This window comes from Tachypleus tridentatus, chromosome 9 (assembly GCF_004210375.1).
Source record: "Tachypleus tridentatus isolate NWPU-2018 chromosome 9, ASM421037v1, whole genome shotgun sequence".
NCBI classification, from domain to species: domain Eukaryota; kingdom Metazoa; phylum Arthropoda; class Merostomata; order Xiphosura; family Limulidae; genus Tachypleus; species Tachypleus tridentatus.
This window is the reverse complement of record NC_134833.1, coordinates 70006760-70145640: the sequence shown is the minus strand read 5'-3', so window position 1 is coordinate 70145640 and position 138881 is coordinate 70006760. Positions and strand designations below refer to the sequence as shown.

General features: G+C 33.6%; 1 protein-coding gene and 1 long non-coding RNA gene across 2 annotated transcripts; one reads left to right on the top strand and one right to left on the bottom strand.

Moving 5' to 3' along the window:
• Positions 1–7158: 7158 nt before the first annotated feature.
• Positions 7159–15333, bottom strand: LOC143227132 (uncharacterized). Its single transcript, XR_013014898.1, has 3 exons — positions 15288–15333; positions 13554–13771; positions 7159–7354 (listed from the first exon to the last, which is right to left on the bottom strand). It is a non-coding gene; the product is annotated as an uncharacterized LOC143227132 (long non-coding RNA).
• Positions 15334–30964: 15631 nt separating this feature from the next.
• LOC143225448 (nephrin-like) lies at positions 30965–88494 on the top strand. The gene is made up of 22 exons (XM_076454890.1): positions 30965–31227; positions 57966–58100; positions 59368–59489; positions 60325–60382; positions 62844–62996; positions 63722–63889; positions 68970–69260; positions 69626–69837; positions 70168–70255; positions 70459–70595; positions 71572–71725; positions 72281–72339; positions 75040–75283; positions 76324–76602; positions 77803–78081; positions 79056–79355; positions 79919–80206; positions 80735–80911; positions 83068–83189; positions 83645–83750; positions 84494–84690; positions 86072–88494. The coding sequence occupies exons 1-22, from the start codon at positions 31164–31166 to the stop codon at positions 86279–86281; spliced, it is 3843 nt and encodes a 1280-aa protein (XP_076311005.1). The 5' UTR covers positions 30965–31163; the 3' UTR covers positions 86282–88494.
• The last annotated feature ends 50387 nt before the right edge of the window (positions 88495–138881 follow it).

Genomic DNA, 138881 nt, shown 5'->3' with positions numbered 1-138881 from the left:
CAAAAATGATATAACGAACCTTGAGAAGAGAAGTGATGGTTCTTAAAGCCTGTGTTTCATAAACGACAAAGTAAATCACTGAAAAGAAAATGTTCATATTTAAAAATTTCATAAAATTAAGAAAAAGAAAATGTTTGAGGTTAGGCGTGTCAAAATATTCAGGCAGAATTTGGCCTGAAACCAGTTTAACATGGGTGTAACGCTTCTTTTTGAGCATGTTATACTAAACATGAAAAGGTTTAATCTGTATAAACAAATGTATTTTCACAGCCGATTAGTGGCTGATGAAATCAGGCACGAATCACTAGCTAACAACTGAACTGTGCATTTGAAGATTCATGATTTCTGTCCCCTTACTGCGAAAGAAAAAGAAAACACAAGATAGATAGAAGTACTAGAGGATAGTAGAAATAATTTGTGTTCCTAAACACTCTAGACAGTAACAATGGATTATTGAAATAAATCGTATTTCTTAACATTCCAGACAGTAACAATGAAATAATGAAATAAATCGTGTTCTTTAACACTGCAGACAGTAACTATAGGTTACTGAAATAAATTGCTTTACTTAACACTACAGACAGTGCCAATGGATTACTGAAATAAATTACCTTACTTAACACTACAGACAGTACCAATGGATTACTGAAATAAATTACCTTACTTAACACTACAAACAGTACCAATGGATTACTGAAATAAATTGCTTTACTTAACACTACAGACAGTACCAATGGATTACTGAAATAAATTGCTTTACTTAACACTACAGTCAGTACCAATGGATTACTGAAATAAATTACCTTACTAAACACTCCAGACAGTATTAATCCCGATAAGTTTCCTGAAAATAACCTCTTCGTAAATAGGAAGCATTAATTTCAAATTTTAAGGTTCTCATAAAGAAAAACGAAAATATATCATAGGCTGAGATCAAAGCCGTGGTCTTTTATTTAAAAGAGGAAATCTGATAAAAGTTATACTTAATAGTAAAAATCAATATCTGTACAGAGAATAACATCTTCAGAATCAAAGATAGAGATATGGAATTTCGTTTACTGGATACTGTTAAATATTTGCAAAATATACTAATTTCTGTGTAAGTAAATTATGAGACGAATGGACATTACCGTCTTTGAATATTGACGTCGCTTCTTACATTTGAGAGTCAAAAGATAATGGAAATACAGAATTGTTTAGAAGTCCTTTTTTCGTCTGTAGAGTCGTTTAAAAGCAACCAATACTTCGAGCAAAGCCACATCTTTGTAAATATATTACTGAAGTAATTATGTTTTAATATACATCTGCAGTTGACGACACAAATCCCAAATGACTTGAATAGTGGGTTTTATTAAACACTCACAGCTGTGTTCCCGGTATACTGTGGGTTAGAACCGCAGACTTTGAACAACGCAGCCCAGACTGCCAATCCCAGATCAGTATACGAATAGGTGTAAAGCCTAAGTTATGGTCCAATATTAACCGAGTTTCTATTTCCTGCAGCGATTAGTGTATAACTCACTTAAGTAAACACTTATCTGGTTTCTTCTAGACCCAGTCTTACTTCACCATTAGTAAGAATTTCCCAGAATTCTCTGTTGTATTTAAAATGAGAACATGGCCTTGTTGTGTATGAGTGAACCCAAACATTTCACCTTGTTGTGTATGAGTGAACCCAAACATTTCACCTTGTTGTGTATAAGTGAACCCAGACATTTCACCTTGGATAACATGTTCGTAACACGTTGGTCGATTTTCATTATTAACACTCATTTCTAGATGATTAAAAAGACAAACAAAGGATCATATTGAGCCTGGACAAAAGATTCGTATCACTGATTATATTTAAATATGTGATAAAAGATCCGTATTACTGATTACATTTAAACATGCGATAAAAGATCTGTATCACTGATTATTTGATTGTTTGTATTTTGAATTTCAAGCAAAGCTACACCACTCACCGCTAACCCTTGGACTATTATTTTACCAACGAACAGTGGGATTGACCGTTACTTTATAATACCCCATGGCTGAAAGGGCGAGCATGTTTGGTGTGACGGGGATTCCATCTCACGATCCTCAGATTACGAGTCAAGCGCCCTAACCACCTGCATGTGACAAAAGATTCATATTACTGTTTATTTAAAGCAGTGATCATTTCGATATTTATTAATTTTCCAGTTACTGTTTTTCTCGGTTGAAACTGTAAACTGTGATGAATAAACGTTTTATGAATGAGAAAAAGAATTTCCGTTCAGAAACATAAACAAAGAATTATAATATAATCAATGTTGTGTCTTTAGATGTGTATTGTGTGAATGAACAATTGTGTAATCAATGTTGTGTCACTAGATGTGTAATGTGTGAATTAACAATTATGTAGTCAATGTTATGTCATTAGATGTGTATTGTGTGAATGAACAATGATGTAATCAATGTTGTGTCACAAGACGTGCTTTATTAAAAAGTATACGTAAGTAACAAATTTGTATTAGGATAACGTTAAAAGACTTTTAAACATTATGCAAAAAGTGCATTTATTAAAACAAAGAACTAATAATCTGTCATGCTACGAACTGTCTCAAGTGTAATCAACTGTAAATTTGAGGGCCTATACCACAATCTATCGAGGTTTGATATCTGCGGTAGAGAGAATACACATAGCCGATTATGTAAATTTGTGCTTAACAACATAAAGTTATGAAGAATATTTGAAAATATGTTTGTATTTTGTATACAGACAATATTTTTGCATAAACATGTATATCACTAAAGATGAAATAATTTTGATCCGTTTTATTAATAATTTGATAAATATTTTAATTTTACACTTTGTATAACACGTATCAGAAACTTGCTGTTTCTGTAGTTAAACAAATAAAATATTTAAACAGTTGCCAGAAACGATGTGAAATACTTTTTTAACTTATCGTTGAGACGAGAATTGTTCAACATTCCAGAGACTTAAAACATGTGAACAATTATTTAGTGATTTTGACGTATTTAACGTGATGTGAAAAAATTCTTTATGTAATTTAGTACTACAATAAATATTACGAAAAAGAGCATGTTTATTTATGTACAGGGAGTCTTAGTTTTCACGAACTGGTTATGAAACTATAAAACTGTTTTAATGCCTATTGTAGCCCCATCTAGTGGTAAAGTTATATTCTACCTGTTACACAATGAGCTGACAACGCACTGTCCATTGTAAGTGAAGTACTCTGGAATGTGTGAGATTTAGCGCGAAGGCCAGATCTAGACATCAACCATCTCATACCGCTGTTGTTTTTCACCCGTTTATCTTCCATCACATTTTGGAGCACGAAACACACAGGTTGAAAAATATCGACTCTTTTTCTGGTTGTTATAAAGTCAACTAGAGTTATCAGTTCGAGTTGTTTGGTTTTTTGAATTGGAAAAAAAAAATTGCTCGAGGACAAGACGCCCCTTAATTTAGTACTGATAACCGTAGTTTAACACTAGTGGAGCCAACTTGTTATCTTTACATAATATATCTGTAGTAAACACCAGTAGAGACACCTCGTTACCTGTAGAGAATGTAACTGTAGTCTAACACTAATAGAATCAACTTGTTACCTGTACAGAGTTTAGTTATAGTCTAACACCAGTGAAGTCAACTTGTTACCTGTACAGAATGTAGTTGTAGTCTAACATTAGTAGATACCTTCTTGTTAACTATACCATAATATTACCTATCCTAATAATCGTAACTGTCAATTATCGTCGTTATATCTTAACAGTTTGATAAATAAGATACGTCATGGCGAACATGAGAGAAGGGAATTTCATTTGAATAAATAGCTGTGATGGTAATGAATTATTTCTTTAAATTAAGACGAAAGATTTTAGGTAAGATGTATTGGGCGTGGCCTAGTACTTAGCGCAATTGGACCGTGAATTGAAAACTCCATAATTAGAATCTTTTTATCCCTAACTTTATCAATCTTAATGGCTTTTCTTAAATTTTATTTTTTAGATATTCATTCTGTCATTAACTGTTTGTTTGTTGTTTACGAGAAAGGTTTAGAAATGAACTATCACAATTCTTGGCCCTCAAACTTATCACTTTGTCACCGAACGTGCATATTGGAATCTATTCTCTGTGGTGGACAAATAGCACCAATGAAACAAAAACAACTAAAAGCATAATTTAAAAAAATTTGCTACAAAATAGAAATTAAAACCTGTTATGGTAACACTAAGTGAAAAATAGAAATTGAAATCAAGTGAGCTGAAGTAAGAAATTAAATGTAATAAAACGGAAAAAAAAAAAATCCTTTTACAACATGGATATTTTACAAGTAGACTAGATCGTTGCCAAGGAATAGTCTTATAAATAAAGAACAGTTATTGCCAAGCGACAGTTGTGCAAGAAGTAAAAACAACAACACAATAATTGTTGAGCTGTATTTAGCTCAGTACATGTGATAATTTATAAGTGACAATGATAAATGAACGTTAAATCGTTGCTAAGCTACATTTATAGAAATAACTGACATTATCTGTTGGTTAACTAATGTTCCACAGTAGGTAATTTTAGTCGTAGCCGACTCTAAACAGAAATTATGTTTGTCACTGCCCTTCTTTACGTCATGAGATTAGTTCTACTGATTGTCACTACCATTTCTTCATGTTATGAGACTAGTTATATTGTTTGTCACTACACTTCTTTCACGTTGTGAGACTAGTTCTACTGTTTGTCACTACCCTTTCTTCACTTTACGAGACTACTGATTGTCGCTACTCTTTTTTCACGTTATGAGACTAGTTCTACTGATTGTCACTACTCTTTCTTCACGTTATGAGACTAGTTATATTGTTTGTCACTACCCTTTCTTCACGTTATGAGACTAGTTATATTGTTTGTCACTACCCTTTTTTCACGTTATGAGACTAGTTCTACTGATTGTCACTACTCTTTCTTCACGTTATGAGACTAGTTATATTGTTTGTCACTACCCTTTCTTCACGTTATGAGGTTAGTTCTACTGTTTGTCACTACCCTTTTTTTACGTTATGAGATTAGTTATGTTGTTTGTCATTGCCCTTTCTTCACATTATGAGACTAGTTTTACTGTTTGTTACTACCCTTTCTTCACGTTATGAGACTAGTTCTATTTTTTGTCACTACTCTTTCTTCACGTTATGAGACTAGTTCTATTTTATTGTCACTACTCTTTCTTCACGTTATAAGACTAGTTCTATGTTTTGTCACTACTCTTTCTTCACGTTATGAGACTAGTTCTATCTTTTTTGTCACTACTCTTTCTTCACGTTATGAGACTAGTTCTATTTTTTGTCACTACTCTTTCTTCACGTTATGAGACTAGTTCTATTTTTTTGTCACTACTCTTTCTTCACGTTATGAGACTAGTTCTATTTTTTTGTCACTACTCTTTCTTCACGTTATGAGACTAGTTCTATTTTTTTGTCACTACTCTTTCTTCACGTTATGAGACTAGTTCTATTTTATTGTCATTTTTTACTCTTTCTTCACGTTATGAGACTAGTTCTATGTTTTGTCACTACTCTTTCTTCACGTATGAGATAGTTCTAGACTTAGTATGAGACTAGTTCTATTTTTTTGTCACTACTCTTTCTTCACGTTATGAGACTAGTTCTATTTTTTGTCACTACTCTTTCTTCACGTTATGAGACTAGTTCTATTTTTTGTCACTACTCTTTCTTCACGTTATGAGACTAGTTCTATTTTTTGTCACTACTCTTTCTTCACGTTATGAGACTAGTTCTATTTTTTGTCACTACTCTTTCTTCACGTTATGAGACTAGTTGTCACTACTCTTTCTTCACGTTATGAGACTAGTTCTAGTTCTTTTTTTGTCACTACTCTTTCTTCACGTTATGAGACTAGTTCTATTTTTTGTCACTACTCTTTCTTCACGTTATGAGACTAGTTCTATTTTTTGTCACTACTCTTTCTTCACGTTATGAGACTAGTTCTATTTTTTGTCACTACTCTTTCTTCACGTTATGAGACTAGTTCTATTTTTTGTCACTACTCTTTCTTCACGTTATGAGACTAGTTCTATTTTTTGTCACTACTCTTTCTTCACGTTATGAGACTCTTTCTTCACGTGAGACTCTACGTTATGAGACTAGTTCTATTTTTTTGTCACTACTCTTTCTTCACGTTATGAGACTAGTTCTATTTTTTGTCACTACTCTTTCTTCACGTTATGAGACTAGTTCTATTTTTTTGTCACTACTCTTTCTTCACGTTATGAGACTAGTTCTATTTTTTTGTCACTACTCTTTCTTCACGTTATGAGACTAGTTCTATTTTTTTGTCACTACTCTTTCTTCACGTTATGAGACTAGTTCTATTTTTTGTCACTACTCTTTCTTCACGAAGATCTTGTCATCTCTAAAATGTAAGTGATAGCTATAGAAACGTGTAAACAATCTAACACAAAACTCGAGTTTGTAACTGTGTAATATACTTCATGTGTTTATAACCGTGTTATATCACGACATCACGTACATTATTCTTGACTTATAAATGGAAGTAATCATATGTCCAAGTAAAATTTTGATTGTATGTTAAAACTGTTTGTTCGTGTCAAGTACTAAATGTGAACCGATGCTAATTTCTCACCAGCGGTTGGTAGTTCTGACTGCTCATTAAGTAGTGACTCAGTATAGAAAGTCTTGCTGTGTGACCTGCCGCTAGGAGAACTATGACCTTTTCTCGAGTACCTGGAGTTCAGTTTCCGGTGATGAAGTGGAACAGGTTTTAAAACCAATGAATCGAGACCAGTTTCGTTCTGTGTCTGTGCACGTGATGGGCATTCGTTAGGAGCTCAATTAGACTAGCCACCGTGGGAACGGTGGAGTGTCTTCAAGGTTTCCTACTTATGCCTTAGGAACGAAAACATTATCAGAAATTAAATATGAAAAACTGATATCACGTGGCAACAGGTTTTTAAACTGGTTTTATCAGCATTGGTGTTTCTGTCTATATGATGTCTAGAATTATAAGGTCAACAGTAGGTAAAAAAACACCATCCTCTTCCGGCGAACACTAACAAGTGGCTCCCTCTGCATGCCACTTTTCATATGCCAATACATGTGGTTTGGGAAAATCACGTGATTGCCATAAGACAATTCAGAATACGAAGTAATTTATTGGTAATAACACATCTGATACATGTACAAGCTTTCAACCTTCTTGTTGCTGAAGATAGATGGTGGCGCCACAGTCTCTGAACTATAGATCTCGCCACATTCTCACTCGCTTTCGAAAATGAACATTTATTTAATTCATATGTCCTGAGTTCTGAGATTTCATTTTAGTTATCCTAAAAACCTAAAATAAAAAAGAGAAAGAGATATTTCAAGATTTACAAAATAAGTCTGAAAATACTAAACGGATTAAAGGCTTTACAAAAATCCTTTAAGACATCAAAGAACTTGAAACTACAGTGCAGTCAATAAATTTATGAAGACGAAAAAATAGATAGAGTTTCAAATTTTCAAAGTACTCTGCTTAAAACTTACAACAATTACTCTCTCCAGTAGCACAGTTATATATCTGCAGATTTACAACTCTAGACATCAGGTTTTGATACCTGTAGGAGGCAGAGAATAGATTGCCTGTTGCGTAGCTTTGTGTTTAATTCCAAACAAACAGATAAACCATTCAAACCTTTAAAATAATATAAAATATTTTAAAACAGAATACAAAGAACTTATGACTTTATAATAGTTTGCTATAAATTCCGAGTACAAGTGGTTTCGAAACTACGATGGTCTTCTGAAAATATCAAACATAATGTTAAAATGATTTCGAAACTGTAATAATATTAGGTTGAGGAATAATTCGTGAGCGTTTTTAAATAATTTCATTCAAGCATTACATGCAAGGCTATACAATACTTCAATGCATGAACACATTACACCCAAAACATTTATTATGATACTTTATTTCATGTAATACCTAGGTATATAGTATGCATTGTTTTAAACGAAATTGCAAGAAATTAAATGCAAAAAGCAGATGGTGTCAAAAATGCTTGATTTTGTCCACTTGACATTCCATTTAATGAGCTGAAAATGAAAGCAAACATTAAAGACATATGAAAATCAAACACACCATGTATTAGAGCAAAAAATTATCTACCAAATGACATGAAATATTTTGCGAAAGCGTTTCATTTATGAATATATTTTTTAACTTGAAAAAACGTTCACGGATTATTCCTCAACCCAATATATTGGACAGATAAAAACTTAAAGTGTTTCGACACTACATTATTCTGATCTCACATTCCCAATTTACATAGTTTTGAAACTATCAGGTCATCCCTTAAGTAATGTCCGATTTCGGTTCAGAAAAAGAGAAAGGATTTCAAACGCTTTTAATGTTATTTGATCAGTAACATATGTTCCATTATTATTAATTACTTCCTGTCTACGATTCATAAGCTTCTGAATGCCACTCCTATAAAATTCTTGGTGTTTAGAGGAAAATAATGTAGAGACGATACGTTTGACATCTACATGTGTTCCAAGCTCTTTTCCATCAAGATAGTTCTCCAAACCTCGGAATAGATGGGGCAAGGTCTGGAGATTAAGAAGAATATGGACGTTTTCTCAGTCTAGCTCGTCAATCTTTGCACATGTGATCTTTGCTGTATGGGGCTGTGCATTATTCTGGTGTAACACAACAACTTTACAACTGATCAAAGCAGGCCTCTTTAGTTTCAGTGAAACATTCAAGTGTTTTAACTATTGACAATAGAAGTCTGATGTAATCGTTACATTGAGTGGCAGCAGTTCAAAATGAATCATACCAAACGCTTAACAAGACTTTCCTCGGGTGGAGGTCCATTTTGGGGTGTTCTTTAGCCGCTTAACATTTTTATAAAACATCCATTTTTCATCTTCAGTCACTAACCTGTCTAAGAAAGGTGAGATATGTTTATGAGAGTGTAAAGAAGTGCAAATGCTTACTCTTGCTCTAAGATTGGCTTCTGTCAAATCATGGGGGACCCATTTTCCAAGTTTTGACACATTTCCAAGCTGTTGCAGATGACGGTGAACTGTTGAATGAGTTGAATTAAGCTTCTGTGCTAGTTCTTCAACTGTTACAGCACAATCTTCATCGTGTGCAGCCAGCAGCAAGTCATCATTAATTTATATGCAAAAACGGCTCGTTTGGGTTGAGAAAATATTTTACATAGTGAGTTTCTCGACATCACTGAAGTCATCATTAAACTCAACAGGATGACCTAAACGTGGCGCATCACTTAAGCTGTCGTCACCTGATCTGAACTTCTGAATCCACCTTCGACATTTTCTTTCATTGAGAAACTCCGCACCATAAACACCATGGCTCCTTTGATTGAAACTCTACATGACGAACGTCTTTACATCAAAGCTTCCGTTCCTAAAGCTTCTTTTGTGTATAGAAATTCTACTGTCAATAAAAAAAGGTTAGTTTCTTTTATTTGTCTGAACATTTTTATACACGTTCTACTACATATTTTAGTCCTTAAAGTTTTCTATAAAATTATATCAAAGACATACAGTAGAATATCTGACAGATATACATGATCACCAAAAGGAATTTTCATGGCAAATTTTACTAAAGTTATTTTGTGTTTTGTAACATTTTACATACAAATATAGTAATTTTTACGACTAGCAGTAGCGTGATGAATGCATTCATGGCTCCTTTGATTGAAACTCTACATGACGAACGTCTTTACATCAAAGCTTCCGTTCCTAAAGCTTCTTTTGTGTATAGAAATTCTACTGTCAATAAAAAAAGGTTATCTTGGTATGAAACTCAATATCTTTCTACGCAGTAGCAAATATAGTGAAATAATACGTGGAAATATAAAATGGCAGATGTTGGCTCTTGCAGTCAAATATAGTGAAATAATACGTGGAAATATAAAGTGGCAGATGTTGGCTCTTGCAGTCAAATATAGTGAAATAATACGTGGAAATACAAAATGGCAGATGTTGGCTCTTGCAGTCAAATATAGTGATATAATACGTGGAAATACAAAGTGGCAGATGTTGGCTCTTGCAGTCAAATTTTGGCATGACATCCCTCTGTTAACATCGTTAATGTTGTACTGGTTTACATGAAATCTTTTAAAATCAGATGGCAACCTAACAATTTTTTTAATTGTGAAGAGTAATATATAACTTATGAAACGTTAATTATCAAGTTATGCCTTGATAAACTTATAGCTGCAGCTCTCATTGTTTGTGACACCTATTTGTATATCACGCGTTGGTTTCCGTAATTATTTTCATTAATGAAGATCTAAAAGAATTTATTTATTCATACTTGTTCTTAAAAATAGTTTTTGCGTTGGCTTCGTTATATTAAACATTTAGAATTTCAAAATAGGTTTGTTCCTTTGTTTTTTAACTCATAGCTACGCAATGAGCTATCTGTGATCTGACTATCACAAGTATCGAAACTCGGTTTTTAGCGTTATAAGCGCTCATACTTATCACTTCAAAATAATATGAAGGGATAGGTTTATCTGTCTATAACATGCTATAGAGAAAAGATACAAAAATTAATAAAGAAGAAATTAAAACTGACAAACGTTGACAATTTGAGGAAATTAGGTTTAAACATTTAATGCATTATTATACATTCACTGTTATCACGTGATATTTAAGGCTTTGCAGATTACAATTTATTCATCCTCAACTATTATAATCTTATATTTACCACGTGGTACTTATTGCTCTGTTTATCTATAAAGATTAAGGGGTGTGTTAGGTTCATTTTGACCACGTGATATTCTAGATTTATCAGACCTTTATCAATCCTCTAACAGTTTCTGGTGATACAGCGGTAAGTTTACGGATTTACAACACTATAAAAAAATACACACACGTCCTCCAACAACAGTCACAAGCTATTTTGTTTTTTAGAATATTATTACGTCTTTCGGTTCGCTAGGATTAGCTAATTACTTTTAACTTTGCTGTTCTTTCTTCAGGAGCAACTGATTTTAGCATGGTGGTAAATAAATATTCGCTTGCTTTATACATATATATATATATATATATCACTATTGATCAGTTATTTTTATATGATCATTATCTGGGGTACTAGAAATAGCTAATAGGCTTAGCTGGCCATCAGTTCTACGGGCGTATATGATCGATTAACTATTTCTGGTCAATTCTTATGTAAGCACCAAAACTTTGTCATCCATTTCATTTTTCATGCTAACACTGATATACACACGAGTTCTTTTTTATCGATTAGTTTTTCTGGTTAGCACATAAGAGCAACTTCAAATATAAGAGGTTTATTTGATCACACTTGCATAATTGTTTTTGTGACCCAAAGGTTTCGTTTACTGGCATTCGTACAATTAATTGGTGACGTTATATAGACTTAATTAATGACAATATAAGTATAACTAATAAGTGTTTGTTTGGAATTAAGCACAGACCTACACATTGAGCTACACCCTTGTGCAAATTCATTGAAACAAATGGTCATTTTACAATATTTTCAGCATGGCGGCCGGTGTAGGCTCGCTGGACCCGCTGATTTCTTTTAATAGTCACTTTTTCACACAGACAGCGCCATTAGCTGTGTTTTGCAGTACGGTCGATCTATTTTTGGGATATTTGACGAAATTTTGAGGAATATTACGTCATTCGAAATTGCGTTAGAAGGGCAAGGAGACCAGTCAAAAAACAACTTCTTACCAACTCAATGAAGAAAAAACGATATCAATGGGGTCTGAAATACAAGAACTGGACGCAAGAACAATGGAGGAAGATGTTATTCAGTGACGAGACTAATTTTTCGTACAGGGTCAAAGAAGTCTGCATGTTCGCAGATCTCCAGGTGAGAAACTTCGAGAATCTCACATCAATCAGTTCGTGAAACATTCCTTGAAGAAGGTATTTTGGGGCTTTTTTAGCTACTATGGCGTCGGAGTCTTGCATATCGTAGAAGGTATGATGCAAGGACCACAGTACAACGAAATTTTGCAGAGAAGAGTCGTTCCAGAATTGAAAAAGAGATTTCCAGATGCATCTGGCATTTTTCAGCAAGATCTGGCTCCGTGCACACATCGAAACTTGTGAAGAATTTTATGATTACAACGCGAATAAAGGTGCTGGACTGGCCTGGAAACTCTCCGGACTTAAATGCTATTGAAAATCTTTGGGCGATTTGTAAATAAAGACTTCGAGGTAAAGACTGTACTACGAAAGATAAGCTAATTGAGACCATAACTGAGGTGTGGTACCGCGATCCAAAAATTAGTAAAGATTGCAGTTAACTCGTGGACTCGATGCCAAGCGAATTAATGATCTTCTGAAAAATAAAGGCGGTCATATCATGTATTAATTTGTGAGTAATTTTTGGATTCTCAGAAATAAAACGCAAAAAATTGAAAAAATCGTAATTTTCCGTCTTGTTTCAATTAATTTGCACAAGAGTGTATCTGTGCACCACGGTTTCTAGCGTCGTAAATCGGCAGACATACTTATGTGCCAGTGGGAAACATTGATAATTGATTTTATCTATTTTCTTGAGTTATCATTGTATTATTTTAAACCAAGCTTGTAGACGTGTTATTGTTCCATCTCGTGTTTTTATTTTTTATTTATTTATGTTGGTATAATTATTTTTGAACGGACCAAAGTTAAATTACTGTTTTCTTCTTGATAAATTTGAAGTCAATACCCATTTATAAATGAAGCGAGGGTTACGTGTGTAAACTCCAAACCAATGAAGCACTGGTAGTCGATTATTTGACATAAAAACTTCCGCCTGATGACCGGAAATTGATCATTTTACTCACTTCAGATCGGTTTTTATCTCTTTTAAAATAAAACTCTTACTGTGAACGTTGCGTCTCCTGTAATTATATGTTTCAGGTGAGAAAAAACACCTTCTCGAGATTCTCCTAGATAAACAGAAGCCCACGAAATGAAACCCTTGCTTTATAAAAACAGATCCCTGTCTGTACACACTGCAACATAACCGTACTCCAACAGAGCTGTATTTAAGGCGTGTTCTCAACACGAATATTAAATACTTTTTCTAACAATGAAAATGTATACTTCCTTCGCCAAGGTTCAACAAGCAAGAGACCAGTTCAACGCAGACAGAGCCTACTGATTGTGTAGTTCGTAGAAACTAATATAAGAAACGAGATTCTGGAAATAAAACTGAAATAACAAAACTGGGTGATTCTAATAAATTATCACATTGGTTCTAATAGACTGGCCTGTTATCGTGTTTAAGCGTAAAACTACAGAATTGGTTATCTGTTGGTCAGCATTGCAAAAGCAGGAATCAAACGCCGAGTTTCAAAACTATAACTCCTAGAGATTACCACTGACCAACCGACGAGCTACTATAATAATATCCAAAAGACCGAAAAACTTAAAACTTCTACAAAAAATATATTAAAAGTTGCACACTTGCTCAGTGTAAAACTGGGATTTGGCCAATGCATGGATGAACTTAAACAGTTATGTCACATGTAAAATATATTTACCTGGAAATTTATATAAAATTTTCTGTATAATTAAGAGACTTTCTTATCGCTGAATATGTATGCTCTTTCATTAGACGGACGTTGAAAGCAATGGTTAGTCCCAATATTTGTTGGTAAAAAGTAGTCCAAGAGCTGACGTTGTATGGGCTTTGATATGTTTAGTCGTTCTTGTACAAATTACGAAGCAGTATCCCAGTTACTCCTAGAGCGTCTTTGTGCTAAATGTAATATAGAAAAAACAAACAAACAACAAATAATTCAAAACCACCATAAGTCGATAACAATAAAGTTTGTTTTTATATTGAACTACTTAACGTGGAAACAGTGGAAACAATGGAAAAGAAGAAATTATAGCACTATGTTACACTAGACGCCAGTAGAAGGTAGGGGAGAGAGAGCTGTTAAAATATATGTATACTGCCAAATAAAACATACAAATCACGTATCAGGTATGAAAGCATATACATACTTAATAGTAAAATATATAAAACATATATCAGCTATAGTAGTGTATGTATATAGCCTAACAAAACATATAAAACACATACCAGCTATAGTAGCATATGTTTACTACCTAATAAAATATAGATAATTTTCATCAGCTGTAGAAGTATATATCCGATCTAACGTTAACAACTTTCAGATTAGATCCAAATGTAGAAAGCATCTAACTCCATATTTAATAATTGGTATAAATAATTGAAAACGTTCTGGTAATATTATTGACAAACTAAAAGACGTTTAGTTTATTTGAGATAACAAGTTGATAATACATTAAAGTATTAAAATTGTCAGACTCAGTGCAGTTAATCTGTTCATAAAAAAATATATCTTGGAGAGTTTGTGGATAACAAATTGTAATGTTACCAGCTAAATGTGTTCCTTTGAAATGACGACCAGAGTCAAACCACGAAGCAGTTTGTTGGTCCAAGAACAACAACTTGTTAGCTGAGATATTTATTGAAATACAAAGTTAGACAACCTGAACGTCCTTATGAAATTACTGTGAATATGAAAAATAAGTTAGAGGCGAGTAAAGTTCGTTTTAAATCATAGTGGATGTATGGGCAGTAGCTTTGTTTCTTTATAATATTAATAAAAAAAGAATGATAAGAAACATTTGTAAAGTTGCAGCCTCATTTCGAACCCTTTCTAATTAAACTTTAGGCTTTAGATACTTCCCACCATTGCAACTGCTAACTTTCCTTAAACGTTTAATCATGAAGACTTTCGATATATCTTGCAGGGGAACTTAATTATTCAGATAAAAATCGCTCATTTCAGATTCAAGTTTTTCTTCTTTTTTTTCTTAGAATAACTTACAAGATGCATTTAATCACCTTAGCCCCTGTCTGAGGTATTTCCTTAAAGGATACGATTGTAACGGGAAACAACTTCTACAAGTTAATCTCGACATGATTCATGTCCTCGTCGCTTTCATATGAGCATAACCTCAGATCAATTATGTTTATTCGTGGCGTACGGTGGAATACAATAACCTGTTGTTCACCCAGCCGCTTCTTCCCCCGATATTCCCTGGTGCATTTCACGTTCACTAGCAAGTTCGAATTTTATCTCAAACAGTAACTACATGTACTACTTTGCCTTTATTACTGCTCAGGACGTTTCACGAACTGTAAAAATATAGCATATTTTACTGCACATTAATGGTAAAAATGATCATTTAGTTGCATATTAATAACAAAAAAATAAAAAATACACGAATTAACATACCTATCACACTAAGAATTGTGCCATACCCTGACCACTCTGCTCGTGCTACTGAGGCACAAAGAGTAACGTAATGGACTTTGTTATGATATCGAGTAATATGATGTGATAGTTTTAGATAAGTTCCGAAATGTACATATTGTCACCACGTAGTATATAATGTAAAAAGATGGGTGTATATAACACACAGAGTTGTTTCCTTATTGTCACCATGTAGAATAAAATGTAAAAAGATGGGTGTATATAACACACAGAGTTGTTTCCTTATTGTCACCATGTAGTATATAATGTAAAAAGATGGGTGTATATAACACACAGAGTTGTTTCCTTATTGTCACCATGTAGAATAAAATGTAAAAAGATGGGTGTATATAACACACAGAGTTGTTTCCTTATTGTCACCATGTAGAATAAAATGTAACAAAGGTGGGCGTATATAACACATAAAGTTGTTTCCTTATATCATCATATAGAATGCAATATAAAAAATGTGGATGCATATAATATAGAGTACAGAACACATATGTGTTATAGTATGGTGTGTAGTTCATGTTCAACGCTAATGCCAACAGTTGAATAGGGATTTTTAAACTCTCCATTTCCACGAGTTTGGCTGAACTATACATTTTAACAAATCTTGTACTGAATTAGATCCCTGTTATACGGCACTTTCATTATTGTAATATTAAGGATTGTATTTTTCTTTGGTAAAACCTTAGATTGGTTGAATTTTTACTAGTTATTCAATCGTATAGTTCAATATATTCTAGCTTAGGGGGCAAATATTTTTGACATTGCTCCTTTTCACATCCTAATGGTTCAGTGGTAAGTATGAGGTCTAATAATGCCAGAATCAGGTTTGATACCCGCTAGGGGTGTCACACACATATAGCCCAATTTGTAAATTTCTACTTTAAGGAAAGATATAAGTTTTTGAAGTACTTTTATTGTGAATAGTAGAATCTTAGTATAAGAATATCACACGAGATGGCGCCACAGAGTTAAATTTTAATATTTTTCAGTTTCTTCTGAACCATGAACGTTTTTGCAGAAAATGATAGCGTAATATATACATTTGTTCAGCTACCACACTGTATGGTTATAACTATCTTATAATTACTAGTATACTTATGAATCTACCTATCTTTCTATGTGACTTAAATACCTTGATATCTCAGTATACAAGCTTTGGTGAGAAGTTTAAAATCGTAAAAAAATAATGGAATCTAATTTTGTGATAAATGTCCAAGACGCTATTATTTCCTTATTAATGACATTGTATACAATGAGTTATTTGCATTCTAACTACAGGAAGTCGAAACTCGAAATAGGATTCATATGACTCGTTGTCACTTGATAAACAGGACTGGCACAGTGTATGACTATTTGATAAACAGGACTGACATAAGGTGCGATTACTTCTTGATGACGAGGATACTTGAGAAATAAATAGAACTGATACATTGTGTGGTTACTTGATAAAAAGTGTGACACAGTGTGTGGTTACTTAAGAAACATGAATGGCACAATATGTGGTTACTTGAGAAACAGAAGTGACACAATGTGCGTTAATTGACAACTGGATTGAAATAAGGCATAGTTACTTAAGAAACAGGACTTACACAATGTATAGGTACATGAGAAACAGAACCGACATAATGTATGGTTACTTGATAAACAGGACTGACACGATGTATGATTACATAAGAAACAGGGTTGACACATTGTTTTGTTACTGGGGAAATAGATACAACGTTTGGTTAATTATGAAACAGAATTGGCTAATTTGTGTTTATTATCGAAACGATCTAACACAATATCAACTTGTAGAACAGAACAACTACAACGTTCTCTAGCTGTAAATTAGAAATTTGGCCGTAGCGTATTACTTGAAGGTTAGTTGTAATGTAGGAATTTTAATGGAATACAGAATAATAATATTAATTGTAAAGTAAAATTTCTAATGGAATATAATTAATCAGTATTAATTGTTAAATATACATCTTGAGTCATAAAATAATGCATTATACATAAATATGAAGTGTGCATAATGTAGGAACATGATTTGTCGAGTCTAGAAACTATAGTGGCGTGTTATATATAAGAATATGTTAAACACACTAGATCTACCATAACTCGTGCCGATAAGGCTGTTCGGGTTATTCCAGGACTCATTGGCCCGGCTGAGATATTATGTGAAGCCAGCCTAGAAAATGTGTAATAGTGTTATAAATATATTACATCAAGTGTGGAATGTATATCAACATGTTATATATTTGCACACAAACAAATATATGAATTCCAGCAAGTATAGGAGTGTGTGTAGGATGTATTTGATGTGAAGCTTAGAAGGTGTAGAAGTGTGTGTTTGTTGGACCCTATACGGAGTTTAGAAAGTAAAGAAACGTGTGTTAGATGTATATCGTATGTATCGAGATTGTGTAGGAATGTATTTTACAAACTAGAAAGAAGAGTTTATATTATGTGAAGTTGAGGAAGGTTATTGTTGTTTTGTTTTTGAATTAAGCACAAAGTTACACAATTGGCTATCTGTGCTCTGCCCACCATGGGTATCGAAACCCGGTTTTTAGCGTTGTAAGTCCGCAGACATGCCGCTGAGCCGCTGGGGGGCGTTGAGGAAGGATAGGAGCAGAAGTTATATTTGTGTAACATGAAGATTAATTAAAAGTATAGTAGAACGTGTTATATGTGTGTTGCATAACAGAAACACGTTGAGTGAATTCACACATCTGAAAGTGGACTAGTTTAACAGAAATCGTTTTTCAAAATTCACACATCCGATAGTAAAATATTCACAACACGAGTTATCTGTGAAAACTTAAACATTTGAAAGTGAATCACTTTAACACGAGCATTTTGAGTAAATTCATACATCGAATATCGACTACCCATAGCAGTTTTCTTGGTTGTTCACACATCTGAAAGTTTGCTTATTGTGTTACAAAAATGTTTTGCAATAACCTAAAAACTTACTGGTTGACAAGAACCATCTATAGATATATTGAAGTTGAACAACTGTATAAGAGAAACATTTTGAAAATTTTCTCACATCTAATTAATCAAATGTGAATGTAAAATCTGGGGCCAATTCTTATTAGAATAGAAATAATATACAAAAATTAAGGAAAATTTCAATAGCCCACAAGGGGTCCGCAACGGATCTCCAACAGTTTTTTATTTTGTTAGAGGTCCTTCTTTCAACATATTTTACCAAGAGTGGGCATTTTATTAATTAAGAAAACACTTAACAAATGAAAGAACAATTCATGAACATAGGGAGTGAGTTAAACAAGGGTGAAAGGTCACAGTGAACTAAAAACCGGTAATTAGACTCTTCTATCGTTAGATAAGCGGTAAATTAGCAGGGTCAAAGAAAAGACTTCCAATTCGATTTCCTCCTAATGCGGTTCTTTGAAAGCCGACAAAACCATCTCACGGTTTGGCGTTAAGGTTGGGCTGACCTCCCTAGAGAAGTCACTGACTTACCGCTGTATACATGACTTTAAGTCTACACTAAAATACAACTTTTTATTCGAAAAAGGGTCCTCTGTTCTCTGGGGCCGTGAGTGCGTTACAGGTGGGACAGTCAAATCACACTCTTTGGTTAGATAAGAGTATTACAAGTTTTAACTGTTATTGTTATTGGATAAATACTTTAAGTTCAAAATTGAGGAAGGTTAACGCAGATAGCTCTTGGGCAGGTTGATACCGCCGTCATAAACAAACAAACAATTTATTTTAAAACACATTATTCAGTTTTCATATCTAATGAAGAAATAGCTTACTGGAACTGTTTTAAGAGCTTCAAACAGGGTTTGTACCCCTTCATATGTCACATTTTACTACTCTCTTTAAATTCGTAAATAGCAAAAAGTTTTAACGATAACTAAAAAAATACTGAAACGATAAATAAAGACAAACGTTTGTTTGTAGGTCAGTAAAAAACAAAATTCCTACATTTAAGCGTCTCTAGTGGCACGGTGGAAGGTCTAGGAACTTGCAACGCTGGGTTTCGATACAGCACAGATAGCTCGTAGTGTAGTTTTTACAAACAAACAGACCTATACGTCAGTGAAAAGGAGTTTTAAATAACATAGGATGGACCCCACCCCTACACTGACCGACTGTCAACACGTTGTGGGATAAGCCTTCAGAAATCTAGTAAATAATTATTCAGTACACATTTTCCACTCACACACGAGACAGTCTCGGTCTCTAGATCTTACACAATTTAGAGAGCCATGAAAGACATACAGCACAAAGTAAAGTACAACTGTTGAAAGTAATATAATTATATAATTTTTTGTAATTCGGTAAAAGGAGATATTCCGGTATCATCATTTATACAGATCTCAGTAACGTATTTTATATATTTTAATTTTATTTGATACTTTGTTTTACTACATTACAATTGAACACACATACAACGTTTTAAATTAATATATGCAGGAAATACATGGATTCTAGTAATTGAACGTATTGAAGTAACTATAAAGAATTACATATAATTGAACGTAGTAACATACATATAATTGAACGTAGTATCTATGAAGAATTACATATAATTGAACGTAGTAACTATAAAGAATTACATATAATTGAACGTAGTATCTATGAAGAATTACATATAATTGAACGTAGTAACTATAAAGAATTACATATAATTGAACGTAGTATCTATGAAGAATTACATATAATTGAACGTAGTAACTATAAAGAATTACATATAATTGAACGTAGTATCTATGAAGAATTACATATAATTGAACGTAGTAACTATAAAGAATTACATATAATTGAACGTAGTATCTATGAAGAATTACATATAATTGAACGTAGTAACTATAAAGAATATAATTGAACGTAGTATCTATGAAGAATTACATATAATTGAACGTAGTAACTATAAAGAATTACATATAATTGAACGTAGTAACTATAAAGAATTACATATAATTGAACGTAGTAACTATAAAGAATTACATATAATTGAACGTAGTAACTATAAAGAATTACATATAATTGAACGTAGTAACTATGAAGAATTACATATAATTGAACGTAGTAACTATAAAGAATTACATATACTCTCGCATGTGCTTATCTTTCAATACACATGTTACTTCTATGAATATTGTTTCTCCCTGGGTAAGTGTAGGGACTTGTACGTTAAAACCTAGGTTCGATACCATAGGGTGGAGAGAACGTAGATCGCCATTGTGTGGCTTTCAGCTAAGAAAAACAAACGAAAACATTTGGAATATTAAATAAACATCAGGATAACTGTGTACAGTTACAACGTTAATATTAATTAACCACAATACCCAATTACCCACAATTCGACGAAACTATAACAAATAAAAGACAATATTTTCGTTAATTATGTTAATGTGTTAATCGTACACATGTTTACACTTAATTATTCTACGGGATTATAATATGTAAGTATCAGACTTTTAGCATAGAGTATTCATTCTTACAGTGTTATGTTATGAAATACTATCTATTATAGACATTAGCGTAGAGTATTGATTGTTACAGTGTTCTATTATAAAATTCTATCTGTTATAGACTTTCGTCAAAGAGAATTGCTTCTTCCAGTGTTTTATTTTAAAATACTATTTATTATAGACTTTAAGCGTAACGTATTGGTTGTTACAGGGTTCTATTATCAAATATTATATATTATAGACATTAGTGTAGAGTATTTATTGTTACAGTGTTCTATTATAAAATACAATCTGTTATGGACTTTTAGCGTAGAGTATTGGTTATTACAATGTTCAGTTATAAAATACAATCTGTTATAAACTTTTAGCCTAGAGTATTGGTTGTTACAATGTTATATTATAAACTACTATCTGTTACAGACTTTTAGCGAAGAGTATCAGTTGTTACAATGTTCTGTTATAAAATACTATCTATTCTAGACTTTTAGCAAAGAGTATTGATTGCTATAGTGTTAAATTATAAAATACAATCTGTCAGAGACTTTTAATGCGGAGTGTTGGTTGTTACAGTGTATTTAATAAAATACTATTTATTATAGACTTTTAGCGTAGAGTATTGATTGTTACAGTGTTTTATTATAAAATGCTATGTTATAGACTTTCATCAAAGAGAATTACTTCTTCCAGTGTTTTATTTTAAAATAATATCTGTTACAGACTTTCAGCATAACGTATTGGTTGTTACAGGGTTCTATTATCAAATATAATATATTATAGACTTTTAGTGTAGAGTATTTATTGTTACAGGGTTCTATTATCAAATATAATATATTATAGACTTTTAGTGTAGAGTATTTATTGTTACAGGAGCTATTATAAAATACTATCTGTTATAGACATTTAGTAAATAGTATTGGTTGTTACAGTGTTTTATTATAAAATACTATCTCTTAAGGACTTTTAACATAGTGTATTGGCTGTTACAGTGCTATATTAAAAATACTATCTGTTATAAACTTTTAGCCTAGATTATTAGTTGTTACAGTGTCTTATTATAAAATACTATCTATTATAGACTTTTAGCAACGAGTATTGGTTGTTACAGTGTTCTATTACAAAATACAATCTGCTATGGACTTTTAGCGTAGAGTATTGGTTCTTACAATGTTCAATTATAAAATACTATCTGTTATAGACATTTAGCAAAGAATATTGGTTGTTACAGTATTCTCTTACAAATTACTATTTGTTATAAACCTTTAGCCTAGAGTACTGGTTGTTACAGTCTTATATTATAAACTACTATCTGTTACAGACTTTTATCGTAGAGTATTGGTTGTTACAGTGTTCTATTATAAAATACTATCTACTATAGACTTTTAGCGTAGAGTATTGGTTCTCACAGTATTATATTATAAAATACTATTTATCATAGATTTCTATCTTAAAAATTGATTGTTACAGTATTTTATTATAAAATACAATCTGTTATGCACTTTTAGCGTAGAGTATTGATTCATAGAGTGTTCTATTATAAAATAATATATGTTATAGACATTTAGCAAAAAGTATTGGTTGTTACATTATTCTGTTATAAAATACTATTTATTTTAGATTTTTAGCGTATAGTATTGACTGCTAGAGTGTTAAGTTATAAAATACAATCTGTTATAGACTTTTAATGCAGAGTATTGGTTGTTACAGAGTTTTTAATAAAATACTATCTATTATAGGCTTTTAGCGTAGAGTATTGCAGTATTCTATTATGAAATACTATCTGTTATAGACTTTTAGTGTACAGTATTGGTTGTTTGTTATTTTTTAATTTCGCGCATAGCTACTCGAGGGCTATCTGCGCTAGCCGTCCCTAATTTAGCAGTGTAAGACTAGAGGGAAGGGAGCTAGTCATCACCACCCACCGCCAACTCTTGGGCTACTCTTTTACCAACGAATAGTGGGATTAATCGTCACATTATAACGCCCCCACGGCTGAAAAGGCGAGAGTGTTTGGTGCGACGGGGATGCAAACCCGCGACTCTCAGATTACGAGTCGCACGCCTTAACCCACCTAGCCATGCCAGGCCGTATTGGTTGTTACAGAGTTACATTATCGAATACTATCTGTTATAGACATTCAGCAAAGATTATTGTTTCTTATAGTGTTTTATTTTAAAATTCTCTCTCTTATAGACTTTTAGCATGAAATATTAGTTGTTACACTATTCTATTATCAAATATTACCTTTTAGAGACTTTTACCGTAGAGTATTGATTGTTGATATATTCTATTATAAAATACAATCTGTTATGGACTTCAAGCGTAAAGTATTGGTTTTTAAGGTGTTCCAATATAAAATACTTTGTATTATAGACTTTCAGCGGAGAGTATTGATTGTTAGAGTGTTCTATTACAAACTATAATCTGTTAGACACTTTTAGCGTACAGTATTGGGTCTTACAGTGTTCTGTTTTTACAGAATTGATTATTACAGTGTTCCATTACAAAATACTATCAATTATAAACTTTTAGCATAAAGTATTGGTTGTAAAAGCGTTTTATCATAAAATTCTATCTGATATATACTTTTAGCCTAAAATATTGATTGTTACAGTGTTCTAGTATAAAAAAACTATCCTATACATACTTTTTGTATAGACCATTAATCGTTACGGTGTTCTCTTTCAAAATACTATCTGATATATACTTTTTGCGTACGGTATTGTTTCTTACAGAATTTTAATACGACATACTATCTGTTATAGACTTTTAGCAATGAGTATTGGTAGTTACAGTGTTCTATTACAAAATACAATCTGTTATGGACTTTTAGCGTAGAGTATTGGTTATTACAATGTTCAGTTATAAAATACAATCTGTTATAGACATTTAGCAAATAATATAGGTTGTTACAGTATTCTCTTACAAATTACTTTTTGTTATAAACTTTTAGCCTAGATTATTGGTTGTTACAATGTTATATTATAAACTACTATCTGTTACAGACTTTTAGCGAAGAGTATCGGTTGTTACAATGTTGTGTTATAAAATACTATCTATTCTAGTCTTTTAGTGTTGAGTATTTCTTGTTATAGTGTTTTATTATAAAATACTATCTATTATAGACTTTTAGCTTAGAGTATTGACAGTTACAGTGTTCTATTATATAATACTATGTATTATAAATTTTTATCTACAGTACTGATTGCTACATTGTTCTGTTATAAAATACGATTTGTTATAGTCGTTTATCGTAGAGTATTGATTGTTACAGTATTCTATTATAAAATACAATCTGTTATGGACTTTTAGAGTAGAATATTTGGTCTTACTGTGTTTTATTTTTACAGTATTGATTATTACAGTATTTTATTATAAAATGCTATCCATTATAGACTTTTAGCGTGGAATATTGGTTGTTATAGCATTTTATTATTTAAATACTCTCTGTTATAGACCTAAAGGTCTATAAAATTGATTGTTACAGTGTTCTATTATAAAATACTATGTACGATAAACTTTAAGCATAGAGTATTGATTGTTACTGACTTCTCTTACAAAATTTTATTTTATATATACTTTTAGCGTAGAGTGTCGGTTGTTAAAGAATTGTAATATAAAATACTTTAAAAAGTCTTTTCGCCGAGAATATTGATTGTTACAGTGTTCTAGTATAAGATACTATATATTATATACTTTTTGTTATAACTATTAATAGTTACGGTATTCTCTTCCGAAATACTCTCTAATATATACTTTTTGCGTACACTATTTTTGTTACAGAATTTTAATGCAAAATACTATCTGCTATAGACATTTAACAAAGAGTATTGGCTATTACAGTGTTCTGTTATAAAATACTATCTATTATACACTTTTAGCAAATAGTATTGATTGTTACAGTGTTCTATTATAAAACACTATCTTTTTATAGACTTTTAGCGTAGAGTATTTGTTGTTATAATGTTTCCTTATAAAATACTATCTATTATAGACTTTCAGCATAGAGTGTTGGTTGTTTCAGTGTTCTGTTGTAAAATATTCTCAGTTATAGATTTTTAACGTAGAGTATTTGTTGTCATAGTTCTTAATATAAAATACTATATTTTATAGACTTTTAGTATAGAATATTGATTGTTACAGTGTTCTATTATAAAATACTATCTATTTTAGACTTTTAGCGTAGAGTATTTGTTGTCATAGTTCTTAATATAAAATACTATATTTTATAGACTTTTAGTATAGAATATTGATTGTTACAGTGTTCTATTATAAAATACTATCTATTTTAGACTTTTAGCGTAGAGTATTTGTTGTCATAGTTCTTAATATAAAATACTATATTTTATAGACTTTTAGTATAGAATATTGATTGTTACAGTGTTCTATTATAAAATACTATCTATTTTAGACTTCTAGCGTAGTATATTGGTTTTTACATTATTATATTATAGAATACTATCTGTTATAGTCTTTTAGCCTAGAGTATTTGTTATTATCGCCTTTCATTATAACATACTACCTGTTATAGAGTTCTAGAGTAGAGTATTGGTTCTGCTCTTTTATAAAATACTATTTATTATAGACTTTTTGCGTAGAGTATTGGTTCTGTTCTTTTATAAAATACTATTTATTATAGACTTATTGCGTAGAGTATTGGTTGTTACAGTGTTCTATTACAAAATACAACATGTTATGGACTTTTAGAGTATAGTATTGATTGTTAAAGTGTTCTATTATAATATACTATCTATTCTAGACGTTTAGCATAGTGTATTGATTGTTAAAGTGTTTAGCGTTATATTTTTGGTTGTTATAGTATTGTATTAAAAAAACTGTTATACATTTTTTAATAAAGTGTATTGGTTGTTACAGTGTTCTATTATAAAATCCTATCTATTATAGACTTTTAGCATAGAGTATTGATTGTTACAGTGTTATATTATATAATATTGGGTTGAGGAATAATTCGTGAGCGTTTTTTCAAGTTAAACAAATATATTCATAAATGAAACGCTTTTGCAAAATATTTCATGTCATTTGGTAGATAATTTTTTGCTCTAATAGATGGTGTGTTTGATTTTCATATGTCTTTAATTTTTGCTTTCATTTTCAGCTCATTAAATGGAATGTCAAGTGGACAAAATCGAGCATTTTCGACACCATCTGCTTTTCGCATTTAATTTCTTGCAATTTCGTTTAAAACAATGCATACTATATACCTAGGTATTACATGAAATAAAATATCATAATAAATGTTTTGGGTGTAATGTGTTCATGCATTGAAGTATTGTATAATCTTGCATGTAATGCTTGAATGAAATTATTTAAAAACGCTCACGAATTATTCCTCAACCTAATACTATGTATTATAAACTTTTATCGTACAGTAGTTATTGTTAGAGTGTTCTATTATAAAATACGATCTGTTATAGACTTTTAGCGTAGTGTTTTGTTGTTACAGTGTTCTATTATAAAATATTATCTATTATAATCTTTTAACGTAAAGTATTTGTTGTTACAATGTTCTATTATAAAATACTATCTATTATAGTCTTATAGCGTAGAGTATTGGTTGTTTCAGTGTTCTATTACTAAATTCTATCTATTAGAGACTTTTAGGGTGGGGTATTGGTTGTTATAGCGTTTTATTATGAAATACTATCTGTTATAGACTGTTAGCTTAGAGTGTTGGTCGTTACAGTGTTTTATTATGAAATTCTATCTCTTATAGACTTTTAGGAAAGCATTTTGGTTGTTATAGTTTACTGTGGTTAATTACTAACTTGCACGTGCGTGTAGTATATAGTATTGGCTATGTTATAGGTTTGTGTTTCTAATTATTTTTGTATATTTTAAATGATGAATTACACTTTTATATAATGTATAATTTTAAGATTCTATGTTATGTATGAACGTCAGTGAACACGTTCATCAACATACAAACGAACATACATCGTCTCACCTAAAATCTTTGACACATAATTGTGTTTCCTTCGGGTTCTTTTTTAATTTCGCCAAAGCTTCTCGAGGGATATCTGCACTAGACGTCCCTAACTGCAAAGTAAAAGACAAAAGGGAAGGCAACAGTCATCATAATCCACCGCCAACTCTTAGTCTGCTCTCTTACTAAGAGTAGTGGGATTAACTGTGTTATATTAACGCCCTCACACTGAAAGGGTGAATATGTTTGGCAAGGTGTAGATTCGAGCCCGCGACCGTCGGATTGAAAATCATACAAGGCGATATTCTTCGAATTTTAGGTTTTCAATACATAGAAATTTATTATATATTTTTGACAGTTCTTTTTCTTTAATTCAGGTTCGTAGCACCATAATTCTCTGTTCTTTTCTCTATACATAGATTTAATCGTCATTCGTAAAATTCACCCTCTGGTTATAAAAGAAGAATGTGATTTTGCATCAACATGCTTGCATCATGGACCCTATGTCTTAGGGTCTAACATGCTGTCCCAATCTCTGCTGTTAAAAAAGTTACTATAGTTTCACCTTGATTGCAGTCGTGTGTCAACAGTATGATCAAAACAACGTAACATTTATAAAGATATTAACTGTTGTTCACGAAACTAGAATATTTCATATCATAAAGAAAGGTAAACGTTTTAGCGGCTATTAATTAATTTATAAATCTACGAATAAAAACCATCATTAAATCATAATTTTAACATCGGTGAACTCAAAAGTGAATGAACATTTTGCAGAAGCTATTTTGCGTGATTTTCTAGAAGATTTCAAAAAATATACACACAAGTAAATATACCCGACCCCAGTGACGGGAAAAGCTTAAGTTAATTTATCAATTTAAATTAGTTCATAAACTTTAAGTAGGTTAATTATGTTGCACTCTTGGTTTCAATCAAAATCAAAGCTACTTATATTTTCCACGATGAAAAGTAATTACTGAACATTTCAGTCAGGCTTAGAAGCATTCAACAATAACATAAATGTGGTTCGGCATAGCCAGGTGGATTAAGGCATTCGACTCGTAATCTGAGGGTCGCAGGTTTAAATCCCCGTCGCACCAAACATGCTCGCCATTTCAGCCGTGGGGGCGTTACAATGTGACGGTCAATTTCACTATTCGTTGATAAAAGAGTTGGCGGTGAGTGGTGATAACTAGCTGCCTTCTCTTTAGTCTTACGCTGATAAATTAGGGACGGTTAGCGCAGATAGCCTTCAAGTACCTTTGCGCGAAATTCAAAAAACAAACAAACCTAAGGTAAATCTACATTTGGGCCTGGCATGATTAGATGGGTTAAGACGTTCGACTCATAATCTGAAAATTGCAGGTTCGAGTCCCTGTTGCACCAAACATGTTTGCCCTTTCAGCCATGGAGGCGTAATAATGTGACGGTCAATCCCGCTATTCGTTAGTAAAAGAGTAGCCAAGAGTTTACGGTGGGTGGTGATCACTAGCTGCCTTCCCTCTCGTCTTACACTGATAAATTAGGGACAGCTAGCGCAGATAGCCCTCGTGTAGCTTTGCGTGAAATTTAAAAAACAAACAAATCTACATTTTTATTATTTAGGTTACGTCGTATCTTTAAATGTGAATCACTGTGTGACTAATTCCTGATAATTTAGAATATAATATTTTACTTGTTAAATACAGCTTGTCATCAACATTATTCATGCCTGCTCTACGCCATTTCTAAAGTGAATGTTGAGGTTTGCTTGCGTGCACAGCTTTTCAAATGCTGGGACCAACACCACGGTTTACAATATATATAAGTTGTTATCGTGTATAATAGAGAAAATAATGAGTATTTTTTGTTTAATACGAATTAGTTTAAGATTTTATTTGCATTTTTATGCAACAATATTGACGTTACAACGGGCGAAGAAGAGAGAGGTAAAGGCTACAAATTCAACTTCTTCCTTTTCCCGATAAGAAGACCTATCTCTAGATTCCCTGCATTTTTAGGTAATCTTCTCCATTTTGATGTTTTAGTTCGTTTTGTATATGTGCAGAAAATGCACATTTATTGTTACCCTTCTTTTCACTTATCCTAAATTTTGAACTTGACACCTTGATACAGAACTGAAAGAGACGTGTGCTGACAGTGGACCAAGATTTCATAAGGAAAGTGGAGAGTTCTTAAAAGAATAGTAAGTGGAATACCCAGAGATGAATTCCTTCAAACATCGCTACTGATTTACTAATATTGTTAATACTGACTATATACATTGCTGACCAAAATCTTAAGGAAAAATATGCATTTTGCGTTGTTAGACTCAACCACTTATTTGAGTAGAGCTTCGAAAGATGGAAACAACAAAAGAGAAAATAAAAAAAACCTTTTTTAGCATTTAATAGAGAAAATGTGAGCATTATGAAAATAGCCTAAATACTAGCTGGTCAAAAGTTTAAGACCATACTGAAACAAAACGTTAATTGATAAACACGTAACGAAATTTAGTCATTTGTTTTCAAGCATTAGCGTTGTCAACATCTCCTACTGAAATCTCTTGTGTTACATTGGGTAAAAACATGGCAAAGGCTAAAAAGTTGACAGTGTGTGAGCGTGGCAGAATTGTCGAGCTGCAAAAGAAGGTCTCTCTCATCATGCCATCGCTGGTGAAATTGAGTATAGTAAAACTGCTGTTGCAAATTTCTTAAAAGACCCTGAGGTATACGGAACGAGAATTTCAAGTGGTCGGCCCAAGAAAATTTCTCCGGCGTTGAGCAGGAGGATTTGACGGGTTACCCGGCAAGTCACCAGCCAATCGTTGAACCAGATTAAGGCCCTTACGGACGCAGAATGCAGTTCAATAACAATAAAACGGCATCTACGAGAGAAAGGCTTTAAAAACCGTAAACGTCTTCAAAGACCACCACGAAATAGCTCGGTTAAACTTTGCTGAAAAGCACCAAACATGGGATGTAGAAAAGCGAAAGAAGGTTTTGTTCTCTGATGAAAACAATTTAACCCGAATGATCCAGATGGCTTTCAACGTTACTAGCACGATAAGGATATTCCACCGGAGACATTTGCTACACGACACAGTGGGGTAGGTTCCATCATGATCTGGGGTGCTTTCTCCATCCGTGAAACAATGGAGCTTCAGATCATACAGCAGCTGGCTACATTGGCATATTGGAAAGAGCTTCCTTATTGACTGAAGGCCCTCGCTTGTGTGGAAATGACTGGATCTTTCAGCAGAACAACGCTGCAATTCACAATGCCCGCAGAACAAAGAACTTTTTAATGGCGAATAACGTGATTCTTTCGGACCATCTAGTGTTTGTCCGAACTGAATCCCCATTGAAAATGTTTGTGGGCGGATGGCAAGGGAAGTCTATAGAAATGGACGTCAATTCCGAACAGTGGAAGATCTTCGTGAAGCCGTCTTCACCATTTGGAATAACATTCCAGCCAGCCTTCTGCAAACGCTTATATCGACCATGCCAAAGCGAATTTTTGAAGTTATTCGCAATGACGGCCGTGCAACTCACTACTGAAACCTCTTGTTGGGCATTTTCTACCCTGTTTAGGACTTCTTTTTGGTATGGTCTTAAACTTTTGACCAGCTAGTATTTAGACTAATTTCATAGTGTTCACATTTTCTCTATTAGATGCTAAAAAGGTTTTTATTTTTATTTTCCCTTTTCTTATTTTCATCTTTCGAAGCTCTACTCAAATAAGTGGTTGAGTCTAACAAGGCAAAATGCATATTTTCTCTTTATGTTCATTGGCCTTAAGATTTTGGCCAGTAGTGTGTATCTGTAGGGTAATATATCTTCAAACATTGCGACTTATTTTCTGGTACTGATACTCCTCACTATGTCCGTAGGGAAAATGATTCATGTTACGTTTTAGAATGTAAAATTTCCCTTAATAAAAATATTTTGTTCTATAGGTTGTTAACAGTAATATGGAAAATAAATTATTACTCACATAGGAACAACAAATATTAATAACAAATTTTCTTCTCAGGCGAATTGTTAGATATCTAAGGAATAAGGAAACCAGTGGTCAGGACTTCTGGACCGTTTGAAGCCCTTGATGTTGAAATGTCAGCGTTCTGTTGTTATGATCTGCTGTTATTTACTGTACTTGCCAGGCATGTGTTAATGACGTATGGTATATAAACATTTAGGTACCAATATGTACCAGTAGAGGGCACCACCAGGGTATGTCCTGCGTATTGACGCAGTCATGTTTTTCACCGAAGTTTGAAGCACGCGGGGATGTTTACCATTCAGTCACTAAGGAGCCAACGTGTTACCAAGCCGCTGAAATAGTGTCCGTGAGGATTGATTGAACTTGTGTTTGTAAACTAATAAAACCGGCTCTGGTAGAAAGTGATGCTTTTCTCTGAATACCATTGTTGCTGATTGGATCGTTTGACCTCAATTATTACCGTTTCTCGACAAGCCTGGCCTGATAATGAGAGTGAAATCCTCTAAGTTGATTTTATTCGTCTTAACGTATTGGGTTTTAGTAGAAAAAGGTGAGTTACAAGTTAATAGTACTTATTTAAAGATATATGTCGAAACCTGAATATCTTAAGAATCCAACCTTTTATATTTTCAAGATTGGTTGCACTCTTCTGATATAAATTCAACAAACAACAGTTCCAATCTGATAACTTGAAACAACTTATACTTGATAAATAAATCGTAATGAAGTAAGCGTAGTCTTAAAACAAATGAAACAGTAAAACAGGTTGCTTTCAGAAACATTTTCCGCGTTACCGTAAGGTGGGGCACATGATGAATAAGCACGAATGTTTGCGTTTTTTCCTAAGCAACCATTTCTTATAGCTGTGTCCATCGAGGGGAATCGAACCCCTGATTTATGCGTTTTAAATCTGTCCTAGCGGGGACAAATATGTACTAGCTATACTGAAATATTGTTATTGTTAACGTATCTACATTCTTTAATGTACTTTCAAAAATATCTTAATAATAATAGTCGCAATAACGATTTTCTACTCTAAAACGTTCATATCTTGCGAGGTCCGGCATTGCCAGGTGGTTAAGGCATTCAACTCGTATATCCGAAGGTCGCGGGCTCGAATCCCCGTCACACCAAACATGTTCGCCCTTAAAATGGTTCGATCAATCCCACTATTCGTTGGTAAAAGAGTAGCCCAAGAGTTGGCGGTGGGTGGTGATGACTAACTGCCTTCCCTCTAGTCTCACACTGCTAACTTAGAGATGGCTAGCGCAGATAGCCTTCATGTAGCTTTGCGTGTCATTCAAAAACAAGCAAACAAACCATATCCTGCTCACCTCGATCATATTTATGAACGCCACTCATTTATTGAAAGAGTTCAGATATTGCTTCCACTGGTTTAGGTTACAAATATCAGACTATTTTAAAAACCGGTTTTGGATTTCACTGACCAACATCATAAACACTGGCCACTTTAAGAAAATCCAGGCCTTTTTTCCATTGATTGGGATTAGAAACCATGGTTACTTTAAGAAAGTCCAGACCTTTATTTTTATTAAAAACATCGTATATTATTATAAAACATAAGATGTTGTTTAAAATTTGTAATCAACATAATATTATTGAACCCTCTTGTTTTATAATAATGATGTTATTGTTTTGTTGAACCCTCTGCTTTTGTAATGGTGACGTTGCTATCTTTATGGTTCCTCTGGTTTAATAATATCGATGTTTTTAAACATGTCAATTGCTATTATACTGCATTTATAGCTATTGAATAGTTCGTAACTTTTTACTTTACTGAACCTGTAGCTCCTCTAACCGAGCAGTATGTCAAAGGGCTTATACCGTTAAAAATCAAGTTTCGATATCCGTGGTGGGAAGAACACGGATAGCCCGTTGTGGAGCTTTGGGCTGAGAAACAGAGAGATAATGTTATTCCATCTGATTACTAATATATATATATATATTTCTAGAGCCAAAAATTACAATGACAGTGTTGTGGTATTGATAACCAACATGTTTACTGACACTGTAATAATAAACGTTTTTATATTTGGTGAATGTGGCTTTATTTCTGTCAGTTATGGTTTGTAAAACACTCTAATATTTTCTCTCTTTGAAATATTTATAAAACTCGCTTTTTTATTGGAACAGTGCTGATTTGCTCAAATTTTAATGTTGAACATTTTTGTAAATTTTCAAACTACCACTTTGTTTAAGTACATTTTACTACCGCCAGGGGTCCAATTATTACATCACTTTTTGTTAATTCTGCACTATTACACTGTAAAGAACTGACTAATTGCAATTGGTGAAAATTATCGTTTTCTATATAACGTTAATGGGAGATCGAGCAATAATTAGCGGAATTGATTGAGATATTGATAAGTTTTTGCATAATTATTTGCGTGTGTATAATATGTTATAAGTATTAAGGGGTGACTAGGCCTTTCATCAATACCAGGGCTCATCAATCTGGCTATGGTACAAGGGACATAGAAAAGTTATTTATATTACCAAAATACATGGCAAATAACCGTTATGGTGTGAACAAGATTAAGTTGGTGTAAATTTTATAAATATTTATGCGTGTTATTTATAATTCAGAATTGGGTTAATGATTAATAACACCAAGTTATGGATACCAGTAAATTTGCGTGCTAAATAGTTTAGAAGAATACATTTAAAAAATCCGATAATTTTCTGTAGACCTTATTAATAATTTTAGTGTTAATGACATGAAGTTTCAGCAAGAAGTACTATTAGTATCTTATTCAATGGAAATATTGCCTATTTTTTATTATATTACTTAGCAGCAAAACTGTTTCGTTCTCATTATATTACTCAACAGAAATATCGTTTCGTTTTCCTACGACTATTAAATAAATTAATAACGTCCATTTACGTGCCCTGGTTCAGACTGTGAATCTCTTCCTATTGCTCCCAAAACTCTCCCACAATTTGGATCCGTGGGTGTACGCTAAAAGACGTTTAAAATTCTACAACAAGAACATGAGTTGGTAGTAGGTGCTAGTGCATACTGACTAAATTGTGCCTTTTCTCTAGAATATCAGTTCAGTATTAGCTCTTTTTACGGTTCTGCGAGGAAAATCTTGGACAAATAATTAATCGACTTTTATTTCCGGATCATAAAATTAAATTGAAGTCATTTCCATAATTTTTTGCCAGGTTTTAATCTTCTTTGAGGGTTAACAACTGTTACATATCATAATCTATCCCGGACGAATTTCCTATTTATTATGCTACGTACATTACGCATCAAGGTTTCAAATAACCGGAAATTTTAATTTAGAAGTTAATTAAATGTTAATATGTATCAAATTTATAATATTTACCAACAAAATTAATACACACAATTATCTTTCTTAACACAAATATATTTTAATATATATAAAAAAGTACAATTTATAATAATGGTTATTACAAATAGTTATTACAAATAATTATTTATATACAGAAATGTTACAAACCCACAAACAGTATTCAGTCTTCTATTAGGCCCAGCATGGCCAGGTGGTTAGTGCGCTCGACTCATGATTTGAGGGTCGCAGGTTCGAATCCCTGTCATTCCAAATATTCTTGCCTTTTCAACCGTGGGAACGTTATAATGTTACGATCAATCCCACTATTCGTCAGCAAAAGAGTAGCCCAAGGGCTGGCGGTGAGTGGTGATGACTAGCTACCTTCCTTCTAGTCTTACACTGCTAAATTAGGGACGGCTAGCGCAGATAGCCCTCATGTAGCTTTGAGCGAAATTCAAAAAAACAAACAGTCTGGAACTTAATATTTTATCGATGGTCCAGGTTTACGAGGCGCAAATTATTTTTATGTTGATACACTGATATACTTCACTTGGGAATTCTAGCTAGTTCTATTCTTGTTTGACCTGACGTGATTTACAAGCTTACTTTTCACAGAGGAAAATATATATCTAATGTCCTCGTAGAAATTTTAAGGTCCGAAGTTAACTCTCTGAAGTTGAACGGTTCGTAATGGTCAAAATCTATAAATGTTCTCGGTCAAATTCTGTAATTTTCCGATTAACAGTTGTTAAACACAATTATAGTTTCCGAGGCTTATAGTATACGGAGTGTAGCTAACCAACAAATAATAAATGATTAATGTTTCTCGGCTACCTTTTATATCAATCATGCGAGATTATCGAACGTTCAACGATGTTCGAAGACACGTTAGGATTTTCGCAAACCACATAATGTTGATTCTTGCTCTCGAAAATCTACAAATTTAGAGAATTGGCGTGTCTCGCGCAATGTACATCACATACATAAACACTATACTGAAACAAACGTAGGTATTAAATGAAATGCATAACCGTAAATTTGTTGCAATAATTAACTGTGATGTTCTTGTTGTTTTATGGTTCAACAAAGCTATCTTCGTTTATATCAACAACATAGCAATTAGAAAGTTCTTTGTTCATGTAATGAACAGAATACCCAATTTTGATACCATTTTTTCGATCAGTGGTTGACACTATTGATGTTGTAACGTTCAATAATATTTCATTGTTAGTACTGTAATTTTAAATTGATGTTTATAGCTTCTTTTCTAGTGTATAAAAATTATTTATTATTGAAGTTGTTGTGTTCAGTGCTATACTTTCTACTATACAACCGAATTACTGACTTGCACTGGGTATAGTAGTCAATAGAATTATTTGTACTGATCTGATATCCAACATAATTCTTGACTTGCACTGATTTAGTATCCAACAAAATCATCGTCTCTCACTGGTCTAGTATCCAACAGAAACACCTTACTATCCAACAGAATTATTGTCTTGCACTAGTCTAGTATCCAACAGAAATATCTTACTATCCAACACAACCATTGACTTGCACTGGTCTAGTGTTTAACATAATTACTGACATTTTCTCTCTGGTTAAAAAACTAAAGATTTCTCGTTTTGTAGTGAGTAGCTAATTTTCTGTTATTTTTGTTCTGAACGAAACAACTATAGCATAGTAATTAGTGTTGAGTTGTAGGTAGAAGGATCCATTCTAGTCGTGACGCATTGTACTTGTTCAGCATTTCTAGCTATGAGTGCATTATGAAAGTGACAGTATATTTCATTATTTGGTTAAAGGAGCTGGACAGTGCTACGTGGCTGTGGGTTATGCTGGGTAGTTGCTTTTTTTTGTTAGTAACTCAAAAGTATGGTTGGATATACCTGACCTTTAGAAGTTTTTGGCCTGTTTATCATAACGGAAAATTCCAATCGCTTTACTAAAACAAATCATTTATGAAGCTAATGTTATGGTCCTGAACAAAATCAGTGAATTAATAATGATTTACTTGTCAACTATGTTTGATTTTGATGTTGTAGTACCCATCTGACTTACCGATATTAATACTCACTTGTTATTCGAAGTGGCTTGTCATGGCCAGGTGGTTAGGGCGGTCTAATCGCAATCCGTGGGTTACAGGTTCGAATCCCCGTTCCACCAAACGTGCTTGTTCTTTCATTAGTAGAGGTGTTATAATGTGCAGTCATTTCCACTATTCATTTCTGAAAAAGCAGCCCAACAGTTAGCGGTGGGTGATGATGACTAGCTTCCTTCCCTTCAGTCTTTCACTGCTAAATTAGTGACGTCTAGCGCAGATAGCTTTGCGCGAAATTCAAAACATAAAATCATTCAAAGTTTTAAATAATTATCGACGTAATAAGATTATGTTGGCTAACAAAGGTGTAAACCTGCCGTTGTAACATTAGACCGACTTACTGACATTGTTACTGACTCGGTATTCAACATGATAAGAAATAATTCACGTAATGATGATAGGCCTCGTCGCCACTGCATGTAGAACTCCTAATTTTTGACATGTTTTTATAAAGTATTATTTGTTTTCACTCGTAAGTTCTTAGAATTGAAGTTCACATTTTGTTTTTATAAATGTTCAGTTTACTTACTGACATGGTTACTCAAAGTATTAAAGATTTTTACTGTTTCTAAAAAGGAAGACTTTAAAACTACTACATTTCACTGGAATAGAAAAAAAAAACTCCAAGTAATTGTTTGTTCCTGCTATATGCCACATTTTCACTTCTTAAGAAGTTTTAAAAGATATAATTAGGCTATATTTGTATGTGAGTGTACGTCATGCGTAGGGTCTAGACGGATTAATATCTTTTTTTTTATACCAGCCCAGCCACTTGCTTCGTTTGCAGTAGAGGCCCTGAATTCATTACGTTTGGAGTGGGACTGTTTGCTTTATTTTTACAGATGTCTTTTTCTTCAGTATTTTGTTTGATTTATCAACAGGATAAAATAACGAGAGCTATAGCTTTAATAAATATGGCAAAGTTATTTGATATATATATATATATACATATCACTAAATTTTACTAAAATGTAGACTAATTAATAATGAGCGCTAATTAAAAACAAAGTTTTATGTTTAATTGTGAAATGGTTTCCATGCACGTGCTTTATTTAGCACTCTAACGATTATTTCTGAGTCCACCAGTTTTTCTTCTTTGTGTCGTTCTGCTGGTTTGCCTTTGTTCCATTCAGTCTGTAGCATAACTGCGTGACTAGTTTATGCCGTCTCATTCAGTAAGTAGGCTGTCAAACTTTCTAAGATTTTCCGGGGGCTGGAGGCACAGTTTCCCACCCCATTAGACAAAATGTCGAGTGAAGAATGAATAGAACGAAAGTTGTAACCTTCGTTCAGATGTGATCATGTATAGAGATTTTTACTACTTACTTCCAAATTTGAAATACTAATAATTTTAACATTTTCCTTTTCTTACACGAACTGTTCCAGTCAAGAGTCCTGATGTACAATTAATATCAATTTACGGTCCTCCATCACTGCTAAACTCGTGAAGGAAATAGATAATCCGTTATTCTATCATCCTACCTGCTTCGTTTGTATTTACCATCTGCCCGTGCGCAGCGAAAAATAATTACAAACTATAAAATAACATTTTTAAAACTAAAAGCATTACGGTCGGTTGAAGTTCTGTAATAAATTTAGGACACAATGATATGCTAATTTCACTTTGTCCGCGTGTGACCAATTCTCAGACGGTAATAATCTCATTCATTAGGTAGTGGGATTCTGGGAAAAAGCGGTCTCTTATCTTTTGTGCCGTCGCTTCATTAGAACCTACCTTTCTTCCGCTCGCCCTGCACCTTACGTCATCAGCTGTGACCCCAAGCCCTGAAAGTACGAGTTTGGGTGAGGGGTAGATGTCATTGTACCTGCAAACTCAGTTAAAAACCTGTATTTTATGTGTGTACGTGTTGTTAGATAAATCAGAGAGCGTTTCTCGGTAAAACTCTAAGAAGATTTTGTAGAAAGTTTGACGAGCTATGATTAATTATATAGTGCTGTTAAAACACCAACAAAAATTGTGTATTTAACAGCATCCATATTTTGATATACATTTAGAAATACAGAAGTTACACATTTAAATAGAACAAAATACGAAACACAGTAAAACCGTATGTATTCTTCTCTCGTATATTTAACATATATGCAACAGACATCTATCAGCTAGTTGCTTAATATATTATGGAAAAGTTATTTTAAGCTGTCAACGAACTCTACATATTATCTTACCCTCTCTTCATTTGTTTTTATTTATATATCCTTGGAAGCACTCTGAATTATAATGATACTTAAACCGATTATGGAAGATGGTTGCTGTTCTGATTACTGAACTGAGTTTTGTCGTGGTTCGTCAAATACAGTGGTCCGCGAACGCTTGTCATCCATATGTTTCTATTCACAGCAGGTGACGAGTTTTTGTCTTCTTAGTTCAACACTTCCCCAAGTGGATAGAAAGTCTGAAGGCTTACAACTCTAAAATCTGAGTTTCGATGCCTATGGTGGGCAGAGCACAAATGATCATCTTTATGTTTAACAAAAACCAGAACTAAAACCAGCTCTTAGTTTGCCTATTCTCCCCTGCGGCAAGTATGCAAGATTACTGCGATTAAAATTGGGTTTCGATACCCGTGATTAGGATTTCCAACGGTTATTCCAGGTCATGGTGTAATTGTGTACATAGTGTCAGTTAACTACAAAATATAACTTTCCGAGTCTTTTTTTCCTGGCAAAGATTTAATGCACTCTGAAAAGTCAGTTTCCTGAGCTATATTACGGGTCTTCTAATGACCCCGAGTCCTCGAAGTAATCCCCCGTTACCTTCCCCCTACTTTACTCAGGTGGATTTTTTATTATTTTGTGTTTAATAATCAAACCATCTTACTTTATTGTGAAATAAGTGATCCTCGTAGTTTCAGCACTATTGGAGAAGTCAGAAACATTACTACCATGAAATTTACAAATATTTTACCAGTCCGTGGTAAAGGTGAGAAACATTACTACCATGAAATTTACAAATATTTTACCAGTCCGTGGTAAAGGTGAGAAACATTACTACCATGAAATTTACAAATATTTTACCAGTCCGTGGTAAAGGTGAGAAACATTACTACCATAAGATTTACAAATATTTTACCAGTCCGTGGTTAAAGTGAGGAATATTACTACCATAAGATTTACAAATATTTTACCAGTCCGTCATAAAGGTCAGAAACAAGGCTGATTCGACATAATCTTTCATTTCTCACCATATAATATTCAGTTTACCATAAGAGATCGATCAAATGTTCTTCATGAATGTTATAAATTAAAATGCAACATGGTGCAAGAATATGAGCTGCTGATAAACTATTTCTTCATGTTTGGGCTAAATCGTTTTGCTACGTTACGTGAGAGAACTAACATGTTTTAATACCTTAACCCTAATGTTACAGGTGGAAAGCATGTTTTATGTAATGTTTTCTGTTTATTGTATAATGTTTGAAAACATTGTTTCACTTTCCCATGGACCAACCTTTATTTTGCCATCTTTTTAATTGGTTCTCATTTCATTGATTTATTTCACAATATTATATCAAGCAGTACTTGTTGACTGAATTTTACAAGTTGTAATTTCTCTTCTAAAAACTGGACACCTTTGGCTTCTTCTCTTTATAAGACCCTCCCTTTCAAGCCTGGCCGTAAATTGTTGTAGACTGGAAGTGGGTAGAGCTGGACTAGATACAGTGTTATTGTTGTATAGACATATCGATACACTAACAGTCGTATATTCACACAGATTGTGTTATTTTGGAAACTGTCGTTGTCTTAAGCTCTGTTGTGCGAGTTTTTGATTCCTTCTTTGAAATATTTTGTTCTTTGCTACACATCGATTTGGAAAAAAAAATGGTTACAACCATGAGTCACTCGCAAAAACAATGCACTGTCAGATGGTTGGAAATTCACAAGATTAACACGTGCAAGTTATCTTTATAAAACTTAGTACACCGTTTATGATAAAGGAAAACATTTTCAAATGTACATCTTGAACTGGATCTCTTATAAAACGAAGCAAAGTACTGCAAAAAAAAGACAAATGAACAGAAGACCTGGAGTCAAACACTCTTACGTCACAGAAGTAAGTACTAACTTCTGGGAGGAATAAATGTAAGGACAGGATCGACAAAACAGTTTTAGAAGTAGAACATCGTTTCTGGTCATAACAGACTTGTTTACTGATTAATTAACAGATGTAAGACTAGAAATTTAATATCCATGAATATATGTATTCCACGTTATTGTGGTGTGGGTACTTATAACATTATCATGTACACAAGCAGAAGCTGACCAGTTATTAAGAACTATTTAAACCTTCCTATTAATATTGTTTTCTTTTTACCTCATTAAGGTTTTTGATGGCGCTGATAGTATATGGTATGTGGACCAAACAGTAAACATGTTATATGTAAGCTTTGAGCACGTGGCCCAACAACTGAAATACATTTGCGAAACAAAGCGCTCAGTTTGTTTAATTAACAAATAACACATTTCGATTTCCTGTTAAAAATCAAAGGTATTTCAAATTCTCCAAGTAACATTTAATGTTTCATAAGTTAACAAGAAATTCTGGTTCTGAATTCTCCAAGTAACATTCAATATGTATACACTTGTAAACGTGTGAAATTCTGACCCCTTCACGTACATTTGTAAACATATGAAACTTTGGTCTCTTCATATACTCTTGTAAACGTATGAAACTGTGGTGTTTTTTATACAAATGTATGAAATTCTGTTCTCTTCATATACTCTTGTAAATGAAATGTATATGAAGAGACAAGAGTTTCATATGTTAACAAGTGTAAATGTTATCGTTACCAAAGTCCACTCATTGTAGGGGAAATTCATATTTTCTACTTGCATAAAATTTCTTTTCACTAATGTTCAAAATTTTGTCAATTGTGGGCGACGGTATTATTATGTACGACTTGACACTGTTCCGATGCGGTTCTTATGAGACAGGTTTTCACACACCTGAATATATATATAAATATAATATCCATGAGCTTCTTAAAGTGTTTATCTTCCGTTTTCATTTTGAATTCTAATCGAGAGAAGTACGTTAAGTTTGTACGTGTACAAGAAACTGTATTTATCTTGAATCGTTTTGCTTAGCCGTATAAGGAACGTGGTATACTGCCAGCGAACGTTCTTATCCAGATATATGAAAAAAAACAAAAAAACTTTAAAACATATTTCTTTCCTTGCCCTAGATAAAAGATGGTATTTGGACCTCAAACGCGTGTCTCGCACGGGTCACTCCGAATGCTAGCCTTGTTTGTGCACATGGAACCATGAGGGAACTTCTAATGTTTCAGTCACTCGTTGATGTCCCCATTAAGGTTATAAGTCAAGGAATTTTAAATTCCTTCATTAAACTCTGGTTCTAATGGTTTGATGTTTACATTCTTGTCAGGGTGGGATCAAAGGTCATTCTTCTCGATGACGTAAATAAACCAGTGTAACCAAGAGGTGTCAGTCTTTTGCGTCTATGGATCTATCCTTGTTCTTTTTTGGAGTTACTGCATCACAGGGGACAACTAGAACCTGTCTAACTTCGCAGGTGTAAATGGACTATATTATCCGCACGAGATTCAAGGTTATAGTTCAACAAAGTTGTGTACACAAAAAGAAGCACATAATAGTAACTTGAAAGTTAAGTCGAGAGTGTAATATATTTACTACCACTTATTGGCAGTCCTAGCTAAACTTAAAAAAGACAACTGTAAAAATCTATCTATATACCCAAACATATATCATTTGTAAAGTTAGAACACTAAAGTTATCGTTCTTTTACACCACAGTCCTCCGATGAGTCAAGGGTAAAATCCGGTGTTTGATTTCCCGCCACTGACAGGGCGCAACCTGCATTGTATGGCTTTTCCTTAGAGCAAAGCCACTAATACAATGATTGATGAGTATACATAACACCTATGTTGTATATTTCATATAATATCATACATGTTTATGTAATGTATAATCATATAACCTGTCTTTTATAAATATAAAGAAATCTGCACCTATATTCGTTTTTCCTTTGATTTATGCCTATTTGAAACTTGAAATAATGACATTGTAATGCATTAAACAATATTTTAGTAACGTGTGATTGCATCACTCGGAAATTCCAAGTTACAAGTTCTCTAACGTAAAAATACAACGATGCGAAACGTATAGAAATGGGATTTTGTCTTCTGATAATGATAGAATAAAAAAAAATCTAATACTGTATATCTGAGAGGTATAATAAAAGCTGTGGTCTCAGTCACCCTTATCAAAAATATCTACGAAACTTACGTATTAAAACTGTGTTTTTTTTCAAGTATAGAAACACTTAGTCAACGTTTACACAGTTCTAACTTGGTGGATAACTTTCGTTCTGCAGATTCTTTGAACTGATGAAAAAACTCTACAACTGTCGAATTGAATTCTAGCGTGTGATACGATATATTCGTTGATCTAATTTTAACTAGGACGTTGCATAAGCAGCTCAAAGTATAATAAAAAAAGACGCGATATCTATATTCCAACTTTTTTTGTGCGTGATATTAAACACCAACAAATTAGAAGTGAATTCTTACGTTACTCATTTTTACGCTAGAATAAACCAACTGAGAGACGATACATACTTTTCATTTATTTTTGTTTAGTAAATTACTTTCACGTGTGATTTAGAAAAGTTAAAATATTTATTTCATTGAATAAGCGTGTTACTCTTTCTTGCTACTGATACTCTATATATCCAAAGGGTTCAATGTTCATTAGTCGATTGTTTCGTTGAATTTCGCGAACCTACGCTAACTGTACTTAATTTTGAAGTGATGAGCTAAAAGAAAAGCAGTTAGTTAACAGCACCTACCGCCAACTATTGGGTTATTCTCATTTGTGAGTGGGATTAGCCGTCATATTGTAGTGCTCAAAGGGCGAGCATATTGGTGATACGGGTTTCGATTCAGTGACCTGTAGATTGCGGCCTAGTGGCCGTGTCAGGCATTAAGTGATATACCACTGTCTTTAGTATTGAGCTGGCCTGATGGTCATGACTCTCGACTCACACATTGTGGGTCGTGGGATCGGATCGAACATGCTCACCCCTTCAGCCGTGGGGATTTTATCATGTTAAGGTCAATTCCACTATTCGTTGGCGGTGGGTTGTGTTGATTAGCTGCCTTCCTTCTAGTCTATCAGTAATAAATTAGGCACGGCTGGCACAAATAATCCTTGTGTAGCTTTGCACAAAATTCCAATCAAACCAAATTAATATTGAGTTTTATATTTTGTTCTTAGCTTGGCCAACAAGTGATAAGAACGTTATTTTATATTAAAGCCTTAAATAAAGACTTGTTTTGTTTTTAATACCAAGCTACAAAGTAGGGGATCTGTTGTTTGTATACTGCGAGAAATCTAACCCTGGATTCTAGCGTTGTAAACCCAGAACCTTAAAGTTCACCCATAGGAGGAGATTATGATACTGACATTTTTACAGTATGATGACGTAATTTATTCTGTTGGCACCGTTGGTGGAGGCTTGGCATGATGTTATAGAATATAATTAATGCTGTTTGTATCATTTTTCAAAGTTTTGGCATATCAAATGCTTTATTAAATCTCTTCGCTTGTTCTTCGAAGTTTTGGCATAATGTTTCTGAATAATTTAAACTGTTAATGTTATTTGTTATAACTTCAGGTGTGGTGAACATCACAGTCTAAAGGCCCCTTGTTTTGAACTAAAGAAAATAATCCAGCTATTCATGTGCACATATAATTAGAAAGGTTCATGGTAACATTACGAAACTCGTACGATCTTAAGTAATTCATGTCATTTAATGAATAATTTCTTCAATTAGCTTAACTTCTGGTTTTTCTTGTATCTTAAGAAAACTTTATGAATTATGTTAAACGACTTCGAGTAATGTCGCTGAAAGCTGACCTATTTCTAAAAATAAAAAAGTGGTAAAGTAACTTTGTAAGGGTTGATATAGAATGTGAATGGTATTTTCATATGCAAGTGCTTTTGTTTCGTCATGTAATAAATTCTGGAAGAGCGTTTTCTTGGGGCGTTGCATGAAAACAGCATGTGTTATGAAGCCATCTGCTCTTGGAATCTTTTTCAGCTGCTCAATAGTGGGCGATTCTAATTGTAAAGTGAAAGCCAGTTTTTCTCCGCCCGACCATTGTTAAACATTTAATTCGAAACTTACTAATTCAATTTATTCCAAGATGTTTTTCTATGCAAATATACACACTTATGTTTTACTCCCAGTGTCATTGCAAAAAAAAAAAAAGAAGAAGAAAACCCATTTCCAGTGGTTTGCTAGTTCTGAATATTCAACTAAATAAATGTTCGTAGTGAGTGATTGACTTTACTTGGCTATGCTCTGAACTATTGTATTTAGTGTTACGAACTGGCTATGCTGGTTTACTTAAATTCTCTTAACAAACTTCGTACCGGAAGCTGGGTATGTTTTTTCTGATCTTTTCTTTTTCGTAATTCTTTTATCGTCTTTCTGAAATGAATCATCAGAAATTCATTCAAGCAGAACAAGAGATTCAGTACATGTAACAACCAGTTTGCTTTGAAGTACTGAACACTGTGCTTGTACAGTTAAGTTCATTATTATACCCTAGCGGAAACTAAAACAAACACAGCTCTCGTACGAAGAGTCTCGTACAAAGTGGTTCTCAAGATTAATACCGCTCTTTGAAAAATTTCGTGAATTGTGTAGGAAATTCTCTCTTAATAAAACCTTCCAGTTACAAGTAACCTTAGTCAATGCTATTTATATTAGCTACAACTTAACAGGCTTGTATATTCTGTCCACTGTTTGTTTACAATAAACTGTTTCATGTTAATTCTGTAACACTGCCTTACGTTTACGCCTGAACTACCTGAAGAACAATATATTTACTTATTTTACTCGAGTCATACACTAGTAGAGACCCCATTGTGAGTTTTCTCATATTCGCTAAACGACTATGTACACTCCAGGTAAAGCTGCCAACACCTGAGCTCGTGACAGGCCACTGATCTCGAGAGTAATTAATAGGTATAACACTGCTCATCAACGCTTCTCTCTTCTACTTGTATTGTCCACTAAAATCTTCTACTGGAGATATGTTCCTATCTTTAAATCCTGTTGTTAATGTCAAACGTTATACCTTCTTATTTGAGATGTAGACATTACACTACGGTGACAGGTTGTTTAGTAACTTTTTAACTTATACATAGTTTGTTTTGTCTCTTTCTAAACCGTTGATTGTTTTGTCACTTTCTAACCTGTTAATAGTTTGTTTCTTCAATTTCTAACCTGTTGATAGTTTGTTTAGTTACTTTCTAACCTGTTAATAGTTTGTTTCTTTCACTTTCTAACCTGTTAATAGTTTGTTTCTTCACTTTCTAGCCTGTTGATAGTTTGTTTTGTTACTTTATAACCTGCTGGTAGTTTGTTTTGTTACTTTATAACCTCTTGATAGTTTGTTTTGTTTCTGTAGTGATATTATGTGGTGAACGGTAGAGTTTTGTTATATATTGTAGTGATATCTTGTGGTGAACGGTAGAGTTTTATTATATGATATAGTGATATGTTGTGGTTAATGGTAGAGTTTTGGTACATATTGTAGTGATATCTTGTGGTGAATGGTAGAGTTTTGATAACTATGGTAATGGTGTCATATGGTTGCTACGAAAAGTTGTATTATCCGCCAGATATAGAAAGTTACTTTTAGAAGATAAGATTCTATCATTGTTTCGTACTTATATTAGAAGTAGGAGTGAATAAAAAAAAATGTATCATTTTGTCTAGGAGAACAAATAAATAAGGCCTATGGAATTCTATAGTTTTTAGTTAGGTAGTTTGTGTCTATCGTTAATTCTCACTGGTAGACGTGTGCGCAGTTTGAAAAACGGATGTTATGTGTCTTCTTTTTCTGGCTCTAAGGATGAAACCAAATTAAATTGCTACTTTTCTTTCTGAAATTTTGTTCTAACTGAAATATTGTTATGTAGCAGTCCAATGATATTAATAGATTTAGGATATCAATGTTTAGGACTGGTTTCATATTTTATTTTTTGGTAAAACATGCACAAAAACATTTTTGGCGTGAGTCCAAATATTATAGATATGTAACAAGTAACAGAATGTGAAGCTTTGATGAGAAATGGTTGTATTAAAGTAGAAGCACATGGAATTGTGATCTGACAGGTTGTTCTTAATGTGAGGGATTATTATGCATATTTCAATATAGAATGTCGTGTCGAGTGTTAGCTTCTCACCATCTATAAATTCATAGTTTGATCTCTTCGCTGTCTGATGTCAACGTTTTTCTTTGTGAATTTTAGTACTTTATTATAGTTATGAATGTATGATTGTGTAAAACATTCAAAATGTTTTTTATAACCGGGAAGAATAGGGATTCCAAACGCTCACATTTTTTCAAAGATTTTATACTAATTTTTGTGTATCTTTACATTTGGGTTCATAACATACATTGGGTTATATTTTCCTTGCTGTGTAGAAAATGCTACTTAAAATCTATGTTTTATTCAATACAAGTCACTACCCACTAAGCCTTATTTTCAATGGTAGAACTCTTCAATTAGACTATGGCAGAAAAACGAATGTCTGATATTCTATTGGAAATGATGGTTAAGTATCTTGGAACTACTCCCCCCCCCCCCCCCCTTCATTGCCTATGATTGGTCTGATGGTTAAGTATGTTACGATGCTTACAATTTCTAAGTAAGTCATGATATTGATAAATTGTTAGTGTGTCATGATCTTTATAGTTTGTCAGTGTGTCATGACACTGATCAATTGTTAGTGTTTCATAATATTTACAGTATGTCGGTGTGTCACGAGATTTACATTACTACTGAAGTTACGAACAGGAAATATATAAACTTGACACTGTGACTCAAGCAGTTCATGAATAATATTCTTTCCTTGGGATAACAGAAAACAGTATGACATGAGATACTGACGTCATAAGGTAGCTTTTAGTTGTGAATGTCTGTAAAATTGTTTGTTAGGGTGGACATAATGGGGGATTTCCTGTAATCTGTTAAGATGGTGTTTGTTTGTTTTTGTATTTCGCGTAAAGCTACTCGAGGGCTATCTGCGCTAGCCGTCTCTAATTTAGCAGTGTAAGACTAGAGGAAAGGTAGCTAGTTATCAACACCTACCGCCAACTCTTGGGCTACTCTTTTAGCAAAGAATAGTAGGATTGACCGTCGTATTATAACGCCCCCACGGCTGAAAGGGCGAGCATGTTTGGTGTGAGAGGGATTTGAACCCGCGATCCTCATATTATGAGTCCAGTGCCTTAACCATCTGGCCATGTCGGGCCGTAAAAATGGTGATAAGGTTTTTAATCCCCTACTGATATCTTACAGTTGCTTCTTAATGGCAAATATTCTTATAAATCTGAATCGATTCTTAGGACACGATAATTTGGCTATGTCCAAATCATTTAAGGACAGGCATTTGCTGAAAAAAATCAATGCCATATATTATGTGTACTTCCACTGCATTTAGTTTTCTTCCCATCAGTCTTGTATCGGTTTTGAGGTTGTTCTTTTTGTGTGTGTGTTTTATGAGTTCGATGCGCATGCAAGCGTAAGTATACCATAAGAAAAGTATGGCATCACGTAGCAATGTTGATGTATTTCTTTGGTCAATCAGTCACGTTGCCAAACTTTAGATCACTGAATGAAGTCGAGGGAACAGCTGTCAACAGTGTCTGTCACTTGAGCAGTGGACAGAAGGGCATCGTCCCTCCCCACGTGACAAATAAAACTGAATTTTGGTTACTGCCGTGAACTACAAGAGTATTAAATACAGGCTCTTGATTTTGGTTACTGCCAGGAGCTAGCATAATATTAAATACAGATCCTGAATTCTGGTTACTGCCGTGAGATAACGTAGTTTCAAACACTAGCTCTGAATTCTAGTCACTGACGTAAGCTAGCGTAGTTTTTTTAAGTGCAGGCCCTAAATTCTAGTTACTGTCTAAGGTTTGCAAAGTTTTTTGAGAACTACAGACTTCTGATTTTAGCTGCTGCTGTAAGTTGGTGTAATTTCACAGTAAACCTAACTTGTGAAATTGGGATTCTGCCATGAGTTTCTGTAATTTTACCGAAATACAGCCTTTTCCAGTGGAAAATATTGGTAAACTGAGATTATAAAGACATATTCAGATTGGAGATTTATAATTTCCATGATTGAATTACCCCTTATATTTGGAAAACAAAGGAACTTGGATCAACTTGGGGTACTAGAATTATCAAGAAAGAAACCTGAAGTAAGTCCCGTGTACAACTGTCAAACCATACTGTCGCAGCAGACTTTAGAAAAGCCGTACATCAAAAGGATTATAGATTTTTTTTTTGGGGGATCAGTACTAAACAGTTCTAGTAAAAAAGATGTAGTTTCATTTTCTGGGTTAGTACTAAACGGTTCTAGTAAAAAGGATATAGTTTTATTTTCTTGGTCTGCACTAAACAGTTCTGGTAAAGACGATGTAATTTTATTTTTTGGGTCAGTACTAAACAGTTCTAGTAAATAAAGATATATTTTCCGGATAAAATACTTCTGTAACTATTAAAGAAAGAAACTGAATGGTTTAAAATAATAGGTTTATTTCCTGTCAAAGTCACCGTAATTTTCTTTATTCACCATTTGGAATTTGTACTTGTATTTTAAGAAATTAAACAAGAATATAATATTAAACTAGAAATTTGAAGAGAATAATCTTGGGAGTTTAATGCGAAGTTGCAAACAAATTTGTTAACCGTAAGCGATTCCAGAAATAACATTGCTGAAACTAGTTCCAATCGATATTGTTTTTCGCAGAAAGGGAAAAGAAATTCGTTTGTTTTTGAAAGAAAATACAAAATAAACATCAGTAACGTCAGGAAAATGTAAAAAATTAATAACACACAGATTCCAAAAAGTACAATGAAAAAAGTGTTTTATGAATAAATAATATTATTCCCTTGTTAAGATGCAAACACTTCCTCTTCTGTTCTTACATAACTGATTTAACTGTTCACCTTAAATCTCCATCCTTATAAGAACAGTTCTCTACACAAACAACTCTATATACGTGAGAAAAGTAATACCAAACGTGGTGTAGAAGTAAGTTCACATGTCAGAGAGTTGGGCCATTTCTCTCTTCCAATCACTTTGTTGTTAAAGAATGTAGTTAATAGTTAGTTAGAAAGTTTGAAGCAGATTAATGATTAGTTGACATGCTATTAATTGCGTCGCATTTCAGTTAGTTTAAAAGTTTAAGTTTTTAGTTTTTCTAATAATATTGCTGAACTTATAATCTTCGATTAATATACCATTTTTAGTGAAGTAGAGTCGAAACAACTGTGAAAAACTAAGTCAAAACATGACGATTCTTATTTTAAGTTCTAATGTGTTGTTTCTATAAAAGTTAGAATTCTTAGCTTTAATTATGTTCATTATTTATTCCTTTACTTGAGGACTAGTAAGAAAGAAATGAATTTTTATTTTTTGCAGTACTAGGATATTGCAACTCACCCTTCGTCCGCTACTAGCAGAACCAACCCACAAATAGTTCTTAAGTATCACTCTGCAACCTCGATTTTTTTGGTCTTGTCAAGAATCTGTATTGAAAACGGTATCAGAGTTTCATGGGCTTGAGACAGTTGTACGCATTTTAATACCACACCTATATTTTTCAATATATTAGTAAAAGTAAAGTTTGTTTGTTTTGGAATTTCTCGCAAAACTACTCGTGGGCTAACAGTGTAAGACTAGAGGGAAGGCAGCTAGTCATCACCACCATCGCTAACTCTTGAGCTACTCTTTTACCCACATTATTACGCCCCCACAGCTGGAAGGGCGAGCATGGCTGGTGCGACAGGGAGTCGAACCCGCGATCCTCGGATTATAAGTCGAACGCCTTAATCCATCTGGCCGAGCTAACAGTGAAGTAAAATCATCATAGTTAAAAGACACCAAGCTGAAAAATTTCACCTGGTTACCTACATCGTGACAATCGCTGTTCCTTGTTGAACATCCATTGTTGTCATGTAGGATATAACTTGAACTGGTTATTTACCCTATATTAAAAGGGATATCATATTTCTATATAACACACAATTTGATTACTCTGATTATTGAGTTAAAATTTTGGAATACGATTACTCTCATCAAGTTAAAACGTCGTAGTATCATTATTATGATCATAGAGTTAAAACATCGAATTATCGTTATTTTGATCACTGAGATTAAGCATTGAAGTATCATTATTCTGATCACTGAGTTAAAATTTTGGAATACGATTATTTTCATCATAATATTATTAATTGATAGCTACAAGAATCTTTATCACCCGAGTAGTAGTATTTAACACAAATCATAATACAGGAAGGTCTTAATAAAATAATTTTTATTACATAATTATTATACATCCTTCAATTCACTTCTTTTTAGTATATTTACAGTTAATTAATAAATGTAAATTACATGCAAATTTTAAACTCAATATCGATCTATTACTAGTTCTATTGAAATTATTATTAGTTTAAAACATCTCACTTTTTATTTGTGTTTTAATTCCTGTATTGTGTTTGTTCTATATTTTACTGTAAAAAAAAAGACATTTTGTGATTCTCTAACTTTTATCCAAATAGTACAAGTAAGACGCAAAATCGATAAAAAGAAAATAGTTTCTAACTATGCTTTCCAACAAACACATGAATCATTTATTGAAATAGAAAATATCATTTTTGTTTGCACACGTGTGACACCGAAGTTCGTGTAGAAGATTTCATGTATATACATGCATACATAAGAAAGATGACAAAGGCACCTACGGGCATTTATCTTCCATTGGAACGTTTCAAGACAAAGCAATAGACAACCCTGTTGAAACTTGGTCAGCGAAAATGCATGTTGTTAAATTCCGTGCGCTGCTGAATGCTATATTTATCGTCCTCCTAACTTACTGGCTTCCCAGAATGCTTCAGTGCTTTAAATTATTTTCACATAGTTCCATAGAAGCACGAAGCCCTCGTTGATTTATCGTTTAAAACTATTAGATGTTTGTATAAAACATTAATAGTATTTATACTAGGTAAACAGCCTAAATTTGCACATATAACTATTTACAAACTTTACTAGATAACTGAGATAACATAACTATGTAACGATTACCAGCCTATATGATCACATAACTCTAATTATTAATTAGTTACTGTTTTTATTACTGTTAATAAATACATGGTATTTGTACTATAATCTTCGAGAACAACTATAGATGGTGGGCAAGCCATATTCAACCCTGATTCTTCTTTTTAGAAAGTCTCGTGTCGTCCGGCTGCTAGGGGCTTCAAACGTTGTTGTTGTCTTGATATAAAACTACACAATGGACTGTCTGCTCTGTGTCCAATGCAAGGAATCGAACCCCGAATGTTAGCTTAAGTCCGTAAGCTTTCCGCTCACCCACCATGATACGGGCTTAAAACATATATTTGACTGGTTGAAAAAAAGGTAACCATGTTATGTTGACATCTGTGATATAGGCTGACTGTGTTGAAGTTTAGGCGGGTGGTGTTTATTTATCTCGTGTCTGGCATGATGAGGTATTACGAACAGTTTTCTAATTATTTTATACTTTTGTGTTCTAACTATTGTTGGATTTTTTTTTCTGGTAAAATAACGAAGCTACTAAGTGTATTAAGCATAACAAGTGGTTGTAGAAAATGTAATTTTTTATTATTTTCTCCGGCTAATTACGTCAACTTTCACTATCTTCTTTAATATCAAGGTCCACGTTCCTCTCACCACTCATTGCCAGTAATCTCTTGTGTTTACAAACATGGCTACAAGGGAATATCGAGTCTTCATGAAAGTGATCTGTTTCACGGTTAATTCTTTGAACTCTGAGACTTAGCTGTTGACGCAGCATCTTGTGGAAACTGTGGCCAGCACTTTGGTGGGTCAATATTCACCATTTCATACTGCTCGTGTGGAGAAGGTTTATATAGTTCCAATCGATTTCTACAATCTCAGTAAGTTGTATCCTACCAGAAGCTGGAGTCAGTCACTTCTCTATAAGCAATACTGACCTGATATCTGATCTCATCATTAGCTTCAGTGAAGTGGAATGTCATAATCATTAGAGCTGTATATTAGTAGCTACGAATCCAGGCTTAGAGAGGTCGTCGATAGACGACAACATTCCATTCCTTCAAACAGCTGCCAAGTTGGCTTTCCTAAATAGTAGCGTTCTCTCATAAAGTGTGGGCCTGTTTCATATCGAACATTTCATATTTGTTCATGTAACAGAAAAAACAACACGTTACTACGAAACACGCCATTTTCATTTTCACTGCACTTTTTCATTAACATCTTGTATATGTGTATGTGGGTTACTTACAGCAAAGCCACATTGGGCTATATGTTATGTCCAACGAGGGGAATTGAATCCCTGATTTTAACTTGATAAAGCCGTAGCCTTACCGCTTTCGTAGCGGGGACTCTTGGTGTGTAAAATACGCGTATCTGCAATACAAGATATACACTAATGCCCCCTCTTCCAACAGAATTCAGTATTGGCATTACGTCCTTCCATCTTATGATCAATGTCCCTGTTATAACAGAATTCAGTATCGGCAATAACTCCTTCCATCCTGTATTCTATGACCCTATTACAACATAACTCTGTATTTTTCCATTTTATAATCTATATCCCTATTCAAAAATAATTCTGTATTGGCATTAAGTCTTTCCATTTTATATTCTATGTCTGTATTCCAACAGAATTTAGTATGGTATTACGTCCTTTCTAATGGGTTTCAAGTTACGTCTTCTCCTACTTACCAATTGTAAAGTGTCTCGCTCCTCTTAAATCAATCGTTAAATTTTTAGTTGCTTATTAGGGTTTCCATTAATAATTAGCTTTTAAACTAACTATAGTTTTACAGTTTATATTCTAATTTTTTTTCTACACAACTACAAACACAGAGTTTATACAATATTCGTAAACTTATCACTATCCTCTGTATTATATCCCAGAAGCGATGACATTATCCATCATGTTAAACTTAGAACTTACATGATTATCAGCTGCGTGGTAACCCATAACTTACATCATCATCCATCTTGTTATACCACATAACTTACATCACTATTTATTTTGTTATACCCCATAACTTATATCATTATCTTTCTTGTTACATCCAATAACTTACATTATTATCTAGCTTATCAAACTCCATAACTTACATTATTATCCACTGTTTCATACCCTAGAACTTACATAATTTTACATCTTGTTACCTCCCATAACTTATATTATTATCCATTTTCTTCAGCATTTAGATCACTGCTTGTCACGTTATAGCTAACATTGCTATAGTCTCATTACAAATCGTACATATTTTTATCTTGTTATACATTATAAAATATATGACTATTCACGATGTTACATGACCTAATAAGGTCTGTATACACCTTTTTCATGTGATTGATCTACTGAATCATGTCTCAAAACATAGGACATTATTATTGATGTTATATTCTAGAAGTTAGGTCTCTGTAGACTGTGTTATATTCCAGAATATAGATCACTATCAACTCTGTTATATTCTAGAATATAGATCAATATCCGCTGTATTATATCCCAGAAATTAGGCCACTGTCTGTCAATCCATATGTTTTAACTAATTCACCTTATAATGAGATATATCTCACAATGAAGTAGGTCATGTTCAACAGGTTATGTTCCTAACATTACAATGTTATAGAATAATGTAAACTAGTTTCATTCATCGAAATATAACTACTATATTATAACGTATATTTCACCAGGTTTAGGCATCTGCATGTCCTTGTTTTGTAAAACAGTGACTATTTTAAAAACAAAAAGACAGTTTTGTAAAAGGGAGAGTTTAATTATTTGCTGCGTTTGGTGGTAATTCCCCATGACATTGTCTCGATTAGCGCAGGAAAACATTGCAGTAAAGAAACTGGGTGGATAAAAGTACAAGTTCTACGCGGTTCTTTAACAACCAAACTAAGTTCCATCCTTGACTCAAAGCTTTTTCTTTTAACTGCAGCGGTGAACTTCCGTTGCCTGGGGCAGGACAGGGCTGCATGATAACTCTTATTGTCTTCAGCATACACACTGAGGTTCAGCCAAACGAGTATCACAGCGTCGTAATAAATTAACGGTGAACGCTTTGTTCTCTTTCTTGGGTTAATTTTTAACGTATTAAGTCATACTTTTGGTAGAACATTCCCTCGAATATTTACTCTTCAGCCTAAAATTTGTGTATTATGAATATCTATACGTTAAAACTGTTTTTCCTATTCCGACACCTGAACTACCATTGTAAGTGACTCATCCAACTATCGTGGTACCTTTATCTGTTAAGTTGACCTTTCTCATGGATCGTCAGACTTAAATTACACAGACAAGTCTACTTGACGATTCAGTAAATTCTCTTTGTTTGCTTGTTTTAGGTGCTGAACAGGAGATGAACTATGAATAATACACAATAGCTGTTATCCAATGTGCTTTGCTTTCATATGTATAAATTCTGAAACATGTACAGTCAATAAGTTTTTCAACTTCAGAATAACGTAGTAACATAAAAAACATACGCAATTAAAAACATATTAACTACACAACGTGTGCTGTTAAAAACATAGTAATTGCAGAACATATGCTGTTAAAAATAGATATTTGCTGCTAAATACGTATTAACTTCAGAACATGTGCTGCCAAAGAACGTATTTACTCAAGAACATGTATCATTATGAAACACGTTATTTTTAGGACAAGAAATGTCAAAGAACACACACACACATATATATAAATTACGAAAAAGTATATGTGTCTGTCTGTTTGTCCGCTATTTAACTGCTCCTAGGTTGCTGAACCAATCTTATGCAAACTTTGTAGAAAGATAGTTTGGAACAAGGATCAGCTATTCTACCTTCAATTATTACTGTTATTGAGAATTTATTATCTTTGACATGAGTTAATGTTAGCTACATTCATAGATGGTGCTACGTCCTTACGTGAAAAAAAACTTAACTTTTCAGTAATACAAAATGCACGTATTGTGGTGGAGGGCATAGAAAAGTCTCATGTATCTCAGAGAGTGCGCTACCACTGTCTTTGATAGAAATGCAATAAACAAAACTGGCCGTCACTATTGCAATATTCTCTCTCAATAGGGGCTTGGTCCTGAATGTCGATCACATGACCATTTTGTACTTGTACATAGTTTTAATACTATAATTTTTAAAACATTATGTATATTTTCACAAAATTTAACAGACGTCTATTAAATATCACAAGTACTTCGTACTCAATAGATCGGATTTTTATGAACTATTTTTAGTACAGTCATGTACATAAATATATCTAGTCTTTTTCTTATTTTTTTCGAATACAAATGATATTTATGTTAAGATTTAAAATAGTTTTTTTCATCTCAACTTTCAATTGTATAATATAAAACCTTCTAAATAAATTTAAAACATTTTTATAACAAAAACTTCATATTTTATGTACTTCCTCTACCTTAACTCTATACAGGGGACGTAAGTTGGTCAGTTTGACCAACCTCGTAACCACCAAAAGAAAATATTATAGAAGAAATTGAAATAACTATATATGACCCTTGTTTGCTCTCTAGAAATAATTCAAATATTTTAAAACTCGCAACAATATACGTATATTTATACTTAAATGTTATTGTTTTATTGCTCTTTGAACCGTGATTAACCACTGTTGTAGCAATTTAAGTCATAAATCACTGGTGAATGATACGCTCTCGAGCTACTCGCGAGCGTATCTAGTGAAAGGTTTGTCTAATACTATTGTTATTTATTCTACTTAATCTAATCATAAATAACTTAACTATTTGAAGATCATAGAACAAGGTGTGAAGATGCAAAGACTGAAGCGCCGAACTATGTTATCCTCGTGAGTATAGTTCAGTTTAAAAGCGCAACCGCTGCCATGACAATGAGGTGCAGAAGATACTAAATAAGGATAAATTAAGAACTGAAGTAGTTTTTGTTGTGGTTGACCAGCTTTCACTTATATTAAAATATTGTATTGATGCATACTAGAATATTTTCACGGAATTTCAAATCCTTTCCAAATTATCATTTTCTTCATGTCAAGAAGTCAACGAAGCCACAAAATCATCTTACATATTCTTTTTGGAACGATATTGAAATCGAGCTGGGAAGGGGAGTCTTCTCCTATCGCCCAGAGTCAAAGCTAATCTTTGTTCATCACAGCATAAAGTTGATATGAAAAGCCGTTTCTTGACTTATATCCATTTCCTTCTTTGACACGTGACCTTACATCTTCGGGCCGTAAGACACTTCTGCGGCCAATGGCCTTTAATTAATTAATAACGTGAATCATTATGGAGGACATTAATTAACTCTTTCAGCGTGAGCTCGGTATCTACGACAGATTTCGTAACCATTTTGTGCTTGTTATAATCTTTATCCTATTAATTTTAAATTAAAAAGTGTATGTTAAAGAAATCTAGGATATTATCAGATTACAGGATTTCAATCACAAAATATCAATTTTTTATATTAAGTCTTAAGATTTGTCAAACAATGTTTTTCTTATGCGTTTTTCTTATCGCATGTTGACTGTCAAATATTTTAAAGTTTCACATGTAAAGTGCTTATAATGTCCAAATATTTATCAAAAGTTTCTTTAGAAAATTTTACATTTTATCTGTTATTTTCACTATCAAATATCTGTACAAATTCATTTGATTTGTCTGATCTCGTAACCACCATAAATAATTATAAAATAAATATAAATTATGCCTTTTTCGTTCAAAAATGACCACAAATTATAACACGGAAGCATAAGTGTTATAATTTAAAGACCTTGTTCTGTATATAATGGTCATATCAGGATGGATACATATTAAGATAAAAAGACAGAAAAAGTGAAATCAAATATTGGAATTAGCGAAAATATTTAATTTTTATTACAGTTCAATGAATAATATTAATCATTCTAATTTCTGCTGATAAGTTTAATCATGGCGGTTTAAATTTTCGTTACTTATGTAAAAAGTGAAAATTATTTTTGGGTCTGTGTGAGCAAATACAATGTTCACGATCCCGTTATTACGATTGATTATTAACTAAATAATAAATGTGAACTAATAACCTATTAGTATTATACTTCATGATGTCAAATGCGTATTTTATTGCGTTAAATATCTTATAACTCCTGCAGGTAGAAATATCTAATAATCATTATATTATTGAAGTAAAATAATTTTTTTTTAAACAGCAAAAGGCTCTAAATTCAGGAAATAGAAGAGTGGCTTCGAAGTTAATGTTAACTTTTCTATTAAAAACAATATATATTCAGTCACAACATCTAGTAAATATCTCCATTTGTCGGAATTAAAATAAATGCTTAAAAAGTTGCTGTTTTCCACACATGGAGTACGGATAGTGTGTTTTAATTTCGCGTATTAATTATGTTCGTCTAAAAAGTAATTTTTAGCTCTCATTAGAAGAAGAAAAAATTGCTATGAATTTCAATTCTGCTTAAATTAAATTAGTTTCATTGACTATTTTTCGTCAGCAGACGAAACTTCAAACATTTGGATTAATTTGTTAATTACATTCCCGTTGATTGTAGAGGTCGCTGTAGAATAAAGACAATCCAAAACTAATTGAAACCTAATCTCTCATATTTTGTATTTTTATTTAAATGTATTCAACAATATCTAAACAACTGTGTAGTTGTGATAACATAACTCATAAACGACCTAAAAAATAACTTTACTTTTAGTAGTGTAACTGGAAACAACTTTCTTTTCTTTTTCAGGAAGAAGTCAACAACAGTTCTTTAGGACACGGCCAGAAGACACGTCAGTAACAGAAGGGCAGACAGTTGAATTACAATGTGAAGTGGAGCATCAAGCAGGCTCAGTCCAGTGGAGTAAAGATGGCTTTGTACTAGGTACGCTTAGTGTACTTTTATTATCTCTTAATAGAGTAAAAACTGTTCCATGGAGAGTAGGTTCTTAATTCTTCAGTAGAGTAAAGATGGCTTTGTATTAGGTACGCTTAATGTATTTTTATTATCTCATAATGGAGTAAAAACTGTTTCTTGGATAGGTAGGTTCTTAATTCTTCAGTGGAGTAAAGATGGCTTTGTACTAGGTACGCTTAGTGTATTTTTATTATCTCTTAATGGAGTAAAAACTGTTCCATGGAGAGTAGGTTCTTAATTCTTCAGTAGAGTAAAGATGGCATTGTATTAGGTACGCTTAATGTATTTTTATTATCTCATAATGGAGTAAAAACTGTTTCTTGGATAGGTAGGTTCTTAATTTTTCAGTGGAGTAAAGATGGCTTTGTATTAGATTTGTCGTTGACTGTCTAGCTAAGTAAAGATGACATTGTATTATATGTATCTTTGATTTTCCAGTGAAGTATTGATGGTTTCATGATAAATGTGTGATTGGTTGTCCAGTGCAGTAAAGATGAATTTGTAATATACGATTCTTTGATCGCTCAGTCACGTAAAGATGACTTCATGACAGATGTATGATTGGTTGTCCAGTGGAGTAAAAATAGATTTGTACTAGATGTATTTTTCATTGTCCAATACAGTAAAAATGGTTTCATCATTAAGGTATGATTGGCTGTACAGTGAAGTAAAGGTCTCTTTGTACTAGATGTGTCCTTTACTAAAAGTAAACAGCTGATGAATCAATGCGTTGTAATTTCTATAGAGTCCAATTCTGGACAACATAGGTATATTAAATTAGCTGCATTCTTTACAGGAGTAGGTTTTGATTGTGATCTATGTACATAGCTTGTTTCATGAAAACTCGATGATGAATTGTACTACGTACATTCTTAATTGCTTAGTGTAGAAATCTCACTTCATAGAGGATTCGAGTATTCTATAGACCATTAGAGAAAATATACACTACTTAGAACAGTGTACGTTCTATCGACTATATTTACTTTAACAGTGTAACTGATTGAATTCTGTATTATTTTGTAAAATATAAAGACCAGTAGAATTTGTTTACAACGCTATTAGATATTCCTCACAGTACAAAATGCAAGTCAAAAACTAGAAGGAAACAATGATTAGTGATAGCTCTTTTCTTTATGTTACATAGAAAAATAACAAAATACAGTCAATAAACATTACTATACGTATACGAGTGATACCTTGTTTATTTGCCTGGCACATAACATTCTCTATGTAGGTTTTGATAGATCAATTCCTGGATACTCCCGATATTCGATGATTGGAAACCCTAAAGATGGCGTTCATACGTTGAAAATAGAAAAAATTACACTAGAGGATGATGCAGAGTATCAGTGCCAGGTATGTGGTTATTGATATTCTACTAACAAAACAAAAGCTGATAATAAGTGCAAAACTAGCGCCCAATTGAAGCTATAACAAACGTTACTTGTCAAATCTAGTACCAACTAAAGTAAGTGGAATTATTAGGTAAAGTAGCAACCAGCTGAAGCTGTAACGAACTTTACTTGTCAGATCTAGTATCAAATTAAAGTTAGTGGAATTATTAGGTAATGTAGCATCCAACTCAAGCTATAACGAACGTTACTTGTGAGATCTAATACCAAACTAAGGTTAGTGGAATTATTAGTTAAAAGTAGCACCCAGCTGAAGCTGTAACGAACTAAAGTTAGTGAAGTTTTTAGAAAAAATCACAGTATATAATAGATGTCAAATTAAAATTATATTATTAAATGAAGTATATAGTAAATAATATGATAGAAATATAAAGTTTTATTCTTTATCAGGTACCCAGAAGGTGGTACTCTCAAAGATAACTCATATTATCCCTAATTAGATTTATCTAATTCAGTTATCACAGCTGCTTTTGATTTATATTTCTTCTCTCACATTGTTTTATTTCTGTGACCCGTGGAAAAGTGCAATAAATGTATTTACGACTAAGCATTTTGATTTTTTTTCGAGCAACAAGAAACTTTGATATTCATGAAAACTCTCGTCACCACATGTTTCCATTAGTTGCATATTATTTACCTTGTTTCTATGTAGAAATCATTCATGCTTACACTCGTATGCTGTTATGTATAAATAATATTATGAGTGACCTACTATAATCAATATGATATAATCATTGTTATTCTACTAACTCAACATTTCTCTCACTTTTTCCCCACAGGTTGGACCCAAAGCAGACAACCCTGCAATACGAGCCAAGGCACACTTGACAGTGCTGTGTAAGTATGGCTTTTCTAAATCCACAATAAACTCTCTTGAACCGTATAGTTTGGCAGGTTACTCAGTGTTGTCGGTTGATAGTGTTTTACAAGTGTGATTCTACTAAACCCACAATATAGACACGTGACTGATACAGTTTGCCAGGTTACTCAGTGTTGTCGGTTGATAGTGTTTTACAAGTGTGATTCTACTAAACCCACAATATAGTCACTTGACTGATACAGTTTGCCAGGTTACTCAGTGTTATCGGTTGATAGTGTTTTAAATGTGTGATTCTACTAAACCAACAATATAGTCATGTGACTGATACAGTTTGACAGGTTATTTAAAGTTATCAGTGTTCCGCTATAGAGTGGTGACAGCAGGCTTCTAAATATTTAAGTGATTCACTCATAACTTCATTTCAGTGACTGTTAGGCTGCACATACATATCTTACTCTGCACTATTGCCAGTATCGCCTGAACTACAACAAGAGATAGAAAGAACTCTAGAGAAGAGATCTCATATTATAACTATAGCTTGTCAAGATAATATAGTGGAATGTTGAGTTCTCGGAATTTCTGTGATGTTGGTTGATGAAACTGCTAGTTTTAAATTGAATAAGTATTTTCATATTTCACTCTAGATACTCCTACTAACAAAACAGAGTGAGACAATAATATTAAAGAACGCAGAAAATGCCCAAATGTTCTTTGTAATTTTATAACAACGTGCACAACTAGCGAGCTTGGTTTTGTCACCACCAATACTTAAGGATAATTCTAGATAATAGTACATATAATAACTGTGCACGCATAAACAGACCAGTTGGCTTGGCCTTATCGCTAGGATACCTGACTCATAATATAAGATTGAAATCCCGTCCTTGAACATGCTCACCCTTTCAGATGTGAGGTCATTATGACGTGACGTTCAATCCCGCTGTTCGTTGCTAAAGAGTAACAAAAGAGCTGATGTTGGTTGTAGTTGACAAGCTGCCTTCCTTTCTGTCCACCATTTCAAAATTAAAGATATCCGGAGCAGGCGTGCTTCGAATTGTTCAAACATACTAAGTAGATAACTTGGTTCGGATTAACTGCTATTATGTACTATCTGTGCTTTGTCTGTCACTGTTATTTAACCTCGAATTTAAGCGTTGAAAACATGTAGACTTTTGCTGAACCACTGGAAACAACATAAGTAGAACAAACAATCTTGTCAAAGGGCAAGTATAGTTTACTAAACTTAAACGAAGAACAAATTCATGTAATCAACAGTAGAACCTCTCAAGAACTGATGCTAAAACGGTTCATTACGTTAATACCCAAAAGTAACATATCATAGTTATCAAGGACATTTATTACCATATATATATATATATCATATCAAGACCGTCTATCATGATTTATATATACATATATATACACCATCATCAAGGACGCTTATCGTGATTTATATATATTCATATATTAATTAATTCTCTTTCCATTGAAACGACCGTATGAGTTGTCATTAGTACTGTGGTATGTGTTGTTCAGTCACAGGTATAATTATCCACCTTATTCAGTTTAAAAATACAGCTCTGAACTGTGAATATGTTTCTAAAAACGACAAACACACAGAGATCAGAAGTCGTTTGTAAAACCTCTGTAAAAGTCTCGTTAAGTAACTGCCTATATTCGTTTGCCTTACATTTCTCATAATTTGACAATTGTGGCTCAAAATCAGAGGCATGTAAAATTGCATTTACATTTATCATTTGTTTTCATCCGATACTAGAAATTTTTGCTTGGACTGGACGGTGAGAAACCATAGATTTTTAGAAATACTGCTTGTATGTGCAGTACAACGCTTTACTAGTTACAGTTTAATCAATGATACCTGGCAAACTATTATAAAACAATAGGCCTAAAACGTTCCTGTTGCAAATTCAAAATCGGAAGCATGTACACCGTAATTTTAAAATATTTTTACCAAGTGCATAGATAGTGTTTTAGTGGTATCGAACGAAGGGCTTCTCAGACAGTGATTTGTAACAGACAAAATAACCAATTTGGAATGCTATGTTTAAACACATGCAATTTGGGATCCGAAATGGTAAAATAAGGAGAAAATGTGAAAAACAAACATATGCAATGATCACGATTCTTATCACAAATTTCACTCCCGTTGGCTTTCAGTGCTTCACTGGCTTTAACTTTTAAATTAATATACTTTGTTTTTTTTTACCATAAGCAGTTACAGGGTTTCTAAACACATGTATTAGTTTTCTTAAATTGTTTATGAGTTTTCCTAACGAGTGACATTAGAACACAATGTATCTTAGCACAAGTGCTTAGTACTGACTGAATTTATTGCTTTAGTTGATATTATAGTTCATTTAACAATATTTAAGTTTTAAAAACGCAGTAAGTATTAGTATAATAAATTCAGTTAGAAATTGATGACTTTGGTTAACACTTGTTTTTTAACCTTTGCAGTACCACCAACATCGATTGCTATTCAAGGTTACAAGAATGGGAGTACAAAAGAGGTCAGTCTAGACGACACAGTTAGCCTAAACTGCACAGTCTTTGGTGGAAAACCTGCTCCTCAGGTCATCTGGTACAGAGAAAACAGGAAACTCAAGCAAGGTGAGACTGGTGAGATACTGTTAGTCTAGACTGTACAGCAGCTGATGGAAAGATTGAAAACAGGAGAATCAAGCAAGGTAAGACTGATCGATGGTCACTATGGGTAAGATACTGTTAGTCTAAACTGTACAGTATCTAGTGGAAAACCTACTCCTCAGGTTATTTGGTAGAGGGAAAACAAGAGAAACAAGCAAGGTAAGACTAATCGATTGTCACTACTGGTAAGACGCTTTAGTCTGTACAGTAGCTGATGGAAACAGATGATTTATTATGCAGTCTAAAGATTATTTAATCACGTAAGGTATGGTAGTTTAATTGACTCTGATCTTTCTCGTGACTAAATGTTTTCCGAAATTTACACATGAAACGTTCCCGTCTGAGGTGTCAAATTGAACTCCACTAAATGTAGCTTTAATTGCTCTTAAATAATGAATGAGATTTACAACAGGGAACTGGAGATATAATAGAAATCTTAATATGAATTTGTGACGGGTTTGTTGCAATACTACAGTAGAATAACATGCGTAACTTCAGAAGACAAAGAATATTTAGGATAGAAGAGTTTTATTCCTGCAGTGCCACAACACAGATAGCTCGTGTGTAGCTTTAAGCTTGGATGTGTTTTTGTTATGGGTGACAGTTTTCAGTTCTTAGTGTAACATTTAAAACAAGAACTATTCTCAGATGCCTCTCAGCTGACCTTCGTATTGAATACATGTTTGTAGATGACACAGTCTTTTCAAATGAGAAGACTGAAGACGAAAGAACAACTGCAGTTAGTGCTCTGAAGTTCCAACCAACACCTGAAGACAACGAAGTCGTGTATACATGTGAAGCGAGACACGCTGCTCTGGATAAACCTCTCCAGTCATCTGTCAAACTCAGTGTTCTGTGTAAGTAAACTAAAGATTCCAGTATTTTTGGAAACTTGGGTGAAGCCCAGGTTTCTCTTATAATTAATGACTCGATTTCTTTAAAGTTTAACATCCAGTAAAACTATCAGTGAAGCCCAAATGTCTCTTGTTACTAATAACGTAATTCCTGTAAAGTTTAACATCCAGTAAAACTGTCAGTGAAGCCCAAGTGTTTCTTACAATTAATGTTGTAATTCCTGTGAAGTTTACCATCCAGTAAAACTACCAGTGAAGCCTAGGTTTCTCTTGTTATTGATTACGCAATTTCTGTGAAGTTTAACATCTAGTAAAATTATCAATGGAGCCCAAGTGTCTTTTATAAGTAACGGTGTAATTCAGCAAAACTGTTGTTGAAGATTAGTTTTCTCTGTATAGTTGTAATTCTTGTAAAGTACATGAAATAATGTGCGCCTATAAAATTCCTTAAAACTTTCAATCGTTTGAAATATACTGAGACGTGTTTTTCTTAAGAACACTTCTACATATCATCAGGCAACTGTAAAAACGTTTGAAAAACTTGCATGACTTCCGAAGTTCCTGTAAACTAGTATTCTTTTTTTCTTTGTTTTTTTATAGCTCATCTACTTTAATCATTACTTAGCTACCATCTATTGGCCATAACTGCAACTATGACTATTTTCCAAGTGGAATTCATTCTGAATGTTAAGGAAAAATAGTTGTTAAAACTACCTGAACTTTGATAAAATTACCAGGCCTCTGTTTGTAGATCATAATGCATTTGATAATTAAAATTTACATTTTTCCAGGATAGCTTGTCTTCCTGTCTTAACCAATGAATACCTAACGCATTCTTAAGAAATTCTTAAAAACTAGATATAAATATCAACAAAGTTACGTGTTATCCCGTCATTGCCTGAACATAAATATAATGCTTACACACTCTTAAATGCTAGAAAAAATATTATTCTAAACCTGACATTGGATTGTAGTCTGACATCGTGAAGTCAAAATAATTTTAAAAACTAATGAATTATCAGTCTATGTAGTTTTCTACCCCAGACAACTTGGTGACAGCCAATAGTAATAGACTAAAAGATGCATCGTGTTTATACTTTAGACAGCTTTGGACTATCATTTATTGGTTATCTGAAGTGGACTACAAGATACACTGAGTTTATACTTTAGCCAGCTTTGGACTATCATTAATTTTTATCTAAAGTGGACTACAAGATACACTGTGTTTATACTTTAGACAACTTTGGACTATCAACAGTTAATGGTTATCTAATGTGGACTACAAAATACACTGTGTTTATACTTTAGACAATTTTGGACTATCACCAATCAGTAGCTCTTGTCAAATATTAAATTCGTCGGTTGTCAGTTAAAGACTTTACTTATACTTCTTAATAGTATAAATACACTGCTGGCCAAAATCTTAAGGCCAATGAACATAAAGAAAAAATATGCATTTTGCGTTGTTAGACTCAACCACTTATTTGAGCAGAGCTTCGAAAGATGGAAATAAGAAAAGGGAAAATGAAAATAAAAAAAAAATTAGAATTTAACAGGAAAAATGTAAACACTATGAAATTAGCCTAACTACTAGCTGGTCAAAAGTTTAAGACCATACTGAAACAAAGCATTAATCGGTAAACACGTAACGAAATTTAGTCATTTGTGTTCAAGCATTAGTGTTGTCAACATCTCCCACTGACATCTCCTGTGTTACATTGGGTAAAAACATGGCAAAGGCTAAAAAGTTGATAGAGTTTGAACGTGGCAGAATTGTCGAGCTGCAAAAGCAAGGTCTCTCTTAACGTGTCATCGCTGGTGAAATTGGGCGTAGTAAAACTGCTGTTGCAAATTTCTTAAAAGACCCTAAGGGATACGGAACGAAAATTTCAAGTGGTCGGCCCAAGAAAGTTTCGCTGGCGTTGAGCAGGGGAATTCGAGGGATTGTCCGACAAGGCACCAGCCGATCGTCAAATCAGATTAAGGCCCTTACGGACGCAGAATGCAGCTCAAGAACAATAAGACGGCATCTACGAGAAAAAGGCTTTAAAAACCGTAAACGTCTTCAAAGGCCACGCTTCCTTCCACACCACGAAACAGCTCGTTTAAACTTTGCTGAGAAGCACCAAACATTGGACGTAGAAAAGTGGAAGAAGGTTTTTATTCTCTAATGAGAAAAAATTAACCAGATGGTCAGATGGCTTTCAACTTTACTGGCACGATAAGGATATCCCACCGGAGACAATTTCTACACGACACAGTGAAGGAGGTTTCATCATGATCTGGGGTGCTTTCTCCTTCCATGAAACAATGGAGCTTAGCTTCAGGTTATACAGGGGGCGTCAAACAGCAGCTGGCTACATTAGCATGTTGGAGAGAGCATCCTTATTGACATGGAAATGACTGGATCTTTCAGCAGAACAATGCTGCAATCCACAATGCCTGGAGGACAAAGGAAGTTTTCATGGCAAATAACGTGATTCTTTAAACCATCTAGTGTGTTCGTCCGAACTGAGCCCCATTGAAAATGTTTGTGGGCGAATGGCAAGGGAAGTCTATAGAAATAAACGTCAATTCCAAACAGTGGAAGATCTTCGTGAAGCCGTCTTCATCACTTGGTATAACATTCCAGCCAGCCTTCTGCGAATGCTTATATCGACCATGCCAAAGCGAATGTTTGCAGTTATTCGCAATGACGGCCGTGCAACTCACTACTGAAACCTCTTGTTGGGCATTTTCTACCCTGTTTAGGACTTCTTTTTTGGTATGGTCTTAAACTTTTGACCAGCTAGTATTTAGGCTAATTTAATAGTGTTCACATTTTCCCTATTAAATACTAATAATATTTTTTTTTTATTTTCATTTTCCCTTTTCTTATTTTCATCTTTCGAAGTTCTACTCAAATAAGTGGTTGAGTCAACAACGCAAAATGCATATTTTTTCTTTATGTTCACTGGCCTTAAGATTTTGACCAGCAGTGTATATACTGTGCTGTTGTTGGGCTTAGGATTCTTCTACTGTAGGTGTCTGTGAGCTGCTGGCGATCTAATCAACAATAAATGAACAGCAGGCACGCCACTTGTTTTCAAATAGTATATATGTATTTAATTTGTTTAACGTATGTCCAACAAATTCTTGTGATTTTAGAGATATTATAAAAACTATACGATTCTCTTCTTCTCGTGAGAAGCCCACTTAGACCTATTCAATTACTTTAGAATTTCAATTGACAAGCCGAACTACCTTTCCCTATTTCTGTTGCACTACTATTCTGTTTATAATTTACTTATAACTGTGACGCGAGTTACCGCAGTCGTACACTTCTCTTCCTCTACTCGTTTTGTCTTTGTTCTTAATATATCCTCTTTTCCTTTTGTGAAAGTGCACTCAGGCTGCTTCAGTTACTTTAGAACCGTGCTTTGACGGAATCTATTCCTCATCTCACACTGTTTATATGTTTATTAGCAATGAGTTACAAACACAAGTTGCAATAATATTCTGCTTTTAACTGTCTTATAATAAAGAAAACTGAACAACCATAAAATATCAATTCGCAAAATAAACTTATTAATAATATCTACTCTGAACAGTCTTTTGTGTAATATTATGTAATATAAACTAGAAAATGCATTGAGTTTATAGTTTAGATCACCTGGGTGTATTAGTATGACTTTTTTTTACATTTTTCAAGATTTCCTCTAATTACACTATGTAACACAATTTTTGTTTCTGAATAGCATGTGTTATTTCATAATTGCTTGTGTTGTAGAAGTATAGAAGACGCTCATTATTGCCTTTAAACTTTGCTTTTGTGACCTGGATAATAAAATTTAGAAGTTAACCTATTTTCTATGTAAAAACGGGTAAATTTGCACATTTTCATTTACATAATAAATGAATAAAACAACATGTGAATCAAGATTTACTTGTATTTAGGCTAAAGTTATACAAAAATGAAGAAAATTGTTTAGAAGTGAGTAGCTTTTCAAAATTTGCGACTGTAATGTAGATCATTTTTACGTATCATCCCTCAAATATAGTCTCCCATCATGTTTTCGTTATAAACTCCTTGGTTGCGGCGTTCAAAGTCCAGTATATCTTGGTGGGAGCACTCGCCATGCTCCTCTGAGTATGCCCCCATGTTCGCCTTGAATTTATCAAGATGAGCGTCAAGGATATGGACTTTCAGGGACATCCTGCAGCCCATTTTGCCATAGTTCTTCACCAGAGTTTCAACCAGTTCCATATAATTTTCGGACTTGTAGCCCAAGAAGACCCGAACCATTGCAACAGAGCTGCCCCAAGCTTTTTCTTCTTCCTACTGAGCTTCTTTTTGGGAATTCTGTGCATCCCAGGATCTTCTTTATTTGTGGTCAAACGAAGACACCAGCTTTGACCTTTGCCTCAAACAGCTTAGGGAAGAAGACTCATAGGTACTTGAAGGCTACAGATTCCTTATCAAGAGCTGTGACAAATTGTTTCATGAGACCCAATTTTATGTGCAATGGTGGGAACAACACCTTCTGGAGGTCCACTGGTGGGTCACACTTGACATTGTGCCTCCCCGCAGAGAAATTGTTCCGTTGTGGCCAGTGTTTCTTATTGTAGTGCACTGTGGTGTTTCTGCTGTCCCAAAGGCAAAGATAACAGGGAAGCTTGGTAAAGCCTCCTTGGAGACCCATCAGGAATGCCACCATACTTCATACTTTTATATATATTACTATGGAAAGTTCTAGCAAATTCTCGTAACTTCTACAACATTTTAGAAAATTCTTGTTAGTTCTACAACATTCTAAAAAGTTCTTGAAAATTCTTGTACGTTCGAGAAAATTCTCTATCAGCTATTCAGCACTGAATCTACCTGGAATATTCTGGAAAATGGGTAAAATTGAAAATTTCATTATTCAAAATTTCATTTCAAAAGCAAAGTTTAAAGAGAAAAATAGGTCTTTTTCCATTTACTTTAGGCAAAAGCAATTGGAAAATAACACTTTCTGTCCAGGAACAAGAAAAATTAAAAATTTTTGTTACATAGCGTTATCACTTACTAACACACATGAAAGTTTTTTTTATTTCCAACTAGATCCTCCAGGAGAACCTGTGATAGATGGTTACCTGGAGGGAGATACAGTCAGGGCAGGTGATCCGTTAACCCTAATTTGCCTCTCACGTGGAGGAAATCCTTTAGCTGAACTTGTATGGTACAAGAACGATGTCAAAGTGGACTTTTCCTATACAACAAGTGGACAACGATCAACTAATAAGCACACTTTTGTCGTGGACCATTCTGACAATAACGCCATCTACAGGTGTGAAGCTTCTAGTGTTGTGGTACCAGTTCCGTTGAAAGTGGAAATTAAGCTGCGTGTTCAATGTAAGTATACAAGATTAACTATAATTCGTGATGAGGAGAAACCCACTTGAATTAATAATGTATCTCAAGATGGCTGGTAAAAGTGTTAATACCCATACCAGCCATCCTGAGATACAAGATTATCTATAGAGCAAGTTAAGAAGTGTAAGTTAACCAATGAGTTACTGTAAAGTTATCTGTAAAGCACGTAAAGAAGTGCAAGTTTTATGAGTTAGTTAATGTTCTTGTAATGTTTCACGACATGTCTTATACACACCCTTACATTAAAAACATAAATCTAAAAACTGTTTGTTTGTTTTTTTTGCTAGTATCATTAATCTTTTATTATTTAACGTTATAATTATGTTTTCGTTTCGTTTTGACAGTCAGCCCTGCCAAGGTAATTGTGAGTGGCCCTGGAGAAGCCATGGCCGGTGACACCGTTACAATACAATGTACCACCGACAGAAGTAACCCTGCCGCCGAACTTTCATGGGTGGTCAATGGCAGGCCACTGACCTCAGAAAACATACTGACTCCTCACCCCGACGGAGGGTGGGTGACGTCATCTAACGTTACTGTTACCATTACAACACAGGTCAGTGAAATGTTTTATACATCACATATTTGTAGAGGCACAACATATAGTATAAACAAAGTTTTGTAGAGTTAGCACACATAGTACAGACAAGGTTTTGTATAGTTAACACACATAAATTGGGTTTCAGTATGTATAACACATGTACACAGTTTTATAAGTCACACAGGTACAGTAGGTTTTTGTAAAGGCAACAAATATAGTAAACACATACACACAAGTATGCAAGTCGGTTTCTTTTATTGTACACTTAGCTGTTGTGAATTTAATGCAATCTGATGTTTAACTGATGAGAGTTAATGTAATATGGTGTAACTTTCCTTTAAACAGGACCGCTACTTAAAACGGTTTTCCTGCTACTCGGTAAACAAAGCTCTAGGAGACACAGTAGTCGAGTCACACGTGCTCAGTGTTTTGTGTGAGTACAATTTTTAATACTGGCTAATTTGTTAACGACGTGGAGATCTTCACGGCTTAATTACAAACGTTAGCAATGACAAATTTGACCTAAACCTTGCCGTTGTTTCTAAGGATACAATTAACTCTTGAAGTAGAGCTCTAAGTTAGCGTTTTTAGCGTAAATTACAGCACCACCTGGTGAACAAATATTTTTACATTTAGATCCTCCTGATCCTCCAAGCATCTTCGGGTACATGGCTGGAAATTCGATCCGTGCAGGAGAACGTCTCCGGTTATCTTGTGTGTCAAACGGAGGCAACCCACCTCCGGATCTGATGTGGTTTAAAGAAGGCCAGAAGGTTTGAACAAGTTTTGTCACTTATAGCTGTTTCGTTACATGACTTGATAGCTCAATTCTATAGAACACCAAATTCAAGGTTTGATCCCCATTTCTTCAGAATGATTGAAATAGCATATATTGTCCTAGCTTTAAAATAGAATGTTTTGCTATTTAAATGAGACTTTAACGTTCTGATTCTCACATGAATTCTAACTGTTACTTCACAATTTTTAAATGTACCTAATATGCTATACTTTCTAGCCTCTTGCATACTTCTACGTACTAAACATACAGGACTCTACCGTCATTTCAGTATTTGGGACTTAAGTTTAAAAAAGGCCATTAATGTGATGTAGTTCTCTCGGTTTTAAAAGTATAAAGTTTGTTTGCTTTTTTAGGCCCAATTGATTTCTGACCACTGAAAGTACATGATTTGAAGATTTTGAGGCTCTGTCGTATCACGGTGTGGAAAAAAAAAGTTATTTGATTCTGTTTTAATCATGCATGTTCTATTAGCGTATTTCTAAATTTAAGATGTGTAACCTCAGTTATATGGCGAAAATTATGTATTGGTAACAGAGCTATTTGTGCTTTAAAGTAATGTTTTAAAACTTATTCTACATGTGAGTTTTTCCAATCAGTGCAGATAGCCCTTGAATAGCTTCGCGTGAAATTCAAAACAAATAAAAACAAACAGGCTTTTCCAATCTTGGTCTCGAGTGCAGATTTCCATAGTAACAATCAACTTTTTTCACAAATAGAATCAAGCATGTCAACCGCTTGCAGTTTCTTCTGTACAGGTTTCCATAGCAGCATACAACTTTTGTTAAACGTAGAATCCATCACATTCGCTGCTGACAACGTTTTTTTTTCTTCTGCACAAGTTACCATAGCAACATAAAACTTTTTTTAAACGTAGAATCCATCACGTCAGCTGCCAGTGTTGTTGTTTTTTCTGCACAAGTTTCCGTAGTAACGTACAACTTTCCTTACAGGTTGAATCAAGTACGTCGACCGCTGGTAACATTTCCTCTGCAGAGATTTCCATAGTAACAGAAGAGAGCGATAACGGCGCTGAATACCGTTGTGAAGCCACGAACGCTGCAACTTCTAATCCACTTTATGCCACTAAGATGCTGTCCGTCCACTGTTAGTGACATTTTCTTAAAAGGCTACGAACACACAACGTGGCTTTTATTGTAAAAATCGTGTTTGTTGAATTAGCACTGAAATACTTGCCTTAAACAAAATAAATTGTAAAAAAATATATGAAAAGATCACAAAAAACGTCCAGTGAATTTTTAAATAAAACTGTGTTCATACAAAATAAAAAACAACGTTCATTTTATGTTTTACCCTAACATATAATAATAATAAACAGTTGGAAGCATTAAAGGTATTTCCAAATATTCAATATTTTCATTCTTAATGACATTAAGGTTGCTGATACTAGAATAAAACAAAATTTAATTCTGTCAATAAAGTAGGATGCAGCGATAATATATCATATGGTAATGAAGTTTATTGTTGGAATCCAACGCCACTCCATTTCAAATTGTGCAATCTCATTGGCTACTAGTGTGATTTGATTGGTGTAATCATCACAACTTATAGACAGTAAAAATACAGAAAATAAATGATTCTTACATGTAAATTGATCGTTCGTTTTGAAATTCCTTAAACAAAACAATTTTTGTCTCTTAGTTCCTCCTCGTGGTGTGACAATTCGAATGAAACCAGAAAACCCGAAAGCCGGAGATACAGTGAGTATATAACACTTTATTCTGTACTAATTACTTAAGTCAGAATAACTCCGGTATTTAATAAATTTACAGTTTTACACAAGTTAAGTAGACATTGTAAGTTCACAGACAGTGTATATTATGTCGTAAGTACTCTTTAGTAAAGTTGTAACAAACTCGTTACATAGTAAGCGTATAATACGTTATAGTTGTTAAGCTGTTTTTAGTAATGTTGTAACAAAATGATTATATAATAGGTATATACATAGAAAAACATACTACTTTAACCGTGCTAGTCTTTAGAACATTCTGGAAACTCTTGAATACTCAACTATAGATAAAATATAATATCCTGCTCATTATTAACCATGTGGTTAACCACGCATGGTGAAGTCCGGTTACCGGGTAACAATATAATATACAAAGATGTAATACACTGCTTATTATTAACAATGTTAGTGACGACGTATGTCGACAACTGAAAGACCTTAGCAGTTTCTGTATACTTAACGCGTAAACTTTTATACTTGTATGAAAGGTAACAACGCATAAATTAACTCGTCCATGTAAAAACATAAATAAAAATGTATTTGTTTAACGTTCTCACACAGTAAAAACAGTGTAACACGGTCTGATGAAGGACTTCTGTCTGGAACGTCACACACAATCAAACTTAATAACGTTTCTAGTTAGACGACTTAATGTATCCGTTATTATCTTTTGTCATAGCTTGTTTCTTTTTGCTTACGTCTTGCGAAATGACGAAAAGATATCTTGGACATGTCTTAGGTTTCATTTTTTAATAGTTTCTGAATATTTAACTTATACAAGTTTAATATTTAAATGTTATTAAACACCTTGGGTAAATTTGCATATCTTGATAAATCTAAGTACTTGTAAAAGCTTAAGTGGTCAAGCTCACACATTTATAGTTTCGAGACACTTAACTTGGTTGGTTGTTATTATCCCAACCAGTGGATATATAAATATTGTAAGTTTTTTTATGAGTTCTCAATAGCAGTTAAACAACCGGAAGTCTGTATATAAAACTCAGTTGAGGCATTAAAATGCAGGCCACATTTAATTCTCTGTTTTCTGTTAAAATGGGGAAATAAAGTGTCTCGTTTTGTGCGTGAGTTCTGTGGCGACAGATTACAGAAGTTTTCTTTAAAAAAAAAGGACTAAGTAGCCAGGTTTCATTGTGGTCTTTGTCAATAGGAGTATTTTTTATTACTTCTAAAGGCTAATATTCGGCGTTGGAAAATTTCTTTAGATATCTTCTTCGACACAAAAAACATTCATTCGATTTTTGTGTTGAGAGCCAGTATAAAAAGAATAACGGATATAGAGATGAGTTTCATTAAATCATGTAAGCAACGACGGGATAAAAACTACAATAAATAAATACGTTTTCAAAAATGCTTCTTTCTTGAAGCGTTTCTGAAGGGGAAAGAAGTGACAAATAATGGACAATTAAAGTGTTTGATGAACAGCCGTGGGGCTGGAAACTTCATGTTAAGAAAAATGGAAGTTCGTCTGATGATAATTCAACTTTTTTGTCATAAATAAAACTTTTACTGTCGTGATTTACTTGATCAAGTGGTTGTCCAGGTGGTTGAGACATTCAATTCGGAACCTGAAGGTCGGGGGTTCGACTCCCCCGTCACACCGAATATACTCGCCTTTTCAGCTATGAGAGTGTTAAAAATTGACGATCAATCCCACTATTCGTTGGTAAAAGAGTAACTCAAGAGTTGGCAGTGGGTGGTGATGACTTTCCTTTTCTCTTGTCTTACACTGCTAAATTATGGACGGCTAGCGCAGATAGCCTTCATGCGGCTTTGTGCCAAATACACACAAAAAAAACAAGTAAGTTCTTTTATCAGTCAAAACGTTCAATTCAACAGCTATTGTGAACACAACTCATTAATATACTTACTGTTTTAATCTCTCTAGTAAACAGCACAATCAACTATTTGTGTCGTGCCAACCACGGGTTTTCAAACTCCGAATTTTAGCGATATAAGCGCCAAAACTTAAACTTAGTTTAAGGTATTATTGTTACTAAAGGCAAGAAGGTTATTTAATTTCAGACACCGCTATTACCAGAGATAAGAATCTCAGTTTAACTTTAGAGAGGTCATTATCATAGGTAAGAACATTAGTATAACTTTATAGAGATCAGTACCAGAGATAAGAAATTTATTTTAACTCCAGAGAGGTTGTTATCAGAGATAAGAACCTTAGTTTAACTTTAAAGGTCATTATCGGAATTAAGGATTTTAGTTTAACTTTAGAGAGGTCAGTGCCAGAGATAAGAACCTTGGTTTAAGTTAAGAAAGGTCATTACCAGAGATAAGAATCTTAGTTTAAAATTAGAGAGGTCATTTTCAGTAATAAGGACCTTAGTTTAAATTTAGAGATCATTATCAGAGATAAGAATTTTAGTTTAACTTCAGAGATAAGAACATTAGTTTAGCATAAGAAAGTTTAGCATTATCAATGATATCAAAGCTATTTTAACTTCAGATATGATGAAGTTTGTTCAATAATAATGACGATTTTTACTTGAGATAATAGAGTCAGTGTGATAAGTAAGTCTAGCTTTTACTGACAATCTACGCATAATGAAACTGTAACAACTAAGTTTAATTTTACGACATCATAATGGCTTTAGCATTATTTAGTTCAGAACTACAGAAAATGTGATATTTAAACTAGGTGACACTAATATGCGAGTCTGGAAGTAGCAACCCTGCTTCAGTCGTAACCTGGTGGCGAGAGGGTTTCATGATTCCAGGGACGACGGACGCCATTTTGGACGCTCCTCATGGCGGCAAGTCGGTACGGAATGTTCTAGAAGTAAATGTATCTGCAGAAGATGACAAAACAGTCTATAAATGTCAAGCTGCTCATGAAGTTCTAAAGCAAAACGTGCATAATGCAGTCACACTTAGCGTGTTTTGTAAGTAACTGAAACATTTACTGTGCTATATGTGTTGTTATTGATATTACTGTGTTTAGTAAGTAACTGAAACATTTACTGTGCTATATGTGTTGTTATTGATATTACTGTGTTTAGTAAGTAACTGAAACGTTTTTTTTTACTCAATAAGTGAGACAATTTGGTTTCGTTTTGATCAATCTACTGTCTATTAGGCATATTTTTATGTAGAGTCAAACAGAAATTTTTATAACAATACTCTGTACAAGTAATTAATTGATCTGTGGAAACGTTAACTAGTAGAACTTTTACAAATAAATGCAGTTTATTTTTCAGCCAGAATAATTTTCCCTAATTTTCTTCTTGTTACTTTTTACAGTCATTTTAACTGTCTCTGTTTAGTTTCTTGTTATTTTCAACTGTCAGCTTAACTGTCTTTATTTATTTTCTTGTTATATACTGCTGTCAGTTTAACTGCCTTTATTTAGTTTCTCGATGTTTTTACTCTCAGCTTAACTGTCTTTGTTTAGTTCTTATTATTTTCTACTGTCAGCTTAAATGTCTTTGTTTAGTTCTTATTATTTTCTACTGTCAGCTTAACTGTCTTTGTTTAATTCTTATTATTTTCTACTGTCAGCTTAAATGTCTTTGTTCAGTTTCTTCTTATTTTCTACTGTCTGCTTAACCATCTTGATTTAGTTTCTTCTTATTTTCTACTGTCTGCTTAACCATCTTGATTTAGTTTTTTCTTATTTTCTACTGTCTGCTTAACCATCTTGATTTAGTTTCTTCTTATTTTCTACTCTCAGCTTAACTGTCTTTGTTTAGTTTCTTCTTATTTTCTACTGCTAGATTAACTATAATTGTTTAGTTTTTACTGTTATTTTTACAGCCATATTACCATAAGTATTCAATAGTTTTCAGTCTGTTATAATTCAAGTAATGCAAAGGGTTTACTGTTTCAGGATAACGACAGATCTGTTATAATTGAAATTTACTGTTTCACAAGTCATGGTTATACTGTGTGAACTCTTTCTAACGTATTTTCTCGGTCTCAACAGACAAGCCTAAGTTCTCTACGCTGCCACTGGAAACTGTAGACCTAGTGGAAGGAGAGTCAGTAGTGATAAATTTAACAGTCAAAGCTAATCCCGAGGCTGTGGTATACACGTGGTATAAAGATGGACTTCCTCTCTCAGAAGAATCTTCTAAAAGAATCTCAGCCTCGGGATCTATCCTCAATGTCACTGAGGCTAGTAGAGCCGATAGGGGGCGGTACAGATGTGAAGCCAAGAATGATCTAGGGACAACAGAAACCGTGGTTATTCTTAACGTGCTGTGTAAGATCATTATATTTCAAATCAACTTGAGATAAGTTTCTCATTTGATAAGCTATACACTAGGCGTTCATTGTTCGAAATTAAGAACCGATACATATGTTTAACTGTTCGGCATAAAGATAATATATATATAAATATGATTTACTGTTTTCATTTAGGATTGGTATATATGGTTAAATGGTTAATCCCAGAGGTGTGTGTGTGTTTATATATATACGTATGTACATATGATTCGCTGTACAATACTGAGGGTGTTATATATTGTTATCTGTGTGAAACTGGAGTGTTTATACATGGTTACTTGGGTGACTCTGAAGGTTGTTATACATGGTTATCTGTGTGACACTGAGAGTGATTGTATATGTTTATTTGCGTAACACTGAGGGTGGTTATACATGGTTATTTCTGTTACATCCGAGAGTAACTGTATATGGTTATCTATGTGGCATTGAATGTAGTTATATGTGGTTATCTGCGTGACAGTGGGGTGTTTATACATGGTTCTCTGTGTGACACAGATGTGATTATATATGGTTCCCTGTATGACACTGAGGATAGCTAGATATATGGTTCCCTGTTGTTATTTGTGTGACACTGGAGGTGTCCATATATGTTTGTATGACTCTGGAGATTATCTATGTGATACTAAGGATAGGTTTATATATGATTCCTTGTGTGACACTTAGGGTGGCTGTATATATGGCTATATGTATGACACTGGGGTGGTTTTATATATGGTTCCTTGTGTGATACTGAGGGTGGTTAAACATAGTTATCTATATATGGTTTTCTTTGTAACACAGAGAGTAGTTATACATGGTAATTTGTTTCACACTGAAGGTATTTATGTTTGTTTGATTCTGAATGCTGTCTATGTGATATTGAGGATAGGTAGCTATATGGTTTCCTGTATGACACTTAGGACGGTTATATATGGTTATGTGTGTGATACTGGATGGTTAGATATGGTTATCTGTGTGGCATGGGGTGGTAATATATGGTTATTTGTATGGCACTGAACGTGGTTATACATAGTTATCTGTGTAACACAGGCGGTGTTCATACATGGTTATGTGTCTGACATACATTGCCCTATAAGAAAAAACAATAATAAGTTTATGAAACTAAATTAATATATACACGATTTAACATAGTAAGTATTTTGTATGTAACTGTTTTAAAATATGTTTTCTGATTCAGACACTGCCACTATTGTGAAGGTCACAGAACTAGCGTTGGTCGAACCGATGAGCAATGCCTATCTACAGTGTATCGTGGACGCTAATCCAATCACCAAAGATGTCATCACTTGGCGAAGTGAAGATTTTGACATGAACCGGACATACCATTCACTGGAAAACGACCGGTCGTTTCTGACCGTATATAATGTCAGTAAAGAGGACTCTGGAATATTTGAGTGTGTTGCCAACAATTCTATTGGGGAAGAAGCTATCGGAGTGGCCAACCTTGTGGTTAAACGTAAGTTTGTTGGGTAATAGCGAATATCTAAAATGCTGACAATGTGACGATTGTTCTATATTCTCCCTTCAATTTTACTTCTTACGTCCTTCAGCTTCATCTAGGTTGTTTTGTTTGTTTGTTTAAAATTAAGCACAAAACTACACAATGGGCTCTGTGCTCTTCCCACCAAAGGTATCGAAATCAGGTTTTTGCGGTGTGAGTCCGCAGACATAACGCTGTGCCACTAGGGAACATCTAGGTTGTACCTATTATTACTAGGATCCGACTCATATCATTGTAAATATAAAAAGTTGTCTTTATCGGTGGTAATCAATAACACATATAAACAGTTTTTGTTTCCTACCTGCATCATATCATTTTCTTTCTTTGCATTTCTCGGTTCCTTCATTTTCTCTCACACCTTCCGGTCCTTTTCTTATCGTTGAATTCCTGTCTTTTATATTTCTTTCTGAAAGTGACACCGAACCACCATCTTTCTTCCAATTATTTTCCAATAACTTTCATTTCTCACAGACTGGTCAAAGCTCGGGTGCATTTTCAAATCTCTTAATTTCAACCGATTTTTCTTCCATCTAGTTTCGTAACAGACCAGTAAGTATATTTTAATACTTTGATAACAAGTATAATTGTTGGTGTTTTCAAGTGTTCTCTTCTATAAAGTTAAATCTTTTTTTTAAGATAACTCAACCTTAAAGACTGATAATTGACATAATTTTTAACTGAGCCGTTAAGTCATGTAGTTAGCTAGAATTAAATCTTATACCTACGTCATTATTAGCCTTGTGTAAAACAATCACTTACTTATTTTGTTTAGTTTTTCTCCCAACTGGTTAAAACATGTATCTTGTGTGATTCGAATATGATTTACATTTATGTGATGTTTTCTGACAAAGAAAGTGTCTTATCAGATGAAATACGTGTTTAAAGACAAACTTTGGATTTGACCAATATTTCTTACTTCTCTAATATAGATAAACCTTCCATCGACCTATCTCAACGTCTTTTAAAAGCAGCTAGTGAAAAAGGACAAACAGCAAAGTTGGTGTGTCGCGCAGAGGGCGCTCCAAACGTGACCTTCACTTGGTCAAGAAGTGGATCTACCATTGTCGAAACGGAAAAGTACGAAATGGATACGTACATGCTGGGCCTAAGAAGCTGGGAAAGTGTGTTGTTGGTTCATCGCGTTGAAAACAGTGATTATGGCTTGTACGAATGTGTGGCTAGGAACGAACTGGGGTTTGACACTGTCAGAATTAAATTAGATTTAACAAGTAAGAATAACATTCGAGTATGTGTTCAAAATAATAAGTAATAATTGTTGTTTAACTTTAAAACTAACGTGGGGGCGGGATGTTGAGGGAGTTTCGCTCCACATCTTGTGAGAACAGTTACTGTTGTATTAGGAGCAGAACCATTGTTCTTCGGTTGCGGAGGCACATGTTGGGTAGCTTCAGCTCTAGCAAGTCCTCCCCCCTAACTCCTTTCCTTGCTTGTTACTGTACTCAGAAGTGATCAAATGAAATCCATTTTCTGTTTGAAGATGCGAAGCAAACACGGGGATAATTAGTTGGATTAATTGGAATATTAGATACTCTTTGAGGATATATATGTCATGGTGAACAAAACAGTTTGGTACATAAATAGTTAATAAACATTAATTTTAAAAACCCTTTTAATTTGTAATTTGATAGAACGGTACCATACTTTTACCACACATACAGCATTGCTACAGGTATGACTCCCATTAATCTAGAGCATTACTGTGATTTTAAGACACCTATGTTTCAGTTGTAATAAAAAAAGACATTTTGATAAATTGGTGGTTGTGTTTTAGGTCAACCAGACCCACCAGTGGCTCTGAAGGTGGTAAACTTCACAAGTGACTCAGTTCTGTTAAAGTGGGTTCCAGCGTTTGACGGAGGGTTAGTCCAGTCTTTCAGAATTCGCTACAAGCCCACAGAGTCACAGGCCTATCAGTACACGGACGTCTTTCCTCCCAACTCCACAATCCACATTCTAAGTGGATTAAGTCCATCCACAGAATATATGTTCAGCGTCCAGTCTTTCAATGATCTCGGATTCAGTGACTTTATGGATGACGTAGTGAAAGTCATCACAGCGCGTGAGTTTTCTCATCATATTATTTATTTCAAATTAGTTTAAATCACTACTGTAGTGACAAGGGATGTGTTTTATATGCCGTTCAGTTTAACTTGGTCTTCCACTTCGTTCTTAACTCCGTGCCTTTATTATCCATAGAATTCATTTTATGTAATTACTATCTCTGTGTATTTAGTATCTCTGATTTTCAATTAGTGTAATTTACACTTATTTTGTTAGTCTCTGATGAGCATAACTAGTACGTTAATTTGTGTGGTTTTACTGCGGTCGTTATAGAACCCGTACAAATCAATATTAAATGCTTTCGAGTTGTACATGTTATATTAAACCAAACTTTAAAGCTGTGTATTTCAAAATTAATTTATTAAACAAATGTGTTCTGTGCCAAGTCATTTCCCAAGTCTTTATTTTCTGAAATCAAGGGTACATATCTTCTTTAGTCTTGTTTTGTTCAGTGTTTCTTTATTGTAGTGTTATTCGAATTAAGTTTTCCTCACACGTACTGACGTTCGGTATTACACTGGTATAGGTGAGATTCCGGGGGAAAAAACCCAGCAAGGAACGGCGGGATCTCTGGAGAGAAAGACCGATCTCCCCCGCATTATCGTGATCTCAGTTTCGGTCGTGGGTACGATTCTCTTGGTGTTGAATATCGTTCTAGTCATTTGTTTCGTCCGTCGAAGAAGAAAGAAGAGATTGGGGGAAGGTATGTAAAGGTCCTCACCCCCATCTGTTGTCTTCCAATCATTCTTAAATAAGTTATTATTGTTTACTAAACATCTAGAAATATAGAAATTGTTAGCTCTGTGTGTTATTTATTGTCTACCAAATAACTTGAAACAGTTAGCTGCGTATGATATTATCTACCAAATGAGTGAAAACAGCGAAACGGCACAACTTACAATAACACACTATAGTTTATGGTAATTTCTGCTTTCCGGTAAACATTTTCAGATACAGATGGATACTAATTATTTCACAATGTATTGTAGTGGTAAAAACAGACCTCATATGTTCTGGTAATTAATCGTTTCGATATCAAGTGTTCTAAATGTACTCCTAACGGTATGCAAATAACATTTGTCGTAAAGTAACAGAGAAAGTCGAACTTTATAGAGCTCGGAATTGTGTTGTGATTCTTTGTAATTTGAACCATATTCGGCGTATGACATTTTGAACCAACTTATGAAACTCGAGCTAGTGGGGTTATTTTGTATTGTATGTTGTGTTTCATGACGTAGCTCAGACGTTATTCACTGAGCCAGAAAGCTGAACAATAGTAATCAAATTAAAAATAACAATAGTAATCAAATTAAGAATAACAATAGTAATCAAATTAAAAATAACAATAGTTATCAAATTTATAATAATAATAGCAATCAAATTAAGAATGACGCTAACAATCAAATTTAGAATAATAATAGCAATCAAATTAAGAATGACACCAACAATCAAATTTAGAATAACAATAGAAATCAATTTAAGAATGACAATATCAATCAAATTTAGAATAACAATAGCAATCAAATTAAGAATGAAATAACAAACAAATCTAGAATAACAATAGCAATCAAACTAAATATGACGCTAACAATCAAATTTAGAATAACAATAGCAATCAAATTACGAATGTAAAAATGATACTAACAACCAATTTAGAATTATAATAGAAGTCAAATTAAGAATGAAATAATAATCAAACTTAAAATAACGATAACAGCCAAATTAATAATGACACTAAGAATCAAATTTAGAAAAATAATAGCAATCAAATTAAGAATGAAATAGCAAACAAATCTAGAATAACAATAGCAATCAAACTAAAAATGATGCTAACAATCAAATTTAGAATAACAATAGCAATCAAATTAAAAATGACACTAACAATCAAATTTAGAATAATAAATATAAATTAAGTAAAGAATGAAATAACAATCAAACTTATAATAATAATAATACCAATCAAATTAAGAATGATACTAACAACCAATTTAGAATTATAATAGAAGTCAACTTAAGAATGAAATAATAATCAAACTTAAAATAACGATAACAGCCAAATTAATAATGACGCTAAGAATCAAGTTTAGAAAAATAATAGCAATCAAATTAAGAATGAAATAACAATCAAACTTAGAATAACAATAGCAATCAAATTTAGAATAACAATCGCAATCAAATTAAAAATGACACTAACAATCAAATTTAGAATAATAAATAGTAATTAAGTAAAGAATGGTAACGATCAAACTTTGAATAATAATAATAATACCAATCAAATTAAGAATGATACTAACAATCAAATTTAGAATAACAATAGCAATCAAATTACGAATGTAAGAATGATACTAACAACCAACTTAGAATTATAATAGAAGTCAAATTAAGAATGAAATAATAATCAAACTTAAAATAACAATAACAGCCAAATTAATAATGATGCTAAGAATCAAATTTAAAAAAATAATAGCAATCAAATTAAGAATGAAATAACAATCAATCTTAGAATAACAATATAAATGAAATTTAGAATGACGCTAACAATCAAATTTAGAATAATAATAGCAATCAAATGAAAAATAATAAAAAGCATTCATCTGAAGAGAATAATAAAATTACTCATTTCTACTCTTCAGAAACGAACAACTACATATTTTAAAATTTTCTGAACCCTAAAGTTTTTTGTCACATAGGTGAGTATTTTATCAATTTTTAAACTGTTTCGACTGGATTTTGGTGTAACTGTCTAAAAAACATTACTTTTACGTGATTCATTTTAATATTAATCTAACTGTAGCTGAATTACTGGATTTTTTGTGTGTTATAAATTATCTTCTCTCGGTGAAACCTGTTTTTCATCAGGGAGCGAGAAGTCCAGCAGTAAAACTGCTACAATCGAGATGTACGCCCCCAGTAGTAATAATGGAGAAACAACTAGCTCAGTGTCAGAGAAGAGTGAACCATACTCAGACGGGCAGTATTCGGTAAGACAACATTACCATGAAATATATCAAATATTGAGATGATATGAAAGAGGAATATTCATATTTAGTAATTAAACTTCAATATCTATAATTCACCTGTAGCAATCTAATTATTTGGTAGTAGCTCATTTGTTACACCATTAGCTTAGTAGTTGAAGTGTGCATGAATTCTAGGATCAACTTGTGTTTCCTTTTAACAATATAAATATTTGGTAGTAGCTCATCTGTTATACCCTTAACTTAATAGTTGAAATGTGAATGAATTCCAGAATCAACTGATGCTTCTTTTTAAGAATATAATTATTTAGTAGCAGCTCATCTGTGACATTGTTAGCTCAGTAGTTAAAGTGTATATAAGATAATGTTTCTAGAGTGACTGGTCATTTATCATTATGTATAGCCGACTTGCCTATGCCAGTAAGGGGTTATTACAATAATAGTAATATCTTAAATAGGAGGAACCTCATAAACCAACATTGGCAACTTACTTAATAGACGAAGAACTTGAGCAAGAGTACCCAGATAACACTCTACCTGAACAATCTAATTATGTAGAAGATGGTAAGATATGTCACTATGAAGTGAATTTTATAAGAAAAGCATTATATTAAATAGTGTCAATTTCAAGTGGCTTTGGTTTTAATTAACACTGGTGAAGAATTGCTAGAAACTAGGGTATAAATCAGATTTTAATTGTGTTATTTTAAACACTGGTCAGAAACGGGAGTATTCAATTAGTTTTGTTGTGGTATTTAAACACTGGTTATGAACTGAAGTAATGATGTCCCTTAAGCCTAAATGGGAACGTTGTACGAATTATTCTTGTTTTCTTATTGTAGTTAGATATGACTGCTTTTCCTTGCTCATAAAGTGTAAATTATATAAGACCGTAATTTATTTTCAGGCATATTACTCTACTATATAAAAAATACAATGATTTTTCTTTCCGGAATAAGAGATTAAATCTTTATTAGACAGTTCAACATTTATTACAGTTCAATATAGGCCAACTTACTGCTATAGTTGCCGTGATGACGGTAAGAGTTTTGACGAAACTATTTAGTTCAAATATCTAATAAAGGTTTTATCTTTCATATTGTCAAAAACGTTGTTTTTCTATATATTGTTTACTCTTAATATTGAGTATTTTAGCTAGATTATCGTTAAACTTAAACTAAACTTCAAACTCTGTAGAAGTGAAAACGACACCTGAAACTAATATCCTATTCTTTGAGCTAAAATTCCCTTCCAAAATATGTTTTGTTTTTAAGTTACATTTCTCATGTTTATTTCTTGAATACTAGAGCGTGGTCATTCAGCGTTAGAAGGAAGACCTCACCTGTCACATGGTCATTTCCAGAAAAGAAACGGGTATCTAAACAATCACCACCGACTAGATGACAGAGAACTCCCCAGGAACATCTACCAAATCGATCAAGATTTCCCTAGCAATGAACTCCGACGAAATGCATATAACAAAACTATGGGTGAAATGATGCCGGTAAGACAAGTCTTCACAATATTCGTTTAGAGTTGCTTTACTGATGTCAAGACAGCGGTAGACTTAGGGGGGCGCTGGCTGTCACAATGTTAGTATTTGTTTGAAGTTAATCAGAGAAGACCCACTTGTAGAGAAAAATATATGTGTAAAAACGGCTCGTTTGGGTTGAGTTTTGTTTTGTTTTTTAATGTAGAGGAGCGAACAACGTTTCGACCTTCTTCGGTCATCGTCAGGTTCACAAAGAAAGAAAGAGGTAAATGACCGATAGCTGACCACATGTTTGAAGAGGGTTGTGTAAATGAGTGTAGGAATGTAGAGGGCGTGCTTAGATGTTTAAATATATATATTTTTAATTTTAGTATAGGTATGAAGGTGTTCCTTTGTATTGGTTTATTTTGGGCTTGAGTTGTTGTATAAGTAAGGCTTCTTTAATATATATATATATATATATATTTAAACATCGAAGCACGCCCTCTACATTTCTACTCTCAGTTACACAACCCCCTTCAAACATGTGGTCAGCTATCGATCAGTTACCTCTTTCTTTCTTTTTCAAACTGACAATGACCGAAGAAGATCGAAATGTTGTTTGCTCCTCTACATAAAAAAAAAATGTATATATATATCTCAACCCAAACGTACCGTTTTTACATATGTATATGTTTAGAGTTGTTTTATTAACTTCAGTACAGTGGTTGATTTAGGAAGGGGGGGTTAGTTAGCCACTACAATATTAGCATTCGTTTAGAGTCGTTTTACTAACGTCAAGACAATGGTAGATTTAGGAGAGTGACTAGCCTCCCTACCCCCCCCTTTCCCTAGATCCGTAAAAATATGTTCGTATCGATACAACCAAGATATGTTCGTTTTATTGACACCAAGATAAGTTGGTATTACAGTCATGAATGAATGTTCGTATTACTGACTTCAACTCTCCTTTTCGTCAACTCTACAGGAAGGGAGTAATATCTTCACTCTCAAGAGAAATTATACTCTGTTTCACCAACTGTTTGCAAGTGTTAGTAACAGGGCACTGACTGTGACGACAGTCACACACCTGGTGTGCTGCCTTAAAACTTTGGGGAATTTATTACATATGGGTATTAGTAATGTAATAATATGAGCTTTTATGTATTTGTTCATACAAAGTAAATTTAAACACACCTCAATATACATAATATACTATAATAGGTTTATTAATTAATGTTGTAAATGAGCTAACAACATGTAATATTGAATTCGTTATTGGCGTCGCATCTGTTATAATCCCTTGTGTTATCGGTGTAACGTTAGGTAGATCAACATATTTTATTTATATTGTTCTAAACGACACTTTTAACTTCCACGTTGATTTTTCTGTTTCTCTGAATGTTGTTTTCAGGTAAACTACAGTAGAGTACCACCTCCCGTGCCCAGTAGGACAGCGGCTAGTTCTGGTGCAGAATTATCCTACATTGTACCTTCCGACCCCTCCAGAAGTCCACCAGTGCTATCTACTTTCAATGCCAATACGGACTACACAACATCCGTACCTGATGAATCGTACTCGGGGGGACTGACGATAAGGGACACGCTTGACAACATGGTTTGATCCCAGCACTCCTCGTTTATGTTGATAGGATATTGTGGAACAGGAAAACTATAAGTAATATTGTTTGTAAATATGGAAGTTGAAAACAGGAACAGTTGGATTATTGATAAAAATTATTACACCTGTCTGAAGAGACAGTGTTTTACTGACATGGTTGTAGTGGAAATATAGTTGTTTGGTGGCGTTAGTAACTTATCGGTTAGAAAACAAACATTATGTTGTCATTCAACGTATTGTTTTTTTGGTCATTGTTCGTGAAAGATATTGTACTGATGAAGACAACGATTTTGCACCGTCTTACTCTGCACTTGGTTATTCTGCTTCCACTATCCTAACTTGTAGAAAAGATTGTGTAAATGATGACATTACTATGAAAAAGATTCTGTAGTTAATGGTCTTGTGTATTATCATAACTTGTGGAAGATACACTATATTTGATAATAATCACTTTACCATGGTAACGTATGTAATATACAATGTACTTGATTGTCCTGGTTATGTACCATCCTAACTTATGGAAGATACAGTGTAGTTGTTAATCCTGGTTGTACACCTCCCTAACTTATGGAAGATACAGTGTACTTGATGGTTCTGGTTGTACACCATTCTAACTTATGGAAGATACAGTGTACTTGAAGATTCTGGTTGTATACTCTCCTAACCTATGGAAGATACAGTGTAGTTTATGATCCTGGTTGTACACCATTCTAACTTATGGAAGATACAGTGTAGTTTATGATCCTGGTTGTACACCATCCTAACTTATGGAAGATACAGTGTAGTTTATGACCCTGGTTGTACACCATCCTAACTTATGGAAGATACAGTGTAGTTTATGACCCTGGTTGTACACCATCCTAACTTATGGAAGATACAGTGTACTTAATGACTCCAACAATTGTACACCATCCTAACTTATGGAAGATACAGTGTACTTAATGACTCCAACAATTGTACACCATCCTAACTTATGAAAGATACAGTGTACTTAATGACTCCAACAATTGTACACCATCTTAGCCTCAAAGGAGTTGAACGCTATATACGACTAGTTTTTACCATCCTATTCTATAAAATAAATTGTTTAATTAGTATCAGTTGTTTACTTTCATATTTAGTGTCAAGGCAGTGTATGTTATTGACGTCATTGTATTTTAACCATATTTTGAGCCCATGCGTCACCGGCAGAGGGCGATGGTTGTTTAAAAGTACTTATGACTTTATTCTATTATTATTTTTATTACCATCCTATTAACCACGTAAGCGTACTGAATCGTTAAACTTCACGACGTGAAATAAGTGCCTTGGGTAATTACTATTGAATCTTAGTTTCTCTCTGTAACCAGTAACCATCGATTTACGTTTTCTAATCTTAGTTATAGTCTCTATGTTTAAAAGTGCTTGTCGCTTCTTTTCTTTCCCGTATACAAAACGTTGGACGTCAGCAGATGACAGATATAAACTGGTTTATTGATTATATTATTAAAGTTTAGGATAATAAAATTATTATTGTATCTTTATTTTCTCGTTGGTATATCTACCTAGAAACCAGAAGGTGGCAGAAACACCCTCCCGCGAAATTATTTAGTGATCCTAGGAATTTTTAGTTTTAACTTCCTTCTCATGCTGTATAAATACAATTATAAGAAAATATTCGTAACAAAACAATGTTATTTTATTTCCTAAATTTACAAAATTTTACTCATATAAAAATAAAATTTCCTAATACACACAGGTGGTGAAGACAGTGGGGCCCTGAAGTGCCCCTTTCAATGGAGAATATAGATCTATTTATAAGAAAAATCACTGTTTGAATTCAATCCCCATTGCCCTCCTCTCCTAAATTAAATATATTAATCCGCCTATACTTTTATATATTTACTTCTGCCTCCATTGTAAAAAGGTAGTGCATCAGATTAGGTATTGTGACGTCAGAAAATTTGTTTCATCGTATTATACTCAAATATGGTTGTGTAGAGACGAACAGTTAATTAAAATGGAATATATCACGAAAGTGTGACGACTTTCTATATACGTTGTGTGTGTTTGCACTGTGTGACTTTAATACTCTGTGACAAGCTTCTAACTGTATTTCCTTATCTTATTCACGAGACTGTTTGTTCTAGCGTGTGGATAGCAGCACTAGTTGTTCTATGTTAATATTGTAAATATGGATACAGTTTTTACGCAAATAAAACCATCTAGTCACAACACTTCACTGTGGTGATTTATTTATGTTTACATCTCGCCAATGTCACGAATTAAGGAAAACCTATAAGTTTTATTTACATGCTACCTTAATAGTCGTTCCATTTATATAAAACATTTTCAAGTTCACAGTAAGTAGCCACCATTCTACTGGTTTTACAACGTGCTATCTAACTAGAAATGTATCGATTAAGAGTTATCAGCAGATTAACAAAGTCACAGTTCTTTTATATTAAAATACTCTTAAAGAGACAGAAAACCAGATAGAATGATTAGAGTAAATTTTAATTACACTAAGTGCTATCGTTTTTACCTCCATTCGATCTGAAAATTCAAAACCCAGGGTAGTTCATAAGGCTTATCCTGGCTTCAGCGTTTTTCTAACAGTATATTTCACAGTTCATCATAAGCAGTGTGTGTTAATATTCATTGTTTGTTTCATGAACACAACGATGTAGTTATATACATGTAATCTTAAACTACGTACACGTTTAAATATATTGTAGCTGTGTACTGGATAATAACTTTAAACTACATACAAGTTTAAACACATTGTAACTCGACTGTATACTCTGTCATACGAGACACATTTCAGGCTCATGGGGTGTTGGTTGCCAGCGTCGTGTTTAAGTCTAAACAGACAAGTTGTAATTAGAATCCTCAGGCATTGGTATGTCGTAATGTACAATCCATTACTGATATGTTTTAGATTTTCTTGATAAAACTACCACTCTGTGCCTGAGAGGTTTGTAACACCTCGAACTTTGTTAATTAGATTAAACTTCGCAGTTTCTCAGCCCTTAGCAATACATAGAACTTCCCATTCCCACAATTCAACACAGTTAAAGTGACCATATTCTAAAACTTGGGGCGGTTTACATTAAAACTCATCACAAGAAACTTAATCTGTTTATCTAGTCTGTAGTTACATCAGTAGAACAGTAAACGAACAGATGCCATGACGTCACACCGTGGCCATTTAATCTACAGAAACATGACGTTGTTAAATATGTTAATTTTTTCAGATGATTTATCTTTTCTCGTCAGAAACTAAATTTTAAAAATTTTAGATAACGGAAAGCAGGTTGATTGGTTTCTTTTTGTCAGCCATACACACACACACATTACAACTCTTACCCCGTTTATCTTTCTTTACCAACCCAGAGCAGGATAAAAGCTTTTCACTTTTCTATCAACTGTCAGAAATAATTGGGAAATGTTATTTTCGTTTTTACCAGCTCACAGCAGTAAAATAAGTATCTACTTTTATGTCATCTTCCCATATTAATTACAACATTTTGTTTTTGTTTGTTTTTATAAAAGTAATTCACATAAGTCGGGGTAGATTACTAACCATCTAATTTTGATCAATGGGGCATTATTACTTATACTATTAGAAACCGGGTTTCGATAAATGTTGTGTGCAGAGCACAGCTAGCCCTTTGTGGATAACAAAAAAAGAAATATTAAATTCTGTGACCGCCGACCTGTGTCCCATTTAGTTTGAGTTAATACATGAACCAGGTGGGAATGGATCTGCTGCAGTGTCTCTGATGGTATTGGTAACATCCGTAGGTTATCTGTAGCTGTCTGAAAAGGGTGTTGAAAAACTTGTATAATTCCAAATCATTCTTCCCTTTTGTTTATCGGCGACATCCATGAATTTTGTTTTCAAATAGTGGGAACACATATAATAATATAAGCTATATAGAAGATAAAGAGTATCTGAAAACGGCTGGTATGTGTGTTAACACTTACACTAATAAAGCAGAGAACAACGTTTTAACCTTCCTAGGTCATCCTCAGGTTGACAAAGAGAGCGTTTGAAAGTGACTGTTGGCGTGCACATGTCTCGGGGACAAGAGTATAAACAGGTACGGGATTGTAAGGGGCGTTGCAGTTGGATGTTAGGTTATTAATTAATATGGGTATAAAGTTGTTCCTTTATATTGGTTTAATTTTGGTTTTAGTTGTTGTATAATGAGGCTTCTTTGATTTTGTGCTTGTTTATATTTGTTTCCTTACATAGTATGTGGGTGTTTTCTATGGTTATGTTGTGTTTATTTGATTTGCAGTGTTCAAAAATGTGTGAAAGTGTTTTGTTTTGTTTTTGTATTCTTTGAATCTATTTTTCATTTTTTTGCTTGTTTCTCCAATATAGAAATCTTGACAGTTGTTGCATTGTATTTTATAAATAATGTTTGTCATGTTTGTCAGCGAAATTTTTTACATAGTATGAACTTTAGTTTTGTACCTGGTTTTGAATAAATTTGGTGTTTACTGAAATGCTGTGTTTTCTTATAAGTTCTTTTTTCTAGATGTTGGTTATTTTTTGCTGATGTAAGGAACATATGGCATGCAGCAGTGTAAGGTTTTTGTAGTTTGTTGTATCTTGAGATTTATTGTTGTTTGTTTGTTGTTGGTCTAGGTGTGTGTGTATAATTTTTTCAACGGTTTTTGGAAAAAAAATGTTGATCTTAGTGAAGTATTGTTTTATTTTGTTGATTTCTTCATTAATTTTATCAGGTGAACATAGTTTTGTGGCTGTGTTTATTTGGTTTCTTAATATGTTGAGTTTTTGTTTTGTTTCATTAACTGAGTCCTAGGAAATTTATAATCCAATATGGGTAATTTTTCTGTGGATTTCTCTTTTGAATTGTGTATCGGTTCTAGTGATTTTGAGATTAAGAAATGCTATTTGATTAGTGTTTTCCTGTTCACAGGGGCACCATAGACCCTGATGTATCACTGGTCAGATTTTACCTGTTGTTGCCCACCTCTTCTCCAGGTAGCCGTTTTTAATTTTCTGTTGAAAGACTAGAGGAAAATATCTAGTCAACACTATCCACCGCCAACTCTTGTACTAATATTTTAATTACGAATAGTGAGATTTGAGCGATATATTTTAAAGCTCCTCTGAAAAGGCGAGCATAACCGATGAGAGAAATTAGAAAGAACCCGCGATATTCAAATTGCGAGTAGAGCGCTTCTAACCATCAGACGCCACCAGGTCTTTCTTGAAACATACTTTAACAAAGGACTGTAGGACTGTACAAAATGTGAGTGTTATAACACCAAAACTTATAACATATAATATATAGAGCCCCGTACAACAAATCTGCCACCATTTGTAAGTGATAAATGACACAGAGTACTTTCTCACTGCTCACAACTTAATGTTTCTCATCCCACATTAAAGATCCAAAGAGAGAACATTCATCTTAAAGATTTCTTAATAAAACAAAGACTCTCAGCAACTTATGTGTTGTGTATTTCATTTTAAACCCTACATTACATAGAAAATTAATGTTTGTATTTTATTTAAACTCTATATTACATAGATCAATTAATATGTTTATTTTATTTAAACCCTACACTACATAGATTAATTAATATATTTATTTTATTTTAACCCTACATTACACAGAACAATCAAAACGATTTGATTTTAACTCCATATTACATAAAATATACAATGTGTATTTTATTTTATTGATATCCTACATAACATACAGCAGTTAATGTTTTTATTTTATTTACACCGTACCTCACATGGAGTAATTAGTGTTTCTTTATTTCATTTAAACCCTACATTACATACAGTAACTAATGTTTTGTTTTAATTTTATTTAAACAATATATGAAAGGAAATAATGTATTCCGCTGGTACAAAGGTAAGTTTACGGATTTATAATGCTAAAATCAGGAGATAGCCCACCGTGGCTTTGCTGTAAAAGAACACACATACACGTGGAATAATTAATACTTATCTTCATTGTACTTATACTATGTGCTACATGGAGTAATTAGTGTGTGTTTTTTTATCACACCGTACTTTACATACAGTACTTATGGTTTTATTTTATTTGCACCATACGTCACATCACACTCAGTATTCAATGTATGTTTTATTATTCAAACCCTCCATCACAATGATCAATTTATAAGTTTATTTATTTAGACTCTAAATTACATATAGTAATGTTTTTCTGTTTTATAAACCCTACATTACACCGAGTAACGAATGTTTTTTTTATTATTTACACACTAAATTACAATTATTAATAAATATGTTTATTTTATTTAAACCCTACATTATATAGAGTTCGTTAACCATACAACGTCTTCCGTAATTCCTTGGGCTATTTATTACTAGTTTCAGTTTAAACTGTGTGAAATATTATAATAGGATATAAATTATTTTCGGTTACAGTGTAAATAAACTATTTTAAGGTAGTGCTTTTAGAGAATATTTTCTATTAAAACTAGTGTTTTTTCACAAGATGAGCTGTATATTAGCATTAGCCTATGAACAGGAACTTATCCTCCTTTATTCTAGAACAAGGTGAAATTGAAATACAGTGGTACCTCGGTTCTCGAACGACTACCTTCTCGAACAGTTCGGTTTTCGAGCATATTGTTTAAGAAAAAATGTTTCGGTTGTCGAACATAAACTCGGTTCTCGAACCAAGTTGTCGTGGCCCGAATCCCCGAAATAACCCGACTGATGACCCGAACGACGCTTCGACCATTTTCGGCCCACGTCAAGCTTGTCCAAAACATTTTGCCCGCACCTATCGCTCAATGAACATCCCCGCTAAAATCTTCTGTGAACGTTCTCGTTTTTCTTTTTGTTTGTTTTTTTCTAAATATTCTGATTAAATAAACCACCATGGGGTCAGAGAATGATAAAGAAAGCAGCAAACTAAATAGAAAAGTTGTTAGAGCCACAAGAGAGGTGAAAAACGATCTCATAGCGAGGTATGAGAGTGGTGTTCGCGTGTCTGACTACAGTCTGCACCACACTGAAAAATAAAGAGATCATCAAAGGAGCTGATGTTGCAAAATGAGTGACTGTGCTTACGAAACAAAGATCACTAACAATGGAAGAGGTAGACAAACTGTTGTTGATTTGGGTAAACGAAAAACAGGTAACTGGTGATAGCATTTCTGAGACCATCATTTGTGAGAAAGCAAAGCAGTTCCATGCTGACCTCCTGAAAAACACCCCTGGAACGAGTGCTGATACAAGTGATTCCTTCAAGGCTAGTAGGGGGTGGTTTGAAAAATTTAGAAAGGGAAGTGGCAAACATAATGTGATGAGACATGGGGAGGGTGCCAGGCAGAAACAAATTAGACAAGTTTTTAGTGAGAAATAGATCCAGTGAGTCTCAAGCAGGTTGTAGCGGTGTAAAGATACAGAAAAGAGAAAGAACCCCAGAAGGAGAGTTACCTGACATTTTTATGAAAGGTGAAAACCCTTCCAAACAATAATAACCCTCCTACTCTCCACGTTCCTCACTACCTTTCACTTACGCCATCAGCTCTCCTCAGCACAGGTAAAGTGCAGTTACATTTTCATTTATTGTTTTTTATTGTGTTTATAGATTTTGTGGTTGACTTTATGCATGTAAGTATTATTATACAGGTATAAATAAGCATTATTTTTACTTGAAATGCTTCATAATGCGTAATTTTTGGAGGTCTGTAACGGATTAATTTAATTCACAGTATTTCTTATGGGAAAAATTGATTCGGTTTTCGAACAGCCTTCTGGAACGGATTAAGTTCGAAAACCGAGGTACCACTGTATCATGCATTTTTGCATTAAAACTATGAATTTATCAGAGCAACGAATCAGTAGCTTTAGTAAGACAAATCACCAACAAATTAGTGGGAAACTATCTGTTAAGAATTTAAAAAAATTCACGGATTACCTTACCAAATTAACCTGATATAATCTATTATTAAAAATTAAGGCATTGTTTCCCAGTCCATCTTACCAAATTAATCTGATGTAATCAATTATTGAAAATCAAGACATTGTTTCACAGCTTGTATTACCTAAATAACCTGATTATTTATTGCATTACTAAAAAGTAACACATTGTTTGACAGTTCATCTTACCTAAGTAACCTGATGTTATCTATTCTTAAGAATTAGGACATTGTTTCACAGTCCATCTTACCTATATAACCTAATGTAATATATTATTAAGGATTAAGACATAGTTTTACAGTTCATCTTACCTAAGTAATCTAATGTAACTATTCATTAACTAACATTTAAAATATTCAATTAAAGGGATTGAACAGAACTCTTAATAAAACAACTCACATTTTTGAAACCTATCACCTGAAGTGAACTTGTGACTTTTATTACGCTAGTTAATTAGGAAATTGATGTTAGTTTGATTGATGAAAAATCAAACTCAACTTCTCAGATAGGTTTCACATTACAGTATAATTTCACACTTTCTAAAAGAGTCCATAAAATTGTGATGGCACAATTTTCGCACTTCGGTCATCATCCATTAGTGCATCCCGTAAGGGTCAGTTACAGCCTTCGGGTGAAGTGTTTCGTACCAAGTTAGGGCTATCTTAAATCTCTAAGGCTATTTGATTTCGTGAAATGTTATAAGACTACGGCTGAAAACAGTTCTAACAGCGATAGTACCCAACATGCTAATAAACAAATAGGAAAAAACAGCATTTTGAATTAACTAAACTTGTTAATGGGTTAGCTATTTGTTGTGATATTAGATCGTACGTTTATACTTTAATAACGTAAATCAGAGAGAAAATTATGTAAATAACAAAGTACATTAACAGGGAACTCTGTGGAAACATACGAAATGTTTCGCTAAATTTTTGATAGAAATACAGGAATTGTACTCGAACAAAAATCTAGTAAACAAATGAGAGTCGTCTCCTGTTATACATATTGAGCCTGTCACGCCACCTTTAGTAATCGGTTTGTCTTTCAACCAACTGTCAAACGAACATCAAAATTCAACTCGTGGTTAAAAGAAAGAAACATATTTATAAAACACTTTTTGAGTAATCCCCCCCCCTAAATATCAACGGATAGCGCTTGTTAACCGAGTTGTCAATGGCTATCGTCGCATCTTTTCCAACCAGGTCACATATTCACGTTGGTGATAGTTTATATAAATTAAATTTTCAACGAGATTAGTAAAAGCTTCCGTAAGACCAGTAAGTGTTACCGGAGAAAAGTTCGCTTTACGTCTAACGACCTCGGACGTTCAGAATAAATCGGGCTGGATATTTATCGGTCAGAAACAGAGCACATAAAAAAACCAAAAAAAACTGTAATTTGGTCTGATGGCGTCATTTATCAAGCACGTTCCCTGGACAGATGGAAGATCGAATCTAGACTCTGAGTAAGAGAGTATGTAATAGTAGCTTTTGAAGAATTTGTAGAGAATCTCATGACAAAAGTAAAATAAAGTGACACGTTTCTACTCTCCACCAAATAGTTGAAAACTCTCGAAAAGAGCAAGACCTAATAAGTGAAGAAAATATTAGTTTCAAAATCTTAAGTAATTACGTTGAACAGGTGTTTATTCCTCCATATTTATTCTAGAACATTCCTTTAAATTTTTCACTTTAAATGTTATAATAAAATGAGAACTGATTCTGTCATTTCTAAAAATATATACAGTTAATTTGAAATAATACGTTATTCGCTTTTTATCCACTCCAAAATCAAACATATATGTCTTTTTATAGCAAAGCCACATTGGGCTATCTGCAGTGTACACCGAGGGGAATTGAATCCCTGATTTCAGCAACGAAAATCCATAGATTTACAGCTATCCAAGCAAGGAACAAAACCAAACTAACAAAACAACGGTTGAGTTTGAGTTACTATAGGGTCATAAAAATAAATCAATAGTTTAGTTTGAGTTATTATAGAGTCATAACAATAAAACGACAAATTAGTTTCAATGATTTTAGTAATTATAAAAATGAAGACATTAACGCTAAGCTTCGGTTATTGTTACGATAAACAATGGTTTAGTTTGGTGCATTGTGGAGCTATCTGTGCAGTGCCCACCACGGGTATCAAAACCCGTTTTATTTAGCGGTGTAAGTCCGCAGACATACCGCTGTGCCACTGGGGGACCACCCGTTGTTTTATTTTCATGAGTCTTTAGATACTCAAGCTAAATGGTTCTTTTATTATTATAACTCTATAGTAACTCAAACGAAACCGTTCTTTTATTTTTATAACTCTGTAGTAACTCAAGCTAAAACGTTCTTTTATTTCTATAATTGTATGGCAACCCAAACCAAAAATGCTATCGTCCCATTCCCTAACGGGTATTCGAAGAGTGATTAAGCCGCTGCGAAGCAATACTGCTCAATTATCACTCCGATATCAAAATACACAAACCCGGCCAGTAGGGCAAATCAAACTAATAAAACCTAACTTTTCTAAAAATAAAACTTCCCCTACCTAGAAGATTTGTCGCCAAATCCATTTTTTCTTTTCTTTTTTACAATAATTCTAACAATAATAATAATATATTTTGTTTGTTTGTTTTGGAATTTCGCCATTCTAAGATACATTTTTACTTCAAGCGAGTTTCTCGTCATCACGAAGTATTAGCATTATTTATGAAATATGCATTCGTTACGACTCAAGTATAAAGTCTGGTTCTGAGTTCGATATCTTCGAATTATTGAAACACTTGACGAACAGAATTCATCAGTTCACGTTTAAAATTAGTAGTAATTGTTTCCCTAGTGGTTGATGCCAGTAGTGGACCTATATCTTAGGAACATGTAGTAAATAATTCAACTACGTTATTTGACTTCGATTATTCTTTTGAAAGACATATGGTGCAGTGAAGTCAGGTAAATTCGTTATATTCAAGCTTGGGGTTGATAATATATTAATAATTTGTACCAGATGCTAAAAATCCAATAAAAAAAGAAAGTTCTTAATTACACTTTTACTTAAGCCTAGTTATTATTACAAGTTAACTTCTCAGCGTGTAAAAAACTATTGCATGGAAAGGTCGTTAGAAACATTCTTCAAAGGTAATCGATCGTTCCTGGGTAGACTCTCTTCCATTCTTCATTTAATACGTAAAATTTTAACTATCATGGACTCGTTTTCAACGGTTTAAGTCAGCCAATGTAGTTGTTAACATGACAATTCTCACACGTGTTGAAAACTGAAATATTTTTATTACGTCACTGTTGATAGGTTTTACTTCATTCAGTATTGTGCACAATAAAAGGATAAAAATCTGTTTTCAATTTTTCTATAGAATATTCAGAAGTCGCCATAATGCAGAAAGTAGCCAATTTCTGAAATGTGGTAACAGCTTCAAACATCAGTGGGCTCCAGCTGGGAAAGCAGTATATTTAAGACCTATCAAGGCTAAAATCCAGGATTCGATCCATATCTTAAAGAAGATTGCCATTCGTGTAATTTGTGAGGGAACAGCTTTAAACAACAGTGAGCTCTGGCAAAGTAAGTAGTATGTTTTAAAACTACCAACGCTAAAATCCAGAATTCGATTCCCGTCCATAGAAAGATTGTCCGTTGTGTAAATTTGAGGTAAAACAAGAGAGAATCGTCAATGGTTACGGGACGTGGAATTTATTTTAGACAAAATTAGAATAAATTAATCAATGAAACCTTCAGCTTCCTTTTTTGTCAGCGATATTTATGTGTTCCAGCAATACCAAACGTGGGACGCACGCGTACCCGATTTGATTCGATTTTGTAACTCATCAGTGAATTTACCTGTAAATTGAAATTATTTTAGATAAGTTTAGAATAAATTAATGTATGATACCTGGCCGTGGTAGGATACATCAGTCGAAGTGGTTTGACTTCCTGAATTGAAAACTATAATTAGATCTCAAACTGGTCAAGAAATGACGGAGCTACAGGTTTGTACTTGAGAAAAACAAACTCATAGCCATTCTATGAGTCGCTCATCTTCGTCTAAAAATAAATGAATAAATACCCAACAAATATGGACTTACAAGATGAGTTTAATGTTGTCCACCAAAACTTTTCTTATACCTATCGTGTCCAGTTTATCTTTGGTCAAGTGTGACCTGGACATCAGTTTTCCGGATTGTGAATTTGAGGGTTCCGGATTCGCGGCCCCTTGAGCAAAACCGCGCTGTACTTTGGAGCCGTGGGTGGGTGATAAGAATGACAGTCAAATCCATTATTCTATTAGAGTAGCTGAAGAGTTGGCGATGGATGCTGTTGACTAATTGCCTTCCTTCTTGTCTTTCAAGGTCGACTGCCACTAATCTGTGTAGCTGATCGTATATTTTATCTTAGAACTTAACTGTTTGTGATATGTAAAGTTAAGTATAGCGAGCTGGTTCTGCAACAAGAGCTAATGTTGGACATAAACCAGTTCTACATTAGATCACCAAATAAATAACTACTCCTTCATGAGAGCTCTCAGGATTCAGTAAAACTTTCAGCTCCCTCTGTTTCTATAGAGACTGAAGTACATGTTTTAAGGAACCCGGAGTTGTAAATTAAAAAAAAATCTTAGTTTAGAGGCATTAATGTTTTGCTTTCCCTTTACAATTACAAGCTTAACGTAAAATTGATACACAAAATTTCCAAGAGTTTCAACAGAACTTTTGGTTCCAGAGGTTTTCTTTTAAGAGGTTTACAAGTTGTATAAACCTTATTCTCCTTAAACTCTTCAACTAAAAACGTGTGGGTGAACCGACTCTCGAGTAAATACGTACAAAAGAGATTTCGGAGTCAGCTTGCGATAAAGTAATCATTTTTTGTAGCAAATTAAATGGGAACTCAATCTGAAAGAGCAAAATGAACGCTCGAAAACAACGTGGCCAACAACACAACTAGGGAACAATATAAAGAATGTTATGTTACATTTAGGAACGTTTTAAACTGAGGTGCTTTGGTTTTTTTCTAAAATCACGCCGCTTTCTTCCAGGTTTTACCTTTCACTGTCACAGACCCACAAGGATTTTTTTAAATATTATTATTTAACAAAAGAATGTAATAATACCTCAGAACTATATCACTGAAGTACTGTTTAACATTGTTCGCATAACTAAATACAGAATACAATAGTATAAATAAAGACATATGTATATATATAAGCCCGCCCTCTGCAAGTTAACATATCCTGCACATTTCGCAAGTCGTCGGGCATTTTCGAGAAGAAAGAAACAAAATCAAGTATTTTTGATACTGCATGACAGACACACAAAATTTAAATTTATTATAGTAAAGAACTCGGTAAGGTATATCTTAGTCCATTTATTATAGTAAAGAACTCGGTAAGGTATATCTTAGTCCATTTATTATAGTAAAGAACACGGTAAGATATATCTTAGTCCATTTATTATAGTAAAGAACTCGGTAAGGTATATCTTAGTCCATTTATTATAGTAAAGAACACGGTAAGATATATCTTAGTCCCTTTATTATAGTAAAGAATTCGGTAAGGTATATCTTAGTCCATTTATTATAGTAAAGAACTCGGTAAGGTATATCTTAGTCCATTTATTATAGTAAAGAACTCGGTAAGGTATATCTTAGTCCATTTATTATAGTAAAGAACTCGGTAAGGTATATCTTAGTCCATTTATTATAGTAAAGAACTCGGTAAGGTATATCTTAGTCCATTTATTATAGTAAAGAACTCGGTAAGGTATATCTTAGTCCATTTATTATAGTAAAGAACTCGGTAAGGTATATCTTAGTCCATTTATTATAGTAAAGAACTCGGTAAGGTATATCTTAGTCAATTTATTATAGTAAAGAACTCGGTAAGGTATATCTTAGTCAATTTATTATAGTAAAGAACTCGGTAAGGTATATCTTAGTCCATTTACTATAGTAAAGAACTCGGTAAGGTATATCTTAGTCCATTTATTATAGTAAAGAACTCGGTAAGGTATATCTTAGTCCATTTATTATAGTAAAGAACTCGGTAAGGTATATCTTAGTCCATTTATTATAGTAAAGAACTCGGTAAGGTATATCTTAGTCAATTTATTATAGTAAAGAACTCGGTAAGGTATATCTTAGTCAATTTATTACAGTAAAGAACTCGGTAAGGTATATCTTAGTCCATTTACTATAGTAAAGAACTCGGTAAGGTATATCTTAGTCCATTTATTATAGTAAAGAACTCGGTAAGGTATATCTTAGTCCATTTATTGTAGTAAAGAACTCGGTAAGGTATATCTTAGTCCATTTATTATAGTAAAGAACTCGGTAAGGTATATCTTAGTCCATTTTTACTCCACATACACCTGTATATTCAACTTTCATCTGCATTTGAATGAAAAGGTATCCACCAGCACAGTTTATACTAATAGTGAATTCTGTTCCTACCTGTGAGTTAAACTAAGCAATATGTGAGTTCTGTTCCTATCTTTAAGTTAAACTGAGCAATATGTGAATTCTGTTCCTATCTGTAAGTTAAACTGAGCAATATGTGGATTCTGTTCCTATCTGTAAGTCAAATTAAGCAATATGTGAGTTCTGTTCCTATCTTTAAGTTAAACTGAGCAATATGTGAATTCTGTTCCTGTCTGTAAGTTAAACTGAGTAATATGGGGATTCTGTTCCTATCTGTTTGAGTTGTTACATAAGTCAAACTGAGTGACATGTGGATTCTGTTCCTATCTGTAAGTTGACTTAAATGAATAATAAGTGGATTGTGTTTCTATCACTAAGTTAAACTGAGCAATATGTAGATTCTGTTTCTATCTGCAAGCTAAACTGACCAATATGTGGATTCTGTTTCTATCACTAAGTTCAACTAAGTGATAACTTTTATAAGAATTTTACAACAAACAACACTATGTAACACAAATTTGGTTCCTAGATAGTATGTGTTATTTATTAATTGCTTATGTTGTAAATAGCCATTATTTCCTTCAAACTTTGCTTTCGTGACCTGGATAATGAAATTTAGAATTAACCTATTTTCTATATAAAAACGAGCAAATTTGCACATTTTCGTTTACATAAGGTCTGAATAAAACAATATATGATTCAAGATTTACATGTATATATACTAAAGTTATACAAAAATGTTTAGAAGTGAGTAGTTTTTCGAGATTTGCGACTTAAAGCGATGTAAATCACTTTCACGTGTGAGCCCCCAAATATAGTCTCCCATCATGTTTTCGTTATACGCTCCAAGGTCACAAAAGCAAAGTTTGAAGAGAAAAATAGATCTTTTCCATTTACTTTAGGTATAAGCAATTGGGAAACAACACTTTATGCCCAGGAACAAGAAAAAGTAAAAATTTTGTTACATATTATAATCATTCAGTTCTTAGTTTAGATGCGTTCAGTTCTTAAGTTAGGACCCGTTTTTTTATTCAGTTTGGGGCATGGTTGTGGTTAAAATACATTATAGAGAAACAATTCAACATACAAAATATGAAAACGATACTTCTAAAAACATACAACAGTTGTGAAACGTAGTTCAGGTTAATATGCACCAGTGAGATTTTTTTTTACTGTATGTTTTGTCTCGTCAACAAAGAGAAGAAAACAAAAACCACTTTCATTTTATGTCTTTCCTCATCTTAAACAAATATTAAGATATTGTTTTTGTATAATATATGTAAATTTATGATTCCATGAAGTTATACTCTCATGAGTTACCCAATTAAAAAACACGCTACAGAGAGAGAAAGAAAATTATTGCTGCCTATCACACGATTTTATTATTGGTATTAAAAACTGATGACTGGATATTGTATTTTCTCTATATTGTATTTCTTTATTTATTTTGAATTCAATTTTTCTTTCTGGCCCTTTTTCCCGATTTTATTACTATTAATTTATTTACTAATATTGGTGTGAATTCTTTGTTAAATGTGTTGACTTTATTTTTAAGTGTTTTTATTCTGAATAAAGTGTGTTCTTCTTGTCAAACCCTAACTATGAAAACGTGTTCATTTTATACCGCTACATTCTTGCAATGTTCCAGAAATTACCAAAAGCTTCAATTACGAAAGTATTATCCAACTTTCTCACTTAGAGAGAGTCATTACTGTATTTTTTCTAACTTGTCTGGAGTCATGAATGAATCTCTAGATCAGTATTACCCTACCTTTTAACAAATCTAGAGTCACTATTGTGTGTCTACATAAGTATTTCCTACTTTCTAACTTGTCTGGAGTCACTACTGTGTCTCTAGATGAGTATTACCCCACTTTCTAACTTGTCTGGAGTCACTACTGTGTCTCTAGGTAATTATTATCCCACCTTATAACTTGTCTGGAGTCACAACTGTGTCTCTAGGTAATTATTATCCCACCTTATAACTTGTCTGGAGTCACAACTGTGTCTCTAGGTAATTATTATCCCACCTTATAACTTGTCTGGAGTCACTACTGTGTCTCTAGGTAATTATTATCCCACCTTATAACTTGTCTGGAGTCACAACTGTGTCTCTAGGTAATTATTATCCCACCTTATAACTTGTCTGGAGTCACTACTGTGTCTCTAGGTAATTATTATCCCACCTTATAACTTGTCTGGAGTCACTACTGTGTCTCTAGGTAATTATTATCCCACCTTATAACTTGTCTGGAGTCACTACTGTGTCTCTAGGTAATTATTATCCCACCTTATAACTTGTCTGGAGTCACTACTGTGTCTCTAGATGAGTATTACCCCACTTTCTAACTTGTCTGGAGTCACTACTGTGTCTCTAGATGAGTATTACCCCACTTTCTAACTTGTCTGGAGTCACTACTGTGTCTCTAGGTAATTATTATCCCACCTTATAACTTGTCTGGAGTCACCAATGTGTTGGAAATGAGTATTACCCAGCTTTCTAATTTGTCTAGAATCACTTCTGTGTCTCTAGGTGATTATTACCCCCACCTTATAACATGTCTGAAGTCACCACTGTGTCTCAAGATGAGTATTACTCATCTTTTGAACTTGTCTGAAGTCAGTACTGTGTTTCTAGATGGATATTACCCCACTTTCTGAGTTCTCTCGAGATGAGTGTTACATCTCTGTGTAACTTGTCTGGAGTCATTACAATGTTTTTAGATGAGTATTGCCCCACATTCTAACTTGTCTAGAATACTAATATGTTTCTAGATGGTTTTATTTATTCAAATGCAACAAATTACAACAAACGTGGTTTAACTATCTTACTAACAAGAGATTCATACCACACAATAATTTGTTCGTCTGTCTCGCCTTCTCTGACGACGATCAACATCAAGTATGATTGTTAGTGGTGACAAGAATCAGTTGACAATATTGGTACCGGTTCGATTAGATTCGTCGTGTCAATTTATTTTTCTGATCCATTAACATGTGCCCTAGCTATATTCTCGTGTATATATAGTCCATAAAATTACATTTAAATTAGGAAAACTATTCCAATTTAAGCTAAATAGTGATTTGGATCAAGACAGCTTAGTGTTTCTGAAACTATTGTAGCTTTTAGAAACCTCCTGAGGGAAATACGTAGATAAACCAAAAGTCAGGAAAAGCCTACTCTATTAAGCTTTGCATTCATTTCTTCTAAATGTGATGGACAAATTAATCTTAATATAATTCATAAACACGAATGAAGTTTTGTAATCGCTTTGGTTGTACATGTTTACATGGATTCCAGAATTAAATAAACAGCTGTAATAGTTACTGAACATTTAAAATATTCACTTGGACAAATCTCATTCAACGATAATCTACAGAGTAACCAGATAAACAGAAACTTGTCTACATATATATAAATTACTTTAAAACAAGTTTCTCAACTTTTCAATCCAGTGTTTTTGATCTGCTATCTGGTTATTTAGCGTGATTGATGTTCTCAGGGAAAATTAAATTACAACAAAATTAACAAAAGAAAGACTGTTTCAACTCTGTAGTGAAACCAGAAACTTCTTTCAATACACTTAATAGTTGCCCGGAAATAATGTTTTTTCTTTAGCTTTTGAACTTGTCAAAATTTTCAGAACGATGTTTGATACTGAATTTTAAGAACAAGCGAATCCAGAGGGAACTCTCTTCGTTATCTGTTAATTAGTTTGTTTTGGAATTTCGCACAAAGCTACTCGAGGGCTATCTGTGCTAGCCGTCCCTAATTTAGCAGTGTAAGACTAGAGGGAAGGCAGCTAGTCATCACCACCCACCGCCAACTCTTGGGCTAATATTTTACCAACGAATAGTGGGATTGACCGTCACATTATACACCTCCACAGCTGGGAGGTGAACGCGGGCGTGAACCCGCGACCCTCGGATTACGAGTCGCACGCCTTACGCGCTTGGCCATGCCAGGCCTATCTGTTAATGTCTATAGATTAGAAGAAGCTTGAATTTCGACGAGAGACTTCTCTGTGATAAACTAGTTAACGCCTACATAGAAGATTCGGCCTTAGGCTTATCACTTCCAATCAAACAAGTTATTTACTGAGTCTTGGGTAATGATTGTGAAAAGATAAAAAAACTCGTGATTTCAAGTCATTTTTATTTTTCAGTTTATGTTTAAACAGTTTATACTTTCCACTGTTTACAGTTTGAAGTATGACTGTTGATATGGTTGACTGTACGAAATGTAGCTGAACAGTAGGACCTATGGGACACTCTTTCCTGACTAAAGTGCACAGCCACACTAACAAAGTGTGAAGTGCATTTTTTTGTTTTTTGTAAACGGGATACAAAACTTAAACCTTAATATTTACAATCCAGCTATAGTAACCTTTAGATTCCTCCTCGCCCCCCGCTGGTACAGTGGTAAGTCTACGGATTTACAACGCTAAAATCAGGGGCTCGATTCCCCTTGGTGGGCTCAGCAGATAGTCTGATGTGGCTTTGGTATAAGAAAACACATAAACATCCTTCCTAACCCAAAAGTAAATAGTAATAGTATTTTCAAACGTTCGGTTGTTAGATTAGAGACCCTAAGATTTATTTAATGTTACCATACGTAATTCTGAACTATTAACAGGAGAACGGAAGCCAGTCATCAATACCCGCCGCCACACTTTTATAACTCACGTACTAACAAAACTGTATAGAATGTGTGTTTGTTTTTTTTACATATCTGAAAGTGGTAATGTTTTATATCAATTCTTCAAATTGGGCAATTTAAAATAAGAAATAACTGACATCATCTGTGATCTAGTTAAGAACAATTTAATGGTCTAAAGTAACCTATTACTTCAATACTGTCACATCAGATTCGTTAAAGCCCATAATAACACAGGTACTTTCCAAAACAAGTTAACTTACATTCAACTGAAGTAATCACTTGAAACAAACAAACAATTCAAAGTCACTACTGAACCTGGGCCCGGCATGGCCAAGCGCATAAGGCGTGCGACTCGTAATCCGAGGGTCGCGGGTTCGCGCCCGCGTCGCGCTAAACATGCTCGCCCTCCCAGCCGTGGGGTTGTATAATGTTACGGTCAATCCCACTATTCGTTGGTAAAAGAGTAGCCCAAGGGTTGGCGGTGGGTGGTGATGACTAGCTGCCTTCCCTCTAGTCTTACACTGCTAAATTAGGGACGGCTAGCACAGATAGCCCTCGAGTATCTTTGTGCGAAATTCCAAAACAAACAAACACTACTGAACCTCTATGAAGGTGCATGTTCAGGCACCAATGTAACCGTCATAAGTTACAACGAATGTTGAACAAAAACAAATTGATTATACTTTAACAACCACCAAAATCCAAAGTATGATTTTCAAATAATTGATACACAAAGTTGATAACTTACACAGTAAGAAATATGTGCCTGGCCAGATTAGAAAATAACATTAATCAAGAATATAATATATAGATTCATATTAATAAATAAATAAATCCAAATTAAAACAGATAAATAAAACCTAATTTGAAAATAACAGTATAACGGCTCGTTTGGGTTGAGAAAATATTTTACATGGAAGAGCGAACAACGTTTCGATCTTCTTCGGTCATCGTCAGGTTCACAAAGAAAGAGGTAACTGACCGGAAGCTGACCACATGTTTGAAAGGGGTTGTGTAACTGAGTGTCGGAATGTAGAGGGCGGTGTTAGATGTTTGAATATATAATTTTATTTATTTTATTATATTAATATAGGTATGAAGGCGTTCCTTTATATTGGTTTATTTTGGGTTTAAGTTGTTGTATAAGTAAGGCTTCTTTAATTTTGCGTTTGTTTATGTTTGTTTCTTTATTTAGTATTTGAGTGTTTTCTATGGTTATGCTGTGTTTATTTGACTTGCAGTGTTCGAAAACGTGTGAAGGTGACTTTTTATGTTCTTTGAATCTGGTTTCCATTTTTCTACTTGTTTCTCCAATATAGAAGTCGTGGCAGTTATCACATTGTATTTTATAAATAACGTTGATGTGGTGTTTGTCAGTATAGTTTTTACATAGTATAGACCTCAGTTTTGTGCCTGGTTTTTGAATAAATTTGGTATTAACTGGAATGTCATATTTTGTTACTAGTTTTTGCCAAATGTTGGTTATTGGTCAGGAATATATGGTATACAGCAGCATATGGTTTCGTGATTTTTTGATTCGTGAGATATATTTACTTTTTTTGGTTGATTTTGCTTCTGTCTAGGTGTGTGCGTATAATGTTTTCTACGGTTTGTGGAGGAAACTTATTGATGTTGATGAAATATTGTTTTATTTTGTCTAATTCATCGTTAATTTGAGGCACAAAACTGAGGTCTATACTATGTAAAAACTACACTGAAAAACACCACATCAACATTATTTATAAAATACAATGTGAAAACTGCCACGACTTCTATATTGGAGAAACAAGTAGAAAAATGGAAACCAGATTCAAAGAACATAAAAAGTCACCTTCACACGTTTTCGAACACTGCAAGTCAAATAAACACAGCATAACCATAGAAAACACTCAAATACTAAATAAAGAAACAAACATAAACAAACGCAAAATTAAAGAAGCCTTACTTATACAACAACTTAAACCCAAAATAAACCAATATAAAGGAACGCCTTTATACCTATATTAATATTATAAAATAAATAAAATTATATATTCAAACATCTAACACCGCCCTCTACATTCCGACACTCAGTTACACAACCCCTTTCAAACATGTGGTCAGCTTCCGGTCAGTTACCTCTTTCTTTGTGAACCTGACGATGACCGAAGAAGATCGAAACGTTGTTCGCTCTTCCATGTAAAATATTTTCTCAACCCAAACGAGCCGTTTTGCATATATATTTCTCTACAAGTGGGTTTTCTCGACATCACTGAAAATAACAGTATTTCGTATTTAAACTAGAAAATAATTAGCAAAACCTCGTATTAATCAGTAATAACACCGTTTAGCTATATCTCATGAACTAACTTGTTATACTTATCACATTTCAGTGTACGGTTTTATACACTTGTTAGATCACGAGATTACAAGTCGTAAACATAAAATACATACTCTTGTCAATATACCTGTACATGATATACGTAATCTTGTGAAACATATTTGTACATCACCGCTGTTTTTAATAACAAATTTCTGCTCTGCCCACTATGTGTATAAAAACCCGGTTTTTAACAGTATTAGTTCGCAGCCATGCCGCTGTGCCACTTGGGGGCGCTAGTGGAAACGTATGTCAGTCTCATAACACATGCAAAATAAATGTGATTATGTAGGGGAAGAATTACATTTAAATGTAACTAAAAACTGAAAAATGAACCAAAGTACAGAAGAAACAATAAACAAAACCGCAACCAAATAAAAACAGAAAACATTATCTCATAACAGGGCAGTCAGTGGTTGTATTATCATTAGCGACGGGACAGTGTCTGTGTACTCTCATTAGCGACAGGACAATGTCCACGTATTCTCACAAACTACAGAACAGTGTTTGTACTTTAATTAGTAACAGGACAGTGACTGTACTATCATTAGCGACAGGACAATGGGTATTTTCTTCAAGCGTATTGTATCAATATTAACAATTAAACAACAGTTTAATTAAACACACAGTTGTGTTCTAGACCATCTAAAGGTCACCAAGTCGTGAGGTAGGATGTAATTTGTATTATTAGGGTATATTATAAAGGGAAATGGAATTCGAAACTGTAAAGCTACTGTTTCATTCATCATCAAGATTACAGACTTTGGCTCTTCTGACCGCTACGTTCCTATCATCACATGGTGGCTGTTTTATTTAATATTTGTTGTGTTTTCTGACAAACTTGCTCATTTAATATCTGTGTTATTTTACCGTGTTTGTTAAGAACGCTATCGGGTAAACATACACAGGTTCCACGTATTCCCTTTAGGGTACCAAGTACCATAATAAATTATAACATGTGAAGAAATTTATGGGAGGGGTATCCTACTTAAAGTTTAATTGGTTAAATAAAATACAATTTATGACTTTCTCCCTATGTACAACGTTTTATAAATGGTCAACCTTTAGTTATGGAGATAAAGTATAGTTTTTAACACTGTCAAGTCACCAGCAATACAAACAAAAGTTTCAATATGTTTAAAAATAAATACATTACTGATAAAGCTGTCTACTGTTCATTAATTTACGATTTTCGTGTAATTCACCACATTGTTCAATCGACAGACAGAAGGATGGAAACAGATGCAGATAGACAGATGTCATAATCGCCTATGGTTTTGAATTCTGTGAATTAAGTTTTCATAGTACCTTACGCGGTTTCAGAGATTTAATAGATTAAAATACAATAGATTCAATTTTCTATATGAAATTGCTTGAAATGACAACAAGATATTCGACAACAGCTATGCCGAATGTTTTATACCCACTAACTTACATCAGTGAAAAGATTTAATTTCAACTTTAATATAAATAATTCTGGGTTATTTTGGATCCATTCCTACCACTGCTGTTGGCAGAGAATCAGTTGAATCAGGAAGTCAGTTTTAAAATCAAGTTGTCCACGTCTTCAGAATGCAATACATTCAGAAACACTATTGTCGAAAGCCTTGGAGGAAAATAGAAAGACGATTCCTCTGAAGAAAATTTCCATTCATTTGTAAGTGTAGATATTTTGAGAATTTCAACTTTTCGTTTATGAAGAATTAGCATGTGAATCAATCAGACATGCTTGTTTCTCAGAAGCTTCATCACGTGGTTAACACGTTGGAAGTTTCATCCAATTTCCTCTTGATCAAATATACCAATTTTTTTTTACAGTCAATTTAGAAAGTATAAAAAACTGTTCAATGAATCGCTGAGGGCAGAGTGAGTATTATAAGGTTTATCGTGGTTTTCACACAGAATTAAGGAAATGGAATCTTTTTTAGGTACTAAAGATAAGGAGAAATAAAGGCGAGCTATTCTTCAAGTGAATTACAGAAAGAAGATAGCTTTGCCTTGCACTTACCTATTCATCTGCGTCAGAAGTAAAGAGTTTGGGAAATAAGAATTTTCTATCAATTTTACTCTTAAATAGAACTCTATGAGGCTAAATAATCGAAAGTTCTAAACTTAGGACAAACCAAATTAGATATTCCAATGACTGTTAGTTTCCCAATTATTTGTTGTCACCACAATTCTACTGTAAGCAGTTGTCCTGAAAAATCGCAATCAGAAAAAATAGTGATGGTGAAACTAAACATTTCAGAATAGAAACTGGCCATTAATAAGGTTAGTTTGTCTTCAAAAAGAAAAACTGATCAACAAAGAAATAAATAAAATGAAGACTCAGGAAAAACACTCAAGCTTTCTAGAATATTTACTTATTGTACTCAAAAAACTAACAAAGCACAAAAATTCTGGATAACTAACTTAACATGAAATAATATAGCAAGCACCTAATAATTTTCAAAAACAATTTGATAATCGAGACAGCGTAAAAACGACACAACCATTATGGGCAGCCAAGTGAACTTTAAGTACCATAATTAATATACAACTAATAAATACAATCAGTTGTTCATCAGAAGAACAGCAATCGCATGAACATTTTTTCATTCAAATGACCATAAAAAATGTAACTAAAATGACCTTTCGAACAACAAATTGGCCAAAAAAAATATGAAAAACGACCACCCTTTTCAAATAACCGAATCACCTGAAAAAAAGTTAAAGTAATACAAAATCCTACCAACTCACATGTAAAAAGCGAAAATTGACACAATCATTCTAGATAATAAACTTATTATCAAGGTACCTCAGTCATTCAAAGCCTCTGAACAACCAAGTGACAACTAAAATAGACAGCAAAGATTCAATAATTTAAAACGATTTACTCATCATCAAAAAGTAACATAGATAGAGCAGTTTGAGCATCCATATGACCATCGAAAACACAACAACAAAGATTAGGACAACCCTAAAAAACGTGACGGAAAACAAGATAGCTTCTCAGCGAATATAGCTCAAAAACAACAACCAGCTAACCAACACATAATTTAATAAAAACATAACAATCCCAAATAACTAGATGACCATCACATAATTTAATAAATAAACAACAATCCCAAATAAACAACTGACCATCACATAATGTAAGAAAGACATAAAAATCCTAAACATTCAGCTGACCAGCAGACTATCAGATAATGTAATGAAAACACAACAATTTTAAACAATCAGCTGATCATCACATAATGTACTAAAAACAACAATTTTCACTGGAAGGTTAACGTTCGCTTCCTGTAAACGTTTTTATTTGGGTGAACTGCAAAGTTATGATGATCTTTCATTGACCATGGATGGAAATATCTACTAAACTGGTTGAGATTGAAGTGAGTACTAGACGAATAAAAAAAATAGTTGAAGATATGCTTGAAAGGTAAGATATATGTAAAAAACAGAACTTCCAGATACGTGTTATTATAAAATAATTACCATAGTTTATAATGACATAAGTGGTGATAACTTGGAAAAGGGAATGAAAATTGAGCTGCTCATTTAATAACTTCACTTTGCTATTTATAACATTACAGTAAAATAAAACTCAATTTCTCTATTATCTGACATAACTTTTTAAAATAACTTTACTGGGTTTCATTTAACCCACATAAATTTAAGGACACCCCTATGCGTGAACTTAAGCACACCATTATTGGATTTTATTTAGAAGTCATAAGTTTAAGAACACCTTTATTGGGTTTTATTATATTTAAATGACTTTAAGGACAACTATATTAGGTTTTATTTAATTCACATGTTCTTAATAATTCATAAGAATATCTCAACACTGATCAATTTCCGTAACAAACAATATATTTCTATAACTAAATAAATGACGCTGTGCAAGTTACAGCTTGTAACCTTTATGACGTACGTAACTGAAAGATCTCCGAAAGGAGCTGTCTCAGAGAATCTGAGATATCTTTATTTCCACATTGTAACAAACAAACAAAACCGAATTTAAAATGAGATTCAAATACGCTAAGTCAATTCAAGTTATCATCAAATAAGATGATAAAATTAATAGAACAGAGCATCAACAACAGACGATCGGATCACCAATCAGGACAGAAACTGTTCACTTATCGTTCAAGGAAAAAGATTTCAGTCGCAGATCATAAGTTCACTAATAATCTGTATAAAAAGGTAATTCATTAATACGTTATGCTTTAATATTCAACTCTTTATATTTGCATGTATTCGATTCTCAGATATAAGGCATATTCAAATTAAACATATCCAGCCGAGAAATAAGGACAACTGAGCTCCAGTTGATTTTAATCCTTGTAATATGAAACAATAAACGGTTTTAAGCTACCTATAATTCGGGGAATAAGATATTATGAAAACTTAATTTTGGTTAACGACAGTATTTCAAAAAATATTTTATATATGAGCACTTAACAAAACGTAATTATATTAGAATATTGCTGGATATATTTCAAAATAATTCTCAAGTTGATGAACTTTATTGGCACGTTACTCCTTTTGATATAATTTCAAGTTTGGTAAATACCGGAGGCACTTTACTCTTTTTGATATAGTTTTCAAGTTAATAGATTCCTGAGGGACGTTATTTGTTTTGATGTACTTTCCAAACCCATACATTCCAGACACATGTTACTACTTTAGATGTAATTTGCAATTGGTAAACTCCGATCAGACATTACTTCTTTTGATGCAACTTTGAAGTTGATAAACTCCGGAGACACGCTGCTCCTTTAACCTTGCTCTAAACTGAAGAATTTTGGAGACATTGCACGTCTTTGAAGAAAACGCCCAGTTTAATAGACTCCGGACATATGTTAACCGTTTCGAAGTAATTTCGAATTTAATAAACTTTGAACACATATAACTCCTTTTTAAAGTACATCGAAGTTGATTAATCTATGGCCTGAATCTCCTGCTGAAGTTATTTGTAAGTATATAAATCCCAAAAACATTTTAGGTCTTTTAAGTTGATTGCTGAATGTGACCGAGTGATTAAATTAATGGGATACAAATCAGACTGATCTAGGTTCGAGACGTGATTTGTCACTGAATACATATCAACCGTGGAAACATTAACCACGACTGTCCAGTCCTGTTATTTATATAAGAGACGCCACGAGGGAAATAAGCACTGTTGGTAGGTTGCACTCCCTCTGGTCAGAAGGTCTAAATCAGAATCAGAAACTCTTGAAATTTCGGGGTTTCCGACACAACCATTTACCTAACGTCTTGTATAACTTGTACAAACATCATTCCAGATGATTGAGATATTAATAGAGTTCAACATCAACGGTTTGTTTTTTTTAATTTCGAGCAAAGCTACTTGAGGACTATCTGTGGTAGCCTTCCCTAATTTAGCAGTGTAAGATTAGAGAGAAAGTAGCTAGTCATCACCACTTATCGTCATCTATTGGGCTACTCTTTTACCAACGAATAGTGGGATTAACCGAAACATTATAATACTCCCACGGCTGAAAGTGGTAAGCATGTTTTGTGTGACAGGGATTCGAACCCGCAACCCTCAGACTACGAGGCGAGTGCCTTAAATACCTGGACATGCGGGGCCAATATAACTCTAAAGTACTGCAGAAAAAAATATAAAGTGATTTATTTCAGTAAATAATAAATTTCTTATGAGATAAGTCTAAAAACTTGAAGAAATTCGGAAACAGGTCATGATATAGTGTTTCGATAGGTGTTTATTAAGACATAGAAAATAGATTTATTAATAATTAGGCATATCATCAAAACATTAATAGAAACATCTTACTGACAACGTTATGAAAAAATAAGTTTATTTGTAAAATTTAAATGTTGAAATTGTTTTTCATTCAATTCACTTATATCGTGTTACTAGCAGAAATTAGTTGTTCATCAGATTCCTGGCAAGCTGAACGGTGTGCTTCTCTGTCAAGAAATCGCCAGTAACTTTTTTAAGTAAATCTTGACGAACAGTTAGATGTGGTTCCGTATTTGGCTTGTTCCTTGCTTATTTGATAATGAGGACAATTTGTATTCACTACATATCAGTAGAAACCAATATTCCATACTGAGGACACAGATTTTAAACTGTTTGTCAGTATAAACCGATATTCGTAATGTGGGCAAATTTTATACACCATATAGTAGTGTAAATCAATATTCGATACTGACGGCAAGGTTTCATCATTATATATCAGTATAAACCAATATCGATATTGAGAACATGGTTTATTTACTATATATCAGTATAAACCAATATTCGATACTGAGGATAATGTTCATAAACAGTGATCAGTAGAATCCAATACCCGAAATGAGGACACTGTTTATTTTCTGTCTATCAGTACACACCAATATTCAATACTGAGGACAAGGTTTATACGTTATATATCAATACAGCCTAATATTCATGATGAGGACAAACACACTTAAAGTACAAATATATCTCAGTACGGCTTGTATAGGTATTAACAATTATACTAATACTGCAGAGAACAAACGCAAAATCAAAGAAGCCCTACATTTACAGCAACTAAAACCAAAATTAAACCAATAAAAAAGGAACACCTTTAGGCCTAGCATGGCCTAGCGCGTTAAGGCGTGCGCTTCGTAATCTGAGGGTCGCGGGTTAGCCCCCGAGTCGCGTAACATGCTCGCCCTCCCAGCCGTGGGGGCGTTATAATGTGACGGTCAATCCCACTTTTCGTTGGTAAAAGAGTAGCCCAAGAGTTGGCGGTGGGTGGTGATGACTAGCTGCCTTCCCTCTAGTCTTACACTGCTAAATTAGGGACGGCTAGCACAGATAGCCCTCGAGTAGCTTTGTGCGAAATTCCAAAATAAACAAACAAACAAACAAAAGGAACACCTTTATACCTATACTCATTAATATCCTGATACCTTTGTGCAACGCCACCTACAATCCCGTATATGTTTAAACACTCGTCCCTAAGATATGCGCTCGGCAACGGTTAAATTAAAACATTATCTTTGTTAACCTCAAGATGACCTAAGAAAGTCGAAACGTTGCTCTGTACTTTATTTTAATTAAAGTACAAATACCCATACCAGATGTCCTGAGAACACATTTTTATTTCAAGTTGGTTTCTAGTCATCACGAATAACTGTATATAAGTAGAAACCAATATCGATACTGAGGACAAGGTTTATAAACTATATATCAGTAGAAACAAACATTAGATACTGAGGACAAGATTCATAAACTATATATCAATACAAAACAATATTATCGAATATTGGTTTGTAATGATATATAGTTTATAAACCTTCTCCTCAATTCGAAAATTGGTTTGCACTGACATATTGTTTATAAACCTTCTCCTCAATTCGAAAATTGGTCATAACTGATATATTGTTTATAAACTTTGTCCTCAGTATCGAATATTAGTTTATACAGATATATAATTTATAAACCTTGTCCTCAGTATTGAATATCGCTTTGTGCTGATATAGAGTGTATAAACCTTGTCCTCAGTATCAAGTATTGGTTTGTACTGATATATACTGTATAAACCTTTTCCTCAGTATCGAATATTGGTTTGTACGGATATAGTGTGCATAAACCTTGTCCTCAGTATGAAATATTGGTTTGTATCGATATGTAGTGTATAAACCTTGATTTCATTGTATATCGGAGAAACAAGCAGAAAAATGGAAACCAGATTCAAATAACATAGTATAGAAGTCGTAGCAGTTGTTACATTACATTGTGTATTGCAGAAACGTTAGAAAAATTGAAATTAGATTCAAAGAGTATAAAAATTACCTTCACACGTTTTTGAACACTACAAGTTAAGTAAACACAACATAACGCTAGAAAGCACCCATATACTAAGTTCGGAAACAAATATAAAGAAACGCAATATCAAAGAAGCCCTACTCATACAACAACAAAAACCCAAATTAAACAAATGTAACTGAACACCTTTATACCTAACTAATTAATAACCTAACACCTAACTGCAACGCCCCCTATAATCCCGTATTCGCTTACACTCTCGGCCCTTAGACATGTGCCTGGTAACAGTCAGTTAACCTAAAGATGACCTTTGAAGGTCGAAATGTTGTACTCTGCTTTATTAATTTAATTGTTATTACCCATACCAGCCGTCCTGAGATATATCTATACTTCAAGTGGGTTTCTCGTCATCACGAATATTGGGTTGTATTGATATACAGATTATAAGCCTTGTCACAAGTATCGATTATTGGTTTGCACTGATATATAGTTTATAAACCTTGTTATCAGTACCGAAATTTTTTAATCCGTCTTTGATGACGTTTCGACTGATTTAATAGTTGCAGAAGACATATATATCACTAAATATATATCACTACTTTAACGTTATACCTTGAGAAATTGCATCAGTTTCTCTTCTTTTACTGTTCGTTAGGATGATTTAGTGATTTTCTTGTTCCATCTGTAGGGTTCAGGTTGAAATCCATAAGTGTAAAAATGATGTCGCACTTCATGCTAAATCAATAAAAATAGCTTATAATTTAACAGACAGGAATGTAGAAATAACAAATCGAGATACTTTGTGCAGCATTTGATGTCACTCACTTGTTAACAGTTCAAATCGATCAATATTTCACATCCTGGGAGTCTCTCGTCACAGTGAAACGTTCCTTATTTCACCATATTGCAAGTTTCCTAAAAAATAATCATATTTATGTAAACAATTACTATAATACTCAGTTCTTTTATCAATAAAAGTCATTTGTCTGTTCTACATGTAAATGTTGTGTTTATCGTGTAACAGTTTTACATCTGTAATGACTAAACCCACAGTACTTCACAAAAGTGTTAGGACAAAGTGAAAAGGCCCGGCATGGCCAAGTGTTTAAGGCACTCAACTCGTAATCCGAGGATTGCGGATTCGAATCCCCGTCACACGAAAATGTTCGCCTTTTCAGCCGTGGGGGCATTATAATGTTACGGTAAATCCCACTATTCGTTGGTAAAAGAGTAGCCCAATAGATGACGATTAGTGGTGATGACTAGCTACTTTCTCTCTAATCTTACACTGCTAAATTAGGGAAGGCTACCACAGATAGTCCTCATGTAGCTTTGCTCGAAATTAAAAAACAAACCGTTGATGTTGAACTCTATTAATCTCTCAGTCATCTAGAATGATGTTTGTACAAGTTATACAAGACGTTAGGTAAACAGTTGTGTCGGAAACCCCGAAATTTCAAGAGTTTCTGATTTTGATTTAGACCTTCTGACCAGAGGGAGTGCAACCTACCAACAGTGCTTGTTTCCCCGTGGCGTCTTTTAGATAAATAACAGGACTGGACAGTCGTGGTTAATGTTTCTACGGTTGATATGTATTCAGTGACAAATCACGTCTCGAACCTAGATCAATCTAATTTGTATTCCATTAATTTAATCACTCGGTCACATTCAGCAATCAACTTAGAAGAACTAAAATGTTTTTGGATTTATATACTTACAAAGAACATGAACAGGAGATTCAGCCTTCAGATTAATCAACTTCGAATGTACTTCAAAAGGAGTTATATATGTGCAAAGTTTATCGACTTGAAAATTTCTTCGAAACGGTTTACATATGTCCGAAGTCTATTAAACTGGGCGTTATCTTCAAAGAAGTACAATGACTCCAAAGTTCTTCAGTTTGGAGCTAGATTAAAGGAGCAGCATGTCTCTGGAGTTTATCAACTTCGAAGTTGCTTCAAAAGAAGTAACGTCTGATCGGAGTTTATTAATTTGGAAATTACATCTAAAGTAGTAACATGTGTCTGGAATGTATCGGTTTAGAAAGTACATCAAAACAAATAACGTCCCTCAGGAATCTATTAAGTTGAAAACTATAAGAAAAGAGTAATGTGTCTCTGGAGTTTATGAAACTTTAAAGTATATCAAATTGAGTAAAGTGCCTCCGGTATTTATCAAACTTGAAATTATATCAAAAGGAGTAACGTGCCTATGGAGTTCATCAATTTGAGAATTATTTTGAAATATATCCAGCAATATTGTAATATAATTATGTGTTGTTAATTGCTCATGTATAAAATATCTTTTGAAATACTGCCATTAACCAAAATTGAGGATTTTTCATCTTCGAAAGAGACGAAGAAAAACTCTAGCAATATTGATACAAGTAACATTAAGCGTAATCTCATAAATACACTTACAGATAAAAGACAAGAGTAATTTTCTTTATCATGTAGTATCAGATAACTCCTGTGATCAGCCTAAGTAAAGAGAATATTAAGTATCAGTGTTAAGGAGAAGTCAAATCATTTATTCAAAAGTCAATAACAGATGTCAGAACAAGTTCCAATCCCTCATAATTTGTTCGTTTCTCAAAGATTCGTCAAGTTATCATAATATCTTATTTTCCGAATTATAGGTAGTTTAAAACCGTTCATTGTTTCGTATTACAAGGATTAAAATTAACTAGAAGTCAGTTCTAACAACAAACTAACATTAATAAATTATTTTATATGTTTTTTATGTTTAACGAGAGGCGGTGTAATGTGGTGATTTACATTAATGTGGCTCAGTACTTGTGTTACAAAAAAAACGGTATATGAAACTGTTACGAAAGACATTTATGTATAAGTAGTTATAAAGTGTTCTTCCTGTCTCAGACAATATTAGCATTGCCATTAAGTTAAAGGCATTGATTTCAGCATAAAGCAAACTTGGGGATGATTCTTCTACTGTGGAAAATGGATGATTAAGATTGTAATTATATATTAGATCAATAAAAATAGTTTGTTTTCCCTCGAACTGTCGCAAGCAGCTGGTAAAGCATAAGACAAGAAGTGTGTTAATATTAAAGTAAGTATTCATACATATTTTACAACATTATCAGGCTAGGAAAGTTTTAAACCCTCTGATATAAGAACATCTAATATTTGGATTAAAATCCCAACAGGTTGTGAAACTACAAACAGATAGTCTAGTGCTTGTAGTTGTAAAAAATCACTAAAAATTAAAGGAACTACACATACTGCGAAACAGACGAAGAGATTTTGGAAGTTTAATGTATTATATAAGGTTAACCAATAAACTTTTTAACGACATTGTTCACAATGACTTGTTTCTATCTTCTCATGTTACTGTTTGTCAGTGTTCAAACAATATTATCTATCTGATTCTAATTTCATCTGAACTTAATTAGAATATTTGTGAAGACAAAGTAAGGATGTTTTTTGTCAAAATATGTTATTTTATGTTTCAACCAGAACTTTTATTTTAATCTATGATAAAATATAATCGACATTATCGTTGGTATGAGCTTATTTTTGCCAGTTGGTAAAAAAAATCAGTTTTCTGATTTTCGGTACTAGTTTTTGCTTGAATGAAATGTTACCTGATCACATCGACTTACGGCTTTTCGATTTACAATATAGACCAACTTTCACATGACTTTTTCTCTTGAAATAAACTCTTGCAATTACAATGATTTTCATCCCTAATTAACCAAGTTAGGAGTTCTTTGACACACGTTTATGGAGTTTAATAGCGGTTCTTTGCCATACATGGAAGTTAACAATGGCTGTTTCTCACGCATTTACGTATGTTAACAGCACATTTTTACTACCCAGAATTAGATATTAGCAGTGGTTCTTTACTTTAAGTTTATGGATTTAAAAGCTGTATTTACTATAAGCCTATAGACGTTAACAGCTATATTTATTAGAAGTTTGTAGATGTTAACAGCTATATTTATTAGAAGTTTGTGGATGTAACAGTTGTATTTATTAGAAGTTTATGGATGTTAACAGCTATATTTATTAGAGGTTTGTAGATGTTAACAGTTGTATTTATTAGAAGTTTGTAGATGTTAACAGTTGTATTTATTAGAAGTTCGTGGATATTAACAGCTGTATTTATTAGAAGTTTGTGAATGTTAACAGTTGTATTGTGCCCATTCTAGTTGTATTGTAGTCTACTGATCGTTTTTCTGGTTAATTATGCAACAGTTTGTAAATACACATTTCAGAAGCAAACTGAATCAAAGTACCGACAAGATTCAATCTCATAAATCATTGTTTAAAGTTGTATGTTATTCTTTTTAAGATATGAATTAACACACGACAAGACTGATAAGATAAATTTGAATTACTGATACAATTTTACGAGCCTTATTTTCACTCATCTAAACGTTTATTATTGTTGTTTTTTATATTGTGTTAATAACTTTTGATGTTGCAATGAAATAGAATTTCACAATGAAAGACGAAAACAACGTGGAAAGCCGCCTGGTCTTATAGTTTAATTTATATTAATAATGGATTATTCACGGAAGTAGTTTTATTCTATTCACGTGTAAACACTAACTGTTTAACTGAAAAGTTAGTGTAATTATAGTTAGTTCCTATAAATCAACAAACCCTAAAAACTAGGCTTAATGTAAACCATCATCAGAGATAATATATGAAAAACGAAATTCTAACTAAACGGACTAGCTGAAACCTTGAAGATAAAGTATCATTAGAGAGAGTCTACAAAAATTAAAGTGTTTAACAAAATGGACGAGCAATCAAAACAGGCAGAAAGAAATTAATCCATTAAAACTAACTATAAATAAATAAATTAGAAACAATGTTATAACATGGATTTATATTACTTTCTGCAGAAATACAAAACATCTTTTGAATTAATAGAATAACGATCGATCATTGAGAAGCTGATTAGAAAAATGGAATAAATTAAAAATAAATTAAACTTTAATGAAAAACTGAAATAAAAAGTTTCGATAATCTAAATATATCTGTGTCCCTTTCAGAGTTTATTAAATATATCTGTGTCCCTTTCAGAGTTTATTAAATATATCTGTGTCCCTTTCAGAGTTTATTAAATATATCTGTGTCCCTTTCAGAGTTTATTAAATATATCTGTGTCTCTTTCAGAGTTTATTAAATATATCTGTCCCTTTGTCTCCCTTTCAGAGTTTATTAAATATATCTGTGTCCCTTTCAGAGTTTATTAAATATATCTGTGTCCCTTTCAGAGTTTATTAAATATATCTGTGTCTCTTTCAGAGTTTATTAAATATATCTGTGTCTCTTTCAGAGTTTATTAAATATATCTGTGTCCCTTTCAGAGTTTATTAAATATATCTGTGTCCCTTTCAAAGTTTATTCAGTTTAAATGGATTTTTTCAATGGAAACTAAAACAAAACAGCGCTACAAATACAGATAAAACAAACTTATAAATTTCCATAAACACCATTCCTGTTAACGTTCTTACAGGAAAATATCCCCACTGTGTATTCGAAACATTTTGTGTTATTTTCTCTTCTTGAAGAAAAAAAAGAATGCTTACAACCTGACAGTGATGAGAACATTTTAATAAAATCAAATCACATCAGGTTTAAACAAACTACTTTTAGTTAAGAAATTTCAGTTTGTTTATGTACATGATTTTAATGATTTCTCGCTAATATTGAGCTAATTTAAAAGTTTTTGAAAAATAAACAAAATATTATTAGCAGAATGTGCGTTTCGTTTAAGGAATACATTAGTATTCTAAGGTTGCCCACGCAATAAATTGGAAAGCTTGAAAATCTTTTACTTTATTGTGCTGGGATTTAACCCCTATTGGTAGTGTTATAAATCTATATGCTTTTTTTTTATTTATTAATCCACCCTCATATATAGGGGTATAAACAAAAATACATCAATCTATATATTTTCTCAACCCAAACGAGCCGTTTTTACATATATTTTTATGTCCATATTCTGTTAAAATCTATGTGTTAAACACTTTCAATTTGATTTATTAATATCGTGATGGTTGTTTATATCCACATTCTGTTAAAATATGTGTGTTAAACGCTTTCAATATGGTGTATTAATATCGTAATAGCTACTTATATCCACATTCTGTTAAAATCTATGTATTAAACACGTTCAATTTGGTGTATTAATATCGTAATAGCCGTTTATATCCATATTCTATTAAAATATGTGTATTAAACACTTTTAGTTTGGTGTATTAATATCGTAATAGCTGTTTATATCCATATTCTGTTAAAATCTATGTATTAAACACGTTCAATTTGGTGTATTAATATCGTAATAGCCGTTTATATCCATATTCTGTTAAAATATGTGTATTAAATACTTTCAGTTTGGTGTATTAATATCGTAATAGCTGTTTATATCCATATTCTGTTAAAATCTATGTATTAAACACGTTCAATTTGGTGTATTAATATCGTAATAGCCGTTTATATCCATATTCTGTTAAAATCTGTGTAGTAAATACTTTCAGTTTGGTGTATTAATATCATGATTAACAATATTACTGTTATAAACTGACAATGAAATATTATTTATTAGAATATAACATTGTGTATTTGTTCTGGTTTGAATTTCACTCCAAATTACACGAGAACTATCTTCGCTGGTTGTTCCTAATTTATTAGTGATAGACTAGATAGAAGGCAGCTACTCAGCACTCATCGCCTACTCTTTTATTAACGCATGGTGAGATTGACTGTACATTATAACGCCCTCATGGTTAGAAGGGCGAATTTGTTCGATGAAGAGGATACAAACCCACAACCTTCAGATTACAAGTTGACCATCTTATCAACTAGTCCATGCAGGGTTCGGACGGTATGAAACGTTTACAGTTTGTTTGTTTGTTTTTTGTTTCTGGAATTTTGCGTAAAGCTACTCGAGGGCTATCTGTTCTAGCCTTTCCTAATTTAGCAGTGTAAGACTAGAGGGAAGGCAGCTAGTCATCACCACCCACCGCCAACTCTTGGGCTACTCTTTTACCAACGAATAGTGGGATTGACCGTCAAATTATAACGCCCCCACGGCTGGGAGGGCGAGCATGTTTGGCGCGACGCGGATGCGAACCCGCGACCCTCAGATTACGAGTCGCACGCCTTAACGCGCTTGGCCATGCCGGGCCGAAACGTCCACATACGTGATGTGTCGGATAAATTCTAGGTCTTGAACCATCCTGTATAACAAGTTGTTAATACTTTGTTTTGGCGACCTAACGCTTTCTAAAGTTATTTTAAACTGATTAGTTTCTTAAATTATTTTTATTGTCATAGTTTCTAATAATGAGATAGATATCCATAAAACACTTAAGAACCCTTGACTTATTTTAATGATACTAATAATTGGCAAGGGTCTTGATTTTATTTTAATTGTACTAAGGCTTACATCTTAGGCCATAAATAATGTTATCCCTCACTGAAAGCTTGTCATTTAATACGAGCTTGCAATAGTAAATTAATATGGCGTGATAGTATTCACCCTGAATACGTTCTGATAATATTCATTCTAAATAGGCCTGCTAGTTCAATATCCATCTTCTTATCTGTTACAGCTGATGATTTGATATTTGTATTGATTTTCGGAAATATCAAGTGAGGCCAGAATGTAAAGAGCTAGACGTTTACTTATTCCCTGGTACGATCTATTGCTGCTTGAAGAAGAATCAGATGCGGCAATTATCAGTTTTATTCTCTTGCACGAGATGTTGAATACAATAATGTTTATGGCGTCACTTTCTTGATGATGGTAATCGGACTACGTGACCAGACAGCGATGAGTTATTTTCCACAAGTGCTGGGTTTTATTACGTATCATTTGTCACTCTGGGCTTCTAATGGAAGTTTTATTTTTATCTCAAGAAAAAAACATATATATATTTTTTTTTCCTTTACACAGCTATTTGTTCGACTGAACAAGAGCAACATATATAAATGTTTTTGTTGTTGTTATTTTTATAGTTAGTAGAGTAGTTGTCGAGTTTAAATGTTAATTAATGCAAGCTTTACTTTTCTTTCAATATCTGACGCGATAGAACGAAGACGACCGTTGAATGTTAAATAAAAAACAGATTTAAGTCGCGTTAAATAACTGATCGCAGACATCATGTTTGGTTATAATTGATGGGTTTATATCAATGCACGTCGGTGTCGAGATTGCATTTCTTTGTCCTGCTGTCACTCTGGGCTTAAACACATGTATTTAAGCTATATAGTAAAGTGGTGGATTAAATATCTTCTCCTAACTTGGTATTATTTTTTTATACATATTTCTCTTTACTGAAACACGATTGTTAGGGTTTCCACTCGGTTAATTTTTCGTCAGGGTTTAATGGAAGTTTTAGGATTAAATTATGAATGAAGTATATATTATTAATGAAAGTTTTAGGGTTAACTATTTGATAAAGTAAAGTATAGTTATCAATGGAAGTTTTAGGGTTAAGTTTTTGGTAAAATAAAGTATGGTCATTAATTGGGTTTTTTAGGGTTAAGATTGTGTTGGAGTAAAGTATAATCATTAATGCAATTTTTAGGGTTAAGCTTTTGGTAGATGAAGTATGATTATTAATGGGCATTTTAAAGTTATAACAAAGTTCAGTTCGTTTCGCATCACACTGAAGTCAGTGTTTTCTCTGTGAAATTAATATGTTTTACATACATCACTCTAAATGATGCCTTCTCTGTAAAGAAAATCTGGTATTTTGTTCTTCCTCTATATAATATATAGTCTTGTATTCTCCGTACAGAGAAGCTAGATATTCATTCACAGTGATTCTGAACAGTCTTTAACGACGCTGAGAGATTTATGATCTGACTAAAAGTAAAGTCTCAAGATAGCAGCTAATCAGTTACGAACAGTGAAGTGACGTCAGTGAAGTGTTGCTTATTCATCTTTTCATCACTGCCAGAAAAATTCGTTTCGAGTCTAATTTATACATACTTTTTAAAGCTGCGATGACGCTAGTAGTGAGTGGTAGTAAATAGTAGTGACTAATAGTGATTGTTAGTGACTAGTAGTAATTGTTTGTGACTAACAGTAAATAGTACTGATTGGTAGTGATCATTAGTGACAAGCAGTGATTAGTAGTGATCGTTAATGACAAGTTGTGATTAGTAGTGGTCGTTAGTGACAAGCAATAATTAGTAGTGATCATCAGTAACAAGCAGTGATTAGTAGTGACCATTGGTAACAAGTAGTGAGTAGTAGTGATCGTTAGTTACAAACAGTGATTAGTAGTGTTCGTTAGTGACAAGCAGTGATTAGTAGTGATCATTAGTGACAAGTAGTGAGTAGTAGTGATCGTTAGTTACAAACAGTGATTAGTAGTGATCATTAGTGACAAGCAGTGATTAGTAGTGATCGTTAATGACAAGCAGCGATTAGTAGTGGTCGTTAGTGACAAGCAATGATTAGTAGTGATCATCAGTAACAAGTAGTGAGTAGTAGTGATCGTTAGTGACAAACAGTGACTGGTAGTGATCATTAGTGACAAGCAGCGATTAGTAGTGATCAGTAGTGACAAGCAGCGATTAGTAGTGATCGTTAGTGACAAGCAGTGATTATTAGTGATAAGTAGTGACTACTAGTGATTAGTAATCATTAGTGACAAGTAGTGACTACTAGTGATCGTTAGTGACAAGTAGTGATTAGTATTGATCGTTAGTGACAAGTAGTGAATAACAGTAATCATTAGTGACAAGTAGTAAGTAGTAATTACTAGTGCTTGTTAATGACTAGCAATAATTAGTAGCGACGAATTGTAATTATTAGTGATTACTAATGATCAGTAGCGATTGGTAGTGACTAATAGTGATTGTTAGTGATCAGTAGTTATTAGTAATGACTAGTAGTGATTGGTAGTGACTAGTAGGTTAGTAATGACTATTATTGAGTGGTGGTTACAGAGTAGCAATTAGTTATTGAGTAGTAATTAATAGTGATTAGTAATAACTAGTAGTGACTAGTAGTGATTAATGACTAATAGTAATTAGTAGTGATTAGTAATGATTAGTCATTGGTAGTTACTAGTAGTGATTAGTAATGACTAGTGGTAATTAGTAGTGACCATTAGTAATTGGTAGTGATTATTAATGACTAGTAGTGATTACTTGTAATTAATAGTGACTCGTAATTAGTAGTGATTAGTAGTAATATTAGTAGTAATAAATAGTGACTATTAGTGGTTAGTAATGACTAGTTCTAATCAGATGTGACTAGTAGTAATTAGTAGTGACTGTTTGTAATTAATAACGACTAGTAGTGGCTATTTGTAATTAGTAGTAACTATCCCTCGAACTTGGTTTAAATTTTTAATAATATAAGCTGCGTACAGCTGCGACAAAAAGTGTTCGTACCCCTGCGTCCCGAGTAGTTTTTTTTGCCCATAACTTAAAAAGTATCACGATTAGGCTAATAGACGTATGTTATATTGTAAATATTATACTAACACACATTTACATAAATGTTTATGTAAATTGAACGACAAATAAACTGTTTATAAACAAATAACCAAACATAGGAGGGGCAGAAAGTGTTCGTGCGTCTATTTCAATGGTCAGTTGTGTAGCCTTTCAGATGAATTACTTGGCGCAATATCTCCTCATAGCCCTCCACGATCGACTGGTATTTTCTTCCATTCTTCTTTACAGAAGGCCTCCAACTCTTGCAAGTTTTTCGGATGACGCTGATGAACCCTGGTCTTCAACGCATGCCAAACGTTTTCAATTGGATTGAGATCGGGTGAGTACGATGGCCACTCCAGAACGCTTATATAGTTCCTTTGCTACCAGGATTGCTCATATTTCGATGTGTGCTTATGGTCATTGTCGTGCTGGCAGATCCAACCACGACCAAGCCGCAAGTTCCGAGCATCATTCTTGACATAAAGACCGAATATATCAACATACTCTTCTTTTTTCATGAATCCATTGACGCGGTGAAGGCTGTCTACACCAGAGTAGCTGAAGGAGCCCCATAGCATGATCGAGCCACTTCCATATTTAACTGTAGGGACGGTGTTCTTTGGAAGATTTCCTTCTTACGAAAAATGTAACGAACATCATTGTGGCCGAAAAGCTCGATTTTAGTCTCGTCTGACCAAAGAATACTCTTCCAATAGGTAAAGGGTTTATCTACATGCTTTCTTGCATACCTCAATCGTGCTTCTAAATGAACAGGCTTTAAATATGGAGTTCTACGAGGACGGCATGCTTTGAACACAGAAGAGCGTAACTGTAGAAGTGCTTACTTCAACCCCAGTTTCCCTTACCAGTTTCTGTATGTCATTACGTGTTAAACGAGGGTTCCTATTAACTTCTCTGAGAACCTTGCTCTTGGTTCTCTCTGGAATTTTAGTGGGGCGCCCGGAACGAGGGAGGTTAGCAGTTGATCCTGTAAGCTTAAACTTGGCAATTATGTTTGAACAGTAGATTTTGGCACATTAAGTTGTGTAGCAATACCGGAAAGAGATACACGAGACTTGTATTTAACAATAATTCGATTTTTTAAATCCCTGGACAGTTGTTTCCCGTTCGCCATGATGACCAAGCAGATAATGACGGAGACAGCGCAAAATTGCCGGAAGTACATTTTTTGCTGGCTAAATTCCAATAATTATGAACCCAGTGTCTAGTTCTGGTATGGTATAATGTAGTTTATTCGCCAAACTAAACAAAATTTTTAGGGGAATATCAGTTTTTTCACACGTTCTGAAATGTACGAACACTTTCTGCTCCTCCTATTTTTGGTTATTTGTTTATAAACAGTTTATTTGTTGTTTAATTTACATGCAAATTTATGTAGATGTGTGTTAGTATAATATTTATAATATAACATACGTCTATTAGCCTAATCGTGATACTTTTTAAGTTATGGGAAAAAAAAAACTACTCGGGACGCAGGGGTACGAACACTTTCTGTCGTAACTGTATATATTATTACTTTACTTCTTCAGAAAACGCCATATATGAAGTTGTTACCAATTGTGTGTAAGTATTTATGTCGACCCGATCTCTGAAAACTATTCTCAAAACGGTTTGTAATTTCGTGTGCATGGTCTTGACTCCTGTTGGCTAACTTAAGGTTTCAGAATTAAATAAACAGCGTGTAAGAAACCGTTCAAAAGAGTAAACTGAGGATTCGGGAGAGTAGGGACTTGCAGAAATTGGTCCACGAATTCCCATAAATATTGTGAATCGTTTCAAGGTTTTTCTAAGAAGGCTTCCAAAAGTAACAAAGCGGACTTTGAGCCCCTGGACAAGTTCCAAGAACAATTTGCTTTAAATTAACAATCAAACGTTTCTGCAGGCAGAAAGTACAAGCTAGGCAATTCCGTCTGTAGTGTGGCCAAGACTAATTGCAATACGGATCGGACGGTTCAAGGTTCGAGTCTCAACATACCGATGAGCATGTTCTACGTGTTCAGCTGTTGGTGCGTTATGGAAATGACAGTCATCACAGCTTATTTATCCAAAATTTCAACATAAATGAAAGTTTTTTTCTGGCTGACTGATATACCCTTGGGAAAATTTGGGAAATGACCATGCCTGAATCTTGATATTTCTTATCAGGCGATTTCGCCAATGAATCGCATAAGTTAAATAAATAAAACATAACTTTGCAATTTCGGAATATTATTAATCATTCAATGTAAGCTTTCTAAGTTAAAGGTAATTATTCAAACGATGTCCTCAAATGCATGTTTCTTTAGAAAACGTGGAAGTTTATTGTTATTAAAATTTGTATTACTCTCATATATAGAGCAGAATAAAATAAAAAAAATCAGAATTGTTAATACAGAAGGTAATGGACTAGTTAACTAAATGAAATCACTACTTCCTGCTTATTCAGAATTTCAATTAGTGATTGTTATCATATTACAGTCATGGTCTAACTGTCACTATTTTACATTACACAAACTGACGTTCTTTTCTTAACCGTTTATGTCGTAAACAGAAACCTTATGGACGTGCACTGTTCTATAATTATTCTCTTTACAAACACACACAAAATACAATTCACGTAATAAAATTATCATTGAAACTCCAGATAATTATGAAGTTTCCTCTCAACTTCCAAACTCGGGAGAAAGATCACTCCAGGCCTGGCATGACCTTGTTGAATTCCGTTACCGAACATGGCTATAAGCCATGAGAGAGTGATCATATGACAATTCGTTGGTGAAAATTAGTCCAAAAGACAGAGATGTGAACTAGCTTCTTTCATTCTTTCACTTCAAATTTAGAGTTTAGATGTGACAGTCTTTCTACTCAAATCAGAAGATTTAACATAAAAACTTTTAGCGGCCTTAAAGTGACTGATACCTTAACTTTATTACAGAAAAATGGTACCTGGAAGTTACAAGCAAAAGAAATATAGAAGAATAGCTTACGTAACGTGAACTACGCAGACATAGACAAAACTTCGGTGTTTTTTTTCTCGAAGAAATGGTTTTCCTTATGTTACATAATAATAAGCACATGCTCAATCCATAAGCTAAACGTGATGTTGGTCAGAATAATGTTCACATAATGGTAACGATAAAAATAGGATGAGAAAATTATGAACATTTGATTGTTTTTGGATTTGTTGTGGAAACCATACACAAACAATATACTTGTGAAGTAACAAACTAGAAAGGTAGCCGTATGTTAAGTATCTACAACTGTAAACAAACAACCTATAGAGGTTGCGGTATGTTAACTGTCTATAACTGTGAACTAACAAGCTAAGCTATAAAGATGGCTGTAAGCTGTCTATAACTTTAAACTAACATGCTAGAGGAAAGGCTGTATATTAACTGCCTATAACGGTCAACTAACAAGCTAAAGAGATGGCTGTATGTTAGCTGCCTATAACTGTGAACCAACAAACTAGAGGAAGAGATGGATGTTAGCTGTCTATAACTCTGAACTAACAATCTAGAAGAATGACTGTAAGCTGTCTATAACTGTGAAGTAACAAGCTAGAGGAATAGTTGTATGTTAAATGTCTATAACTATTAACTAACAAACTAGAGGGGTGGTTGTATATTGCATATCTGTAACTGTGAACTGAAGACAAAGTTATGGCTATACGTTAATTGTCTATAACTGTAAACTAACAAGCTAGAGGGATGGCTGAATGTTAACTGTCTATTACTCTGAGCCAACAAGCTAGAGAGATGGTTGTATGTTATCTCTCTATCACAGTAAACTAATACTAGAAGAATGGCTCTAAGTTAGCGGTTTATAACTGTGAGCTAACAAGCTAGAGGTATGGCTGTATGTTAGCTGTCTCTAACTGTAAACTAACAAGCTAGAAGCTAGAAGGATGGATGTTAGCTGTCTATAAATGTGAACTAACAAGCCACAGAGATGGCTGTATTTCAGCTGTCTATAACTATGAACTAACAAGCTAGAAAGATGGCTCTATGTTAGCACTCTATAACTGTGAACTAACAATCTAGAGAAATGGCTGTATGTTCGCAATCTATAACTATGAACTAAAAAGCTAGATGGATGGCTCTATGTTAACTGCCTATAACTATTAACTAACATTGAAGAGATGACTGCATATTAACTCTCTATAACTGTGAAGTAAAAAGCTAAAGACATGGCTGTACGTTAGCTGTCTTTAGTCGTGAACAAAGAAGCTAAAGTGATGGCTATAAGCTGTCTATAACTTTGAACTAACAAACTGAAAGAGTGGTTATAAGTTAACTGTCTATAACACGGCCATTCCTCTACCCTAGTAGTTCAAAGTTACAGAGACCTTATATCCATAACTGTGAGCTACCAAAGTACAGGGATGGATTATGCTAGCTGGTTATCACTGTTAACCAACAAACTAGAGCGATGTCTTTATGTTAGCTGTCTATAGTTCTGAACTAACAAGCTAGACGGATGGATCTATATTAACCGATCATAACTGTGAACTAACAAGCTAAAGCGGTGGCTGTGTAACTGTCTATAAATGTGAACTGGGAATGTAGAAGGGTGGCTGTATCTTAACTTGTCCATAACTATGCACTAGCAAGCTAGAAGGATGGCTGTACGTTAACTGTCATAACTGTGAACTAACAAGCTAGAGAGTTGGTGATATGTTAGCTGTCTATAACTGTGAACTAAAACAGAAGTCTGGTTTTATGTGAGCCGTCAATAATTATGAACTAACAAACTGGAAGGATGGCTCTACGTTAACTGTTATAACTGTGAACTAACAAACTAGAGGGGTGGCTCTATGTTAACTGTCTATAAATGTGAACTAACAATCCAGACTGATGACTCTATGTTGACTTTCCATAAATGTGCAGTAATAAACTAGGAGGATGTCATATAGTTAAAAGCACCAATCATTCAATTTTTCAAAAAAAGTTATCGTTTAGCAGGATCTTACGGTCATCCCTATAACCTATCCACACCCAAAACTCAGGGACGCTTTCCTGCGTCAATGAGCTCGAACGTTGAATCTCCAGATCTATATCCTGGCAATCTAACTCTTAGGCTAGGCTTTTCTAAGGTATTTGAATGATTTCTTGTCCTTTTTTTTTTTTTTTTATGAGTAAGGCGCGGCAGGAAACAATAGTATAAGTTATATACTTAAATCTGTGAATCTATATTTTGATCGTTTTGTCGGGATCTGGGAAGATCAGGTACTATGGAAGACCACTTATTCCCTTCTGCACAGTTATTATCATCTTTCAAAACACGGCATCGTATCTGCTAAGCGAAATTTTTGTTCACCGTCTACATTCTGTACTTACAACAACACCTTTCGAAGTCATATTAATTAATATACCACGTGCACCATTTTTTACCAAAACATACATTACGTCGCATGGTGTGTTTAGACCTAGATATGCAAAACAGTTCCGTATATCGCAACATATTCATTTCATATAAACACTCTAATTTATACTTTTATGATAAACTAGTTTAAGGACAGGTATAGTTGAAGTCTAGTATTTAGGTGGCCTGTTGCTACTATTAAAGTATATATTAACTTAGAAGAGATACTTAGGCATATTATCATTATGTTTAATGTAGCAAGACAGTGAAGCCAGTAACTGGGGAGAAATACTTAGGTATATTTTCATTATGTATGATATAGTGAAGTCAGTAACTCGTTATTTTTTAGCTAATTAAGAAGCTGTCATTTATTGTCCGTATATTTGACCGGCCCGGCATTGCCAGGTTGGCTAAGGCGTTCGACTCGCAATCTGAGGGTTGCGGGTTCGAATGCCCGTCACGCCAAACATGCTCGCCCTTTCAGTTGTGAGGGCGTTATAATGTGACAGTCAATCCCACTATTCGTTGGTAAAAGAGTAGCCCAACAGTTGCTGGTGGGTGGTGATAACTAGCTGCCTTCCCTCTAGTCTTACACTGCTAAATTAGGAACGGCTAGCGCAGATAGTCCTAGTGTAGCTTTGCGCGAAATTTAGAACAACCTGTATATTTGAACTTGTTGTTATTTATTTGTGATATCGAATGTTCTAGAGGTTAATTAGGGTTAGTGAATTGTTTCTTTATGTTGGCCTGCCATATTTAAGTATTGTTTCTATATTATAATGATGACCTGTGAATTTAAACTTAACTGCTGCAGAAGCGAGAGTTTGAATTCCACTGCTCTGAAAGCTTGTGTTTAAACTTGGTTGGTGCACATGTTGTGTTAAAATCAGTTATATGTAAAAGTTTCTGTTTAAAATTCTTCGGTCTTCGCACGAAAGAATACCTTTTGATATATTCGTAACTCCAGTTTTTCGAAAGTCATATAACTTATTTTTAGTGTACAAAGATATTTTTATTGAAGAAAATATTATTTTTTTTCTTCCACTATTTTAATGCTAATTAGCGCAATTGATTTTATTTTTCAACTCCTAGATCGGGAATTTAGAATTCAGCTAACATTTGTTTAAGCGAGATTACAGCAATTATATCACGTGCTAAATTCATCTCCGATGTAATTACTCGTCGTTTGAGGTGACAATGAATGATGAGTTACCGAACTTTTCTCACATTAACACAAACAAATCAAGAAAGTGGTTTACTAGGAGGGGTCCGCCTTTCCTTTATTCACATTTAAAGGGTACGTAACTAGCTTAGAAACGAACCCACATAAAACATGGACTAGCACTTACAAACTTTCGTATTATTCAGTCAGGTGAAACTATGAGCGGGTGGCCATTCTCTGTGGTTTGACCATTAGATCGACCTTTTATTTCTCTGGTCTAAGCCTGTTTTAGATATCACTCGTGCGAGAACAAAGAAAGCTTTTCTACATATAAAACAATCTTGAAGGAAAAAAGAAAGAGAAGTCGGATATTCCAAGCTCTGTTTAAATAAGTAAAACCAGAACAAAAAATCATCGATTAATATTTACCAACAGTATCCAACTGGTCTAAGCTACATGTTCTAGGTGTGATGAATTCTATGTGGTTAACTGTATACAAATTGTAGTGATAACTTTCACCTCAGAACACGGTTATCCAGCAGTGAGGTACGATTCACATAGATAGTGGACCAGTTATTATGTCACCCAAGGTGTGGGACGTCAAATTACATTTACTGAAACCTCTCTGTTAGGTGGTGCGACCTCTGGCTCATTTAGAAGGTTGTAGCAAAGAATTTTTATCAGAATTTTCCTTCATTTTTTGAAATCATAGTATTCCTTTTACGAAACTCTAATTTATTTTCTCCAAATATGAGCCCCCTTAGTGGCACAATCTACGAAATTATACTACTAGAAACCGGGTTTCGATACCCGTGGTGAGCAGAGCACGGATATAACTCATTGCGTAGTTTTGTGCTTAGCTACAGACAGTTACACTAGATTTCTAAGTAAATGTCGAAGTTGGTGGATTTTAGTGGAGCTGCTTTTTAATGAAAAAACACTTGTATAACACACCTCGTTTAAAAGCACCATAAACAGTTACATGTATAATAGCTAGTTACAGATGTGAGAAAACAGTTACATGTATAATAGCTAGTTACAAATGTGAGAAAACCTTGATAAAAGGATGTAGCATCGCACTATCGACACACGGAAAAATATCATAAAAATGTACTTATAATACATTCTGTTCCACTTCGAGTTTATACTGGCTGTCGTTATCATGTGATTTTCTGATTTGCATATTTAGAATCGTTTTAATATTAAAAACGCAACTCTTGTAAGTTGCCTTCTCGTTCAATGTTCATCCAGTCGTTGTCTCTACTTTACATCATAAGTCTGAACAGCCACTTCTAGCTCGATGTATCCTAGTTATGTAGTATTAGAGTCATCATTCATTGCAATTACCTTCACCCCTTGAGAAATAAGCTTGACGGCTTAAAACGCTAAAAATCTGTGGTTCCATCTTTGTGGTGGGCGCAGCATAGATTACCCGTTGCGCTTGACGATAAACAAATAAATTATTCGTCAGTTTAGCTCAGTAACTAAGAATTAAAAACAAAAGTCATGCTTCCAGATTAATAGCCTAGCGCGTAAGGCGTGCGACTCGTAATCCGAGGGTCGCGGGTTCGCGCCCGCGTCGCGCTACACACGCTCGCCCTCCCAGCCGTGGGGGTGTATAATGTGACGGTCAATCCCACTATTCGTTGGTAAAAGAGTAGCCCAAGAGTTGGCGGTTGGTGGTGATGACTAGCTGCCTTCCCTCTAGTCTTACACTGCTAAATTAGGGACGGCTAGCACAGATAGCCCTCGAGTAGCTTTGTGCGAAATTTCCAAAAAAAACAAACAAACCAGATTAATAACACTAGTGGCAGGCGCGTAAGCGTGTTTTATTTTTTTAAAGTGTGTTTCCGTAATATTAACAGTCATAAATCATAACATAGCTGGATGCATATCGTGCATACTTAAAGTATGTGTGAGAAATAGTAGATAAATATTTACTTAACTGTTAAGTTGACCTGTTTTATTGTGCTTATAAGCTTCTAATAGTTTTTATTTTCAGGAAACTATTATTCGGAACAAACATCTATTATCTGTTTCAGTAGGTTTGTGGTTAAAATCATGGGGCCGAAAAAGGAACGCTACAACAAGTTTTAAATTGTGATTTCACAAAAGTGTTTTCAACTTCTTTTTCATAAGTAACATTCAACACAGAAACTGGTGTTTAAGAATCTTTTGTTGTAAGAGTTAATAACAAAAGTCAGATACTTAAAAATCTGTTGTCCAAAAGGTAATATAAAGAAGTGGGCAAATTATAAGATCTTAAACGGACGTTGTTTTTCCTTTCTAGGTTTAAACATTTTTTATCTGTTAGAACACTGTGGCTGTTCAGCAGTTGATACAGTGCACTATGATGTTATAAACTATCTAAAATTTATTCAAAGTTAAACATAAGATAGTGAGCATATGGCATAATACAGGATTTTCGATTTGTAAGTCTAAAGGCTTTAATAGTTTGGAAACAAAACGAATTCAGAGTAACTGAACCTTATGAGTAGTGATACGAATACAGAGAAACAGGAGAAATTATTAAGAGTTTCTATGTACACCTGAAACTCTAAAAATGAACCTATTGAGTAAAAATAAGCATTCAACCTATAATAAGTTTCATCTAAACTTTTAACTGGTTTTGACATTGACAATCTACCACTGGAAAATTATGTTTGTAATTTAAAAACTTGGAAACATCACTTTTAATAATGAAATTTAACAATATACCTGGTAACGGAAGTATGGATTTGACTATTTTTGAATAGTTTATATCTACCCCTATTATGGGAGTATGAATTTGACTGTTTTTGAATAGTTTATATCTAACCCTATTAATGAGAGTATGAATTTGACTGTTTTTGAATAGTTTATATCTAACCCTATTAACGGGAGTATGAATTTGACTGTTTTTGAATAGTTTATATCTTACCCTAGCAACGGGAGTATGAATTTTACTATTGATTGTAACGGCGTGTTCTTTATAGACCGGTGTAACAATACCAGTTGGTATTGTTTTGAGGTTGACAGCTGGACACTTGTGAGATTTCAAAAGATGAATTACTATGTAGTGTAACACATTCCGAACGCAAAATAACTTGGGGACCGTATCAGTTGAATGATTTTCTTAAGTATCTATACCGCTGGATTAGTTGTGCTTCTCCAGTAACTCGGTTGTTTTCATTCCAAGCAGCTACCACCAAATCTCTTGAACCACTTCGCTGACTTCTCTATCTCAAAACAAATGAGGTGAAAGTAAGATTCTATTTTGGCTCATCAAACATCGTATTCTTTCCCGTGTCGTTTCCTGAAGAAAAAATCTTGAATCGGTTCGTTTCATTCAAAAGCTTTTCAATGTAACTTTACATTTTGTTTGGATTATCTGGTAGATCTGCTCTCAGTTGTTAATTGATGGAGAACAGCCGTTTTCTTTCTTTAGTATTATAAAACAAAACAAAATTGGATAATGAATAATAAAACAACAAAAGATTTATAATTATTCAAGTTCCTTTTACAACATATATGTCTGCTATACTTTCTAACTTTGCTTATAATAAAGAAAAAGAACAGGATTGGGTTATTAATAATAAAACACAAATTTCTTTCTATTTGAGTTTCTTTTATAATACGTATATGCACGCTATCTTTAAAATTGTTGTAATTATAATCACTTTGAGGCTTGACAGTTATTTAATTCTTCTTTACAGTATAAACTTTGGTAACAGATTTATTGCACGTAATCGGCATTTGTGGGAAGTCATCACAAAAAAAGGGCTTGATCACGTAACTTCTGCACGTATGCTAGCCCTCAGTCATGTTCAACTCTTTATTGCCGTGTATCTGGTCAAGCTTTCATAAAATCCTCTCTGATTCTCTTTCTGATCAAGTAGGAATTGTTTCAGTTTGATACAAGTCTTTCCTACTATATCACATGTTCTAAACGGACAAGAAATTCAACAATAGATCAAGAGGTCTTCACTTCTTCTGTATCGTGATGAGCTAAATAGATGTACTTAGTTTGGTTAGGTTTCGTTCAAGCCTTGAGCACGAAGTCTCTGATAACAAATGCCCGACTCCCTGAATATTTCTTTAGCTCTAATCAGTCTTGTCGCAGTTGATCCTGCTCTTATAAAATCGGACTGACGTACGTTTTATTCAAGTATTAGAAGGCAGCTCTGAAGCTGTTGATAGCGACCTACACGCACTGCAACATAGGCTTAAGTAGAAAATAAACTGTGGGCTACTGATAGTACAGTATGAGAATTTCACTTTTTTAAACACTAAACCGAATGTAATTCGTTCCTTGTTACATGTTAAATAATCGTTTACTTATTTGTTTTGATAAAATAACAAAATTGGGAGAGCATCTCGTTAACGGTAAGTGGAATAAGGTGTGTGATAAACTATAATATATAGCGTCTTCAGTCTGTATAGGTTTATCTGTTTTTCTGGTTCAAGTATTTTCTAACTGCCACACCTCTGATGCCCAAGAAAAGTTCTTAAGCCCCTTACTTTATTTGTTTTCTCAATTTTACGGATTGAAGGCCATTTCAATTTCCATCTTGCTATTTTATGAAGGTCAGTGAATAAGAAAGAATGTCTCCACCATTCACGTGAGTCTAATCAATAAAAACTAGGTCCCATTGATAGCGATTGAAAACATCCTTCCTGCTATATGTTTCTGGATAATCACGTAAGAGTGTCTGAGTGAATCTCCATGTTGTTCAATGATCCAACAGATTCTGAAGTTGGGGAACTGAGAATATTTACTATACTTTTGCCTTCAGAGTTCCTTTCATGTTAGATAACATTTCTAATAATTCTAAGGTTCTGGATAAATCTTTTCATACTTCTAGCCGGGATGAGTTAATAACAACTAACTACGGACACTTCTCTCACACTGTTTGAAACACTGTAAGATATGAAATAATCGATATAGCACTATATAATCTATGATGTTGTTAGCGTAGAGGCTGTGGTAATGTGAGCTTGAAGTAGTTAATGTAGAAGTTGTTAGTTTAGTGGATAAAACAGTTAATATTTTCAGTTTATGAACGCCTCATAATGGAAAAGAATATTTCCTCAGAATTCCACATAAAAATACTACATATTCTGCAATCTGAAGTAAATCTTACAAAAATGTAAGTTTTAATCTGATTAGGTAAAAGACATCTTATCATTGATTGAAAAGTCCAAACTGGACATTTTTAAATTACAAATTTGTGCTTAAACTTAGCACTCAAACTCCTACTCGTCCATCAAAGAAATAACCTTTCTGAATTGCAATCACATTTTTACTTAGTAAAGAAATATACACAGTATTTATAAGGTGTACTTCGCTTACCCTTGGCCGTAAGGTTTGCTATAGTAGAATACCAGATTAAAATTGTAACGAAGACTCTTTACCTAGGGAACGTTTTTTTTTGGTTTTTTTACAGAAATCATTCCCGGAAGTCAGATGAAACTATCACTTGCTCTCCGAGGAGAGATTGGGGAAAGTTGGATTTGGCGTCATCTCATTTCTCCAGTTTTCAGACTTTCTGTCTTTTTCTTAGCGAGAACTACGTGTTATGTGTAACGCATCCAGTGCATGGGGTTATTTATTGTATAAGAAATATTGTAAATTATTCCATATGAAATTGTTATGTTAAGGAACTCAGACGAAAAGAAAAACGTTTTCGATAGAACCTTGTAACAACTTTACAGAACCTTGTAAAGAGACTTTTAAAACCTTGTAACAACTTGCAGAATCTTATAATAAAACTTACAGAACTTTTTTGACATGTAACATTGTAACTAAACTTATAGAACACTGCAAAAAGACTTATTACGATTTGGCTACAATGGTTATTATTGAGTTTTAATTCACTTTTTAAAACATCTTTGAAAACTCTTAACAAATGCATGTGAAATATTACATAGTATTAACAGTCTATTGTTATATTAAAATCAAAGAGTGGAATATACTCCAACCAAACAACTACGTTAACAGAATCTCAAAAGAAACGTACTTCCAAATTAAGAGTTATGATAGAAATTGCTAAAATTAGGTTAAACTGAAACAAGTATGAACATGTAACTTATGGATTATATGTAATAGCTCTGAGTGGATGGGCCCGGCATGGCCAGGTGGGTTAAGTCGTGCGACTCGTAATTCGAGGGTCGCGGGTTCACATCCCCGTCGCGCCAAACATGCTCGCCCTTTTAGCCATGGGGGCGTTATAATGTGACAGTCAATCCCACTATTCGTTGATAAAAGAGTAGCCCAAGAGTTGGCGGTGGGTGATGATGACTAGCTACCTTTCCTCTAGTTTTACACTGCTAAATTAGGGACGGCTAGCGCAGATAGCCCTCGAGTAGCTTTACGCGAAATTCAAAAACAAAACAAACAAATATGAGTGGATTTAGAGTGGTTGTTGATTAAAATATATAGTAGCTCTAAATGGATTTGCAGTGGTTGTGGATTAAGATATGTCGTAACGTTAAATGGATTTACAGTAGTTGTTGATT

What these genes read in the sequence shown, in the direction of transcription:
- LOC143225448 (XM_076454890.1), top strand. Translation starts at nt 31,164, where the DNA reads ATGAGAGTGAAATCCTCTAAGTTGATTTTATTCGTCTTAACGTATTGG. An exon ending in GGTTTAAAGAAGGCCAGAAG is followed by an intron (nt 70,596 to 71,571) that starts GTTTGAACAAGT and finishes CTTTCCTTACAG; the next exon opens with GTTGAATCAAGTACGTCGAC. An exon ending in AAAGAAGAGATTGGGGGAAG is followed by an intron (nt 80,912 to 83,067) that starts GTATGTAAAGGT and finishes GTTTTTCATCAG; the next exon opens with GGAGCGAGAAGTCCAGCAGT.